General features: G+C 47.4%; 1 protein-coding gene and 1 long non-coding RNA gene across 3 annotated transcripts; both read right to left on the bottom strand.

Annotated features, from left to right (window-relative positions):
* Positions 1 to 3,516: 3,516 nt before the first annotated feature.
* LOC113594377 (uncharacterized) lies at positions 3,517 to 15,340 on the bottom strand. Its single transcript, XR_008297550.1, has 4 exons — positions 14,161 to 15,340; positions 9,912 to 10,269; positions 7,302 to 7,355; positions 3,517 to 6,891 (listed from the first exon to the last, which is right to left on the bottom strand). It is a non-coding gene; the product is annotated as an uncharacterized LOC113594377 (long non-coding RNA).
* A 14,906-nt stretch (positions 15,341 to 30,246) lies between these two features.
* Positions 30,247 to 130,747, bottom strand: RCAN1 (regulator of calcineurin 1). Of its 2 annotated transcripts, none has more exons than XM_027041650.2 (4): positions 130,406 to 130,747; positions 38,977 to 39,150; positions 34,828 to 34,987; positions 30,247 to 32,016 (listed from the first exon to the last, which is right to left on the bottom strand). In XM_027041650.2, the coding sequence occupies exons 1-4, from the start codon at positions 130,646 to 130,648 to the stop codon at positions 31,844 to 31,846; spliced, it is 750 nt and encodes a 249-aa protein (XP_026897451.1). In that variant the 5' UTR covers positions 130,649 to 130,747; the 3' UTR covers positions 30,247 to 31,843. The 2 variants fall into 2 exon arrangements, with proteins under 2 accessions (XP_026897451.1, XP_014918040.1); XM_015062554.3 differs by lacking the exon at positions 130,406 to 130,747 and adding an exon at positions 42,266 to 42,493.
* Between the last annotated feature and the right edge of the window lie 13,432 nt (positions 130,748 to 144,179).

The following is a 144,179-nucleotide window of genomic DNA, read 5'->3' as shown; positions in this document are numbered from 1 at the left end:
ACAGGAGCGGGGAGGGGCAGACAGAGAAGGAGACAGAGAATCCCAAACAGCCTCTAAGCGGCCAGTGCAGAGCCTGCCTTGGGGCTCGGACTCACGAATGTGAGATCAAGACCTGAGCTGAAATCAAGAGTCGGATGCTTAACCGACTGAGCCACCCAGGCACCCCTGCAGGCACTGTCTTAAGACGTTGGGAGAGAGGGATCAACAAAGCAGACAAAAATCTCTTTTCTGATGGGGTTTATGTTTAATGTGGTGGGGGGAGGTGTAGACGGAGCAGTGGTCAACAAAATAAATAACATTCATAATATGTTAAAAATGTAGACGTGTTGGGGCACCTGGTGGCTCAGTCAATTAAATATCTTGGTTTCAGCTCAGGTCATGATCTCACATCATGGGATTGAGCCCCACGTTGGGCTCTGCACTGTCAGTGCAGAGCCTTCTTGGGGTTCTCTCTCTCCCTCCCTCTCTCTGCCCCTCCTCTGCTCTCCCTCTCGGTCTCAAAATAAATACATAAACATGAAAGAAAAATGCAGAAGTGCTACGGAAAAAAAAAAAAAAAAAAACAAGCAGAGAAAAGGGATAGGGAGTGTTGGCCAGGAGTTAGGGGAGGTTGTAATTAAAAAAAATTTTTTTAAGGTTCATTTGTTTTTAAAGGAAAGAGAGACAGAGAGTGAGCGGGGAAGGGTCAGAGAGAGGGAGACACAGAATCTGAACCCAGCTCCAGGCTCGGGCTGGAACTCACAAACCTCGGGATCATGACCTGAGCCCAAGTCGGTGGCTTAACCGACTGAGCCCCCCAGGTGACCCATGAGGGAGGTTGTAATTTTCAATAAGAGGGCGGGGGAAATCCTCACGGAAAATGTGCGATTTGAGTAAAGGTCTTAAGGAAGCAAGGAGCAAGTCATGCAGGCACATGGGAGGAGGCAGAGGGAGCAGCCAAAGCCAGGACCCCGGGATGGGACCTCACACTAGAGGAGGAAGAAATTCATCACCGTGGCAGGAGAGAGGGAACAGGAAGTGGAGGGAAGAAAAGGGAAGTCCTCGAGAGGTGGCGGAAAGGCCTTGTAGGTACTTGTAGAAGATGGGAACATTGGATGGTGTTCAACAGGGGAATGATACGCTTTGATATTCAATGTGCTCGCGGTGGTTACCGTGTTGAGAATTGGCTGAAGACACTGAAGAAGGGAGACTAGTCAGGAGGCCAAACAGTGACGGGGGTGGCTCCAACCAAGAGAGTATCACAGGAAACGGTGTAAAGGGGTCAGAGCCTGGATTAAATTCATATGTATCTTTTAGATACACATCAGCATGTTTCCTGACGTGTAATTTACATTCAATAAAATGTATCTCTTTGGGGCGCCTGGGTGGCTCCGTGAGTTAAACGTCTGACTTTGGCTCAGGTCATGATCTCACAGTTGGTGAGTTTGAATCCCGCATCGGCTCCCTGCTGTCAGCACAGAGCCCCCTCTGGATCCTCTGTACCCCCCTCTCTCTGCCTCTCCCCGCCTTGTCCTCTCTCTGTCTCTCTCAAAAATGAATAAGTAGACTTAAAAAAAAAAATGATCTCCTTGAGATATGACATGTGAGGAGTTTTGACAAATGTACAGTCACATGGTCACAATCATAATAAAGGTACGGAGTCTTTCCTTCCCCGCAAAAAATTCCAGTGTGCCCCTCTGTAACTATCTGTTGTCCTAACCCTCGTTCCCAGCAACCCTTGATCTGATTTCTGTCCACAGAGTTTCGCCTGTTCCAGAAGGTCACACAAATGGAATCGTACAGCATGTAGTCTTTGATATTTAACTTCTTTCACTTGGCATAAGGATTTGGAGATTCATGTGTGTTGCTTTGGGTTCCAGCAGTCTGTACCTTATATTGCTGGTCAGTTGTGGATGTGCCACAGTATTTTTCTGTCCTTAGTTCACAGACGCTAACGTTACATTACTTTCAGGGCTACTGCAGGCTTCTTTTCTTCTCCTCCTCCTCCTCCTTTTTCTTCTTCAATTTTTTACTTAAATTCTAGTTAGGGAGCGTAGAGCGTAATATTAGTTTCAGGAGTAGAACTTAGCAATTCCACACCAGGGCTCTTATAAATAAAACTGATAAAACCACCCACTTACAGGTCTCCGTTTTCAGTTTTATCAGGTTAATACTTAAAAAATAGTTGGAGTTGCATGTGTATTTATTTTTTAATGTGTATTTGTTTTTGAGAGAGAGACAGGGGGACAGAGGATCCGAAGCCAGCTCTGTGCCGACCGCAGAGAGCAGAGAGCCCAATGTGGGGCTCAAACTCACGAAGCACGAGATCATGACCTGAGCCAGAGTTGGATGCCCAACCCTGAGCCCCCCAGGCGCCCCAGTATGTTTAAGTTTATAAACATTTTTTCAAACGGATTACACCAAGTGACATTCCTCTTGGCGGCATATGAACGTCTTGGTTGCTCCCTATCCTTGCCAACGTTGGCAGGGGAAGTTTTTGATGTTGTGTATCTTTTCATATGTCGAGTGGCCATCTGTATCTCTGGATGGGAATCTTTATCAGACAGGTATTTTGAAAATACTTTCCCCAGTGTGAGAGGTGCCCCAGCCTCTCGTTTTATTGACAGTGCTTTAAAAAAAAAATTATAGGGGCGCCTGGGTGGCTCAGTCGTTTAAGCGTCCGACTTCGGTTCAGGTCATGATCTCGCGGTCCGTGGGTTCGAGCCCCGCATCGGGCTCTGTGCTGATGGCTCAGAGCCTGGAGCCTGTTTCAGATTCTGTGTCTCCCTCTTTCTCTGACCCTCCCCTGTTCATGCTCTCTCTCTCTCTGTCTCAAAAATAAATAAATGTTAAAAAAAAGATTAAAAAAAAATTATAAGGGGCACCTGGGTGGCTCAGTCCGTTGAGCGTCCCACTTTGGCTCAGGTCATGATCTGGAGGTTCATGGGTTAGAGCCCTGTACTGGGCTCGCTGCTGTCAGCTCAGAGCCCTCTTCAGATCCTCTGAGCACCCCCCCGCCCCTCCCCTGCTTGCACCCTCTCAAAAATAAATACACATTTAAAAAATAATAACAAAATTTTAAAAATTAAAAAATGATGAAATCTAAATTATTAAATTTAATTTTTGATGCTTTTTTTTATCTTAGCTAAGTGTCTAACCCGAGATCGCTATGACTTTGTTCTATGTTTTCTTTTAGAAATTTTTATAGTTTTAGATGTATAGTTGATGATCCGAGTTGAAATTTTTTTTTTTAAATTTTTTTTTAACGTTTATTTATTTTTGAGACAGAGAGAGACAGAGTATGAACGGGGGAGGGTCAGAGACAGGGAGACACAGAATCCGAAACAGGCTCCAGGCTCTGAGCTGTCAGCCCAGAGCCCGACACGGGGCTCGAACTCACGGACTGTGAGATCATGACCTGAGCCGAAGTCGGACGCTCAACCGACTGAGCCACCCAGGTGCCCAGAGTTGAAATTTTTATAAAGGGGAAAGAAGAGGTTGAAGATTCTGCTTTTGCATGGCAATATCCAGTTTTTTCAGTAAGATTTGTTGAAAAGACTGACCTTCCTCCACTGAATTACTTGGGCTTAGAATACTACAACCAGATTAACTACCATTCAGGAATAAAGCAAAATAAACAGATTTTAAGAATTTCAAAGATAAAGAGAATTCACATTTACTAAAAGTGCACGTTAATAATGCACAATTATACATGGTATGTCTTCTGTAACATTAATAGATGTATGTACATGCCTAATATTCATGGGGGAGATCAATAATGCACGATTATACATAGGGTTTGAAAAATACACCTTACTTTTGATTTTAAAAAAGGTATAAATTGCGGCGCCTGGGTGGCTCAGTCGGTTCAGTGTCCGACTTCGGCTCAGGTCATGATCTTGCAGTTTGTGAGTTCAAGCCCTGCATCGGGCTCTGTGCTGATGGCTTGGAGCCTGGAGCCTGCTTCGGATTCTGTGTCTTCCTGTCTCTGCCCCTTCCCCGCTCATGCTCTGTCTCTCTCTGTCTCTCAAAGATGAATAAACGTTTAAAAAAATTTTTCAAAGCTATAAATTAATGATAAATATACAGTCAATGAACATTTATATATCTGGAAACTAAAAATTAATTCATGTTTACTTAACACATTGGTTAAAGCAGAAAACATTGTAAAAATAAAAAGATCTCAAAGGACATAGGAAATATTACATATGAAATCCTCTGGGTTCAAAAGTGGTTCTTAGAGGTAAATTTATAGCATTAAATACATTTTTAAAAAGAAACAATGATAGTAAACAAATTTAACCCAAAAAGCAAAAGAACTGTAAGATAAACTAAAGGAAACAGAATAAATTAAATTTTCAACTAAGAACATAAATTTAAAAAAAAGAAGACAGGAAAATAGAATAGCCAGACCAAATGAAAAGCCCCTCAAGAAATACAATTTGAAGATTTGGATGAAATATACTTTTTTTTTTTTTTTGAGAAAAAACCCCATAAATTTCCAAAGTTAATTCACGAGTAAACAGAAATTCAGAAGAAAGCTAGAGTCTATAAAAAGGATCACATCAGTGGCTGGATTTACTAGCAGATTAGGCACAGCCAAAGAAAAGATTAACGAATTAGAAAAGTCAGTTGAAAACACATAGAGTGACGCACAAGAGGAAAAAATTATGGGAAATACAAAAAACAAGGAGCAAGAAAAAGGATCAACAGAGTGCAGCTGCAGTCCTAGAAATACAGAAGCAAGTGAATGGAGCAGAGGCGATATTCGGAGACACGGGGGATCGAGAAAGTTCCGAAACCGGTTTTTTAAAATCAACACGTGGGTTTCTCAGAATTGGGCTTGGAGTTCATAGATCAGCAAGGGGAGGAAAGCCAGAATTATCCAGGTGGTAATGGATTTGAGTTGGCGATGCCAGTATGAACTCATGGTTAGCTTAATACAGGTAGAGATGGTTACTTATGCGAGTGTTTGTAGGTCAGCACATGTACAGAGCGTAGTCTAAACATGCATACTTTCTGCTCTGTCCTCGGAGGGCTCCACAAGAGAGGACATCCGGGTAACAGTAAGCACACCTCAGCACCCAGACCCTAATATTATTCTCTGGCAAAGGAACAGGGCTCTTTGGAGAAATGGCTGTTTCTAGAACTGGGGCAGGAAATGTATGAGCCGAGCCTGGAGGACCTGGTATTCCCGGAAGGTAAGGAAATGCTCAAAACAGAACATCAAGGGGGGTCAAAAGACCACAGGAGCCAACTGAGAGGGTTCGCGATGGTCAAAGCTGAACTTCTGAGCTGCAAAATCATCAAGTAAATATCCACAAGGCCATACTGATGTAAATAAAGGACTGAATTGATAAATGAGGAAGACACCAATCTCCCACGCAGAAGGATTCCAAAGAATTCATGTAGTTACGGTGCCTCCGAGGAGAGGGAGTCAAACTCCCCATCCTGTGAGTGACTTCCTCCCAAACTGCACAGTATAGAAAGGGAGGGAGAAAAACTAACTTTCCACTGGAGACACATGACAAACGCAGCCTCAGCCGGGTGAACGGGGCCACCAACAGTCGTAAATCATGTTGACCAGGACGTACGCTTGCCACGATGTGGTGAAAATAGCGCTTGACCTCTGTGGTCTTCCTCCCCATCATATCACAAGAGAAACATCAGACAAATCCCAGTAGTGGGTGGGTGGGCACCCCACAGAGCACCTGACTAGTCCTTCTCAAAACTCTCAGGGGCATCCCAAGAGGGAATGTCTGAGAAGCTCCCACAGCCATGAAGGGCCTAGGGCTTAAAGCCATGTGACAACTAAATGCAATGTGGGACCCGAGAACAAAAAAAAAAAAAAAAAAAGAACATTTGGTGAAGACTAAGAAAATCAAAATAAATTGTGAATTTACGTTAATGGTGTATCAGTATGGGTTCATTAATTGCAGCAAATGCACCAAACAAATACACAAAAACACAAAATACCAACACAAATACAAAGACACAAAATACAAATACACAAAAACAAATGCAAAAGGCTAATAGCAGGGGAAGCTGAATGGGAGGTATATGGGAACTCTGTGTTCTATCTTCTCAATTTTTCTGAAAATCTAAAACTCTCTTCAAAAGTAAAGTCTGTTAAAAAGAAACAAAGTTAAGGGGTGCCTGGGTGGCTCAGTCGGTTAAACGTCCAACTTCGGCTCATGTCATGATCTCGTGGTCTGTGAGTTCGAGCCCCGTGTCAGGCTCCGTGCTGACAGCTCGGAGCCTGGAGCCTGCTTCAGATGCTGTGTTTACCTCTCTCTCTGTTCCTCCCCTGCTCACACTCTGTCTCTCTCTGTCTCTCAAAAATAAAGATTTTTTTTAAATTAAAAAAAAAAAAAAAGAAAAAATGTTTATGGTGGTTCAGTGGGTTGAGCATCCAACTCTTGATTTCATCTCAGATCGCAGGGTTCCTGGGCTGCTTGTATAGCCTGCTTGGGATTCTTTCTCTCCCTCTCTCTCTGTCCTGCCCACCCCCCACCGGCTCAAGTTCACTTGAGCATATGCGCGCTCTCTCTCTCTCTCTCTCTCTCTCAAAATACATGAATAAACATTGAAAAAAATTTAAATGAACAAACTACTAACCCACAAGGAAAGACAGATGAATCTCTCTCACAGGAAGTTGAGCAAAAGAAGCCAGACAAGCCTACAACTTCTAGGATTTCTTGCATATAGGATTCTTAGGCTGGAGACTACGGCATGAGAAGTTAGGAAGTTTTTCTTTGGGAAGTTCGGCAGATGGTGACCAGATGATGTCACGTGAGGGGCTTCGGGAGTGTAATTAACATCTTCTTTCTTGCTCTAGCTGGTGGTTCCACGGATATGTTCACTTTACGAAAATTAATTGAGCTGACGCTCATTACTTGTGTGTTAATAAACCTGAATGGTAGGAAAGAAGGAAGAATGCACAAAGAATGAATCAGAATGTGTATCCACATGGATAAATGTTAAAAAATGTTGAATTTTAAAAAGTAATTTGCCAAATAATACCGAAAAATATCTATTTCTAAATTGATTTTTTTAACGTTTGTTTATTTTTGAGACAGAGAGAGACAGAGCATGAGCGGAGAGCGGAGGAGGGGGCGAGAAAGAGAGAGAGAGAGAGAGAGAGGGAGACACAGAATCCGAGGCAGGCTCCGGGCTCTGAGCCGTCAGCACCGAGCCCGACGCGGGGCTCGAACTCACGTACCGTGAGATCATGACCTGAGCCGAAGTTGGACACTCAACCGACTGAGCCACCCCGGCGCCCCCCTGTTTTTAAAATTTACCATTGGTAAAACAAACTATACTTTTGTTCCATGACAGGGAGGCGTCTGTAAAAAGACCTCGGAAGGCCGGAAGAGCTGTAAGACAAAAGAAAAAGGCCAACGAGTGGGGCTGGATGAGAAATGGTTTATTCACAGGATTTACAGACAGAGATATGTACTGGATGGCCGCCAGTCAACTAGATCTCCCCAACCCCACCTCGTTTAAGCCCAGCTTTTATAACCCTAGAGGCTGGGAGTATAGCTGAGGGACCACCTAAGAGGAGAATGTCTGAAAATAGATGCGTGTCATTGTCCTATCTCCAGGGCAGATCAAGGACGTTATGCCTTGAGGGTGCACTTAAAGGTGCCCTTAAACAAAAGGAGAGAATGTGGGGGAGGTACTATGCCTAAGACTGTTTCAAAGAATCACAGACCAGGGTCAGCCCAGCAGGTTTGGCCAAGATGACATTAGTCTGGTTCACACCGTCTTGCTTACTGACTTAGAAAATTTAGTCTAAATACCTACAAATGATAGGAGAAGATAGGATTCAGTAGGCAGAGAGGGAAAGATTAGGACCTGAGGTCCCTAGGTGGGGAAAAACACCTATTTTGGAACAATCCTGGGAGTATCTGACCACAGCAAGCCCCCTCCAGAGTAAGGTTCCTCTGAAGAATGGAACAGACCCCCACCGACTCCCCTCGGATTTTCCTCAGGAATTTGACTAAAGACCTATGTATGGCTATAGACCACCCCTCATGCAATGGAAACGAGCCAATCAGGAATGGACACCCCAGAACCTAGAGCTACAAGCCAATAAGGGTAGAACCTGAGAAGGAACAAGGGGGAAGGGGAGGAAGAGGGCTGACCAGAACCTTCTAAAACAAGGACCCTTGCCTATAGTCCTCGGGCATCCGCTTTCCGATGTCCTGTCTCTGTAAAGAGAGTTTTCCTACTATGCTTCCTTTCTGATCTTATACTCTAACAGACTTTTGCCTGCTGCTCATTTTGTGTCCGCCTCTTTATTCTTCTAAGCGTTGAGACCATGAATCCCAAGAATTGTGGTAAAAAAAAAAAAAAAAAACAACCCTGCAACAGAAACACACATGAGATTATAAATACCAAGTTCCTAATTGTAGTAACCTCTGCAGAGGGAGGAAGGGAAATCGAATCTAGGAAGGGGCGATAAAGGGTCTCATTTCTACCGATCATATTTTAAATTTATTTATTTATTTATTTTGAGAGAGGGAGAGAGAGAGTGGGGGGGAGGGGCAGAGAGAGTGAGAGAGAGAATCCCAAGCAGGCTCCACACTGAGCATAGAGCCCGATATGGGGCTCTGTCTCACAAACCCGAGATCGCTACATGAGCTGAAATCAAGAGTTGGATGCTTAAGTGACTGAGCCACTCAGGTGCCCTTGTACTATTTTATATATATATATATATATATATATATATATATATATAAAATCTGAAGCACAAATTGCAAAATATTAAGTTATAATACAGTTGGGTTCAGCTACATGGGTAATAATGATATTATTCTCTATTATTTTTCTAGTTTTGAAATATGTACAGATTTGTGTATGTATATATCTCAATAACATGTAACAGCCTAGGAGAATTAAGAAGCATTTTATGATCAACACTTGGCCTCCATGTTGCTGAGGATGAATGGATCCATAGATCCTTTGCAATACAGAAGCCGTTAGCCTCTTTTTTTTTTTTTTTTAATCAGGAGGATTTGCAACTCGAAGACTAATGACCTCTGCATTTCAACAGCCCCTTGTTAACATCATAACTTTCATGAAATGTAATTTCAAAGTTTCCTGGAAGATAAATTTCATCTGCTGATAAGGCTTTTTAGAACCACTGGGAACAGGCAGATATTAGAGGTCAATGAGAAACGAACCCCGTTGCTCATTCATTCTCTCCAGAGCATGAACTGAGCACCCATACGGTCTATGTGAGATATTATGGGGCTTGAACGATGCTGGTTTCAGAGGAGAGACAGAAGTAAACAGCTCTGAGAAACATTTCGGGGCAGAGCTGTTAGAAGTCCCTGAATGGCTCTGAATAATGTGGTTGAGCCCAAGAGGTTGGGAGAGCCATCAAGGACAGCAAGAGTTGACTTGAGTGAGCATGTGGAGGCTGGCGCCATTAACTGCGGTGGGGAAGTTGGGGGGAAATTTTAAGAAGTGTGTCTTTTGAACACGCGAGGTTTGGGATGCCCTCCAAAGTCCACCTCTAGATGTGGGCAGTTGTAGGTTGAATATGAAGCTCAGAGGGGAGTCGGGCTAGGGACACACACGTGGGTGTCGTGATGGTCCTCGATGCCAAGGGACTTACTGAGACCCCCCCTTGGAGAAGAGAGGTCTGAGGATCCAGTCCTGGCCAGTGGTCCAACAGCAAAGCAGCCAGCCAGTGGGGAAAGGAGGGCCATTCCCCTGGACCACACGGGCTCTTCGAGCAGGGATCTGGGACTACCGCCCCAGGCAGCATAAGGGAAACACAGGTCAAAAGAAAGAGGATTTTCCCTGAGCCCAAAGGGAAAGAAAACTCCCTCCCTCCCTTTTCTTAGGGTGTTTTCTTTAGAATCTTTGCTGTCTCTTTGAGATGCATGAAAGTCTCTCAAAAAATGAAGTAAGCCCCTTACCAGTTTTGCTTCTCAGGAATGTCTCTCTTGGGGGCCTTGGAGCCACCTCTTTGAAACACGAACACTGAGGTGGCCGGTGGCCAGTGTGCCGGTTTCTCTGGGAGCTTAGCCCAGGTGCCCGGCTTCAAGTCGTAACTTCCTACTTATCCAAAAGGTAGGTTAACATTAGTGTTCCCTAAAATTAGCTGCTTTGGGGCACCTGGGTGGCTCAGTCGTTTAAGCAGGTGACTCTTGATTTCAGCTCAGGTCATGATCTCACCGTTGTGATGACGGGGTAGGAGCATAAGGCAGGTTGACGGGTCATGACACCCTTCCACCCCGAGGTGGGATCTGTGTAACATTCCTCAGGCACTCTTGGCTGCCCAAGAACAAAGGAAAGGACAGAAAACAAATGGTTAAACTGATAGAGTCTCCGTCAATTTACAAACATCTTGGTAAATTACAAGAAAAAGGCAAACTCATCAATAGCTTCATCTCCAGGAACTCCCTGCTGTCTCAATGTTAATGCTTTGCTAGAGGGAAAAATAGCCTTAGTTTGACAATAGCTAGGCCTCCAGTCATCTGTGAGCCTCCTTGGTATATGGAGATCCCTTTAAGAAACTTCCTCTTGACTGTGTCTCCCCCAGCTCCATGGTATATAACCAGTCACGCTTCATAACCCCAGTGTAGCTCTTTCTGCCCACGGGTCCTGTCCCCGTGCTCTAAAAAAAAATCACCTTTCCTGTACCAAAGACGTCTCAAAAATACTTTCTTGGCCATTGGCTCCGGATTCCCATGACTCCAAAACCTCATCAGTGAGATTGAGCTCCACGTTGGGCTCAGCACTGGGCTCTGAGCTGGGGGCGCAGCCTGCTTAAGATTCTCTCTCTCTCTCAAAAAGAGAGAGAGAATACTAGGTGCTTCAACAGCCTGCCAACTTCTGCTCTGGGGTGGGTGAGGGAGGTGAGCCTTTGGGGGACATCCCTCCAGAGTCAGCCACCCTGGACCCAAAGCCGCAGGACCTGTTCTGGCCCATCACTGCTGTCCCCAGCTTCAGCAAAGGGGGGGGGGGGGGTCCAGCACGTGTAAACGCCAGGTAAGGAGCTGCACTGCTGTGGAAGTTGGGCGGTCCAAGAAACACAAAGGAGCTGATCGGAGGAAGGCCGTCCCCAGTCTCACGGAAGGGGAATTACGCACGAGTCACAGCAGAGAGTAGGATGGGGCAAGTCACGGCTATCCGTGTGATAAGTTACTGCTCAGAGAGAAAATGGAAAAAGGGCTCCCACATTCTTCAACTCAGAAGCAGTCTGCTCCAGGCAGAGGATGACAACGGTTCTCCAGGTAGAACTTGTACTTGAAGTAGACATTCAATGGTCTGAGAAGGCAAATGAGATCATCTTACTGGTTTCGGGGCCTAGGAATAGCATCTCAGGCCCCTGAGGGCAGGATGGGGCGGGTGACCTCTGGGTCCAACAGGCATGGTTGGTAAGCTAATGGGAATGTTACAGAAGCGTGGGGGTGTGTAAGGCTTGGTAAAAGCTTTAAGTAGTCAGGCCAGTGCCAGTGTCCCAGGGACAAACCCAGACATGAGAACCCGCCGTGAACTATGATCTCATCCTTGGCAGGTCCCCACTCTGCAGCTCGAGTGTCCAGAGCTTCTGCAGACGAAAGGCAGCCTCTGTTAACCTTTAGTCAAGAGGTTAACACACGTCTGCTACATTCGGGGCTCCAGAAACAATGGGCTCCATACCAACCCCACACTTCTGTAAGCCCTGGAGGATCACTAGATCTCAAGGTGGGCTTTGAACTTGGTGTCATCACCAACCATGGGTGTGGGCCTGGAAGTCTCAAGCCTCAAGAGTCGGAATGCTGATGCCTGGGAACTGGGGGCATAGGAGACAAACACTCTACTTCTACGTGTATTTACCGTTTGGGCCAACCATCTCAGGTGCCTTTCCTTTTTTGATCTTTGTGCCAGAGTCCTTCTCATGAGAATCAACATTAGCATCGCCTTAGCCGAAGGAGCCTCTCTTGGGTCGAAAGGCCAAACCCTTCCCCTCGCAGTCAATCCTGGCTGGATTGTAAGGACTTTTGCCTTATCTCCCTCTCTCCAGCGTTTAGCCCTGCTTTGGGCACCTAGTTGGTACCCAATAACTGTTCAGAGGTGAGTGAATGAATTCAGCAGGTGAAGAAGACGCTGGCCTAAGGGTGGTTTGCTTATTTGAGAAAGTCACTGAGCTTGTTAGTTTCTCATCTCTTTCCACCAACCAGGAATAGAGACCAAAACCCAGATTAGTCTTTTCATGCCAGGACGTGTCCTGTCCTTTATGTGGTGCGCTCTTAACCTTGGAGTCCTTGCTTTTAGTCACTCCTAATACCCTAATACTCTGGTGCTTACCTGGATGGAGCTCACCTTGTGCTCTGACCGGGGAAGCCCACCCTCACCCAACCCCAACCTTCCACACTCCCTCACCTGACTCCGCCTGACAACTCGGCCCACTGGCCCCTCCATCCGTTGGCAAGAGGGCACTGTTGACTGCTCTCTACTGACACGTAAGTGCAAACTGGTGCTCAGGACACCGCCTAAGACTGGAATTCAACCCAGGCTGCTAATGGCACACGACCAGAGATCATGATAGTCCTTATTAAGCCACAGCAGTTTCCCCTCTTCTAGAATTTCCGAGCTCCCATACGAAGCTCATCATGGCTTACCACCAGGTGTGGGTGAATTTCTCATCTTCCTGAGCCTCCCCCTTCCTTCGAAAACCATCTGTTTTTACCTTAAGGGAAATAAATCTTTAGGAAACGTGGGCTGTTTGGGGGTCCGGAATTTCAACATATGGCACCAAACCCTTTCCTTCCCGCTGAATTTTTGGAGGAGCTCCTCACCTTGTGAATTTGTAGCACTCCAAAGCAGTGAACCCATATAAACACCTGTAAATGCAAAGGGCCATCCACTAGTAGGCCCCTGCTGTATACCAGTTACGCAGAGGGAAGAAGGTAGAGAACTCTTCATCCAAGCAGCTGCTGTGAGAAGACTTGGCTTTGTCAGGCAAGCCCACTGTGGCAGACCCTGAGCCGTGCTGACTGGCACTGGGCCTTCGGGGGGTGGGGGGGAGTGAAAAGTCTGGATCTGAGTGGGTGTTTGGGTTGGGTGGGATTCAGGAGGGCAGAAGAGGAGGCGGCAGGGGGAGGGAGAATGGGATGGTGGAATGTTCTGCAAGATGAAACCCCGCCTCTCGAGCCAAAATGGGTGGCCCCTCTTGCACAGGAAAGGATGCTTCACATCACTTGCCCCAGGGAAAAGGAAACGCACACCACAGTGAGATGTCACTTCATACCCACTGGGTGACCAGACTGAAAAAGTCAGGTCACACTAAGTATCGGTGAGGAGGTGGAGAAAATCCAAGCCCTCATACACTCCTGGTGGGCGTGCAAAATGGTTCAGCTGCTTTGGGAGACACTCAGGCCAGTCCTCAAATGATTAAACATAGAGTTACCATATGACCCAGCAATTCTGCTCCTATGCATAGACCCAAGAGTAACAAAAGTGTGTCCACACACTTTTATGCAAGTATTCATAGCAGCATGATTCATAATAGCCGAAAAGTGGCAACAGCCAAATGCCCCTCAACTAATTAATGGGTAAACAAAATGTGCCAAAGCATACAACAGAGTATTATTCCATCGTACAAAGGAACGAAGTGCTGATACGTGATACAACGTGGATGAACCACGTAACTGTTCATGATGCGTGACAGGAACCAGTCCCGAAAAGATCACATGTTCTAGGATTCCATTCGCACGAAAGCCCAGGACGGGGAAATCTACAGGAACAGGAAGTAGATTCATGGTTGCTTACGACTAGGTTGGGGGTGGGGTTTGGGGCGGGGGGTTGGAGGAAGGTTGGGGGATAATAGCTAAAGGGTTCGGAGGTTTTTTTGAGGTGACAAAAATCCTCCAAAACAGACGGTGGTGTGCTGGTTGCACACGTGCGTGAATACACCCAACGCCCTGAACTGTACACGTTAAACGGGTGAATCGTGTGCAATTACGTGTCAACAAAACCATTTACGAAGAAACAAAGCGAAATGAAGCCAAAAGTCTTCTTCCCGTCTTGTGGACTTCTTGTGGAAATTAACGAGGGAGGCACACTTTGCCACCGGGGAGGTGTGGCAGAAAGGGAGGCAGAGGCTGGTGGGAAGAGTGCAAACAGGTGCCACGCGAGGCCTTGGGCCCCCCCAAGCTGGCGAGTGCGCCTTGCTGTTACTCTGGCAGGATGCTTTGACATCGGGGTCGCACACAGACGTTCTCCAAGCGACACCACAATCCTCCGGAGCGTTGTGCAGTGTCTTCCTGTTCGTGCTCTGACCGTGCGTCCTGAAGGTCGCGGAGCATCATCGTGCAGACTTCTCCATCCCTCACTTCGCCTGAAAAGGGTGCAATCAAGTGGGTGCCAAAAGTCTCACTGGCTAATCCATCTCGGGAGGGCTCGGACAAGATCCCCAAGAAGGACCCGGCTTGGGGTGTCTGCTCCAGTCACTGCCACCTGTCAGGACGTGCAATTCCCACTTCCAAGTTGCTGGAAATTCCCAAGTATATGGAGTTGCTTCGTGAGACAGGACAGAGGAGTCTGGGGACGGGGGCGGGGCGGGGAGGGGAGTTCGTTAGAGTATTTAAAAAAAAAAAAGAAAAAGATGTCGCTAGGATGCCTGGGTGGCTCAGTCGGTGGAGCATCTGACTCTTGATTTTGGCTCAGATCATGATCCCAGGGCCGCGGGATCAAGTCCCAAATCAGGTGCTGTGCCACACAACATGCTTGGGATTCTCTCTCTGCCCCTCTCCCCTGCTTGTGCGCTCGCTCTAAGAAAAAAAAAAAAAAGACATTGCTTGGCAATGATTTCAACATACAATCTTTGTCAGTTGCGTTGTGTAAGCACTTGGATGTCAAATGGCTTACATCGGGGGATTATTTGGTTCTCAGTCCCTATAGGAAAGTGCTCAGGAATGAACTGTTAATTGTGCATTCAGAAGCAAGAGGCTGCAGCTGTTGCATATTGCAGGTCAAGGTCAGTAGCTCAGCAACGTCCCCTCTGTGCCAGCTCTTTTAAGCTGGGCCCTGCAGATCCCACCGGGACTTTTCAGACACCTGCAGGGTGCCTCGACTAATCATGTCTTTGAAATGTTTTCTCATCACTCAGTGATGTCCTACTTCAGCTCAAGCCCACTGGCCAGATAGACGGGGCAGATACGGACACAATACGGGCACAGCCAGAGGCTGTGGAGATGAGAACCAGCGCCCCCCGCCCCCGGAGCACCTGTGGAAAACCAGGCTGGAGTTTCCGTGTTGGATGCATGGTCTCCGTTAAGAAAACACCTCCTGTAAGATATTTTTGTCATCTGCTTTGCCTGAGGTCCCACCAGCCACACGGACACAGCCCGCTCAATAGTGTAGTTGAGCGCGACTTGAGGACATCAGACAAGTGTCCCCAAAGGAAAAGATGCTTGAGAAGGGTCCTGGAGAATGACTAGAAGCTGGAAAATCAGAGAAACCATTGCAGGTGAAGACACAGAGGGAGGGGAGGCAGGACCAGAGCAGTACGGGTGCCCCATGGTGCCTGCTGGTGAGAAAGAATTCCCAGGGTAGAGGAAGGTGTGTCGGGAGATTGGGTTTGGCCTGGGCATGAAGGTGAAGGGGAGTATGAAGATCACACATACGTGTTAGAAAGCTCACTCTGGGGGCGCCTGGGTGGCTCAGCCGGTTGAGCGTCCGGCTTTGGCTCAGGTCACGATCTCACAGTTCGTGAGTTCAAGCCCCGCCTCGGGCTCTGCGCTGACAGCTCAGAGCCTGGAGCCTGCTTCGGACCCTGTGTCTCCCTCCCTCTCTGCTCCTCCCCCGCTCATGCTCTGTCTCTTTCTCTCCTTCAAAAATAAATAAAAACATTAAAAAAAATTAAAAACAAAAAAGAAAAGAAAGCTCACGCTGGCAGGAATGTGAGAGTGGATGGGGGAGGCTTTGCTGAAAACGAAGTGAGAACTGAGGGGGCCCTGAATGAATGAAGCGGGGACAAGGAGCCAGGACACCTCCCAGCGCCCTGCCTTGAGTCACTAGGGGCAGGGGTTCCCATCAGAGATGTGGAAACATGGAGAATATCCAATTGTGGGGTCCCTGGGAGAGGGCTGGGGGCAGTGTCGTGGAGAACAAGGGGCTGGGCCCCCCGGGCACGTGAAGACTTCCCTCCGATGTCAGAGAAGCTCATCTCTAATGGTGACAGAAACAAACACACATCTGCGTGTCAGCCTTGAATATCTTTCTTAAATGAGGGCCTAGGGGTGGAGTATCCCAGGACTTCCCTTGCCCCCAAGAAGATCTAAGCCAGGATGGTGAGGAAGCTCTGAGCAGGTCATAATTGGTTTAGTGCAACGCCTTGCTTCAAACTCCACTGCATCAGTGACAAACCAGATAAAGGGCTACTATCCAAAATCTGTGAAGAACTTATCAAACTCAACACCCCAAAACCAAATAATCCAGTGAAGAAACGGGCAAAAGACGTGAATAGACACTTTTCCAAAGCAGACATCCCGATGGCCGGCAGGCACATGAAAAGATGCTCAACATCACTCATCATCAGGGAAAGACAAACCAGAATCACAAAGAGATAGCCCCTCACACTGGTCAGAATAAATGCCGAAAACTAACAGCTCAGGAAACGACAGATGTTGGCAAGGATGAGGCGAGAGGGGAGCCCTTTTGCTCTGTTGGTAGGAATGCAAGCTGGTGCAGCCTGTCTGGGAAACAGTATGGAGGCTCCTCAACAAATTAAAAATAGAACTCTCCTACGACCCAGCAATTGCACCACTAGGTATTTATCCAGAGGATAAAAAGTGCTCATTCGAAGGGGCGTATGCTCCCCGATGTTTATAGCAGCACTATCGACAATGGCCAAAGTATGGAAGAGCCTAAATGTCCATCGATGGATGAATGGACAAAGAAGATGTGGTGTATAGGTCCAATGGAATATTACTTGGCAACGAAAAAGAACGAAATCTTGCCATTTGCAACAATGTGGATGGAACTAGAGTGTATTATGCTAAGCAAAATAAGTCAGAGAAAGACAGATACCATATATGACTTCGCTCGTATGTAGAATTTAAGAAACAAAACAGATGAACATAGGGGAAGAGAAGGAAAAAATGAGAAAAACAGAGAGGGAGGCAAACCATAAGAGACTCTTAAATACAGAGAATAAATTGAGGGCTGCTGGAGGGGAGGTAGGTGGGGGGATGGGCTAACTGGGTGATGAGTAGTAAGAGAGGCACTTGTTGGGGATGAGCACTGGGTGTTCTATGTACGAGACAAATCGCCGAAGTTCTGCTCCTGAAACCGATAGTACACTGTGTGTTAACTAACTTTTAGTAACTAACTTTTAGTTACTAGTGATTAGTTAACTAACTAATAGTACACTGTGTGTTAACTAACTTTTTATTTTATTTTAAAAAATAAACTGGGGCTCTGGGGTGACTCAGTCGGCTAAGCATCCGACCCTTGATCTAGGCTCAGGTCATGATCTCACGGTTCGTGGTTTCGAGCCTGAAGTCGGACTTTGCAGAGCCTGCTTGGGATTCTGTCTCTTCCTCTCCCTGCCCCTCCCCTGCTCGTGCTCTCTCTGCCTCTCTCAAAATAAATAAACTACCTTAAAAAAAGCAATTAATTAAAACAAAGCAAAACGAAACCTCCATTGCATCATGAACCAGAAAGGAGGCGGGAGGGCTTACCGGTGACTTAGCAGTCTTGGCATGCGTCTGAAAAAATTTAAAGACACCCACTCTGACTCTTAGATATCGTTACAAACAGGGACTATGCATGATGACACCACTACCTGGAGTTGTACGTCACCTTTCTTTGGAGTCTAAGACAGTACCTCAGGTCTAAGTCAGCTAATCTGTCCCACTCACGCTTTTGGCGTTTCTGGAAGAACATCTATGAAGGAAGTCTCTCGGAAGCTTTTAGAGTGACCAAGCTGACATTTTGACAGAATATGTTTTTTAAAGCATGGACGAGGCGAAGAGTGAGGGAGCAGCCAATAGACAGCTTCATAAAAAAAAAAAAAAAAAAAAAAACAACACCAAAAATCCATGGACGTGAATATACGTGGTAAGAAATGCAATACAACGAGAGATCTTTCTTCCCGTTTTGTGAATCTGTTAAGCATACTCACCCTAGTGTTCCCACACACAGAGAGACTGGGGTCATTTTCTTCACCACAGCACTTGTTTGAAGTGTTGACGCTTTGCTAATGGAGCGGATTTAGGTAAGATTTAAACCAGGGGGTTAATTATCTGTTGGAGTAACAAATCACCCCAAAAGTGGCTTCGACAACCACGACCGTATTCTCTCACACTACCCCCCCTTGCGCTGTGGACTGACTAGCTTGAGCTGCCATTTTCTCCACCTCGCGAGGTGGGCTGGGGCTACAGCTTCTGGGAGCTCTATTTTGCCAGAACACTCCATGGTGGCTTCTTCGCTTGCATGGCCGAGAACTCGGTGGTCCTTCCTGTGGCCTTTCCTGTGGCCTTTCCCCCCCGAAGGAGGGGTCTCATGCCCCAGGGCCTCTCTGTGTGGACTCGCTCCACAGGAAGTAGTTGGACTCTCCACAGCAGCTCGCTGCCAAGGCGACACGAGGGGAAGCTGCCGGGCCCTCTTAGGCCCCTTCGGAACGAGGGTGGTGTCCCTGTCACCACGTTCTCTTGGTGCAACTGAGGCTTAGGGCCAACTCAGACTCAGTGTGGGAGCGCAGGTCGCCAGAACAAGTGAGCTGGCAGATGTGAGTCCTTGGCGGCCATCTTTGCACACAGGCCGCCACAACCCCCAGTGCTGGAGAGGCTGTGTGGCCTGGTGGTTAGAGCATCAGCTCTGGAGTCAAACAAGGGATGAAATTGTGCTTCATCCACGTCCTGCCCATAGTAGGAAATATGACAGTGCTGTGTAAGACATAAAAAAAAAGAATCAGTATCCTGTGCTGCCCTGACCCCGGGTGCCGTGGGAGGCTGTGAGTGGTCTCCTCGCAGGTTCCTCTCCCCCCTCGGCTCCTGTGGAGAAGGTCCCCCGGCCAAACACCCCTCCTCGTCACACAGAAGCTCGGGGCCTGCTGACCCCTGAGCGCGGGGTTCCGGTTCCCGCCCGGCTCGTGGAATTCTCCAGACAAGCCCGTCACACCCTCCCGTGGGACCCGGGCCACCTCACCCTCTTGCTGCTCTAGAGCCCGCCTCTCACAGCCCGGTTTGTTCACTCTGGTCCTGAGTGTGACCCTCGTGGGGCCCCTGCGTGGCCTGCAGCGTCCCCCTCCCTCTGACTGCGAGTGAATGAGGCGGAGAGCCTGCTTGTTGGTCTCGCCTGTCCAGTGTCGTCCTCCCCCGCCATCCCTGGGGCAGGAACCCCTCCCTCACCACTGGGGTGGGGACGGCAAGGTGATTAAAACAGATGACCCAAGCCAGGGTAGGGATGCTTCTGGAAAGGGGCCCGGAGCTAAGGAATGCCCCCAGTCCGGGGAAGCAGAAAAAGGGAAGGAAACAGATTCTCCCAGAGCCTCCGGAAGGAACACCGACACCTTGATTTTAGACTTCTGACTTCCAGGACTGTAAGACCATAAATCTGCCTTGTCCCAGGGCACAAAGCGTGTGATAATTTGTTACCAGCTGCAACATAAAATGCTGTTTACCTTTTCCACAGCATTGCTCGCCTGAGATTATTTGTTTAGATCTTACCGTCCAGTTCCTCTGGCCAAGCTCTGTGAGACTGGGCACCATGTCCGTCCTTCTTATCCCTTCTTCTCCAGCTCCTCCAACAGTGCCTGGCACATGTGGATGCTCAATAAATACCTTCCGAAGGAGCATTAAATGCCAAATTGCACCACTGCAATGGTCTGAGTCCCGTATTCTCCGTGCTCCTATTCTCCCAGTAGCTCAGACAATCACGGGAAGCCCGAGTTTGAAAATCACCGCAACTTTATTTTGCACATTTCACAAAAATGCTTTATACTCAGAGTACTGAACCCTTTATTTAAAAAAATTTTTTTTAACGTTTATTTATTTTTGAGACAGAGAGAGACAGAGCATGAACAGGGGAGGGGCAGAAAGAGAGGGAGGCACAGAACCTGAAACAGGCTCCAGGCTCCGAGCTGTCAGCACAGAGCCCGACGCGGGGCTCGAACTCACAGACCGCGAGATCGTGACCTGAGCCGAAGTCGGACGCTTAACCGACTGAGCCACCCAGGCGCCCCGGTACTGAACCCTTTAAACCAAAAACTAAAATGAAGGGCACTCGAGTGGCTCAGTTGGTTAAAGCCTCCGACTCCTGGCTTTAGCTCAGGTCACAATCTCACGGTTCGCGAGTTCAAGCCTCGCGTCGGCCTCTGTGCTGATGGTGTGGACCCTGCTTGGGATTTTTCTGTCTCTGTCTCTCTCTGCTCCTCCATGGCTTGCTCTCCCTCAAAAAATAAAAAAATAAACAAAACCAGAAATGAAACCTACCACGCATGCATAGCTGTATCTTCGCAGAACTGCTTAGGAAAGAGCTTACTAAAATATTTTTGTAAACGTATTCGTTACAAAAGAGGCCAGAGAAGCACGCGTTTGGCTCAGTCAGTTGAGCATCCAACTCTCGATTTTTGGCTCAGGTCACGATCCCAGGGTCATGGGATCAAGCCCTACACCGGGCTCCATGCTGAGCATGGAACCCGCTTGAAATTCTGTCTCCCTCCCTCTGTCCCTCTCCTTCACGCTCTCTCCCTTCCTCCCCCCCCCCCCCCAAAAAAAAGAGAGAGGCAAGAAATCAATGTTTAAATAGTCATGGCCTGGGGCATCTGGGTGGCTCAGTGAAGTGTCCAACTTCAGCTCAGGTTATGATCTCACGGTTCATGAGTTCGAGCCCCACCTCGGCCTCTGCACTGACAGCTCAGAGTCTGGAGCCCGCTTTGGATTCTATGTCTCTCTCTGTCTGCCCCTCCTCCGTGCACTCTCTCTCTCCCTCTTTCTCAAAAATAAATAAATGTTTAAAAAAAAGTTAAATTGTGGCATGCAGTACAGGGATAGTTTGAGGACGGCTCAGGTCTGTTTGGGGTTGATGGCTCCCAAGAGCCCAATGGCCTCCCAAGAGGGGTGCTGGCCTTCTGGCCACGTGAGCCTGGCCTCAATGAAGAGGTCACACGCCCCCTCTGAGGTGACACCTTACACCCTACTGCTGCACAACTAATTACGAACAACACAGAAGTCTAAAAAAGACACATTGATCACCTCCCAGTTTCTGTGGGTTGGGTGTCCCGGTGTGGGTTGGCTGGGTCCTCTGCTTAGGGTCTCTCCCTAGGTGAGACCACCATGAAATCAAGGTGCTAAGCAGAGCCAGGGTCTTACCTGTGCTCAGGGCCCTTTTCCACACTCATGCAGTTGTTAGCAGAATTCATTTCCTTGCAGTTTTAGGACCAAGGTCTTCTTTTTCTTACTGGCTGCTGGCCAGGGACAGCTCCCAGCTTCTAGAAGCTGCCCTGTGAGGGTCCTTGTCACCTGGTCCTCCTCTCACAACCGGGCAGCTCACCTCTTCCTGCTAGCAGAAGCGCCTTGCTGCGGCTTCTTTTCAACTTTAAGGGCTCCCCTGATTAGGCCAGGCCCACCCAGGACAATTTTCCTTTTGATTAACCCAGTCAGTGAGTAGGGCACTGAGTTCTATATGCAAAATCCCTTTTGCCGCATAAAGTAATATAATCATGGGGGGTGATATCCCCTCAGGTCCTGTTCACCGGGAGCAGGGTTGGGAATCTTGGGGGCCATTTTGACCATGCTGCCCTAACCACACCCCCTCGACCCCCACACAGCTTTACTGTCCAACCCTGGGACACACGCCTCAGCCCAGTTAAGCCCAGGGAACTCTCTGGTGGCTGGGGATAAAGGGACTAGCTCTTCAGACCAGGGACACCCCGTTGTGGACCTCTCTTACCTCCCCCCACGACTGGCCCATGTCCCTCCCTCTGCCTCCCCTTCCGGAGCCCCCCTGAGAACTTCCGGTTCCTCTTCCTGCTCTCTGAATGTGTGCGGCTCAGTTCGGGCAGCAGGGGGCGCTGCTGGTTTGGCCGGCGGGCAGGCACCGGAGGCTGCAGCTCAGGGGCGTCCCCCAGGCCCAGGCTCAGCTTCCTAGATCCTCAGCCTTCTCCCAGTCATCTGTCCTCCATCATCGGGACCCTGGCACTGGGAGGGGGCAGGCAGCGTGTATGCCTGAGGCCTCCTCTCTCCCAGCCCGTGTCTCTGCCAGGGATCTGTCCGTGTGGCCTTGTAGAGCTCCCCACCCAACCCACCCAGACCCTTGCTTCAAGTGACTTGGGTTCTCTGCTGCAAGCACCCAAGACTGAGCATTAGGAGTGGGAATGTCCCCCAAACTTGAGCCCTTAGGGCCATCTGTCGGTCACTTGCTTCTGCCTCACTGAAAACCGCTATCCTCGTTCGGAGCATCCCAGGCGTGACTCCCAGGCAAGATTCAAATGACCTGCTCCCTGGGGAGCAAACTGTATTTCCAGAAAGCACTCTGAGTTTTTTTGGTGATTCAGGATTTCCAAAGCTGGCTCGGTGGTCCACCTGCTGCCTCGCCCACCTGGCATCACCAGGCTGGGGCAATAGGGGTCATCTCACGCCCTGGGGGTCTGACACCCTCCGTCCGTGGGGAACTTTCCTCCCCCGGAAGAAACTCAGTATTTCTAGTATTCGGGGCCCACGGTGAAGGCCTGAAATTTGCCATCCATGCCTCTGTCAGCATTTTTGCTGGGAACTGCACGGAAGCATTATCTTTGGCAAACTTGAACACGAGGGAGTGTTCGGATGTTGGTGTAGCTGGACGGGGTCGCGCCAGGGAGAGAGAGTACGTGAGGAGGTCTCAGAGCCAGGTAAGGATTTTAAATTGCATTATACATATATATGTACGTATGTATGTATGTATTTTTGAAGTTTATTTATTTACTTTAAGAGAGAGAGAGTGCGAGGCAGGGGAGGGGCAGAGAGAAAGGGAGAGAGAATCCCAAGCGGGCCCCATTCTGTCAGTTCAGAGCCCGATGCGGGGCTTGAACTCACGCACCACGAGATGATGACCTGAGTGGAAGAGTCAGGTGCTTAACTGACTGAGCCACGCAGGCGCCCCTAAATTGCATTCTAAGTCAGAGGGGGTATTAGCTTCCTACTGTTGCTGTAGCAGATTACCACACACCTGATGGCTTAATCCACATTCATTCTCTTTCGGTTCTTTCTGGAGGCCAGAGAGCAAAATGAGTTTCACAGGGCGGAAGTCAAGGTGTTGGCAAAGCTGACCTCCCTCTGGATGTTCGAAGGGAGACTCCTTTTCCTTGCCTGTTCCAGCTTCGGGGGTCGTGTTCCTTACATCCCTGGGCTCAGGGTCCCTCCATCCTCAAAGCCATCTCAGTCTTTTCTGTAGTCAACTCTCTTTGCTTCCTTCTTATAAGGACCCTCGTGGTTGCATTTAGGCCCTACCCTGTTAATCCAGGATAATCTCATCGCAAGGTGGGGAGCGCAAAGGAGGACAGTCAGAGTGACCCCAGGATTTCCAGGCTGAGCTGGGTGAAGGGTATCACCAGTCCCGGGGACAAGGAACAGTGGAGGAGGGACAGGCCTAATGGTCCTACGTAGAAATAAAGACATTAAAAGAAAAAAAAAAGGGTTTGGATCTGGGCACATTTTGCCTGAATGAATGAAAAAAAAAAAACCAACCAAACCAATAAGCCCAAGATGAAATGAAGTCTGGGTCAGGAACTCACCTGAGATTGGCAGGCAGCTCAGTCCACCTGTTTACTTTCTCTTTCCATGTGATCTCCTATTTTCCCAAAGGTAAACGGTGCCTTGAGCTTCCTAGGTACTCGGCTTCCGTAGTGCCCAGTATCAGCAAAGGAGCTGGTGGCAAACCCAGACTGGGGGGTGTTGGGGGTGAAGGCGGTGAATTCATTTGCCCTCATCACATTTGTTTCCTCGATAGCATTCCCCGTGATTGTGTTTGTCGGGTGTAATGCGTTCATAGGAACGAGCTATATTGTGTCATCTGCAATTTAATCTATGTGATGTTCTCCATTCTTGGTTATTCAACATGAGTGTAGTTTTTTTTTTTTTTTAATTTTTGAATGTTTATTTATTTTTGAGAGAGAGACTGGGCGCAAGCGGGGAAGGGGCAGAGAGAGAGGGAGACACAGAATCCAAAGGCAGGTTCCAGGCTCCGTGCTGTCAGCACACAGCCCGATGCGGGGCTCGAACTCACGAACCGTGAGATCATGACCTGAGCCAAAGTCGGACGCCTAACCGACTGAGCCACCCAGGCGCCCCTCAATATAAGTGTATTTTAACAAAATTCTCCATACTCACTTGCTAGTACCTCTGCAAACAGTTGCTTTTTCACAAAACACTTGCTATAAAGACCAGCTGGAACTATGTACTGTGTAAAAATTGTGAATTTAACTCAATTAAAAGAGGATATTTGGCAACTGAGCCCATAATAAAACCACATGAAGAATGTGCCAGAATTTGTAAAGCATAAACATGCGTGTGTGGTGCAAGCCATTATTTGTAATGGTTATGGGTGATCCTATGTAGCTTTAAAAAGTTATTTCTCCATCATTTGTGGTGCTTAAACATTTTTTTTTATCTCTGTAAGCAAAAGATTGATGATGTACATTTTGTGTAATTTGCAAGAAAAATGTTTTGGAAGCTTCAAAAATAAAACTGACCTAGCAGAAAAGTGGGGGTTTTGTTTGTGTCTTTTTCCAGCGGTTTATTTCCAATGGTTCATCACTGCAAATGTATTTCCTGGTCCCATATGTCACTGTGGCCCGAGGTCTCATGAGAGTCTGGGTTGGCATTAAAGACACTCTATAAAGTCCATTTCATTTACCACTGATTATATGTATGTAATTATTGAATTAGCAATGTGTTCGTTCGGAACATGTAAAAAGAATTAGTCCTGTACATTAAACTTTAAGAAAATAAATATGACTTAAAAATCAACTTGGACATACCAAGTTCTTCTAGAAAAGCTCATTCGAATGTTTATACTCTAATTTGGGATGCTGCTTTGCTTTGCTGTATAATATTGTTTAAAAATATTAAAGCATTTTAGGGGTGCCTGGGTGGCTCAGTCAGGTTGGGCATCTGGCCTTTGACTTTGGCTTGGGTCATGATCTCACAGTTCGTGGGATTGAGTCCCACATCAGGCTCTTCACTGACTGTGCAGAGCCTGCTTGGGATTCTCTCTCTCTTTCTCTCTGCCCCTCCCCCCTCAAAATAACTAAACAAACATTAAAAAAAGCACTATACACTTGGGAAATATTTCTACTAGGATGTGGAGAACGAAGACTTTCCCTCAATTGTTGTCCATGGAACAGGTTTTGGAATTTTTTCCCCCTTTATCCTGATTTTTAAAATTCAAGTCAACTTTATTGAGGTGTACTTTATATATAATAAAATGCACCCAGTGTAAGTATGCAGTTTGGTGAGTTTTGGGCAAATGCACACTTGTTGCTGCTTTTATTCCACGTGTTGCTCAGTCAAGGCACGGAGCATTTCCATCCTCTGGCACGTTCTTTCCTGCCCTTCTCAGTCACTCACACTTTAGCTAACCACTCTGAGAAGAAAAATTTAAAACAAAGCTTTTCTTTTCTCATCTATTGCCCTATCCCAACCCAATTATGTCTCTTTTTCTCCCTCTTTCATTCTTGTTTTTCTAGCAGCCTGGCAATTTGTATTAAAACACCGAGCTGCTTAATGCTCTATTGACTAGGGAGAGGAAAACATGCCCCATTATTTTCCTATTCTTTCTCAATGACCTCTTACTCCTCTGCATCTGAAATCCCCATCCATCCATCCATCCATCCATCCATCCATCCATCCACTCATCCATTCACTCATCTATCCATGCATCCATCCTTCCATCTATCTATCCATCCATCAATCCTTCTGTCCATCCGTCCATCAATCCATCTATCCTTCCATCCATCCACCCATCTCTCCATCCCTCCATCCTTCCATCCATCCGTCTGTCCATCCACTCATCCATTCACTCATCTATCCATGCATCCATCAATCCATGCATCCATCCATCCTTCCGTCCGTCCATCCATCCATCCTTCCATCCACCCATCCATCCACTCACCCATTCACTCATCTATTCATGCATCCATCTATCCATGCTTCCATCCATCCATCCGTCTCTCCATCCTTCTGTCCATCCACTCATCCATTCACTCATCTATCCATGCATCCATCCATCCATCCATCCACTCATCCATTCACTCATCTATCCATGCATCCATCAATCCATGCATCCATCTGTCCATCCATCCTTCCTTCCATCCGTCCATCCATCCTTCCATCCACCCATCCATCCACTCACCCATTCACTCATCTATCCATGCATCCATCTATCCATGCATCCATCCATCCATGCATCCATCCATCCTTCCATCCATCCATCCATCTCTCCATCCTTCTGTCCATCCATCTGTCCATCCACTCATCCATTCACTCATCTATCCATGCATCCATCAATCCATGCATGCATGCATGCATCCATCCATCCATCCTTCCACCCATCCATCCTTCCATCCATGCATCCATGCATCCGTGCATCCATCCATCCATCCATCCATCCATCTCTCCATCCTTCTGTCCATCCACTCATCCATTCACTCATCTATCCATGCATCCATGCATGCATGCACGCATGCATGCATCCATCCATCTATCCATCCATGCATCCATCCATCCATGCATGCATGCACGCATCCATCCATCTATCCATCCATGCATCCATCCATCCACGCATGCATGCACGCATCCATCCATCCATGCATGCATGCACGCATCCATCCATCTATCCATCCGTGCATCCATGCATGCATGCTTGCATGCATGCATCCATCCATCTATCCATCCGTGCATCCATGCATGCATGCATCCATCCATCTATCCATCCATGCATCCATCCATCCTTCCATCCATCCGTGCATCCATCCATCCAACTTGTGTTGAATGTCTATTCTGAGGCACAGACTACCAGAAATCCTGCCTCCACTTGACTTAGGTTCTAACAAGGAAGACAATTTAATTCTTATGCTAAGAAGTCAATACATATTACAAAGGGGAAGTATGGCACATAATGGGACACTCAGCAGTAGCAGCTGGAAATGATTCTCAGGGGGAAGGAGACATCAGTGATGCCACTGTAGGACAACTATCAGTGAGTCAGTTAATCATTTCAGCAATGTTTATTGGTCGCCACTGGCCAGGCACAGTGGTAGCTGCTAGTGATTCAGAGAGAGGTGACTAGGACAGACATGGGCCTGCTCTCGTGGGGGTCACACCATTACGGAGTTAGCCTGGGCTGGGCTGGGGCAATGGGATAATGGTCTAGGCACAGGGAACGTGGGGGATGGTGCATAGGAAAGAGATAATATGGTGAGTTAGACACACTGAAAATTCCATGTGACCAGAGCTTAAATGTCAGCCAGGAGGGGGTTCCTGATGACACCGAAGGACAGAACGGTGAGCAGCGGCTACGGCAGCCGGTCAGCTCTCATTCGCTGTGTCAAACGGTCATTGTATCCCTAACCAGAATCTGGAAAAAGAAATGTTGAATGTAGACACCACATCTCAGTCACTTTCACATAATTTCTTTCTGCCGTTCATAAACACAGCCACGATTAAAATGACCTTTCACGCACAGCAGAGAGGCGGCACTGAAGAAAATGAGGTATGTGAGAATAAAATCCATCTACCTGATTGCCATGTAGCTTTGGTGAGTCACAAGAGTGAGAATTTCAGATGTGAATTAGAGATTGCCAAGAGGGGTGGCATTACTTGAAAAGAAAAAAACATCCCCTACATGTCTTTAAGGAATCAGAAGACGAGAGAGTTAGGGGAGAAAGAATGTATTTCTTACATATATTCTGACTTCTTCCCAAATAATTTTCAGGTTATTTATAGTCTCCCTCTGAATTGACCTTTCGATGACTGTTACTTGATAGGCACTTAATATATTGAGGCAAATATTCCACAGAGTTCTGCAAACCTATGAGCACGACATGCCCCAGCTGCTGATTCATTTTTTGGCCATAACATGTCCATATACTGTAGTTAATCCTTTGCAATTTAATATTTGATAAGATCTATTTCCTTTGTAGTGAATTCTGTACATGTCACTGAAAATTAAAGTTCTCCGAAAACCCCCATCACCTGTGGGCACTGATTTCACACTCCATTCTGGAAATATAAAATCTTAAACGCTTGCTGACTGCAAATCAATGTTCATAATCCAAATATTAATAGCCGCATGAAATGTTAATACTTCTCCATCGATTACCACCCTTCACTTGGATTTAGCATATATTTCACGGAGGCTGGGTTTCTTTTCTTGGATGACCCTAGGCTGGTTACTGCCAGATCAGAAATATATCCTATCGGGGCACCTGGGGGGCTCTCAGTCAGTTGAGTGACCGACTCTTGATTTCTGCTCAGGTCATGGTCTCACGCGGTTCATGGGTTGGAGCCCCGTGTCAGGCTCTGTGCTGGCGGAGCAGAGCCTGCTTGGGATTCTCTCTCTCTCTCCCTCTTTCTCTCTGCCCCTTCCCTGCTTGCTCTCTCTCTCTTTCAAAATAAATAAAAATAAACTTTTTTTTTTTAATGTTGCCTTATTGAGAGACAGACAGAGCACGAGCGGGGGAGGGGCAGACAGGGAGGAAGGCACAGAATCCAAAGCAGGCTCCATCCAGGCTCTGAGCTGTCAGCACAGAGCCCGAGGCAGGGCTTGAACCCACGAACTGTGAGATCATGACCTGAGCCAAAGCCGGCCGCTCAGCCGACTGGGCCAACCAGGTGCCCTATGAAAATAAACTTAAAAAAAAAAAAAAAAGGAAATATGTTCCATCGAAATCTATCTAAGGAACACCGTCAATCAGTGGCAAAGGGCGTGTTCTGCACGGTTCTGCCTGTTTTGTGTCCGTTGCTTTGCATTTCACGGAGCCCTCTGAGGAGCAGGGCCAAAGAGATGTCTGAGTCTTGAGCACGCTTGTGACCGGGGGCCCTTCGTGGCCATCAGCCTGGTAACCAGCAATCGCATGCACTGTGGGTTTCAGAAGCTCAGCTGAGGCTGCCACAGAACTGCTCACCTGACATCACCGTCCTGAGTGAAGATGTTCTCTGACTTGTGATTTCTACTCTAGGCTTTGTCGGCTCTGTGGGCAGCGGGACCGTCTGCTTACATCTTCCCAGGTGGGCAAAGGGGACCGACCGGAAATCTGAGTTTACTGACTAATGTGAACACTTCTCCATCCATCACGACCCGTCCCTTGGATTTAGCATACCTTTCGTGGGGGGCCGGGTTTCTTTCCTCGGATGACCCTTAAGCCGGTTAACCCCAGATCAGAAATACGTCCTATCAAAATCTAGTTAAGGGACACATTCAATCAGTGGCGAAGGGTGACAACTGACAACACGATTTGATTTTATTCCAGGGTCATTTATGAAATAGGATCCTGGGCTGGCACACTGGGCTTACTGGGCTCCCAGCTACTCAACAGGACGATGAATGGCAGCCCCCTCCCTCACGCGGCGGTCACTTAGTGAATCTGCTCGATAATCAGATTTGGCCACCCGACTGAAAAATGGATTTTCCAACATGTTTAAACGTCAAACATCGACGGGTTGAAAATATGTAAATTCTCCTGGACACGACCGGAGGAGCTATTCTTAGAGAAAAAAAAACACAAGAGCATGTGAGCGTTCATGGAAAAGTGCCCAATGTTAACCTTGATCAAGATTAATGTCGTCTGCTAGAGTTCAGCCAATAAACCCTGGATTGTCTGGGCCTCTGTGGGCATGCACAGAAAGCACGCCGCCACGTGTCCTAAGGGCTCCGGGGGGGAAAGGCTGCTTGGGATTCAGACGGAAGGCTCAGAGACAGACTTCCGGAACATTAACTGGCCTTTGTCATTCAGTGTCTTGCCTGGGCTTCTAGCAGGAAAGACAGCTCCTCCTATGAACGATCAGAAAGGTTGTTGCTTATTGGAGCTGGTGGTTTTGCTGGGGAACAGGGTTTTCCTCGTCTCCCTCCACAAAGCAAATACCCAGACTCCCGATTTCAGTTTTCTCCATTTTCCGCTTTACTAGGTGATATACAGTTAGTGTGGTTAACCCTCCATGAACCACAGGAAAGAATCACAAGTTTCTCAATGGCAGCTGACGAAGGAAGGAGCCCTTTGGAGACTGCAAGGTTCACAGGGTTCACAGACCGATCATCAGAAATAAAAGGGCACAGAGATCAAGCTTTCCGTAAAGAGGATATTGTGTTGATTTATTATAGACTGCAGTTAAAAAAAATATTTTGAGGTTAGCCTCTCCAGTTTAAAAGCACTTAGCCAGGAACACTTGAACAGCTAGGCAATGGTCTCTCCCTCACGGCCCCCCAACACCTCACCAAGTACTGTAAACAGGGTTTTGAGAACATCCCGTCAATTTCTTGATACGGACAACCTAATGCATTTGCTTCTTAAAGAAAACCACCTTCCAAATTTCCAAAACATGCACTGTTACTGGGCGTTAGGGATTTCAAAAGGACAAATTTCGTTATGGTGTTGTAAGGCCAAAATAGAATACCTATTTACCAGACACACACATTACGACCAGAAAAAAATTACAGACGTTAACCTAGTGTAACAATTCCATCAGGAATCAATGGGGAAAAAGGCACTGCGTCCCTAGCATTCCACCACATATCTACTATCCACTTGACATGCTTTGAATTCAAGTCCTGTCCGACATTTAACAGCGTTTTCTACAACATACAAGTCACAGGTAGGGTAATATTCTGACACTACGATTCCACTGCCTTATTTTTCACCCGAGTGTACAAATGGGAATGAAAATATGCTATCGGCTTTATTTACAGGTTTATCTCGATGTTTTAGTGGGGTTAAAAAAACAAAAATCAACTATCTCCACCAACGGTTCCCCAGAAAGGTATTTTGGCTACGATTCACGTGTACAAACCACCACGGAAAAGAAATAAATGGAACCGATGTCTGACCCCAAACACCTAACCTAAAATTTCTCACCCACTAAATGCTGGCAGTGAAACTGCTGTTCTCTGCACTTTACGAAGTGAAACTCTACGTGGGAATTTCAGATTGACTTCTTTTGCCAAAGCACAAGGGCTATGTTGCAATGGACAGGATGCTGAATGAACGTATTCCAGGTGCATTCCACGTGTGAGTGCTGTCGCAGAGAATCATGAATCTGGAAAGGTGATCGGTTGTTCAAGCTTTCCCATCTTCCCAAAAGATGTAACACAACAATGGCATAACTATACACAAACAGAGGTTAGTTCTGAAAATCCGTAATATACATGCACAAACATTAGAACGTAATGGGGAGAAAAATGAAACACTACAATTCCCACACTGCATTGTTGTTTCCACAGCCTTTCTGCACCGGACGCTTTGTGGCTTCGCGGTGCCTTTTCCTACCAGTAGAGAGAGTCTGCCCCGTGGGCTGGTTGGAAACAGAGGGTTCTCCCCACACCCAGGGATCAAGCCGCCCTTGACAAAAGACAGAACCTACCAGAAAAGAACAAGTACAAAACACGATCAGTTATCGGTTTTCTCGAGACGTGCCCAAATGTCCTCGTGCGATCACCTTAAACTTCAGTGATTGGCCCAGGACATTCCCGGAAGCCATGAACATTGACGGATGCCCAGCATTAGAACCAGAGGACAAAGCCTTGATTCTCTTCTGAGCAACGCGAACTGGAATTTCTGCCGCAGCGATCACGGCTGCCACCTCCCCAGTTGTGAGCGGCCACTTGCACAGAAAAAGATTCCTCTCCATGAGTGTGATTCGGAATACTTCTTCCTCCGGGCGCCAGTTCAGCTTAAGTGGAGAGGCGTATACTCTGGCCTTCTGGTCTGGATAATTTTTGGTTTGGGTCTCTTCATTCTTTCCGTCTCCTCCTCCTCCTCGTTCTCCTGATCGCTCTCACAGACGTGGACCACCACGCTGGGGGTGGTGTCGGTCGCTGCGTGCAATTCATACTTTTCCCCTGGGGAAAGACGAGAAATGCAGGGTAACTCGGGCAAGGACCGGAGAGCCCAGAAACAAAAGCAAACGGAAGAGCATGTATGGGTCTGCTCGGCCTGGCTTCTGCGGACGTTCCATGGGGACCGAGGGACACAGCCAGATATGCTCTGGGTTGGTATTTCTTTGGTGGCTCTAGCGGGGAAAAAAAAAAAATCACACACACACACACACACACACACACACAGAGTCACCGTTATATATTATTCTGCTTTCAGTCAAACACTGAATCCAGGCATATGAAAGCAACGGAAGGAGTATATTTTTTAATGACACTTAACGTGTCCACCAGGCCTCCTAAAATACCCAGATGGCTTCCCCACTGTGGTGCGATGTGTTCGGGGAGACAGTGCACGAATAAAACGCGTTAGGAAAGGACATCGAGAGCTTCCGTCTTTTTTAAGTTTATTTATTTATTTTGAGACAGAGAGAGGGAGAGACAGAACTCATGAACTGAGAGATCATAACCCAAGCAGAAATCAAGAGTCCGGGGGCACCTGGGTGGCACAGGGGGTTGAGCGTCCGACTTCGGCTCAGGTCATGATCTCACGATCCGTGAGTTCGAGCCCCGCGTCGGGCTCTGTGCTGACAGCTCGGAGCCTGGAGCCTGCTTCAGATTGTGTCTCCCTCTCTCCCTGCCCCTCCCCTGCTTGCACTCTGTCTCTCCCTCCCTCTCAAAAATAGGTAAACATTACGAAAAAAAAAAAAAGAAAAGAAATCAAGAGTTGGATGGTTAACCAACTGAGCCACCCAGGCACCCCATGAGCCTCCCTCTTGAGGCTCCCACCGAGGCGGTTCGCACTGGAGACAGGCCACAAGGGGGGCCCACATGTGGCCTCTGATTCCCTCCACTCAGGACCTGGAGCCCGTGCGAAGGCACGTTCCCTCGCATTCCTGTGACCCTCCACGGCCTCCTCCGAGAAATGGGATAATTATGGCACTGACCTCACAGAGCTGCTCATAAGTACAAGCTAAGTGCTTGGGACATGCTGCACGGTCCACAGGCCCATTAACTGTCACCTGGTTTTACTAATGTTGACAAACAGGGCGCGGATCCTGACTGGTGGGAAGCGGGGAGTAGTAGAAATGCTATGATTTAAGCAGGTTGGGGGGGGTTGCTTCGGCTGGCTCCACTCCCTCAGGGTGCAGAGGTGGGTTTTCCTTCAAGTTCTGTGTGCTCTTCCCCAGCCCGATTCCAGACCTTCCCGCCTCCCGCTGCTTTGGGGACGCCTCTGAACACGGAAGGCACTTTTCCTCATAAGAAAGGAAATTGCCGGTTCTCTATCTGGAACGTTCATGGCAATTGCATCTGAAAAGGCGAGCGAGCCTCAGCTCTGTCAGGGAGGGAATTGAGGTGGAGGATCACAAGATCACGGCCGTGGGGTCAGGGTCCTTATCTACCTGCCCATCAGCCAGGGTCCAGAAGGCCTCAGTGTAGGGCCACATTTGCAAACTCTTTGCAATCTTGCTGGCGGCAAAGCACGGCCCAGTTTGAGATCTCGTTCCAGCTCACTGTCACGTAAACTAAGGGCGAATGGATTGGATTCCGTCTTTTCTGAAAGGGCTTCTCAAATCAGAAGGGAGGGGTAGGTTCTGGAGTGGGAAGGACTGCCTTCAGCAGCACTCCTTGCCCTTGGAGGAGTCTGTCCCCTCCCCCAGCTGGAGGACCCGTTTCTTCTCTTGTCTAGCATCCCGGCAGACTCCAGCCCTCAGCTCGGCTAAGGCACCTCAGCCAGGAGCTCACGCTTCCTCGGACTGGCCAGGTCCACGGTGACCTTGACACCACCATCGGCAGTGAGTAATGGGATTCTAGCTTTCTCCCACGGAGGCGATTTCCGCTGGGGGCAGTGTGTTCAGAAATGTAATCTTTGCGACACGAAACTGCTGATGGTCCGTGAAATAAAACCCTCAGTCCAAAGGAGTATCATCAGGTTTCTGGTCCAGAAGAAATGGTCTCAGTATTTGTTTGCTCTGTGGATAGGGCAGGAGCTCAAACTGCTTCACCCCAAGACGTCCTCACGAACCTGCCCGCTCACCCCAAACCCAGCAGGTAGGACAGGAACCACCAACATCGGATTGTTTCCAAAAATCATGTGTTGGGCGCAGCCTACGGGCCAGGCACGTTTTGAAGTGCTTTCTACACAACGGTCTCACCTACGGCTCACAGCTCCGCTGGGTAAGACCCACTGTATGGAGAAGACTGAGGCCAGAGCACCTGTTATCTCCCCGGACACTCACACGTTCGTCCCATCGGAGGACTGAAGACTCTTCTTTCTCAGCTGGGGAGCACCCCAATGGGGCCAAGAGGGGGCGTGCATGACTGGGGCCCTTTCTTCACTACGCCCTACGGTTCCCTTGAACATTCAAAGGAGCAGGTGAGAATCAGACCAACCACCTTGACTAAAGATGAAATTTCCAGCGTGTAGGGTGGGTTGTTTTCCCTTTCCAAGTCTAATTGCTCATCCTGGAGTGACAGGGCCTGGGGCTGGTGCTCAGCGGGTGACAGGAAGGATTCCCGTGATGCTGGCAACCAGGGGTCACGGTGCTTGGTGCCCATGACCCGCTAAGGAATGAGGCCAGAGGCAGGCAGCTGTGCGTGTCCCCAGCAACTTGAGTTACAGTCGCAGATGAAAGCGACTAGAAACCATTCACAAAACACGCGGGGGGCCACAGTGGGGGGAGGCGCTCCCTGAGGCAGGTGAGCATCTCCATCTGGGCCCGTGAACGCCATCTCTGCCCATCTGTCTCCCTGCTCCCACCCAAGAGCACAGCCTACCTGGCCCTAGCTTGGAGATAGCGTACAACAGATCATAATTTATGACAGGAGTAGCGTCTTCCACTTGTTTCCAACCAACGGGCGGCGAGGCGGGAGGAGAGATCAGAAACTGTTTGTCCGGATTCGGGGGGGCCAGGTGGGAACTTCCTATGTGTAACGTCTGCGGAGAGAAAGAAATACAGGCGCGTGGTTTCTGGAGGAAAGAACCCACGCGAGGCGACAGCGCTCAGTGACAGCTTGTGGAGGACAGGCGCAAAAGGACAAGCCTACATCTGGGCGGCAGAACACATGCGGTTCCGGAGGGGGCTCGTGACCCAGTCCGTATGGAGAAGGCAAAGGGGTGACGGCACAAACATGGTTAGAGCGCCCTCCCGGGACTGGGACCCACAGGCACAGGGATTGCCAGGAATCACCACGGACCGAGACTGGTGGAAAAGCGGTAGCGTCGTAGCAGAAATGGACAAAATAAAGCACGGTTGCTGACGTCACAGGGATCTCAGCCATTTCTTCTAGCTCCTCAGGTCACAAAGGCAGAACAGAGGCTCCAAGAGGCTAAGCGACAGCTCTCAGATGATACAGCCTCTGGGAGGGCAAAGTGGGGCTGGGGTCCCAGGGCCCCCGCCCACCCGGTGGTGCCCCACAATCCCCTTCCTCTGCGGTTCCAAATCAGATGCCAAAAGCAAAGAAGGAAAAAAAGACCCACCTTCCAGGAGATTAAAAAAAAAAAAAAAATACTATCTTGAGAATGTGAACTGGTGCAGCCCCTCTGGAAAATAGCATGGAGGTTCCTCAAAAAATTCAAAATAGAACTACCCTACGACCCAGCAATTGCACTACGAGGCATTTATCCAAGGGATATCGGTGTGCTGTTTCGAAGGGACACATGCACCCCCATGTTTATAGCAGCACTATCGACAATAGCCAAAGTATGGAGAGAGCCCAAATGTCATTCATCAACTGATGAATGGATGAAGAAGATGTGGTATGTATGCATATATGTATCGGCAATCAAAAAGAATGAAATCTTGCCATGTGCAACAACGTGGATGGAACTAGAGGGCATTATGCTGAGTGAAATTAAAGACAGACGAGTATCATAAGACTTCATATGTGGAATTTAAGATACAAAAGAGATGAACATAGGGGAGGGGAAGCAAAAATAATACAAAAATAGGGAGGGGGACAAAACTTATATAAGAGACTCCAACTGAGGGTTGCTGGAGGGGTTGTGGCTGGGGGGATGGGCTAAATGGACAGGGGGCATCGAGGAGGACACTTGTTGGGATGAGCACTGGGTGTTGTGCGTAGGGGATGAAACACTGGATTCTACTCCTGAAATCATTATTGCACTATATGCTGATGAACTGGGATGTAAACCTAAAAAAGTTAAATTAAATTTAAAAAAAACTAAAAAATAGCACGAAACGATAACCCATGGTTCTAGTCTGGGCTTAGAAGTCCTCTCCGTGCAGTTAGAGGGCTGCCCAGAAAGATGTTGTATCAAAATCTTACCAGTTTGGGTTTTATTTGTATTTTAATCTCCCACTCCCCCCGCCCCCCGCCAAATTTTCACACTGAGCGTGCACTTACTTTAATAATCAGAAAAAGTGGAAGGACAAAGTCATTCTAAAAAGCCAAGGTCAAAAACCCGTGCTTTGCTCCGCCACCAGGGGGCAGCGCATCCTAGCTCTAAATTATACTCGAAGGGCCTGCAAGGTGGCCCCCTCCCAGGGTCAGGAAGTGTCTCCACAGGTTCCGCTCCTCTACTGGCCTGGGGAGCTCAGAGCCCCCGTGGGGACGAGCCGTAACCAGAAAGCTGCACCTGAGAAGCTCCTTCCCCTTCCACGGCCAACCTGTTGGACCCCAGATGCAACAGCATATAGAACTTTGTGAGCTGCCTTGAAAATGGGTCACCTTATCATTGAAGGTCTGGGGGGTGGGGGAGAACCAGAAGGGTGGTGAGCAAGAGAAACAGCAAACCCATTCACAGCCCTTCGAGCGCCACCCGGGGCTGGGACTCCTGACACCAGGAGGCTTTCTTAGCGTTTGCTACCTGTCTGGTTAACTCTTTTTTTTTTTTTTTTTTTTCCTTTCCAGGCAGGCCTGGCAGCCTTGTGCCGACGGGGCTGCCCGCACTTGGCAGACGGCTGGTTCTCCACCGAGGGAGGCTCGCTGCTGCCGAGAACCTGCACAGAGTGAGGCCCCGCTCAGGTCTGCTCTTGGTCTGAAACAAGTCAGTAGCCCTAACCCTTGAGCCAGTTCCTGGAAACATGCTGCACAAATCTTAGAGTGTTAGACTAGCCACGCCCACAGCCTTGTACTCTTAACTACCACCCTCCTGAATGAGCAGGAAAGGTTCTCCCAGCGCTACTCATCCCAAGGTCAAGGGCCATTTTGGAGATCGCTTGCTTTTAAACACATGCTGATGTTTGATTTCTTTTCTTTTCTTTTCTTTCTTTCTTTCTTTCTTTCTTTCTTTCTTTCTTTCTTTCTCTTCTTTCTTTCTTTTCTTTCTCTCTCTCCCTCTTTTTCTTTTTCTCTTTCTTTCTTTCTTTCTCTCTCTCTTTTCTTTCTTTCTTTTCTTTCTCTTTCTCCCTCTTTTTCTTTTTCTCTTTCTTTTCTTTTTCTTTCTTTCTTTCTTTCTCTCTCTCTTTCTCTCTTTTCCTTCCTTCCTTCCTTCCTTCCTTCCTTCCTTCCTTCCTTCCTCTCTCTTTCTCTCCCTCCCTCCCTTTCTTTTTTATTTTGAGAGAGCGAGAGAGAGAGAGAGAGACAGCGCGTGCAAGCGGGAAAGGAACAGAGAGAGAGAGAATCCCAAGCAGGCTCCACGTTCAGTGCAGAATCCAACACGGGGCTCGACCTCAAAACTGTGAGATCATGACCTGAGCTGAAATCAAGAGTCTGGCACTCAACCGACTAAGCCACCCAGGCACCCCATGTTGATGTTTTCTTAAATAGGCGGGACATTCAAAATTTAGAGTATGAATTTTGCCTTCCTCAAAATGAATTCTTAAGAGTTTTAAATCAACCCAGCCGGGTATGTTGACCAGAAAGGCTGTCCACGATACACTGCTAAGTAAAAACGAAGGCTGTAGTAATTCAATTTTTTTTGTGTGTGCAAGCAAATTAACTCATACTCATGCACTTGTATGTTTGTATATGTGAAGGGGAAAGTGTGTGAGGATTCACACTAGATTTTCAAAGGTGGTTATGTTAGGCGATGGCTTTGAAGGGGGAGTGGAGAAATGTATCTACCTATTTACTTTAGGGACTTTTGTACTGTACTTGGATTGTTTCAGTTAATCTGTGTTGCTTTTGTCATTTAAATGACAAAATAAACATGCTTAAAAAAAGGGTGGAGAGGGGCGCCTGGGTGGCTCCCGACTTGGGCTCAGGTCAAGATCTCAGGGTCAGTGAGTTCAAGCCCCGCGTCGCGTCGGGCTCTGTGCTGACAGCTCGGAGCCTGGAGCCTGTTTCAGATTCTGTGTCTCCCTCTCGCTGACCCTCCCCTGTTCATGCTCTGTCTCTCTCTGTCTCAAAAATAAATAAAACGTTAAAAAATTTAAAAAAAAAAAAAAGGGTGGAGATGTAACAATGTTCCCTGCAGGGTTATCTGTGATAGTGAAACACTGGAAAACAAGATAAATGTCTGAGAGTAAAGACTGCTTAAATATGTCTGAAGTATCTATATGGTAGAATATTACGTACCTGGAAATGATCTTACTAAACACATTTTAATGTTGTGGTAGAATGATCACGAATGATACACGGTAAAAAAGGAAGGGTACAGAATAGGATCTACTTAAAAAAAAAATTTTTTTTTATGTTTATTTTCGAGGAGAGAGAGTGTGAGCAGAGGAGGGGCAGAGAGAGGAAGACAGGGAATCTGAAGCAGGTTCCAGGCTCTGAGCTGTCAGCACAGAGCCGGACGCGGGGCCCAAACCCACGAACTGTGAGATCATGACCTGAGTTGAAGTCGGACGCTTAACTGTCTGAGCCCCCCAGGCGCCCCCAGGATATACTTTTAATTCCAACATTGCAATTGAAATGCGTATGCATAAAAAAAAAATCAGTGTATAACATAATCAATGTCTGAGCTACTTTTAAAAAGGGTGAGAGGGAGAAGCAGGTGTATCACTGCATTCAACTCACCTGGGCAAAATATAATTTCATTTCCTTTCCAAGAAATTCAGTCTTATGCAGCTGGAGTCTGGCGTCCGCCGCAGATAAGGGGTTGCTGAAGTTTATTCTGACCCGTTTGAAGCTCTTAAAATACTGAAAGGTGATATCCTTGTCGTATGTCCTAAAGAGGGATTCAAATTTGGCCTGAAAAGTAATAACAAAAATAAAAGGAGTTAAAATATACCCGCATAGGAGTCCTGACGACTACATCGCATTTCCACTTGAGGAAGGGAATTAGTGTCATTTCGAGAACACCCAACTTCTTTCTTAGACAAGAAAAGCCAGCCTTACCCCTTCAAGGAAGATTTGCTTTTGGCCCCTTTAAATTCTAATACAGGTGATTTTCTCAGAAAGTTAGAATGTAGGCTTTCTTAAATTCATTCAATCAGCAAAACAATTACCAGTCGCAGAAACATTCTTTTGAAAGTAGGAAAGGAGGACATTCCAAGGATGTCCAGCTTGGTAATTTGTCACCCCCCCCCCCAACAATTCCTTATGTCCAACAACCTTCCCAGGCCTAGTGAACTCCCACCCCCACTGCTCAACACAGGGAGTGGCTGTGTATATCAGATGTTTCTTTAGGGCTTAAAAACACTGGAACGCCTTTGAAAAAAAAAAAAACACACACACACTGGCAGGGGGGGGGGCACCTGGGTGGCTCAGTCGGTTAAGCAGCCGACTTCAGCTCAGGTCATGATCTTGTGGTCTGTGGGTTTGAGCCCCGAGTCAGGCTCTGTGCTGGCACCTCAGAGTCTGGAGCCTGCTTCTGATTCTGTGTCTCCCTCTCTCTCTGCTCCTCCCCTGCTTGCTCTCTGTCTCTCTCGGTCTCTGTCTCTCTCAAATAATAAACATTAAAAAAATTTTTCTTTTTAATTTTATTGCATTGGGAAACAATGAAGTTAATAAGAAACTCTGCATTTCTCAGTGTAAAGGAAGAGGTTTAAAAAGAAATCTCCCTATTATTTTCCCACTGAGTCTGTTACTTTTTAACTCTCTAAAATAATACTGGTTTAAAAATTAATGTACTGCCAAAGGACCCATTTCTTTCTTTCCTTTCAGAAAAAATTTTTACTTATTTAAATTCAAGCTAGTTAACATACAGCGTAGTATTGGTTTCAGGAGTAGAACCCCCAGCCAGTGCTCCTCCCAACAAGTGACCTCCTTTATGCCCAGCACCCATTTGGCCCATCCCCCGCCCTGCTCCCCTCCAGCAAACCCTCAGTTTGTTCTCTGTAGTTAAGAGTCTCTTACGGTTTGCCTCCCACAAATGGATCCATTTCTGCATGCGGGCTACAATGTATGTATATTTCTAGCTCTAGTGTTACAACGCCTAGTGAAAATTACAAAACAGCATGAGTTCTTAGGATGGAAATGCCCAAGTCCAAGGGTGTTAGGCTTAGATTCAGGAAGGAGCTCACCAGCTTTCTGGGAGAAGCTGTGTGGAGAGGCCCCTGCTGGGCTGGGTCCTGCGGTGGTGGCTTTTGCGGGAGGGTGTGGGGCGAGATGGGAGACCACAGCGAGGTCTCAAGGCTCCAACCAGAGACGGAGTTGATAGTCAAAACTTCCAGAAAGAGGTGGTGGGAAGTCTGCGCAAGGCAGAAAGGGCCGGCTGAGGGTCCCATTGGGGAAGGGGCGCGCCTTCTACAAAGGGGACCGAGGTCGAGGAGGAGGCGGGCGGGGCGCACCGAGTACCTTGGAAACCTGCGGAAAGCAGTTTCTGCAGAGGGGACGCCTTACAAGAGAACATTTTCAAGAATATTCAGTGCTAGAGAGAGGCAAGGGCATGGCACTTCCAGGCGCAAGAGGCTTCACGGGCAGGACAGGACTTGTGTTCCAGCGTGGGGGCGGGGGCGGTCAGCCCGTCTGCACCAGGCAGGTTGTTCCAAGGGTGGGGGTGGTAACAACTCACCAACTTTCTCTCTCTGAATCCCGTGGCTTTGCTTTCGTTTATGAAAACCTCTGAGGGGTTTTGCAGAGGCAAAGAATGAGAAAAATGTTACACAGCAGATGCTTCCCAGAGGATTTCATCTGGCTGCTGGCGGACTTTTTCCCCACCTCTCTCCAGCGGGAGCTCAGGCAAGTTTCTGGCGCACGGTCTGTGCATATATATTTGGAATTTTGCATGACCTCATCAATAGGCATTGTGACCCACTGTTTAGTTTTGGAGTTATGATTCAGAATTTAGGGGAGATGACTTTGAGGAATATTTTTAGAATACAAGTCAGGGCTCAGGACCAGACCACAAGAGAAGGCACACAGCGTCTGTTAAAGCCACATCACTATGACGCCATTCTCCTAAAAAATAATCTTATTTGTTCTGACAGCTGGGATCAGCTCTTATAGTTGCTGGACGCTGTCCCTCTTTGATTGAATAAAGAATGATTTTACTCACATAAGGCTAATATGAAATACGTAGCTTTTGTGGGATTTTCACACATAGAATGTGCTGCTATCTCGTTCAGAAACCACAGTCCTAGCTGTCAAGCATCATACACACTCGTGCAGTTCAATTTGATTAAAGAAAAAAAAAAAATCCTTCACATGTCCCAATATGGCATGGGCTCTAAAGCCTATAGCACGAACACCATTCCCCAAACACAAGACACAGAACTCACTCATATACAATATTGTTAAAGATCAATTGACAACTGATGGAAATCTTACATCTTAATCGAATGAAGAAGAAAAGCACGGTGACTACAATGACTAATTCTACTAATTACCACCAATGAGAGCTGCTTCCCCACACTTAAACTTAAGATATTTATCCAGTTTTATTGTTTGCTATGGCTGCATTTTCCCTAGCTAAAGGAAGCTGAAAACTTGAGGACAGGCCCTTGTAATTACCACAGACATACAAATATCTTTGCGATATTTATTTCCCAAGATAAAATTACACTGTTCTGATCTCTAGATGTCAAAGTGAAACGCTCTGTTCACGGCCAGAAAAAGCTTCCCTCTAGAAGGTTGCTTACAACCTACACAGAATGAAAAATACAAACCATGTTAAAACTTTGCATTACTGATTGGTCAAGGGACCTGGATGTTTTCAAATACTGAGAGTTTTAAACATTCCTTCACAGTTAATCCCTCGGGTAACAGCTCTGTTTGATAAAGCACCAAATATTTTGGACTTATTTCAAAACCCCCAAACCCGCAAGACAGCCACGTCGCACCCCCGCAAATATTTCAGCTGCTATTTCCAATTAATACAGTGCTTTGAAACCTCTCAAAAATCACATTATATTAGAAGCCTTACCCTGGTTTCACTTTCGCTGAAGATATCACTGTTTGCCACACAGGCAATCAGGGAGCTAAAGCTGTAGTTGAAGTTTCTAAAGTGCATCTTGCTTTCTTAGAGCAAAAGCACTAGCGACTCAGGCAGTCAAGCCCCAAGTGACGGTCCCTTGCAAGAGGCTGGAGGTTGTCGCTCCAGCAGGCCCTTATAAAGCACCGAAGTCCAGCCCCCTGGGAAAAAAAAAGCACAGCTTCTAGAGCATCCTGTTTGGACAGCAAATTCCTGAGTCAAGTCCTGCATGCTTTTAGGCAGACAGAGACAGAGTGTAAGTTTCTACTGGAAAGAGGTGACGTCAACACCTTAGTCATTTTCCCTATGCTAATTAACTTTGCTTGGGGAGGATGGAAAAAACAGCCAAGGTTTGCCTTGCAGCTGCTTTATCAACTCCTCTTGCAACATAGTTTCCACTGGTAGTAATTCCATTCAGCCACTCAGACACCATGCTCCTCAGCTGAATGGGACCACCCTTCTTAAGATGGAAAATGTTACAGAAGAAAAATGAGGAAGGTCTCAGCAGTAAACAGTAATTAGCCTCTGGGGGAGTTTTGAGCCTTTGGGAAACCTGGAAACTCAAGCCTTGGCTAGTTGTTTGATCCCTGTAATTCCCTGAAAACCTCAATCCAAGTTTCATGTTGGGGTATTAGAGAAAACGTTTTGAAATCTTTCTTGGTCAATGAACTCTGTTTTTAAAGAAAAAAAAAAGTGGAATTCATTTTGAAATATGGCGCTTTTTTTCCACCCTAATTGAACTTTACTGGATGAATGTCCCCATTCTCACTTGTATTCCACAGTGGGAATGTGAGAAGAGCTCCTCAAGCAATCCTGGGATTCTTCACTGGAAAATTTTACTATTGTAATCTGGAAACTAGGAAGATGCAACACTTTGATCATTTTCTGGGAGCTACTGGATTCAGAAAAAGATACAAACACATTTTAGAGAATCTAGCTTCTGGAGTTGAGAAAGAAAACACTGAGATCAGCTGTCCTGTTTTGAGACACACAGACTAAAAGTTGCGTTTTTCTTCTCATAGAAAAGGAAGAAGAAATGAAAGGAATGCATGCCAGGGTTGGAGAGCGTACCTGAAAACGGGCCCCTTTTCAGGTGAAATATCTGCCCCTTCTTTCCAAAGGCTGCAACTCTGAGGTGCTAAGCACGTTTCCAGTTTCGATCCCTGTGGGCAGCCTGGGTCCTCGGTCCTTCCCAATCTCCCCAGTTGCATTATCACCTAAAAGCACTCAAGTTACTTCTAAAAGCATTGTCTAGTCTAGCGGCACACAGAGACACCTCCTAAGCTTCCAGAAGTTAACTAGAACTCTGCCATTCACATGTAAGAATTACCTTCAGAGAACCATTAAAGTTAGCCAATAATATTACAGTCTCCAATAATGGAGCAAAACGAAACCGGAGCATTTATCCCTCCAAAGGAGGAAAAGTCAAGTCTTGGATGAATGAGCATTGCTTAATTTCAATGCGCACTGCCTTACTGCCAACTGTAGAGTTATGTAAGAAACCAGTTATGGTGTTCGCTTTGCCAAATTACCCATAACTCCCAACCCGAAAAGATCTAAATGCATATATTCTAAAACAGTTTGGAACACTGTGAATAGTACGGGTCTGCCTCAAACCGCACGGGGATACGGTCGCATGAGATGGTGCTTGGCGATGGGTAGCGTGTGTTTGGGCGTGCCGTATTTTCAGTGCTGTCGGCAGCCTGTCCCTGACACACGCACGTTGTGGCGGTGGTGGTAGTGTGGGTATGGAAGGCGTTGGTGGGGGGGGGGGGGAGGCGCTAAGGGGAAAGAAAGGGAGGGGGAGGTAGGACACAGGAGCCTCCTCCAGAGAGGCTGGGGAGGGCTCTGAGGTGCACCGCCCCTCCCCTCTGCCCCACCACGTCCACGTCCACCCCATGGTCCCCCTCCACACCCCCCCCCACGCTTTTTCTCTTTCTCCTGGAGTCCACCTTAGCAAATAGAGTTAAACGGGGGTCAGAGGAGAAAGAAGAGGAAAATTTCTGCTCTGAGAAATAAATGATAAATGATCGCTCTTTCACTAGGCTGCCCCAAAAGCCTAGTGTGTGATTCTGTACCTGCCTTTGACTTGATTTTAAGGTCCATTTGAATCAAATTGTGATCCTGAGTGCTCCCATTTTTACACCCAGAAGAGGAGCTCAAAACAGTAACCAACTGTAGGGGGGCTGAAAAGAATGCGTTTTGGCAAAACTCCTTGGGTCACAAAGTGACCAGGGCCTTGGACCAGAGAGGGGCACCTACGGTCCCCCAGCACCGGCTTCCTCAGCTACTGCGTGAGAGGCATGGAGCAGATACGGGTTTTCGAAGTACGTCACTGAGTGGCAAGGCTCCTTCATGGCGCTCCAGCCCTGGCTGCAGGGACGTTATAAAGGAATAGGACACCTGTCTCGTCCTTGTACCCAGAGGTAACACTGCTTTAAACGCATCTCAGTTTCCCTTCATGTGCTAATCTGACAGTTCTCATCAGGAATGCCCACTCTTCAGGGCAACTGGGTGGCTCAGTCGATTAAGCGTCCAACTTCGGCTCAGGTCATGATCTTACGGTTCGTGAGTTCGAGCCCTGCGTCCGGCTCTGTGCTGACAGCTCAGAGCCGGATCCTAGTTCAGATTCTGTTTTTCCCTCTCTCTCTGCCCCTCCCCATGCTCTCTCTCTCTCTCTCAAGAAAAAACATTAAAAAAAATTTTTTTTTAGGAATGTCCGCTCTTCAGCTGCGTGTCTATTATACGGGAACTTGGATTTCTAAATGTCCTATGCAAAAGCATTACATTGTAAACAGTGCCTGTCCTCATGGAAGATAAAAATTGTTCCAAAACAAGGATTAAAAAAAAGTAGACGTTCCTACATGTGTATCCCTTGTCATTTGGGAGACAAGTGCATTCCTGATTCTTGTTTGCTAGTCGGATAGAAGTGATTTGAAGACAGCGGTGCCTAATGTCTCATTAGAGCTCTTGAGAAGCATACCAAAAATTGCACTTAAATTAGTAAAACTGACACCAGAAGTTGAAGAAGAAATGAAATGCTTTAGTCAACTGAAAGCTTTAGATGTTTTGCATTTCTTCCATTCGTGCCATAAAAATCCTAAATTCATCTAACTTGCAGTAAGAGCATATTTTCACTAAGAAGTTTTCTATTTTCAGGGAGGAAAAACTGAGGTTTAGGGTGAATTCCACCATTTCCATTACAGCATTCCCGGAGCAGAGTTAGGATGACCTCAGCGCGTCCTTATAAACCCCAAGGAGTTTGCACCTCTGCCAAGAATGTGCCACCACCAGGGAAACGGTTCTACAAAACGACCAGAAAGGGAAACTGAGTGTGGACCTTGATGTGCAAACCGAAGCAGAGCAAAGAACGGGGCAATTCACAAAAGATGGGGGGGGGGGGGGGCCCGGAGGGCGGGGCGGGGGAGGACATACCTGACTGAGATAAAAGGTACCCGTTTAAAGAGTCTTCATCTTGAACGCTAATGAAACTCAGGGCTTAGGTGAGTTTTTAGCTTCTGAGATAATGGAATTGTTTTATTGTTGCTTCGTATTTGGAGCCCTTGCTGCCTCTGATGTGGAGCTTTGTTCCTCCAACCTCGGTTACTGTACAGTGGAGAGACCTAGGACCTCACGCTTACTCATCTTTACCGTTTTCCCAGTCTGATCGATGGTATTAACCGAGGGGAGTGTTCCTGTCCTCAGCTTGTAACCCTGGTTAATATCCAATTCAGCGGTGGAGCGGGATCCAACAATGTGATGCTGGCAGAGCGCTGAGCAGGGCGCCTGAAACACTACCGGGGGTGGTTGTGTGTGAGCCGGGTCTCTGTTTCCTACTTCACCTGTCGTGATACTGAGGTTGAGAAGGGCACAGTTTATTTAGGGGAGCCAGGACTCACCCTGGTCTATCAACGGCAGATTCCAGGCTGGTTCCAGGGAACCACAGCGCCGTGCTCCCCCGGCAGCTGCACCTTCTGGTGTCGGAGCTCATTTCCCCACCTCCGTTCTCTCAGTTGCTCTGGCTGGACTGTCTAGGGCATCTTGGATGTCTTCCTCTTCTAGGTGCCCTGCCCGCAGGTCCGGGGAGAGGTCTGTGGATTCTCTGTACCACCCTCCGCTTTGCACTCCCCGCACAGCACTTCAGGCGGCTTCTGCGACTGCAATACCTTTCTAACAGGCCTCACGGTGGCCAATTTCTTATGGCTCCAGGATAGTACATAATTCCCACAACAGGTAACTTCTCGAAGCCGAGCTTGATCATGTTTCTCTCCCATGGGAAAAACTTCAGCGACTTCCCATTGTTCCTTAGGTTGAAGATGACGACTTTTACTAAGTATTCATGTATGCATCCATCCATCCAACTATCCATCCATCTGTCCATCCATCCATCCATCCACCCATCAACTCACCCATCCCATCCATCCACCCATCCATTCTTTCACCCAAGCAGTTTTTTAGGTTTTGGGGATTCAAGGGTGAACAAAAACAGACAAAACCCTCTGCTTTCACGGAGCTGATAATCTAAATGGGAAGAGAAGAAAAAGAAAAGAAACAAGATAACTGGGTAAAGTGTGTTTAGACAGTGGTAAGTGCTGAGGGAAAGGCACAGAGAGGGGACAGGAAGAGCTGGGGAAAGATGTTGAAAGAGAGACTGGTCAGAGAAGGCATCCCTGAGAAGGTGACATGTCGATGCATCAGATCTGAAGGAAGTGGGAGACTGAACTGTGGGATGCTGGGGAACAGCATTCTGGGCCTGGGAACAGAATACACCAAGGCGCCCAGCCAAGAGAATCTTGGCACATTCAAGGCCCTGCAGGGGAGAAGTGTGGAGAAAGTGGTTGGGAACAAGGCCATGGGAGCCTTTGAGCCCTGAGAGAACTCTGGCTTAAATTCTGATTGAGGTGGCAGCCATCAGGGGGTTTTGAGCAGGACTTGACTTCCATACAACAGAACCACTCCAGTATCTTAGTTCAGAATAGAGCAAACGGCAGGGTGGAAGCAAGATGCCCAGTGAGGCTTGAGGCCTTTCCCGGCCATGGAGCCCTCAGCTGTGCCTGTTTTCCTCACTGCCCTCAGCCAGCTACTCTCTTGTCTCTCTCCTCTGCCCATCAGACCCCTATATATCCTTTAAAGCCCATCACAAACACTGCTTCTCTGGGAGACGCCCTTCCGTTAACCCAGTGACCCTGTGGGCTCTCCTCCTGTTACATTCTTATCTGGCAAATCTCCCTGACTGCAGTGAAAGCCACATGGGGGCAACAGCACTCATTCTGTGCTTCCTGGAGATGCTGGTAAATGTTTGCGACATTCAGAGACTGCCCCAGGGAGGGCCCATCTGAGTCCCACAAAGAGCCAGAATTCACCAGGCATCAAAGGGCCATGGCCCTTGGTGTTCCTGACTGAAGGGTGTCCCTGTGTCTTTGGTTTAAGCAAAGGCCATGCCACTCCTTTTTGTCACAGGACGTGGTGTAGCATCGGTAAAGGCACATGTGTGCTCAGAGGGTGCCAGTCCCATTCCGGGACATACGTTCTCCGTCCCTGCTGTGTGGGAGCCCGCAGGTCACCCAGGCGGGGGTGGCGGGGGGGGGCACTGAGCCATCAAGTCCAGACTTGGCGGCCCCACCCCTGGGACGCTCCTGGAGGCCTAGGATTCTTCGGGGTCTATGGCAGCCGTCTTGAAAATCTTCTGCATGTGGGAAGAACATATTCAGCTTACTATATTTTCACTTCTTTTAATGCCACTGATGTCTTTTTAAAATGCCTATTTTTAGGGTATGTTTTATAAGGTGCCCAGTGTAGAGTTGAAATCGTGTAGAATTTATGAACAAAAATGCTTTCACTGGCAGATGTACTAAAAACTCTTTTACCAATGAGATTCATGATCAAAACCCACGGAGACCATTTGTCTATGCGGCAGTGTGATTAAATCCCCATTTTTCTTTGAGCTTCGCCCTAACGATCCAGGAGAAGAAAGAGAGCAGGAAAAATATTCTTCTTCTTGATCTCGGAAGGAATCTCCATTCTCGTTCTCTGTCAGGAGGAATCAGGGAATGAGCTCGGGGAGGAGGCCAGATTTGGGCTCAGGAATTTATTGCTTTTAGCACTACTTTATTACTGGTAAGATCGGCTGTGTCACAGGGAGGGGCCTCCATTTCAAAGCAAACGTAAAACAAAGCAGGTGACCTTTCTGCTGATGGGCTCCAAGGTTCTAACCAGAACCCCCTAAAAAAAACAGGCAGGTTGGGGTTCTTCCACGACAGAGGGTGACGCCTGCCGTAAGAATTCCAAATCTACAATAAGAAAACCGTCTTAAGTGAAGATCACTTCTATGTTTAATAAGCACTAATCCTCTGGATCTGCAGGGTAACGCAGAAGAAATGATACTAATACTAAGCTTCAGCCTGGCACATTTCTGATAATTTGGAAAACAGAAGAGTCTGACGGATCTGCTACTTTGCACGGATTAGTACAAGAGAGTATACACATAATTAGTATTTCTGGGAGAACACAGAACTTTCAAGGACTTAAATATATAATATGGGTGGCGTATTGAAGCCAGTGTCAAAAAGGATCGATGTTTTTTTTTTTTTTTAATGTTTATTTATTTTTGAGACAGAGAGAGACAGAGCATGAATGGGGGAGGGTCAGAGAGAGAGGGAGACACAGAATCTGAAGCAGGCTTCAGGCTCCGAGCTGTCAGCACAGAGCCTGATGCGGGGCTCGAACTCACGGACCGTGAGATCATGACCTGAGCCAAAGTCGGATGCTTAACCGACTGAGCCACCCAGGCGCCCCAGGATCGATGTATTTTAGCAGAAGGGCAGGCATACTCTGTTAAAGGTTATGGTAGAGTGTTAAAAAAAAAAAAAATGCAATCATCAAAAAAAAAAAAAAAGAAGAAATAAAATGAAATAATCAGTTGATTAGGAAAAACTAGGGATGAGAAGCATGTTCGAATTTATACCTTAAAAAGGAGGTCAGGGCTCAGGCAAGATTTCATCTCAGTTGTTAAACTCCACGTGAGCTCAAAATCCCATTAACTTTTGTTTCCTTATTACCTCAATCTTTCCTTAGTACAGAAAGGTTAAACAACCCTCTGTGACTTTTTGGAAACGCACGGCTTAGGAGGCCGAAGACGGAGAAAACAGCCATAGGCAAATCGGAACTATGCTTAATGAGCGGCCTGGAGACCAGCGGACGTGGATTAAGGGAGGTAACGTTTATTCAGAGGTGACTGTGGCCAAAGCCACCCTATTTAATCATCCCTTATTTGCTCTCTTTTGTCGAGTCCTTTCCCGACCCACCTCGCTTTAATTACTGATTTTAATTTCTGCCTTGATGCCTTCCTCAGCTGGGGCACAATTTTGTGGCAGCAAAAACGCCTGGGCAGGAAGTGTATGGGAGCAGGCTAGCGACAATCTGCCCCTGTGCTTACCACTCATGGGGCTGGTTAGCTCTCATTCCAGCCCTGCATTGATTCATTCCCATCAACTAAACCAACCCCCCTTTTAAGTTTATTTATTTATTTATTTATTTATTTATTTATTTATTTATTTAGAGAGCAGGGGAGGAGCAGAGACAGACAGAGAGAGAGAGAGAGAGAGAGAGAATCCCAAGCACGCTCCACGCTGTCAGCTCAGAGCCCAACTCGGGGCTCAAACTCACAAACCGTGAGATCACGACCTGAGCCGACATCAAGAGTTGGACACTCAACTGACTGAGCCACCCAGGCGCCCCATAAACCCCCTTTCCATTCAAAATATGAGCTCTACTTTTTAGTGTGAACGCTGACGGAAGAACCCGGATCCTTTCGTTGCATATTCCATGCTCATCCGGAAGAACTGACCGAACCAGATGTGGGCAGGACGTGGGCCGCCGGGAGGCAGAAGCCATGTGTCATTCTAGTAGGTTCTCCCGAGGAACCTGGCACAGTGCTGGGGTCACACGACAGCCTATCGATACCCGGTGAATGTCTGGTTAAACAAGCAGAAGATGAAAAAGTGAGAAGGTTGTGCAAGAGAGAGGAAAGAGGGGAGCAAAATCAAAATCCGTAAAACCAGATAGAAAACACAGTTTTCAAAACCTTTGCTCTGCAGAGTTTGTATCCACACCCAATTTAAAAACTCAGGAGTCAGCTCAGAAATTGTTCCTTGCCAAATGCGGGAGAAGAGAAAACTGTGTCATGAGTGCTTTCCTACTATTTCCATTACCGCCCCCAGGCCCTGTTTTCCTGTCTGTAGCTGAGAAGTTTCTAACAAGGCCACAGCTTAGGTTGCCTTTGTATACTTTTGTTGCCTTCTTCCCTGATTATTTAAAGTCTGAAAATAAGTTGCATGAGGAAGTATATCCTGTCTTCGTAAGAATGGCACAATGATTTAAAATATGCTAACATATATTTAAAAAGAAATATACCGGGGCTCCTGGGGGGCTCAGTCAGTTAAGCGTCTGACTTCGGCTCAGGTTATGATCTCACAGTCCGTGAGTTCGAGCCCCGTGTCGGGCTCTGTGCTGACAGCTCGGAGCCTGCAGCCTGCTTCGGATTCTGTGTCTCCCTCTCTCTGTTCCTCCCTCACTCTCTCTCTCTCAAAAATAAAGATTAAAAAAATTAAAAAAAAAAAAAAAAGAAATATACTAAAGTATATTTAAAAAGAAAAAGATAAATTATCAACACAGAACAAAGGAGACTCCACCGCAACTTGGATATTAACACGCACCATCAAAAAAGAGAATGGTTGCACCAGGTCTGTTGTTAAGGAAATTTGGGCATTCCTGTCAAGTGACTAGAACTTGGGCACACATCTTTACTCCGTAGCATCTGGGATGGAAGAGCTGTCCCCTTAGGTCTAGAATTGCCAGCTCCCCAACACTTAAAAAAGTTAGTTGTCAATATTGAAAAACTGGGAAGTTTCACATAGAAAGAGAATTTAAAAAATTTTTTTAATGTTTTTTTTTGGGGGGGGGGGGAGGAGGGGAGGGGCAGAGAAAGGGAGACACAGAATCCGAAGCAGGCTCCAGGCTCTGAGCTATCAGCACAGAGCCTGACGTGGGGCTCAAACTCATGAATCACGAGATCACGACCTGAGCCGAAGTCGGACCCTGAACCGACTGAGACACCTAGGTGGCCCTAGAAATAGAATTTCTGGCTTCTTTGCTGGGGGGGGGGGGAAGGGAAGATGTGTCAACTCAGGGCCCAGAGACCCATATGGTGATGGCTGAACTGGTGGCTAAACCCTGTGCTCTCCAGATATCATTGTCCCCATCACTCCAGACCCCAAAGGCATTTGAGCTTTTGGCCTCTGGCTTAATTTAGGAAGTCATCAAAAATAGCTTAGTCCCTTGCTGTGAGCCAGACACTGAGAGATAGGGATACACACGAAGGCGCTCACCCATCCACCCCCCTGGCTCAAAGTGTTTTATGTCACATAATCTACTTCAAATAATGCATTTATTTGTTAAGAAAATGTTTTAAATATTTATTTTTGAGAGAGAGAGAGAGAGAGCAAGCTCCAGCGGGGAAGGGGCAGAGAGAGAGGGAGACACAGAATCTGAAGCAGGTTCCGGGCTCCGAGCTGTCAGCACAGAGCCCGACGTGGGGCTAGAACCCACGAATCGTGAGATCATGACCTGAGCCGAAGTTGGACGCTTAACCAACTGAGCCACCCAGGGGCCCCTCAAATAATACATTTAGAGAGCATGTCCATTACGCCTCACAAGGCAATTCTTCATCTTTTTCCTTCTGGCCCATTCACTGGCACAACACATTTTCATAAGTGACTTCCTGGGCATTTGCTGAACGTTCTCTCCCGCCTCTGAAATTATACAGTAATGTAAGCGACTGGTGGAGACATTATTATAGGGATTACGTAGATTCTCCTCAAACAACTACAAACCACAGTTAGTTTCTTTAGAAATTGTTAGGAAGACGTTGGGTCATACCAGAGACGCAGCCAGCATGGCTAAGGATCAGAACCTTAACCCACTTACAGATTTCTGCAGAACTCGTTTGTGATTGATGGAGGTAGAAAGGTTCTGTCATGAATGGCCTTAGAAGACAGGGTTAGAGATGATCCGAAAGTAGACAGAGTTCCAGGTATTTTCAGAGTGAGGCTTTTAAGACAGTTCTTTAACAGACCATTTAAACTGCCTTTGTAAAAATCTAGGATCCAGCTTAATCGAACTTCTTATGTTGAAATAAGTCTTAGGAAGATGGTGCCTGACTTCATCCTTTATGTTATTTTATTTTTAATGTTTATTTGTTTATTTTGAGAGAGGGAGAGGAAGCATGAGCCGGGGAGGGGCAGAGAGAGAGGGAGAAAGAGAATCCTAACCAGGCTCCACGCTGTCAGCACGGAGCCCAACGGGGCGGGGGGGGGGGGGGGGGGGGCGGCAATCTCACAAACTGTGAGATCACGACCTGAGCTGAGGTCGGGAGTTGGACGCTCAACGTGCTGAACCATCCAGGTGCCCCCTGACTTCATCCTTTAAAGAAACCTCCCCCAAGAGTCTGAAGATGGAATACAGGGTCATCAACCGCTGGGGGGTGGGGTGGGGGTGCGGGTGGGGGTGGGGTGGGGGTTCTGGGGACGACGCGACCCTCACTGGAGCAGAAGAAGGGCTTGTGCTGATGCCCCCACATTGGTCAGCTCCGGGATGGCAGCGACCTTGAGAAGGGGTGGGGAACTTAGAGAGATGGGTGGCTCTGCTCAGCTGATATAATCCCCCAAAGGGACAACTGCCAAGGGCAGCTGGGTGGCAAATCCTCTATTCCTGAAGGGTCCTGGAGCGTGTCACTGTGTTCGCCAACCAACCAACCGAAGAGGGAAACAAAGGCAAGAAAAACATAGTTTAAGTTAAATGTCCTTACAGCTTGCAGCCCGCTGGTAGACCTCTGAAACATGGAAAGCGTGACCTTCCTCAAGGACCTCATGGCTGCCTTAGTGCCTTAACGTGTGTGTTTTATTAAAGACTAAAAGTAACCTTATCTTAACAGCGCCAGCCCCTCAAGGTCCTGAAAAGCCTTGCTTCCAAATTCCCTAGAAACTTACTGTCTCTCTATCCCTTCTCCCTCCGCAAACTCGAAAGTATTTAATCAGTCCCTCCTCACAATCCTGGCACAGCTCTTTCTGCCCGGGGTCCTGTCCCCATGCTGTAATGAAATCGCCTTTTTGCACCAAAAACGTCTCAAGAATTCTTCTCTTCTTCCTCCTCCTTCTCCTCCTCCCCTTCTTCTCCTTCTTTTTGAACTTTATTCATTTTGAGAGAGAGAGAGAATGAGAGAGAGAACAAGGGAGGGGCAAAGAGAGAGGAAGAGAGGGAGAATCCCAAGCAGGTTCCACGCTGCCAGCACGGGGCTCAAACTCACAAACCATGAGATCATGACCTGAGCCAAAATCGAGAGTCAGACGCTTGACCGACTGAGCCACCCAGACGCCTCTTGAGAATTCTTTCTTAGCCATTCGCTCACGAACCCCATTTTATAATTTCATCACAACCAACCACCAATCGTTCCCAAGATCAAGGAACCAACAAGTTCCAAGGTCAAAGATTTGTACACTAAGTTAATCATCTGAACTATCCCGCAAGTAGGACAGACTTTAAACTGGACTCCATGAAAATACTACTGATTTTACTCCAGATCATTAGGTCATTGATCCATGTTAAGGAACTTGAAAAAAATACAGTTAAAAAAAAAAAGGTAGTAAACTCAACAGTTTCAGAATCTCAGTATTTACCATGTCAGTTGAAGCCCCGACAATTTTACTCCTACGAGTTTATTCTACAGAAAGTACAGAGCTGTGGGCAAAGGTTTAGATACAAACATATACCCTGCAATCCTGCTTGTGCAAATAACATACCAAAACCAACCAGTGACCGGCTAATATGCTGAATGCATTCCACAGGCTACAGAGCCCTTCACACTAAGGAGGTGAAAACTAACGACATAAAAAAAAGATGTTCACAACTTACTGTTAAGAGAAAAGAAAAGCAGGTTACAAAGCGACGTTTATTGCTGTGATCCATTGTGGCGAAAAGAAAAAATGTGCATGTTAGTTACGATTGCAGGGTTTTCCTTTTGCACCTATTTGGACTAATTAGTATTACTGTTTGGACTTACAGTGAACATTTATTACTTTTGTAATAACACGAAGGCTTCTCTGTCTGCCCTCCCTTCACTTTCTCTTATGTATCAATGGTCACAGAAACCGTGGTTAACAGATAACACTCTTGCAAAGTTAGACGGTTAGGGGGAGAGGAAATTTACCCCCTATTTCTTGCACAGCGGTGTGTGGCTTGTGGCTTTCATTTCTTTGCCCTGTGAATGTTTGTTACCCACAATTTCCAAACCTGGTGTTCTTAACTCGTTAATACTTTGGGGGTGCCAACTGTTGAGAGAATCCCCTTTCTTACTTACCTAAATACTTTTCAAAAACAGGGATTTCACCAGAAAATACTGCTTTTGTGTTTTCTTCGATAATCTCCTTGGCCAGCCATTTTTATCCAGTGAAGTGACCAACCACTTAGTTGTGTTGACTGGGACATTCTCACCGGAGTCCGGGCCACCGCGTGCCAGGAGACGGTCACGTGACTGTCCTGCTCCCTGGTGTTGAGCTGCGCATTAGCATGACCAGATCTTAAGCAGCACACTCAACTCAGCAGGCTCTAGGGGGTGGCTGGCAGAGAGTTATCTGCTGGGTTTTGGAAAATCTCTTATCCGGGCTTTGCAAATGACCTCCAGCATGATGCCTTCTCCGAGCAGAGCCGTCAGATTCTTTCTTGTCACTCCCGTGTCCCCACATCTACCCCTTCCTCATCTGTGTTTTCTCCACTCTTCTTGCTGACCCAGAATCACATTCGGAGCTCTTTCTTTCTCCTTGGGACGGCCCTGCCCTCTGCGTCTCCCTTCTAACGAGACTGGAATGTTACCTAATGAGCTTCCCCCCCCCCCCCCCCATTACAGTGTTAATGATGACAGCTGTTCAAGTATAAGAGCTCTCAGAGAATTTGTATTTAATCAGCATATTATGGAGATCAAAGTCTCGTCCCCAAAGGAATGACTGCATTGCTAAGAGGAAAATTCCAGACAGCAAATCGGTTACAGGGGGGAAAGTCCCCTAGACAGGTGAGCTTTTCTGAGGCAGGGTTCTACCTACGTGGAGATGTTTTGAGCACCTATATTGAGTAGGTTCTTATGTGAGCTGTTTGGGATATAGAGCAGACGTTCGAGCATCAAGAAAAATGATTCATTCGTGTATTCATTCAACTATCATTTGTTAATCTCCAGCCTTGTATGACCTTGAGCAGAGAACCCAGGTGCCCACGTTTGGACTTCTGACTACAGACCTGTCAGCTAATAGATGCGTGTTGCGTTAAGCCACTGAATCTGCGGTAACTGATTATGCAGTTACAGAACATATTTAATGAATCAGGATCTGGGTTTTTATAAGTCCTCTAAGTGATAGGCTACACACTCAAGTTGGAACACCTCTGGTGTACATAAAGGGCCCACACAGCAGAGCTCGGCAGGCAGCTCCGAAAAAGTTTTTAAGAGTACAAAAGAGGGGCGCCTGGGTGGCTCAGGCGGTTAAGCATCTGACTTCAGCTCAGGTCATGATCTCGAGGTTCGTGAGGTCCAGTCCTGTGTTCAGCTCCGTGCTGACAGCTCAGAGCCTGGAGCCCGCTTCAGATTGTGTGTCTCCCTTTCTCTCTTCCTCTCCCCTGCTCACGCTCTCTCGCGCTCAAAAATAAATACACATTTAAAAAAAATTTTTTAAAAAGAGCACAAAAGAAAAAAAAATCTCTCGACTTGCCCTTCAGGTGTAAGATCAGACTGACTGCTGGACGTTCTGTAAATGCCAGACAAGGGGGCCATGCAAAATTCCCTTTCCCCCCATTCAACCTAAGGGTCACGGGCAGCTAGAGCTAACACTGATAAAGTAGCTGCAGAAGAAAAGTTCTAACGGAAGCGGACCAGGAAGGTGGACCGTGTTCCATATTCTGAGAGGCTAAGAGGGAGGTTGACCTGAGTCTCTGAAACTATGAAGGTAGGACCTACTTCACAGGGTGGTTGTGGGGCCCTAAGAGGACCCCACCCGGGGTCAGCACAGGGCCTGGCTCGTGGTGGCTTTGCAGTCGGGGGGGGACTGTGAGCACACTCCCCTTTCTCCCTTCCTCCGGTCCATCCTTCTGCACACCACTCATTTCTTCCAGTTTTTTCTGACTCTTTTCCGATTAGTGTTACCACGGTTTCTCTTTCTCCACCCGTTTATTTTTAATCTCCATGTGTCTTCACATCTAAAGTGTGTTTCTTATTGACAGCATCTGGTGAGGTCTTGTTTTTTCATCCCCTCCGACAATCCCTGTCATTAAGACCCCTGGTGTTCAAAGCGATTGCTCATTTAGTTGGATTCATAGCTACCATTTTGGTTACAATTTCTGGCTCTTTCTAAAATCCCTGCCTGTTTCTTTTCCCCATCCTTCTTTCCATCTCTCTAGTTTGTTCTTCCACCCCCCTTTCACTGCCAGGAGGGCGCCTTCACCTGGGGCTGCCTCGGGAGTGACATGGAGGATACCATCTTGTGGGCACCATCTTGTGGATGGCCACGGGTGCCTTTACGTAAGCTTAGGGCAGCTCTGTTTATAGGAGTGGATGTCTGGAAATCCTCGCCCAGTTCTCTGCATGCTACTGGACAGCAGTAGAGCAATAGGACCTGGCATACAAGGAGGAAGACGTGCCTTGGGAACATTCTAGAAGGTGAGTCTTGGAAAATGCACCACCACAGCCTCTTTGAGACATTCCTAACTTGGATATTACAAAACAGCCTGTCTCTCTCTTCCTGCCAGCACTGCTTGGGCCTCCGTTCACTCTCAGGAGAAAATCCATCATCCAGACCATGAGTGGCTCCTGGGACCTTTCGGCACAGGTCCTGCCTTGCCCTTGCCACAGCCCAGGTCCAGCCACACGGACCTGGTTCATCACTGCTCCCCAGGCTTCTAAGGCTCAGGGCTTTCATCCAAGCTTCTTCCTCTGCCTGGATCACCTCCTGCATCTCCTCCTAGCCAAGTCCCACTTGAATAATAATTTAAATGTCATCTCTGGGGGCACAAAAGTTGCCCCTGGGCCCCCAGATGTGGCAAACTCTTCTGTTAAGCATTCCTATTCTTTCCTGGCACCTATGATGACTACAATTGGTTGTGGGTTTATCTTTTCAACATCTGTCTTCCCTGCTGTGCACTCCCCAAGAGTTGGAAAATGACCGTCCAACCATGTTTTCAATGACTTGAAAACGTGACATAGAGCACAGAGTTAGCAATTTACACATGCCGTTGGGGGTACAGGACTCCAGCACACTGTGCTGAATTCTGCAGTAGATTTATGCTGGTGATCTGCACCACGGTTGTTCCTTTTGCCATAACAACTTATACGGAGGGTGGGATCTAAGTACAGTGTGTCAAAGTCAAGGGTTAGAATTTGCTACAGGAATAGAATACCTATTGAACTCTCTGTTTAAATTACATAGCTAGGCTATCTTGCCACATTGAAAATAAATTCAGAAGAGGTCCTAAAAAATTAAAACTAGGAATATGTGTGGATATATGTTTAATTTTTTTAAATTTTTATTTATTTTTGAGAGAGAGAGAGAGAGAGAGAGAGAGAAAGAGAGAGAGAGCACAAGCAGGGGAGGAGCAGAGAGAGAGGGAGACACAGGATCCAAAGCAGGCTCCAGGCTCTGAGCTGTCAGCACAGAGCCCGATGTGGGGCTCAAACCCACGAACCGTGGGATCATGACCTGAGCCGAAGTTGGACGTCCAATTGACTGAGCCACCCAGGTGCTCCAATGTGCGTATATATGTTTAGATGTTTAATGTACATTTGCATAGCATGATGGGAATATAAGTGAAAGGCAGAATGGTTGCTAAAGAGTTAAAACACAGGGCTGACCCTGAAGAGTCAAAGCAACGTTGAGAAAGAAGAACAAAGCTGGAGGCACCATGTTTTCTAATTTCAAACTACACTACAAAACAGTGGTAATCAAAACAGTATGGTACTGGCACCCAAACAGGTGCATAGCTCACTGGAACAGAATGGAGGAGCTCAGAGGTAAACCCATGGCATATGGTCAATTAATGGATGAAAGAGGAGGCCAGAATATATAATGGGGAAAAGACAGTCTCTTCAATAAATGGTGCTGGGAAAACTGGAGAGCTACATGCAAAAGAATGAAACTGGACCGCTTTCTTATATACAAAAATAATTCAAAATGGATTAAGGACTTCCATGTAAGACCTGAAACCATAGAACTCCTAGAAGGAAACACAGGCAGTAAGCTCTTGGACATCAACCTTAGTAATATATATTTTTAAATGTATTTTCTTTTTTAAACATTTATTTATGTACGTATGTATTTTAAGTAGGCTTCATGTCTAGTGAGGAGCCCAACGCAGGGCTTTGGGCCACGCTCACAACCCTGAGATCCAGACCTGAGGTCAAGAGCTGGACACTCAACCTACTGAACCACCCAGGCGCCCTGATGGAGGCATTTATATGTGACTTTATTGACGAAGCTGAATAGAATTCTCCAGCCCGCTGTCACTGGTGTCACAGCCGCTGGGACCTCCTCTCCTGAACCTTGTGCCTGAAGTCAGGGACAGGCTGGACTGGCCTTGGTTCAGCAGCCCCATATACTTCTCAGTGGGATGTGATCCCTCAGAGAAACGAGATCAGAAAGCAAAAGCACAGCAAAGTTACAAAAGCAGCACCCCCACCCCCACCCCAGCCTTGTTTCAAGGTCATCTCAAGCTTGCCTCTTGCTCATGTGGGAGATAACAGCATTGCACCAGCCAGTCAGCGTGTGTTCCCCACGCTTCCAGAACCAGCAAGAGGACGGTCTGACACTGCCTGGCATTTGCTAACAAAAGCTTGTACTGGTGGAGTACTTGCGTGTTGGTCCCCCACAGAAAAATGACGTGAGCCATAACCAAGAAAGTCGTTCTAGAAATGAGGAAGTAGATCTCAGGCTCCTTGTGGTTTCTCGTGAAAACTGCAGCAATGTGGGGCAGGGGTAAAAGGAAACCCTGATGGCACAAAAACAGACACTCAGATCAGTGGAACAGAACAGAAAACGGACCCACAAACATAAGGCCAACTAATCTTTGACAAAGCAGGAAAGAATATCCAATGGAATAAAGACAGTCTCTTCAGCAGGTGGTGCTGGGAAAACTGGACAGCGACAGGCAGAAAAATGAACCTGGACCACTTTCTTACACCAGACACAAAAATAAACTCAAAATGGATGAAAGACCTCAATGTAAGACAGGAAGCCATCAAAATCCTCAAGGAGAAAGCAGGCAAAAAACCTCTTTGATCTTGGCTGCAGCAATTTCTTACTCAACACGTCTCCAGAGGTAAGGGAAACAAAAGCAAAAATGAACTACTGGGACCTCATCAAAATAAAAAGCTTCTGCACAGCGAAGGAAACAATCAGCAAAACTAAAAGGCAACCGACAGAATGGGAGAAGATATTTGCAAGTGACATAGCAGATAAAGGGTTAGTATCCAAAATCTATAAAGAACTTATCAAACTCAACACCCAAAAGAACAAATAATCCAGTGAAGAAATGGGCGAAATACGTGAATAGACACTTCTCCAAGGAAGGCATCCAGATGGCCAACCGACACATGAAAAAATGTTCAACATCACTCATCATCAGGGAAAGACAAATCAAAACCACAAGGAGATACCACCTGACACCTGTCAGAATGGTTAACATGAACAACTCGGGCAACAACAGATGTTGGCAAGGGATGCGGAGAAAGAGGATCTCTTTTGCACTTCTGATGGGAATACAAGTTGGTGCAGCCACCTTAGAAGGAGGTTCCTCAAAAAATTAAAAATAGAACTACCCTACTACGACCCAGCAATTGCTCTATGAGGTATTTATCCAAGGGGTATGGGTGTGCTGTTTCAAAGGGGCACATGCACCCCCATGTTTATAGCAGCACTGTCAACAGTAGCCAAAGTATGGAAAGAGCCCAAATATCCATCGATGGATGAATGGATAAAGAAGATGTGGTATATATATACAATGGAGTATTACTCGGCAATCAAAAAGAATGAAATCTTGCCATTTGCAACTACATGGATAGAACTGGAGGGTATTATGCTAAGCGAAACTAGTCAGTCAGAGAAAGGCAAATATCATACGACTTCACTCATATGAGGACTTCAAGAGACAAAACAGATGAACATAAGTGAAGGGAAGCAAAAACAATATAAAAACAGGGAGGGGGACAAAACAGAAGAGGCTCTTAAATATGGGGAACAGAGGGTTGCTGGAGGGGTTGTGGGAGGGGGGATGGGCTAAATGGGGAAGGGGCATTAAGGAATCTACTCCTGAAATCATTGTTGCACTAGATGCTAACTTATTGGATGTAAATTAAAAAAATAAAATGAAAAAAATAGTAATAAAAAAAGGGAAACCTTGAAAAACAACGACAACAACAACAACAACAACAACAACAACAACAACCAGATGTGTGTGCTCAGTTCGCTCTTGTGTAGAAGAGGGAGATGAGCCTGATGGGGAAGATGCTTTATATCCCAATTTTTCTGAGCCTAGGATTTCTCCCAATGCTTCCCAGTACTTACACTAACCATGTTTGGGATGACATCATGTTTCCTTGCGTGGCCCTGTGCTTTGCATTCTAGAATGTTTATCACTATGAGGGGCCCCACCCCCCACCCCCGCCAAGTACCAGCAGCTCACCCGCCATTGCTGCGATCCCAATGGATGTCTCCCATGGCTTTTCAAGTGCCCCTAGGAAGACAACTCTGGGATCCAAGATGAAGCTGGTTTGTTCTAACACGCTAAGAATAGCCCCAGCATGCCAACGCATTCCTACGTTCTGTTAATTTCTTTTCAAAAGGCAAGGGTGGCCTCTCTTCATACAGGGCTCCTTTAAAACATGTCATTTCAAATGGGTCCAAAGAAGATATCATCTGCATTGAGCAACACAGGCAGAAATGTTGAAAAGATTTCAGTCGACCCCGAATAAAATGAAATCCTTCGGAGATATAACATGCTCTTTGATATCTGAAGGATGGCAAAACAAAGAGATTTACAGAAATAAAATGGCTAACAGCAAAGGGTCTCTGTGACTCAGAAAATGGTTAGCAGTCACATGAGGCAAAAGTTCATTTTTTTCTATAAACCCCCCCCCCGACCCAAAATTCCACCTAATAGCAATCTCTGCATCCAAACATTTACCCGCACAGTCACTAACCTTTGGCCCTAAGAACTTTCCGGATTTATTAGATGTTGGCTTTAAGAAGAAATGACCTAAAAATACTGAGTCTATGTACTTGCTCGTGGTTTCTTCTTTATCATTAATTTTTTTCCCTTTTTTTTTTTTTAAATGTGGACATTAAAACACTTTCTTTGTTTCAAACTAAATAGCTTTTAACTTAAAGTCACTAGCCGGTATAAGGGAGCATTGAGTTACTCGAAAAATCCCAGTATGGTCAGCAAGGCATGTAACTACCACATTCTTATTTCAGAAGCTGATGTGAAAAACGTACCATCAATGTTCACAGGAAAGAACAGTCACCGTAGCTTCAAAGCCAAGCCGTCTTCTGGTTTGCAAATAAACACAGCATTCTCAAATACCAATAGGCAAATAAATTATGACAGCTCTCAGAGCAGAAAATAGAAGTCAGGGCGCATGGCGACTTCCACTGTGCCAGGAACCAAAGAATAGGAGGAAGTAGCTAAGAACAGCAGCGGGGTTTTCCCTGACATGTAGACTTTACAAGAAGGGTTCAATTCCATTTGAGATATGGAAAGACAGAGTGGTTTCTTTCCCATGAAAAGGGGAAACAGGAAAAGGTAGAAGTTGCTTGACCCGTTACTATGTCGTGTCTGGAAAATGAAAACGACGGGGAAAATGATTAGTCGTGAGTGCGTGACTTATTGAAAGGGACCTGTGTGAACACTTCCCAGAAGCTCTGTTTTGGGGTCCACGCTCTTGAAGGCTCTACGTGGTCAACACACATAGTGGGTTCCCGGGGTGGTGTTTTCTTTGAACCCAAAGGGTCACAGAAAGATTCCCACCAGGCCGCAGCCACGCGGCCTCCAGAATCAAGGGGGCGGTGGAGTCCCCAAGGGCCCAGGGGTGTCAGGAGCTTGAACCCAGGCGAGGGGGAGCCCCCAGCACACCCAAGAGAAAGGGGCATTTCCGGTGGAGCCAAGAGGAGAGCTTTCAGGGGCAACCAGGCGGGCACTCAGGCCTACTGCTCTGTGCACACCACACATCCCCCTCTCTGCTCACCCTTTACCCACTCCTGCCACGCGGGCAAAGAGCCCCTAGGAGACAGAGAATCTGGAAAAAGAAGTCCCGACAGGAAAAGCAAAAAGGCCAAGAAAATGAGATAAATTAAGTGCCTTGCCCAATGCAATGGATTGAACTGTGTCCTCCCCAAATTCATATGTTGAAGCTCAAACTCCCGTTGTGGTGGTCTTAGGAGGTGGGGCCTTTGGGACCTAATCAGACGTCTAGACGAGGTCATGAGGATGGGGCCCCCAAGATGGGACTGGTGTCCTCACAAGGAGAGAAAGGGAGGCCAGGCCTCACTCTCTCTGCCACGTGAGGACACAGCAAGAAGGCAATCATCTTCGGGATGCCTGGGTGGCTCAGTCGGTTGAGCACTGAACTTCAGCTCAGGTCACAATCTCGCGGTCCGTGGGTTCAAGCCCCGCGTCGGGCTCTGCGCTGACAGCTCAGAGCCTGGAGCCCACTTCGGATTCTGTGTCTCCCTCTCTCTCTGCCCTCCCTCGTTCACGCTCTGTCTCTCTGTCTCTCTCAAAAATAAATAAAGCTTAAAAAAATTTAAATTGGGAAGGTAGAGTTTTCAAAAGGGTACACACGATTAAAAAAATGTCAAGTCAGTTCATGCTCGGGATTTTAAATTCTCTGCAATATCGAAATTTTCCAAATATGAGTATGCTACTTTTAAAAACAGCCTTGGGGCGCCTGGGTGGCGCAGTCGGTTAAGCGTCCGACTTCAGCCAGGTCACGATCTCGCGGTCCGTGAGTTCAAGCCCCGCGTCAGGCTCTGGGCTGATGGCTCAGAGCCTGGAGCCTGTTTCCGATTCTGTGTCTCCCTCTCTCTCTGCCCCTCCCCCATTCATGCTCTGTCTCTCTCTGTCCCAAAAATAAATAAAAACGTTAAAAAAAAATTAAAAAAAAAAACAGCCTTATTTGAGATGTAATTTAAAAATCATTATACTACCTTGAAAATCTCTGCCTTTAACTATATCGTTATAAACTGGTATTTTGCTTAACATTGTAAGAAATACTGTATAACTGAAAAATACTGTTCACGATAATTTCAAAAGCGATTTTTTTTTTACAGTCTATTTTATTTATTTTGAGAGAGACAGAGACAGTGCGAGTGGGGGAGGGGCAGGGAGAGAGGGAGAGACAGAGAATCCCCAGCAGCCTCTGCACTGGCAGCACAGAGTCCCCTGCGGGGCTCAAACCCACGTGACCGTGAGATCATGACCTGAGCCGAAACCAAGAGCTGGACCCTTAACCGAATGAGCCACCCAGGCACCCCTCCCTCAAAAGTGATTATTAACCTCTGTATCTATCCATGAATCTGGTCTGTCTGGTTCAAAATGTGCCGGCCAGAAGAACGTTGAATTCTGTTCGAATGCCGCCTACATAACACGTTATTTCTCCTAAGTTACATTGCAAATCCAAGTAACAGGGTATTAAGCAATTACAGAGAAATGCACGCTTTTCCCGTCTGCACTTATTTTGTGTGTTTCTTTCTTATTTTGTGTAGTTTGGATGATTTTGCTAAATTGCACTGCCAGCTGGCTTGTTGCTGTCCATCACCCAGAAGGAGTTGGGAGATTTCGTTTGCTGCATGCTGAGATGTGACCAAGCAGTCATGTCTGAAGTTCTCTTTCGTCTGCCTTCTGTTCCTCCTGCTCTCTGCGGTCTCCATCCTCCGTGAAGAGAGGAGGCTGCCTGTCCCTGGCCAGTGACTGAGGTGCTCTGCTGGGCACGCTGTGGGGGGCTCAGGGCACTCTGACCCATGCTGGCAGTGACCCTGGAAGGCACTGGGCAGAAGAAGACAGCCAGCCAGGGGCCGTGGTTGTGGCAGCCTGCATGCAAGAAGATGAAATCTGCCACGAAGGCACTTTCTAGGAGAGCCTGTGACTTTCTGGAATGTTGTTGTTAGTTCTTTCGAGCGGTGTTCACTTGCTAGCCCGGTGGCGGTTCAGGTGATATTCTAATTTGCTTTCGAGTTGAGAAATGGGTCTGCTAGATGATTCGCCGTGGTTGTTCAAAATCGGCATTAGTGGGGCGCCTGGGTGGCACAGTCGGTTAAGCGTCCGACCTCAGCCAGGTCACGATCTCGCGGTCCGGGAGTTCGAGCCCCGCGTCCGGCTCTGGGCTGATGGCTCGGAGCCTGGAGCCTGTTTCCGATTCTGTGTCTCCCTCTCTCTCTGCCCCTCCCCCGTTCATGCTCTGTCTCTCTCTGTCCCAAAAATAAATAAAAACGTGGAAAAAAAATTTTTTTTAAAACAAAATCGGCATTAGTGGTGGCTGCCTAACCAAAAGACACCAAAGTGACAATTTATGGAGGTAAGTTTGGAAGGTTAATACTCACAGCCAGGGTGGTGCCGGCACCCCTCGAGTCCAGATTAACACGGGGCTGCACGATACCTGCCTTGTTTCCACCATCCACAAAGCAAAGAGGGTTTAACTCCACTGGTGGCATCTACCCCAGCAGAGCCTCCCTAAAGGACTGCACTGGGAGCCCAAGGGAGGGGGACTGGCAGGAGGGCCACAGCCTCCGTGGCTGACCTTCTGAAATGCTGCCACGTGCGGGTTGCCGTTGTCATTCATTCGTTCATCCGCTCATTCATCCGCTCATTGACCATCTACTACAGGCCCGGCATGGGCTATGCCAGGTGCTGGGGCCCAGAACAGACTCCACCAGGGTTCCTTGAGGTGCCGATCGGCCCGCAGACTGAGCCCAGGAGCTACTGAGCGCTGAATCCGTGTGTGATCCTGATGCCCCTCCCCCAGGTGCTCCTGCCGGTGGTGGGCAGCGTGGGGAGGAGCAAGTCAGAACAGAGGAAGCACAACCAAGACTCCTCCTAAGTGGCCAAGGTCCACCCTGTTCTCCGCAAAACACCTTATTTCTACAGAAATCTTCTCATCTCCAGTGGGCTACACTATCGCTTCGAGAATTATGTTGCTGTCATTGCAGTTCTTTTTAAGAAAAAAATTTTTTTAACGTTTATTTATTTTTGAGACAGAGAGAGACAGAGCATGCACGGGGGAGGGGCAGAGAGAGAGGGAGACACAGAATCGGAAGCAGGCTCCAGGCTCCGAGCCATCAGCCCAGAGCCGGACGCGGGGCTCGAACTCATGGACCGTGAGATCGTGACCTGAGCCGAGGTCGGACGCTTAACCGACTGAGCCACCCAGGCGCCCCTGTTGTTGCGATTCTTAACTTCTGTGCTAGGATTCCAGACCTGCACCCACAGTGGAAAGACCGCTGGGGGAAAGCCGCCTTCTCCAAGCCAGGGAGAGAGAGGCCTCAGAAAAAAACCCATCCCTGCTGACACCTTGAACTTGGACTGCCAGCCTCCCGAACCGTGAGAGCATAAATGTCTGCTGTTTAAGTCCCCCTCCCCACCCCACAGGAGCCTATGGTTTGTCTTAACATCTTCAGGGAGAACTTTCTGGAAGAAAATGATCAGCTAGGAATGTAACGACAGCCCCAGTCCACCACTGGAATGCACACCCAGCTGTCTCTGGAGAAGTTTGGTGGTGTGGGCAGAGCTTTATGGTGCATCTGATGGGATTTGCCTCCTGCCATCATCCAGCACCACGCTGTCAGTCTGTCCTTCATGGATGCAAAACCACACAACTCTGATGTTGATAAAGTAAGACCAGCAATTCTGATAGTGATTAAACTCACCTTTTCAAATGCCACATTCTTGGCAACCATTTGGAGTGGGGACTTTGTTTTTTCCCCCTAAACAAAGACCCAAAGAAAACAGTGGAAAGGCTTTCAGAGGCACCCATTACACTCAGGGAAACCATCAAGGATATACACATGCCAGTGGTGACTATTTTTACTCTTCCATTCTGAACACTTTTCAAACAGAGTTTATGAAAGGTCAGCCCGGCTGCCTTCTAACCGGAAAAGTCACAGAAATGTACCCGTCCAGAAAATATCTATACCAGTTTCTTCCTTGGAAAAAATAATGACAAATCCTGAATCATATTTCCTAGGATCTTAAAATAATGATGTCGATTTGCCGGTTTATTTGCAAATTCCATGGTACTAAAATAACCAGTTAAAGATTTAACCTACTTCCACTGGGGCAATTAGGGGGAAAAGGCAGCGGAAATCAGCCCTGTCACTTTGGCTTAAGGATTCTTCAGGCTGGTCCAAACGCATATTCTGATGATGGGTGGTTCTTAAGCACAGCAACAGCTCAAATTTCTGGGCTGGGATACTCCCCTTGTGAATATTCTTTCTTGATTCTTTCTTTAAATCAGCCTTAAGGAATTCATAAATCTCTTAGACCTTCCTTCCCAGAACATCTAGCATCGCCCCCTTGGTCCGTGAAGTTGAAGTCCCCTACTGTCTTTCTGAACTTTGTGAGCCCTTTCCCTGCATGTCAGAGGATAAAGACGAGGGGTACGTAACACATTTTTAGAATGGAGGCTGAAGTGTAGGTCCTGTGGGTCCCATGAGGAGACCTGGATGACCAATAGTTGTAGAAATCGTCCTCATACTAAGGAAGTGTTTAGTCAGTGGAGAAAGGGAGGGAATTGCCAGAACCCTCCAAGGCCTTGGCAGAATTTGGGGCACACAGTCACGTACTCAGAGGATGAAATGGAGTTTGAGATGCTAGGTGGGAAGGTCAGCAGGGGACTCATGCCATGGGCCTCTGAGGGCTCCTCCGTCCCGGGGTGTTTCCTGGTCCTGCCGGGGGTAGTGTTATTGGGACGTAAAGAGACGTGAGGTCACAGACACACAAGGGTTCTGCACACACTGGCACAGGGTAGCAAGGTTTGGCTCCCTGCTAACTTTGCAGACACAGCTCATTTATACAGCAAGTGGCCAGGATGGCCTGGATTCTCACAGGGTGGCCCTGAGCCAGCAGCACTGGCATCACCTGTGAGCTTGTGAGAAAGGCAGAACGGCTGGGCCCCGCCTGAGATCTACCGAAGCACAGTCTGCATTTTAACAAGACGCTCAGGTCACCTATGCACCCTGTGTGGCAGCTTATAAACAAGAGATGTCGAGTTTGCACGGTTCTGGAGGTTGGAAAGCCCAAGGTCAAGACACTAGCTGATCTGGTGTCTGGTGGGGTGCCCTTCCTGGTTTGCAGAAGGCTATCTCCTTGCTGTGTCATCACACGGTAGAAGGGGAGAGGGAGTTCTCTGGCGTCTCTCTGGTAAGGGCACTAATTTCATCCGTGGGGGCTCTGCCCTCATAACTTAATCACCCCCAAAGGCCCTGCCTCCGGTACCATCACCTTGGGAGGCTAGGATTTCAACACTTGAGTTTCCAGTGTGGGGGGACCCAAACATTCCATCCATGGCACACAGTAAGGTGTGAGAGGCACTGGTCCAGGGTTGGGGGTTGGGGAGGAAGATTTGCCAATTATCATCTGATCGCTAAGTGCTACCATGTGACAAGCACATTCAACTGTCCTCGGATAACTTGTGGACCAATAATTCTCCAGGGGAATCTTGCCAGATTGCCACAAATGGCAAACAAGGCAAACCTGGTTTACAGGATTCTTCCAGAGAAATGTTTACTGGGTTGCCAAGGACATCAGAGTCAACTAGAAGTTCGTCGATGTTGAATGGGGAGTGTGAATGCTCACAGATAGGTTCCACTCTTATTGAATTCTCCCATTAGATACACTGGTTAATAAATAAATAAATAAATAAATAAATAAATAAATAAATAAAATATATATATATATATTTATAGGCGTCTGGGTGGCTCAGTCAGTACAGCGTCCGACTCTTGATTTCGGCTCAGGTCGTGATCCCAGGGTCCAGGATCGAGTCCTGCACTGGGCTCCATGCTGAGCGTGAAGGCTGCTTAAGATTCTCTCTCTCTCCCTCTGCCCCTCTCCCTGCCTTGCACTCTCTCTCTACATATATATATATATATATATATATATATATATATATATATATAATTATCTATCTACATATATATATCTATATACATATCTATCTACATATATATATAATATATATGTAGATAGATAGATAATAATTATCTATTATATATAATAGATATTATATATATAATCTATTATATATAATAGATTATAATATATATGTAGATAGATAGATAATATATATATTAGATAGATATATTAGATATATAATATATATTATATATATCTTAGATAAGATATATGAGATATATATCTAATATATATAAGATATATATTATATATATAAAAAATATATATAATATATATAAGATATATATATAATATATATATTTCCCAAGCTATAATGATTGAATGCCATGTGTACTTATCAAGCAGTCAAGCATAGGAGGCAGGAAAGAGGTGATGTGATTACGTGACTCGTATTCCAGAAAAAACAACAACCTTATTTCCCTCCCCATACAGTTTTAATAGGTGACTATATATGTTCAGCATTTTCCTCTAGTGATATAGTTTTCCAGACCTTACATGACTCAAACTTTCAATCCACTGCATTTCCATAAGTTTTTCTCTCCTTAACAGGACGACAGGAGACTGGAACACGCTGCCTTATTCTGAATTTCCGAGTGCCTTTCTACACACACACAACGCAGGGAGGAGGACCTCTGCTGTAGACCACAAAGGGCATGGTTGTGTAAGCCTGCAAGACCTGAGGTTCCAGAGAAAGTATTAGAAAATGAAAGAAAGAGACGGATTCCTCCCTTTGTAATGTGACTCTGTCAAGGCCAACTGCTTTCTCAACTTGACAGGGCTGTGGGGGTGAATGTCCTTGTCTTCACTGGAGTGGGGATGGGTGGAAATCCATTCAAGCTGACTGTAGGGACAGCCAACTACTGGGAGGAATATAGCACTTTCCAGTTTTATCTCAAAAAATATGATTAAAAAAAAAAAAAGACTCCAGGTGCCTTGGAGCCTTATGCCACATGATTTACAGCACATAAAATCATGGAAAGTCGCACCACTTCCTGATAGCACACGGCTCATGCTGGCCACTGAAGCCCTTCTTCTGACTAATTCATTCCATGCTGTAGTTTTCCATGTCTGACTCATAACCATATCCTACTTTTCTCATTTCCTGAAGTGATTCGGATGAAGGTTATTCCACATAAAAAGTGGAATGATCTATAAAACCCAGAAACCTATGCAGAATTTTGAAGTCTTGACTGTAGGTCCTGAATAAGCTTTTGGCCATAAATTCATAAGATGGGCCCATGTTTCTGGGTTCTAAAGGGCATCATATACTCCAGTAGATGAGCCTGGAGCACGATGCTGGGCTCATGAGCAAAACTCACTGAATTCCGCTCCAGAATCAGATCTACTTGTAACGGAACAAAGAAGCTATAAAGCAAAAATCTTTTCAGAACCAAAGGGAGGTCTGCATTTAGGAAGGATGATTAGGATACAAAGAGGAGTAAAAGCAGTAGAGATGCACCTCTCTAAGAGAAGGTGCACCATTAGGCTTTACTTAAAGGGGTATTTCAATATTTAACCACCGACTTTTTTTTTTTTTTACAATATTACCAAAAGGAATATGGAGTATTTTAAATTGCCTTGACTTGCTTGTGCTTTAAGGGGGATAAATGACTTAAAATCACTGTGTTCTCTTAAAAAAAATTCTCGGGGGGGGGGGGCCTGGGTGGCTCAGTTGGTTAAATGTCTGACTCTTGATTTTGGCTCAGGTGATGATCTCACTCACGGTTTGTGAGATGGAGCCCTGAGTCAGGCTCTGTGCTGACAGTGTGGAGTCTGCTTGAGATTTTCTCTTTTCCTCTCTCTCTCTCTCTCTCTCTCTCTGCCCTCCTCCCCCACTCATGCTCTCTCTCTCTCTCTCCAACAAATAAACATTAAAAAAAAAATCTTGGGGACGCCCGGATGGCTCAGTTGGTGGAGAGTCCTACTTTGGCTCAGGTCATGATCTCACAGTCTGTGAGTTCAAGCCCCGCGTTGGGCTCTGTGCCGACAGCTCAGAGCCCGGAGCCTGCTTCAGATTCTGTGTCTCCCTCTCTCTCTGCCCCTCCCCTGCTCACTCTCTGTCTCTCACTCTCTCTCTCAATAATAAATAAACACTGAAACAAACAAAAAGAAAGCACTTTAGTCTTTTTTTTTTTTTTTTTTAAAGAAAAGAGTCCTTATCTCTTTGAGATGCATCCAGTTGAAGTGATACGATACCTGGAAGCGTGTTTAAAATTACCCCATGGAGGGGCGCCTGGGTGGCGCAGTCGGTTAAGCGTCCGACTTCAGCTCAGGTCACGATCTCACGGTCCGTGGGTTCGAGCCCCGCGTCGGGCTCTGGGCTGATGGCTCAGAGCCTGGAGCCTGCTTCCGATTCTGTGTCTCCCTCTCTCTCTGCCCCTCCCCCATTCATGCTCTGTCTCTCTCTGTCTCAAAAATAAATAAAAACGTTAAAAAAAAAAATTACCCCATGGAGTGAGGATGGGAAGGGGGGGGTTCCATGTGTTGACGATTGTTGAAACTGGGTGATGAGTTGAGCGCATGGGATACATTGGCTCACCTTCTCTACTTTCGCACACATTTGAAAAACTACATAGACGAAAAATTCTTTTTAAAGAGTTCGAAGGCAAATAAAAAAAAAAGGTAAAGAGCTGGTGACTTAAAACAAAGTCAGCACTCCGTACAAAGTCTACACAGACGTGCGTAAGATGGTTTTCGTAATAAAATGTGTAAATTCACACGAGGTGAAAATACGTAATTTAATTTTTAACAGTTTTTCAAGAGAGTGAGGTCTCTGATGAAAAATTTCATCCTTTGACGCTAAAAGTACACAACAGAATTCTCTTGGATTTGGTTTCCTTTTGCAATTACTGGCGATACAGTCAGCAGGGAAAATATTGAGAACACGTTTCCAAATGCTGGAAAACAGGAGCAGAGAAACACCTCAGCTCACCTTTTGGAGGAGGACCAAGTAATATGGACCTTTTTGTTGCCTGCTGTGTAACAGACCTGTGTCGGGTCAGTCACGTGACCTGAGTGGTCTCAGGGCCACGTTCAGAAGGATGCTTTTACTGCACCGCTGATGAGACATTTGGATACTTTGTGAGTGTTTCCTTTTTAAAAACGTTTATTTATTTATTTTGAGAGAGAGGGAGAGAAGGAGAGAGAGAGAGAGAATTCCAAGTAAGTTCTGCACTCTTTGTGAAGAGCCTGATGCTGGGCTTGATTTCACCAACCGTGAGACCGTGATCTGAGCCGAAATCAAGAGTCAGACGCTTTTCCAACTGAGCCCCCCAGGCGCCCCCACTTTATGGTACTCTAATTTGAAGCTGTGAAGCCCACACCAGAGTCATCGAAAGGCAATGCCCATTCGCCCAGACCCCTGGTGCGCACACGGCTCGTTCCTGGCGCCCGTTTGGGATGCAGCAGCCCCTGACTCGTGCAACAATCCGACCAGGTGTGGCTTATTTCACCCATGGATGTCTTTTTTTCACCCATGGAAAGGCTGATGCAGATCATGTGAAGGTTCAAGTCAAGGGAGTGACTCAAGAGGAAGGCCAGAAATAAAACCCAACCCAAACACCGCGAAATCCCGGCGTCCCACTTCAACCATCACAACGCACTCTTCCCAGGCCAGGGGGTGCAGGGGGAAGCCGTGAGGCTTAAGGACGTATTAACATGCATGTTAGCCAGTACAGGTGGTGGGTCTTCAAATTTCCAGATAATTCTAAAAAATAACGAACACTAACTCAACGTTAGCATTTAACAGTACCTAAAAGATGAGGAAGGTGGTGTCCATTTTTCACCGGCAGTGACGTTGAAAGACTTAGCAAATAATGACGGTGACAATGGCGAAGGCGATGGCAACAGTAGCCATCGTGAACTTGACAGCTCCCTGTCTCCCGGGTTCCAAGGCAGGTACTCTGCAGACACCGACCCACTCGGTGAGAGAGGCACCGTTCCTCTCTCATGGATGAGGAACTAAGGCTGCGCCTCGTGCTGAATTCTCTCGGATGTTTGACTCAGAATCAGAATCTGAAGAAAGGCGACAATGAAATTGTACCCAGGCTAACACAAATTCTTAAAATAGTGAAGAACGATCTATCATAGCCAGTGGAAAACCATGTTGACAGTTCAAGCTGTCAAGGAGGTGCCTGTGGTCTCATGTACTACTGGTGGAAAAGAAGCACAGTTCTTTTCTTTTCTTTTTTTATTTTTAGAGAGAGAAAGAATCTGAAGCAGGCTCCGTGCTCAGCACGGAGCTGGATGTGGGGCTCGATCCCACAACCCTAAGACCATGACCTGAGCTGAAATCGAGAGTCGGATGCTTAACTGACTGAGCCACCCAGGCGCCCCCACACTGTCCATTTTACACACTGATCTCAAAACGATTAAATATTAGGCTTTCAACAATTGTTATATATTCCCTTCTCTACAGAAAACTTGGCTGTCTAAAGATTTTTGAATAGCAGAGGTTTTACTCTGGCTTTCCAAAGAGGCATGGCATCTTAGAAGGGATGCTGGTCCAGGAGGTGGGTTTGGTTTCTAGCCCCAGCTTTGGCAAAAACAAGCTGAGCTGCACTGGGCAGAACATTCCATCTCCCCGGATCACGGTCTCATGTGTTGCAAAGTCAATGAATGGTAAAGGATCCTTCGGCCCCAGCGCTCTGAATCCAGAGCAGCTAAAAGGACAATGGCAGAGATGGCAAAGGTCACAATCCTGAATAATATGATTCAGCTTATATAATGGAACCAAGTGCAGGAAAGCAGGCAGAGATAGTAACACTCAAGTGTATTAAAATCTATGCTAATGGAGCGCTATAAAAACATTTTACCTGGACACTAAAAACAGACTTCCAAGTAATCATAATAATAAAAAAAACCCATAAGTTGCTGTCAACCCAGCTGCATGAAACTCCCATCAGAGTCACTGGAAATTGTGAGAAGGCATAGATGAACAAATGTAGCCTACTTATTCCAGGAATCGTTGGAAAATTCAGAACGAGGCCAGGATTGGGAAAAAAATAAAAGAAACTTGTCTGACAAATTAAGTAGCGTCAGGAAGTTTCATACAGGCTGTTTGATTCACGCAGCACAGGATTCTTTCTGTACGAACTTTCATTAAAGCCTGTTTGTTCTGGATAAAGACCGATACGCTCACAAATGAGTTCAGACAAGCACAAGCTCCGTGAGGAATCCTATTATGTAGGTGTTTCTGTAAATTTCACAGGCAAAGCAAGAAGATAAAGGGCTTGTTTGTGAGGTGCACAAATGTCCTGCTGGTAATGGTCTAATCAGCCTAATGCTTTAAATGCCACGCTCTCAAACGTCCCCTTGTTCCAGCGGATTAAGTCCTTCCAAATACACGGAACTGGGTCCCACAGAAGGTCCTGATGTTCCTCTGGGAACGTGGCTCAGGTATTTCCAGTTTATTACGCCGGCTCTGACATAATGATTCTAAGTGACACTCAAACTATGCTTTGCAGTCTACAGGGTCTTTTCAAACGCATGAACTCATCTGAGTTTCCCGAAACCCGTGGAGAGGACGAAGGGAAGGCATTCTTATCTTTACCTTCGCAGAAATGAGAGGCTCAGGGAGCTCAGATTACTTGCCCAAGGTCGTGCAGCTCACAACTGGCGGAGTCTACATGCACTTGCGTGCCCTCTCACTGTGACCCAAGACGGCTGTACCCAAATACGCCTTCCTGTAAATCCCCGAGATAGTACTGAAAAAGGGACGACGGTTTGGGTACGTGGACCCGCCCTCAGATTACAGTGGTGAGTCAGCAAACACTACTTAACAGGAACTTTGGTGAGCTCATTTAGGTCTCGGGCTCTGACCCGACATAGGGATAGGATCGCTAAAAAAAAATTCCCCCCGAATGTATCTTTTAATGCAAGAAGTCAGATGCTAGGTATTTTTGAGCACTCTGATACAAACCTAGAATCTGCTTAAGTGAGGAATAGAGGTTGCACGATTTATGACTAACAAGCAAGCATAAGGCTTTAGTCTGAGCGTGTGGCTGACCAAAGGCATATATTGGCACAGACACAGGCCTCCACGAAGGTGCTAGTGAGGAAGAACACACATAGGAAAGGATGCAAGTACCTGTGAGACGGCGAATTTTATTTTATTTTTTAAAGTTGATTTATTTATTTTGAGAGAGAGCACACAGGAGGGGCAGAAAGAGAGGGAGAGAGGCTGAATCCCAAGCAGGCTCCACGCTGTCAGTGCAGAGCCCTATGTGGGGCTCGAACTCAGAAACTGGGAGATCGTGGCCTGAGCGGAAATCAAGAGTCGGGCCGCCTAACGGACTGAGCCACCCAGGTGCCCTGAAGGCAAATGTTAAAACTCCTTCTGTGAACTGTTCCACATAAAGATACCAACCTCGACATCCGTAAGAATTTAAAAGCAGGATCTTCCTTTATCATTTCCCCATATTCTACACTTAGAACAAACAGGGAATAGAGAATATGAGGGAAAAATGAGGAAGAAGAACAGAAGCGAACGATGAATATCCAGACTGATCTTCAGCTCAAGGTTGTTGATTTTTGTGGGACCTCCATTTACTGGAAAACCTCGTTATAAGAGGATTGCTGTAAAGTTGTAAATGATGAAAGCAGGGTTTTATAATGGAAACTATTTTGCAATTCTCTAATAATTTTAATACTTAATATAATAGCTTAAGATGTACCAGAAGAACATTTGGTTGAAGTGGCAACAACAACAAAAAAATAGTGTGTTAAAAATCGGAACTATTGACACGATTTCACAAAGACATCAGAAGAACGGTACGTCTGTTGGGGAAACGCTGTGAGTGCCTGGGGGGGACGTCAATGGAGAATTAGTGGCGAAACAAAAGAATAAATAGGAGTAATGTCCGGCAAAGCGGTATATACCCCACTTTTCGAAAGTTCGCGTTCTGGCCCTCTGCTTTTACCAAAGACCTATGTAGTACCTGCTTTCTCTTAACCACAAGAAATTGAACAGGACTTTCACTTCTATGAAAGAAGGCAAAAAGCTACGAGAGCGTTCAGCGTTGGTTTTGCAGCAAGTAACATAGAGGCGGCGCGCGCCCTGAGCGACCAGAGTGACGCCCCCAAGGGCCTTCCCCAGGAACTACACCCAGCATCTTCGCGATTAGTCCCTGGAGCACTGAACTTGCGTCTCGGAGCACCTGTGCTCTATCTTGATTGCTATTGCACATCCTTTATTTAGCAAGATACATCCTAAGAAAAGAAAGTCCAAAGACAGTGGAGTTTTGGGGGTGTCTGGAAACGCTCGAAACTTTTCCATACAAATGCTAATTGCTTCTTTGCTTTACGCCACTTCAGCTTACGAAAGTTTTCACAGGGACACGCCACGTTCAGAGAGTGGGGGAACCTGTCCTTAGAAACTAATGCTGTGTTGAGATCGCCATCAGTGTAAATACAGGATAAAAGTTCCCAATCTCTGCCCTTTTCTCCAGCACCAAGAAACTCTTCTTGACACGTGGGTTATTTTAAAACTTTTATTTTTAGTACAAAGAAAAATAATCCCCCAAGTATATCTGTAAGCCTGGTTGGACTGTTTGCAATGTCAGAAATAGTGATCTGCCCTCATACCCTGTTTATTTTAAATAGCGTTCGAATGCTCTGTAGGTGAACAAAAATACATTTGAATAGTTTTATCTTCCCCCAAGAGTGAAAAAATATTGTCGTTGGTTTCACTTGGCTGGTTGACCGCTTGAAAGCACAATGGCAAAGGGCAAGCACTTTCTGGAGAATGGTTACCTCTTTCTGGATTATTTCACATGGAAATTAGTTACCTGAGTAATCTGTTTACAAAAGGAAGAGAAGCTAATACACAGTGTCAAATGCCAAGAAAATCTGAATTCTAATGCCAAAATATCGTCAATAATGGCCCCGTGGGGGGGGGGGGCACAATAGTCCTACTGTTCTGAAGAGTTGACCCATTTTCCACAGGCATTGAGGATTCGGGTTCTGGGCTCCTGAAAAGGCCCAAGATGCTATCTTTTCCAGTTCAGGAATCTGCCCAGAAAATTCCAGGCTGCGCTGCACTCAAGTACATCTTCTCTAGCGTGAGCGCGTTAGCTGAAGTGGAGCACTCCCAGATCAGCCGTATATTTTCTGGGAGGTCACGCAGAAGAAGCACTTCAAGGAAATCTGACGGAACGCTCGGTGAATTCCATAATGAAAGCACATAAAAACAATCATCTTCCCCCAGTGTCCCTCAGGGGTAATTTCTTAAGGTTCCATTTTGGCTAAGAATCAATCAAGGCTTCATGGAGCACTGATGTACTCGGCAGTGACATCAGTTTGGGTACCTTCTTATGCTCCTGGAAAATCAAATTACTTTCTATTTTATAATTTCCCCCAAGGGTTTGCTTTATTATGTCATCACTGATTGCATACCTACTACGTGCCAGGCATTCCTAAGAAAGTGTCTTTCTCGCGGGGGGCAGACCCACAGTGGCGGAGTCACGGGACAAATGCCCTGGGGAGGCACCTGCAAAGGGCCACAGGACCATACAGGGGGAAGACTGGGGGAGGGAGGGCTGGTCTCGCCTACCTGAAACGTCTAGCACGCTCACAAAAGCACGCTTTTACACAACAACTTAACACAACCGGATTGTCCATTAAAAAACATGTTTTTTTAATGTTTGTTTATTTTTGAGAGAGACAGCGCAAGTGGGGGATGGGGAGAGAGAGGAGGCACAGAATCTGAAGCAGGCTCCAGGCTCTGGGCTGTCAGCACAGAGCCCGATGTGGGGCTCGAACTCACAAACCTTGAGATCATGACCTGAGCTGAAGTCAGAGGCTTAACCGACTGAGCCACCACGCGCCCCCTGGACTGTCCACTTGAAAATGGTTGGGGCGCCTGGGTGGCTCAGTCGGTTAAGCCCCTGACTCTTGATCTCGGCTCAGGTCATGATCTCACAGTTCGTGAGACGGAGAGGGGGCTCTGTGCTGATGGCTCGGAGCCCGCTTGGGATTCTCTACCTCTCCCCCTCCCTCTGCCCCTCCACTGCTCGCTCTCTCTCTTTCTCAAAACTAAATAACTAAACCTTAAAATAAAAATTAAAAAAAAAACCAAAAATGGTTAAGAACGGTAAATTTTGTCATATGTATTGTCGCAATTAAAAAAAAAAAAAAAAAGGACACACAGTCTCCGTCTAGTCCCGGGGAAACATCAGACAGATCCAGGCTGAAGGACGTTCTACAAAATGATGGGCTGCAGCTTTCAAAAGTGTCTACGTCATGAGAATGCACGAGAAAGACTGGGGCACGGCTCTGGGCTGAAGGAGACTCGAGACAAGATGCCCACTGCAATGTTCAAGCCTCAGCTGGATCCTTTCATTACAGCGGACATCCCTGAGACAAATGGGGCGCTGTCAGGGGAATCTCACGGTGGCATGGCAGTGACACATCAGCCCTAACGTCCTGATCCTGAGAGTTTCATTGTGATTATGTAGAAGCACAGCCGGGTCGTGAGGAGATATCCCACGGTATTCAGGCACCAGGTGGGTAACCACTTTTCGGCAGCTCAGAAAAAAAAAGTTATCTGTGTTGAACTTGTAACTTTTCTAGAGGGGCTCTGGGGTGGCTCAGTCGGTTGAGTGTACGACTTCAGCTCAGGTCATGATCTCACGGTCCAGGAGTTCAAGCCCCGCATCGGGGCTCTGTGCTGGCAGCTCGGAGCCTGGAGCCTGTTTGGGATTCTGTGTCTCGCTCTTTCTCTGACCCTCCCCCGTTCATGCTCTGTCTCAAAAATAAACGTTAAAAAAAAAAAGTTAAAAAAAACTTTTCTAGAGTAATAACAACCCTCACAATGGTAAGTGCCCAAAAAAAAAGCCCCACAGAAGAACTATGCCATCAAGCTGGGCAGAGGCTAAACCCAGCATTGTCTCAGGGTGGTGGGGGGCTCTGGGCTGCCCAGGGTCGCATCCCAGCCTCACTGTGTGCGCTACGAACTCACCACCTTGGGCAAGGTATGGAAGCTCTATGCGCTCTAGTTTTCTCATCTGTAAATATGACACATAATCAAAGACCCTGGTGATGGCGTATCCAGGCCAACCCTGCCAGCAGCGCGCCGAGGCGTATCTTACGCGGTGAACTGGCTATGTGTTATCACTCCTCTCTCCCCTTTGCCGGACACACCAACGAGGGACATCTTCCGAAAACAAAGCTTTTATCTTCATTTCTGCTCACCTCACTTGGCGTCATCATCATCACCATGTATTGATTACGTGTCCGTTGTTTTCAGGGCAAAGGAATGTTGGGAGACACACCCTGACCTTTGTAGAACGAGCATCTAAAGTGGAAAGCCAATCCGTTTGACATTAGCTATTACAAACCTAAGAACCCACCATACACTGTAGCTTAAAACTTATTTTGAGGACGATGGTGGCACAATATTTCTGAGTTAAAATTCAGGATTTACTGATGTTGACACTGAAAAGTGGTTCAACCTTTCTGGAAGACAAGTCTGCAATATGCAACAACGTTTATAAAGGGTCCATAAGCTGGGGCTCTCTAATTCCATTTGGGGGAATTAATTCCTATGTTTAAAAAAAAAAAAAAAGAGGTTGTAGAAAAGTGTTTTAATTCAGTGCTGTTTGTGATAGAAAAATATCTGGGGGGAAATGGAACAAAATGCAGAGTTCTCCATAAGAGCAAACAGCTACTGTTTGCCGAGGGCCAGTGCAGAGGCTGGTTTACGGGGAGCCCCAGGCAGAGAGGCATGGAAAAGCAGGAACCTTCCAGAACTGCATAGGGCTCAGCAGCTGAAGCACATGGGGTGGGAGCGGTCACAGCGGAGGAAATAAATAAGAAATGAAGCCGGAGAGGCAAGAGGGGGCCAGAGGCGAAGGAAGGAGACCAATTTGCGACTCGAGCAGACACTCAGGCACCTCAGAGAGCTTGAACGGGGAACAGAGGGGAGAGGGGAGAACAGTGCGCAAGCTGGGACAGCCACCAGGTGACTGGGTGGCCGGTGAGAAGGCTCAGACCCAGGAAGGGGTTCTGGGGTGTACATGTGAGAAAAGGGCCAGTGAGTAAAAGCAGAATATAAACACAGTTGAGGGCTATAACGCCGTAAAATGTGTGCTTGCTAACCAGAAAAGATTTGAAAGCAGATTAAAAATAAAGCAAATTGAATATGATGTGCATTGATTTTTTTTCCTGAAAATTTAATGAAAACCTCATAATCATAAATGTACGTATTTTAAATCCCGGCTTTTGACCTCTACTTGTCATTCAGCATAAGGCTGCCCAAGTGCGTCTGTGACGGGGGCCGGTCTGCAATGAGGTCAGAAGAGAACCAAGGGAAGGCGTTTAGAAACCTTTAAAAGCAATTTATCAGGAAAATTGTATGTCTGTTGCATCTAAGAATAAGACATTGAGGCTTGTGTATTGGAGGTCTTTCTGTTCCATGCCATTCTTCTAGCAATGTATTTTTATCATGTTGTGTTTAGTTGGCAAGGGGTTGAAAACTGCAACAAATCTGGTGAAAGTCACAGGCAGTTTGGGAAGTGCCGCCTGCCATCCTGGCGGAGCGGGTTGCACAGAGCCACCTGCTCCGGGAGGCTTCGCAGCCCCGCCTCCCAGCCCATCCCCGGGCGCCCCCAAACCCGGGTGCTGCTCCATTGCTGGGGTGGATACTTGTGTTCCCAGCACCCGGCCAGGGACACAGAGCGAGGGCTACCCCCTCACGTTTCAATGGCACGTCACTGTTTAAGGCCATTTCCTGCGTATCGTCTCAGGGACCTGCACCCCGTCTCTTGCACCCAAGGCTGGCTGCTACCCTCTCTCGGGAACACCTTCGACTCCCTGCCTGAACTGCTGCCTTTCTGGATCATACTAGACAGTGCCATGGTGGAAACGGGGATGCCTTGAGCCGAAGAGAAGAGGGAAGTATCTCAGAGCCATGTAAGGATGCAGCGGGCTGCCGGCGAACACAGGAAGCTGCCCTCGCCCCAGCAGAGGCCCGGCGACCGTGAACATGGACGGGCACGGGCCTGGCCACGCAGACCCACACACGTGGCTTCGGGACCCGGAAAGCCTCTTCCCCACCCCGGGTCTCCCAATCCTGCACGGAGAACCCCACACCTGCTCCATATCACAGCACTTGGGTTGAGGGCGAGCTGCCTTTCTTGAACAAACGGAGGCCCGCATACCAGGCACCTAAATGGTTAAAAGCCTTCATCAGTCAAAAGTTTTAAATAAAATATGTTCTGTCTTCCTAACTTGAAAAAAAAAGTTACTGCAGTGTATTGAACGTGCCCCCTTCTGCCATCTGTTGAAGCACTAACGTCAATGTGATGGTATCTGGGCGAGGGGCCTTTGGGAGGTACCTAGAGGACCGTGGTGGGGCCGTCATGAATGGGTTGGTGTTTTTACCAGAGGTCCTAGAGCTCGCTCACTCTTTCTGCCACGTGAGGATACAAGGAGAGGTTGGCCCTCTGCCAGCCAGAGGAGGGCTCTCTCTAAACCCCAACCACGCTCGCACCCCGATCTCCGACTTCCAGCTTCCAGGGCTGTGAGAAATAGGTTTCTGTGATTTAGAAGCCACCCGGTCTGTGGGACTTTGTTAAAGCAGCTCCAGCTGACGGTCATAGTGACCTGCGAGGCCAGGCACCAATTTCGGATTCTCAGACTCCCTGGGGTCCCTAACTGGGATGTGCCAAGAAGAGAGAACTAACCCCTTCTTTTCCTAACACCGCCTGCACCCCATACCCTGGGGTCATACTCCATGGGGCCCTGCTCACTCCAGAGCGGCACCCAAGTTGACACGTTGAAGCTATGCCCACAACCCCAAGACGATTGTTGCTCAGCCATCCTGTGGCCTAGAGGGGCTCCGTCCACGGACCTGGGTAGGAGACCCACAGAGACCTTGGCAGTGGATCTGGGTCATCTAAGCGAGGGAGGTACGGGGTCCTGGGTATCCACAGTGTGGCGGAAATGGAGAGGTATAGGGCCTGGATGGTGTGCCCCTTTGGGAACTGGGGATGTGGCCAGAGGAGGGCTCCACTGGGGAAGCCCACTGCTGGGGTCCACCATGGGAGGCTGACTACAAGCCACACGCCCCCACGTTCCCCGCCCCAAACCCCCAAAACATGGCTCCTCTGTCCTCCAGCTTCTCCGAGGCACAACTAAACTGTCCTTGCTTTTTCTTCCCCACCCCTTTTTCCTTCTCCCTTCTCAGCGTGCGCACACACACGGGCCGACTTCTGCACACGCGCACAGCCAGGGCGCCCATGCACATAAGCGCACGCCGGTAGGTAGGTACGAAACGTAGGTGGCAAACCAATCACTTGCTCCCCCGGTCGGAGGGAGCACGGCACACTCCCAAGACACACAGGCCCTCACCTGGAGGGGGGGCCAGGATCGTGGTTAGCGCCCTCACTTCAGAGTTGTTTGACCGGACGGCTTTAAACTAAAAATCTGACCCACGGTGTTGCTTTGACTTCCACCCACCCCCAAGCCCCCAAACGCCATGATGATTCCGAGTGTTTCTGCATTTGAGGCTCCGTGTGGGCGCAACCCACATGCTTTCGAGCAAGAGAGGCAGAGATCGTTTCCACTAAAAAGAAACTTGGAATACTTAAAAGATTGGGAATACAAGCTCTAAGAGGCATCACTCTGTTACAAAAAGGTAACCCAAGTACTCAGAATAACCTCAAATCAACGTTGAAACAAAACTTCAAGGGCACCTGGGTGGCTCAGTCAGTTCAGCGTCTGACTCTTGGTTTCCACTCAGGTCATGACCTCACCATTCCTGAGATCAAGCCCAGAGTCCCAGCATGGGGCTCTACAATGACAGCGTGGAGTCTGGTTGGGATTCTCTCTCTCTCCCGCTCTCTGCCCCTCCTGCTCTCTCCCTCTCTCAAATAAATTAACTTAAAAAAAAAAAATTAAAATTTCAGCCTAGTTACTGGCAGGAAAAAATGCTTGGGAAAATCTTTGTAAGGTTTAACCTACAACCAACTGAAGAAGTCTCTAGCAAGTCTGGGCTTCATTAGAATTTCCTACTTGTTGCTGCTGCTGTAATGAAATAGTAACCTAAGAAGAAACGTGGGGAGGAATCATGTGCTTCTCTTTTTCCATTTCTATTCCAGAGTTCTGTCTGCTACGTGGACAGCAGATAATCAGAGTGAAAGAGATATTGTTGTCCTGTGTCTCATGCATTTGGTCGGTTCTCACAGTCAGGACCAAATTCCACCCGACGGATGACTGCATAGGAGGGCTAAGCTCTGAGAGCAGGGGAGGTGTTGGCGGACCCGTGTGGCACTGCACTTAACGCAGCTTCCAGGGGGACGTGAGCCTTCCACTCAAGACCTGGGCTCCGGCTTTGAAAGCCCACCACAGTCCCATCAAGAGGCAGTTCAACACGCACGCTGAAAGCTGACTTCCGGCTTCAGCACTCCAGCTGGCTACTCGTGCTTTGGCCAACGCTTCCTGGGCCCCTTCAAGTCAGGATCCCATCTGGAAGTCCGCACACACTTTTTTTCTGCACTCGCTTTAGGCAGCAGAAAGGGCAAACCGAAGACACTCTTTATTGGATGCAGCTCTTCCTCCCCCCCCACCAAAGCCATCAACAGACCTTGCTAATTGAATTAGATTGGCTGTTAAGAGCTTGACCTCGAACGTGTTTTAACCTTTCGGTTAACTGTGAGAATTCAGTGTTCCAAGTTCGCAATGACAACGAGGCCGTAATTGAGTCTAAAAAGTGTGTCTGCTGGTGAGAGATGGCAGGGTGCCAGGGAGCAGAAGAGCGTTGGGGCCACCTTAGTTCCCTGACATTTCCAGTAGACGGGCTCCTCAGAAGGGTCTCCTGATACCAACGTGGGAATCCCAAGTGGATCGTATATTAAGGGTGAGGGGCTGTCAGTGGAAGGGAGCTTTGTTGCTCTAAGCTTCTGTGCTCAGGGACAAGTGGGGCAGAACCAGCTGAACGGGACGCATTTGGACCTGCCTTTTCACGGGCAGGTGGCCAAGTGCCTTTCAAGGACTAAATGGTAGGCTCACAGGGAGAGTCTTTGGAATAAAACTTAGTTTTGAAGTTGGAGAAACTGCTGTGTAGGAATCACCATAAATCCTGAAAGACTGATCCTCAAATAAGAGTCCGTTTCCTTCCAGGAATTTAAAATAATTTAATCCGAACACTAACTAACGGATGCTGCCTTTAGTCTGTGTGATTCTTTACAAGTTAGCCTATCTTAGATTAGAGGCCATTTTTAAAAAAAGTTTATTTAATGTGTGTGTGTGTAAAAGAGAGAGAGAGAGAGAGAGAGAGAGAGAACCAGTGGGGGAGGGGCAGAGAGACAGGAGGACAGAGGATCTGAAGCAGGCTCTGAGATGTCAGCACAGAGCCTGATGTGGGGTTCGAACTCACAGTGAGGATGGGGCTTGTGAGGGGTGGGGATGATTGGATAAAAGGGAAGGGAGGGGGAGGAGGGGGGAGGGAAAGGAAAGCAATGAACAATGTAAGCATGTCCTGTGTGCCAGCAACTGTGTGTAGGTGTTCATGTGTATTATCCTTTTAAATTTCTCCTCTTCGGGAAATGTATAAAATTGTTGAATTATTGGGGCACCTGGGTGGCTCAGTCGGTTAAGCGTCTGACTTTGGCTCAGGTCATGATTTCATGGTCTGTGGGTTCGAGCCCCATGTCGGGCTCTGTGCTGACAGCTCAGAGCCTGGAGCCTGCTTCAGATTCTGTGTCTCCCTCTCTCTCTGACCCTCCCCTGCTCACGCTCTGTCTCTCTCTGTCTCCTAAAAAATAAAACGTTAAACAAAATTAAAGAAAAAAACAACAAAAAACCTGATTAAGTGTATTCTATAGAACTTAAACTTACATTTACCCCTCAAAAAGAGGTATTGGGTCAAAACGTGAAGGTACTTTTAATTAATGAAACTAAATCTACCTAATAATGTCAATCAATTCATTTAAAATTAAGACAATACAGCTAATACAGATAAAAAATGTAAATGACTTCACAATTAGTCACTAAGACTAATTTGGTAAATTACAACAAACTGATTTTACTTGCTTGCCAATCAAAGACCTAATTTAATTATCAGTAACATAATAGGTGACCAAGAAAGGGCAGAGAATGGTCATCCCAGTGCCAGAAGAGGCCGTTTATGAAGCTAGGGAAACACAGTGCCCAGTGGTTCCCAGGATGTAGGCTGGGAAATCTGCAGAATTCACCTGAATTCACCTGCACTGTCTGAAGGGCTCACATGTGTCTGTGGGACTAGAACACAAGCAGTTAAGTCCCTTATGAGATCCTGGGAGATTTGGTAAGAGCCGAAGGCAAAAAAAAAAAAAAAAGCCTTGGATTAAAACTCTCCCGAGACAGCTCCTTTCATTCCCGTGAGGAGCTAGAATGTCAAAATCTGGATTCATCCACAGCTCTTTTCTGTCCGGGGTTTGCTGTCTCTTGCTGGCGGGAGAACACAGAGAAGAGAAAGCAGGAAGTGCAGTTCTGACCCCACCTGCCCTCGTCTGGATTCCGCGTCCTCGATTATAAAATAAGGGGAACTTGGGGCGCCTGGGTGGCTCAGTCGGTTGAGCTTCTGACTTCGGCTCAGGGCATGATCTCGCGGTTTGTGAGTTCGAGCCCCGTGTCGGGCTCTGTGCTGACAGCTCGGAGCCTGAAACCTGCTTCAGATTCGGTGTCTCCCTCTCTCTCTCCGCCTCTCCCCTGCTCATGCTCATGCTCTGTCTCTCAATAATAAATAAATGTTAAAAAAAATTTTTTTTTAATAAAATAAAATAAGGGGAACTCCTAGGAGTCTGTGGATGTGATGGGGAACTCCATGGGGGGGGGGGGGTTCCAAGGCAGACCACTACTGCACAACGGGGCAACTCCTCTTTGCTCTGCTTACGTGTTGGGTTCAGTGAGAGAGTTCGTTTGAAAAACGAATCTTGATTTCATTAAAAACAACAACAAACCCAAAAATGAGACCATTTCAAAACCACTTGGCTGGATCTCTAAGGTTTCTTCCAGCTTCAACAATTCTGAAGTCAATGAAAGTGAGTGAATTTGACTTATCTGGTCTCCGTTCTTAGATCCAAGCCAACGTCACCTAGAATTTATGGTACAAGATGAAATTACTTTGGATTTACGATGCTGATCCAAGGATAATGTCTGAAAACAGACTTGAGGTATATGGAAAGATTTTAGCAGACTGCCTCGAATTTGGGGGACCAAAAGCTTCCAACTTCTTCCTTTTTGCCTCCTTTTTGCTTCTGGGACAAAGGTTGGCATTGTGATGGTGACTGAGGGAGCAGGGAAGGACACAGAGAGAACACTGAATCACGGACTTGGATAAAGTCAAGATTAGGTAGCTAATCTCTCATATTCACATCGCTGATGACAATATTTTGCCTTGGTTGAGTTCCCTCATCAATGTCCGGTCACATGCTGGCCTTGCTCAATTTCCAACTCACTCCTGCTCACAGGTTCTGATTATTGGACATAAAACCAGGCCAACCAATCCCACTACAAAGACATCCTATATAACTTCAGGTGCATCTTCAAGGCTTCCGGGGCAAACTTCCATTCACCACTGTTGCCTCAGCAGGTGTTTCGTACCTTTTTCTACCCCTGAGACTTTAGCCCCCGTCAATGACCTGAACCTCCACTTTTTAAGACTATCAAAGCTGAGAAACTTGAATTAACTTCTCCCGTTGTACAACACCATTTTTCTGTATTCTCACTCATTCTTGGCTCCTTCTCTATCTTGCCAATAAGAACCATCGCTCCTGCCTCCTGTGAGGCCTTACTGTATCCCATAATAACTTCTACTGGTAATTTTCATTATTGCTGTTAACAACATACGTTGCCTCCCTAGTTGGTAGAACACTGTCAAAATTATCTGTGTCACAAAAACACATACAGATAGAAAATATAAGAGATAGAGAGTACCAATTTAGGAGGCCTGACATGCAATTGCCGGGGTTCCAGAAAGAGGAGAAATAAATGAAGGGGAAGAGATTAAGAATGCTTAAAAAAAAAAAAAAAAATCCTCGGGCCTAAAGGAAATGATTGTTGAGATGGAAATAAATTGGCAAATGAAGACCACCGTGAACAAAGATTCACATGTAAACCTATCTGCAAAGCATTTCAGAACATAAATGATGAAGAAAAATGCTTTAAGAGAAAAACAAATAAGTTCCCTACAAAGGTGTGTGAGTTAGACTGACCTCAGCCTTTACATCAGCCAAACCCGTCCCTAGAGGACAATGAGCTTCCCGAAAAGTTCTGGGAGAGAACAGTATTCATTAGACAATTCTACATGCAGAGAAAAACTAGCAATCAAGTGGGAAGGTGCCTAACTATTTTTTTTGAGATATTTCAAGAAGTCACATCATTTACTTTTCATTCTCTCTTGGGTGTTGGGGAGAGTTAAGGTGAATGTAGTCCGGCCAGATGAAGGCATGAACCACAGAAGACAACGACAGGGGATCTCGGGAACGCTCAGGGAGGAGTGAAGAAAAGTGCCCAGGTGGCAGGAAAGCCTCAGATCTTGAGAAGAGCCAGGCCAGAATGCAAAAATGTGAATAATAGAAAGTTTCCCATAATTGAGAAGGCACAAAGACTTCAGACTATGATAAAGCCTCTCTCTCTCTCTCTCTCTGTCTCTCTCTCTCTCTGTCTCTCTTTCTCTGTCTCTCTCTCTGTCTCTCTCTCTCTCTCTCTCTCACACACACACACACACACACACACACACACACACACACACACAGAAATTAAGAAAAATAAAAATACTACCCAAGTTAAGTCAGGTCCAAGAATCACAGGATTTTAAACTGGCAGATTTTTGAGTTTTATAAAAAGAGAGTCCATTTCCCTTTGATGTTAGATACTTTCTCTTCCAGTGCCTCGTGGGTCATGAACTTGGACTTAGAGGGAAATGAATCCGAACCAACTGGTTGGCCCAGTGCTGAAGAACATTTTCATAGTTATAATAGCATAAACCCTGCTTACTGATGTTCCGGTTTTAGAATCAACTTATGAACAAAACATGGACAACGGTCACAGGCACAGAATGTAAACATTAATCACCTGAATATAAAAGCAGGGCCCCTAGAAGGTGGAACTGGACAGATGGGAGGAAATCGCGAAGAGATGAGAGGGAAAGAGAAGTGGACACTGTCAGCTGTAAAATTTGAGGGTCTCTCCTAAAACTAGTCGGCTTCCATCAGGTGAGTTTTTAAGCAACATCATGGGTCACTTTTTACCCAAACTGGTCCTGGGGCTTTGCGGAGAGGTGGCCAGAAGGCGCCTCTCCCTGCAGCAGCTACCTGGCCCCTCCCCCACAACTATGGCCCACCCTCAGCAGGGGCGCGGTACTCCTCAAGAAAACACCAGCTCTCCACCTCGTCCCTGCCCTGCCGGGAGCTACTACACTCAACTTGCTAAGGACAGCATTTCCTTCTTCCCTCCTCCTCTTCCTAACCCCTCTCTCTCTCCCTCTCCTGATCATGCAGCTTCTTGTAGACGCCCGATGTCATGGCGGAGGTGCTCTTGCTCCTGAGGGGAGCCCATTTTAAGGACGTCCAGACAGAGCCTGAGAAATCTCTGCCTGGAGGGTGACAAAGCGGAAGGTGTGAAGTAAAAGTGTTTTGTAAAAGGCAGAGCGGGGCGCCTGGGTGGCTCAGTCGGTTAAGCGTCCGACTTCGGCTCAGGTCACGATCTCGTGGTCCGTGGGTTCGAGCCCCGCGTCAGGCTCTGGGCTGATGGCTCAGAGCCTGGAGCCTGGATTCTGTGTCTCCCTCTCTCTCTGCCCCTCCCCCGTTCATGCTCTGTCTCTCTCTGTCTCAAAAATAAATAAAATGGTAAAAAAAAAAATTAGAAAATAAAAAAATAAAGCCACCTACGAATGCCTCCTGTCCCTCTCCGCTCGGCCTTTCTTTTTAAGGAAGGATGTTGAATTTTATTACAAATAAAACCCAAACCAGTCAGGAACTAGAGTCTTCAGAAGAAAGAAATTGTAGTAGGTTGAAAGAGTGAGCCACTGGCACCGGAGAAGTCTGCACATTTGGGTGAACACATAACGATGTCTTAAAGTATAAACTGGGCAGATTTCCAGGGGGTCTAATGGCTTGCTTGGCAGGGAATCTATTGCAGTCGAATGAATATTATAACACAAAGGCATGGGTGGGAGAAGACGCAAAGACACCCAGCGACTTATGCTATCCCCTTGGGCTCAATCATGACTTGGCTTTTAAGCGTATGGCCAACTCATGCATGCATGCGTTCATGCGTTCATTCATGAAACACTTACTAACAACACATCACAAGGTGAGCAGAGAACGTGTGTTAGGAACGAGCAGGGCAGTACCAAGACAGGCTTTTCACTGGAGAACATCAGAGGTTAGCTGGGAAGAGTCCGCCTCTCTGTCTTACAATCAACAGGCCGCACAAAGAGGATTTGGAGGGCAGCAAAAATACTCTGTGTGTGTGACGCTGTAACGGTGGATGCATATCGTCGTACATTTGTCCAGACCCCCAGAACGTACAACACGACACCAAGAGGGAGCCCTACCGTAAACTGTGGACTCTGGGTGATGACGATGTGTCCGTGCAGGGCCATCAACCGTAGCAAAGGCACCCTCTGGTACAGGCTGTGGATAATGGGGAGGTTGTGGATAATGGGGAGGTTGTGCATGGCGGGGGCGGGAGGGGGGAGTGGAGCAGGGCCATATGGAAAATCTGCATCGTCCGTACAATTTTGCTGTGAACATAAAACTAGTCTAAAACATGAAGTCTCTTGATTTTTATTCTATTATTACTTTTTAAAGTTTATTTCTTTGAGAGAGACAGAGACAGCACGAATGGGAGAGGGGCAGAGAGAGAGGGAGAGAGAGAGAATCCCAAGCAGGCTCCGCGCTGCCAGCACAGAACCCTATGCAGGGCTGGAACTCACGAAACCGCGAGACGGTGACCTGAGCCGAAACCAAGAGTCGGACGCTTAACCGAATGAGCCACCTGGGTGCCCCTGTTTTATTTTACTTTAAAGTTTATTTTGAGAAAGAGAGTGAACATGTGTAAAAGCAGGTGGGTGCAGAGAGAGATTCCCAAGCAGGCTCCACACTCACCACAGAACCCAACACAGAGCTCAATCTCACAATCCACGAGATCATGGCCCCCGCGCTGAAATCAGGAGTCGAACACTGAACCGACTGAGCCACCCAGGTGCCCCTCTAAAACATGAAGTCCCTTTAAAAAAAAAAAAAAAAAAAACAATCTTAAGAGGCTACCAGAAGGACCGAAGGGGGCCAACTGGATGCAGAAGCAGGGAGAGGCATCCCAGGCAGACCCACCACCAGCTTCATCATACAGCTGTCTGCATCCTGGGGACCCCACTGGGTCCACACCCCTGCATTAAACGAGCCATGCTAGGGAAAGGCAGGGGAGGAACAGAGACGTAAGCAGGAGCCAAACAAAAGGCCCGTTTGCCAAGTAAGGATCTTGAACTTCAACTTCTAGACTGTGGATAAGTGTAAAGGAGTTCTTCATAGCAGGACAGTGAGATGCTTAAACAGATCTTCAGAAAGATCTCTCAGGGAGCAGGCTAGATAGAGGTAGATCGGGGGTCACAGGAGCAGACGGCAAAGTCAGGTATGAGGCTGTTGCAGTCACCTAGGCAAGGGACGGTCTCAGAGACCGAACTGAGGCAGTTCTAGTGAGGACAGGGAAGTGGAAACGGGAGGGACGCATGGTTAGATGTGAAATCTACAGAACTTTTGGCTGAATCAGTGATGGTGAGAGAGAAGGTATCAACAATGCTCTCCCTTGTTTCTGACCCGAACAGCTCAGTGGTTGGGAGAAAACAAAGGAGAGGTGGACAAGTTTAGGAGCAGAGCCAGCGGCCCAGGTTTGGACACACACAGCTTTGCGAGGTTTGTCCAAACGGAAGTCCCGCTGGGACTGCGGCTCACCATGTCGGGAGTCCATAGAGAGGTCTGGATGTCAGTCTGTAGACTACTGATAGGGGCTGAAGAGGAGGAAGAGGCCAAGCCAGCTAAGGTCAGAGTCCAGGGGCCCACCAGCCGACATGTGATAATTCAAAAATGGGAAAGGGCAAGATGTCTGCTGTGGAAAACATAAGATCTTTGTATTGTCCTTGACCCTTATATTTCTCTACTTACCTCCGGATTTTTACCCCCAGAATATATAATTTGGGTAAGCGACTGAGGACATCAGGCTGGACCTCCATGTTAAATGCATACCAACGATGGACCCAATCTGGAAAGAAGAATATTGCACTGAAAAACTCCAGGAAGGGGTGGTGTGGAGGAAAGACATCCGAATTACCTTGCAGGAGGAAATTTAGAAATGTATTTTATCAAAGATCAGGAGGTCTCCTGCTGTGAGTAGCAATCAGCCAGACCCCCTAGAAATCTGCGACAGGCCACACTACCTATTCTTTTTTTTTTTAACGTTTATTCATTTTTTGATAGAGACCCAGCATGAGCGGGGGAGGGGCAGAGAGAGAGGGAGACACAGAATCCCAAGCAGGCTCCAGGCTCTGAGCTGGGTCAGCACAGAGCCTGACGCGGGGCTCGAACCCACGGGCCGTGAGATCATGACCTGAGCCAAAGTCGGACGCTCAACTGACTGAGCCCCAACCATACTACATATTCTTATCATCTCTCCACTGAGCCAAGAAAGTAAGAAGATAACCAGTGTGCATCCAAAGCCTACTGGACCATCATTTTTATAAATGGGCCATTTGGCTGAAGCCACTGACAGTGGAAATGCTTTGTCACAGACAACTGAACTGGTTGTCTAAGGCTCGATTCCCATGCAGCTTGCCGTCACGAGGCAGCAGGTGGATTGGACAGACCAGCTCTATTCTGGGGCCAACCCTGACATCTGCTCCTGTCCTGGCGGCCCCTCTCTGGGCCCTGGGGCGATGGGTCCGCCCAGAGAGGGAGAGGACACTTTGTAGACAGTCTTCCCTACAAGTAACCCTTCCTAAGGGTTAGAGAAGAATCTCTGGAACTTAGTGGGTCCTCTGGGAGGTCCATCTTGGCCGGAGCGACACTGCAGGGGCATCAGTCACACTACAGAATGTTCCAGGTGGTCTGTGTGGCTGTGCACACAGCGTCTCGGCCACCAGCCTCTCCTGGCCTGGGAAGAGCAGAGCTGGGTTACCAGTCCCAACTCAACACTTGTGAGTCCCTGTGACCCCTGGGGCAAGGTCACCCAGCACTTAGGCGCCTCACGTGAGGGACAACAAAACCAAGCAGACAAAAAAAAAAAAAAAAAAAAAAAAAAACCCAGGAAATGAAAAAAGGATCTGTATTTAGCGATTCTGGAAGGTGGGTCCCTGAGAGATGTTTAGGCTGGCTGTTTAGGAATTGCTTGGGAAGGTGATTCAACTTGCAGTGCTGAAGGCCAAGTCTAGATCACTGGCCCTGAGCCTGGAGCAAGGATGGGGGCCTCTGAATTTCTCATGAGCTCAGGACCCATTCAATAATCATGACCCCAAACCTAACACAGTATAGCTGCATTCCTCAGACGTTACTTACACTTGCTGATGGATAACACTCTTTGCTTTACAGAAAACAGAATAAAATGAATTAGTCAAGGGTCCTAAAATAGACCCATCTCTCAGTTCCCCGGAATGAATTCTCTAAAACGGAAACAGAGTGTCAGCTACGTCCCTGGGCTCAGGGGAGGGCGGTGGTGGGTTGGCCAGGTTCAGGGCCACGAGCTCCGACTCCATCGGGGCCGCTGTTTTCAGTAATGACCGTGAGCTGAAGGATTTTTGTTTCGCTTGGTTGTTTTTTTTTTTTTTCTTTGAAATTGCCTGTCCGTTCTATCAAACAGAAATGACCACCACCGATCTTTCCCCCCGTGGAAGAATTCATATGGGATTTGCTACCAGTCTGACTCTTTTCAAGTGACAGCAGGCGTCAGGGAACAGAGAGGAGAAGGTCACATTGCATTCCTTTCAGACCCAAAGTGTCACACTGCCCTCACTTCAACGGCTCAAAATAAAAAGCGAACTTGGCCACAGGTTCCCAAGGAGAGGGGAGGAGGCCCCGTTCATCTTGCTTTTGCAGCTAAGGTGAGTCCGGCTTTAGAACACGAAGAGCCGCCTTATCTCCCCTCAAGCGTGCTGGAAACGGAAGCCGGTCTGCCCAGCCCGGTCGGCACTTGCAGCTTCCTTGAGCTGAACGTGCTGGCGCTCAGGCCTGATAGCGAGTGGGGTCAGCACGAATGGAAAGAATGACAGTGTGTCCCTCCATCTTCCTGAGACTCCGGCTGATATGGAAACCGGCTGGCGCAGGCAGCAGTGGAAAGTATGAATCCGTTCTTGCCGGGGGTTGAATGACTGAAGAATAATCAGATCGGGGCTCATGTTCAAATATCACCGTGGCTCACTTGACAGGCTATTATCCAGTCACGTCCTCTGGGCTGCAGGGATTGTATGCTGTAACCCGACGCAGCTGAAAGGCAGCGCTTGCAAAAACAGGCGCGGGACACTGGACAGACTCCCGGGAACCAGCGTGGGGAAGGGACATGGGTGTGGGGATTGCCCTGGGGACTCTGGATGCTTTTCTTCGGCCCCTCACCTCTGACCCTGGGGTCCGAAGAGGCATGCAGTATTCACCCCACTTTATGGATGAGGGAATCCAACCCCAGAGAGGTTAACCAACTTGCCCGAGGTTGCACACAGCAGGGATCCAAAGCCCAGGCGCTGTGAGCCTGAGACCCCCAAGACCTTAGAGGCTTCCTCCTTCCTTGGCTCCCATCCATTGATGACATATGTATAAAAGCTGGCTGGTTGCAAGTCAAGAAAAAGCACAGAAAGTCACCCCAGGGGATGTTTGTAAACAAGACGGGCGAGGAGGAGGGAGAGGAAGGAGACTTATAGGCCAAAAGACTTCAAAAATGTCTTTTGACAAGCACTAGAAAAACCCTGAAAACTGAAAACACTGAGCAGTGAGTCGGAGTTCTAGGCCCTTCTAGGGATGGGCCCAGGGGCCTCAAGGGAGTCTTAGGCTCTGTGGGAAAGATTAATATTGGAAATCACTTCAAGCTGGAGAGTTTAAATAGCCAACGGCCTTCCCTGTGATTTTGTTTTCAAAGACTCCCTCACAGTTCAAAGATACCAGTTCTAACGTCTCAACAGCCAAATGAAGATGCTGTTTCTAGGATCTTGACTGCCCTGCTCAGGAAGCTCCAGGACTGGGCACAGGAAGGAAGGCTAGAAGGAGAGTCTTGTTAAAAAACAGAACAAGGGTGCCCGAGTTGCCCAGTCGGTTAAGCGTCCCACTCTTGGTTTCGCTCAGGTCATGATCTTTCGGTCTGTGGGTTCCAGCACTGCGTCAGGCTCTGTGCTGACAGTGGGAGCCTGCCTGGGATTCTCTCTCTCTCTCTCTCTCTCTCTCTGCCCCTTATTGCCTGTCTCTCTCTGTCTCTCTCTCAAAATAAATAAATAAACTTAAAAAAAAAATTTGAAAAAACTGAACAGAACAGGGGTGCCCGACTGGCTCAGCCGGAAGAACATGCAGCTCTTGATCTCAGGGTTGTGAGTTTGAGCCCCATGTTGGGTGTAGACATAAACAAATTAAAAAAAAAATGTTTTTTAAGTTTATTTATTTATTTTTGAGAGAGAGAGAGAGAGAGAGAAGGAAGGAGGGAAGGAAGGAGAGAGAAAGAGAGAGACAGAATGCCGGGAAGGGGCGGAGAGAAAGTAAGAGAAAGAATTCTAAGCAGACTCCATGCTGCCAGCGCAGAGCTTGATGCAGGGCTCGAACTCACAGAACCCGGAGATCATGACCTGAGCCGAAGCTGGATGCTTAACCGGCTGAGCCACCCAGCACCCCACAAACAAACAAACTTAAAACAAACAAACAGAACGAAGATGAACATCTCCGAGAGTCAAAAAATGAGTTGATGGTGCCCCTTAATGATCTTTCGAATCTGAGAAAGTATTACTCACACCCTCTCTTTCTTCTTATTTGAAAAGTTTCCTCAAACGGGAGAAGAGGAGGAAGAGGAAGGGGAAGTTCCCACTCTTGGCTCTCCGTGTACTAAATTCTGACCTTGGAGATGAAGAAGCCCAAAGAAAAACAAGCAGTCATCCCCAGCCGTCAGTGCCATTACTAAGGACAAAGAAATCACTAAGAATGAAAAGCCTCCATTGTTTGCAGCCCTAAAAAGTATGAAACACAATCAGGATACCCAGCGTGACAGTTTCAGTGGTGGAGTATTCATGGGAAAAAAAAAAAATCTAAAAATAAAAAGTCGGGAAGATGGGCAAGTGGCCTGGTGCCCACCGAGAGTGCACCCAGCAAGGGCGCCTCCCAGGGGACCTGCCACATTCTTGCAAAGCAGGTGGCTTCCTATTTAGGTCACAGAATCAGGGAGTGACCTGGGGGCTCTGATTCTGTTATCAAAAGGCCAACAGGGCTGCTCTCTTCCAAGCCAGATGAGGCATTTACTCTAGCACCTGGGCTGGATGGAGTTTGGTGCCATTTTAAAGAATGCCTGGGAGACTGTGATTTATAAGAAATAGATATTTCGTCTTCATCTCAGTGTCCGTGTGGGTCAGGGAACTCCTAAAACCCTTGCAATTTGCTAAGCATTGGAGGGCAGAAAGGTGTCTTTGTTATGTTAATGAGGTGAGTTTTAGACCACTTCTCAGAATGGGGGGGGGGGGGGGGAGGCAGGACTGGTTGAAGTCGCTGGGTGAGCCCACTGGGTGATTGGAGGGCTGGAAGTTTCAGTCCCACCCCTTGACCTAGGGAGGGCAGGGGGTCTGGAGGCCAAGGATTTCATCCATCATGCTCCTGTAATGAAGCCTCCGTAAGAACCCCAAAGGACCGTGTTCAGATAGCTTCTCGGTTGGGGGACACATAGAGATTAACAAAAGGGCGTGCCTAGAGATACGGAAGCTCCGTGCCCTTTCCCCACACCTTGTCCTGGGCCTCCCTTCCGTCTGGCCGCTCCTGACTTATAGCCTCTAATAATACACCAGTAGTCTAGTACGTCAAATGCTCCCCTGAGTTCTGTGAGCCGCTCTAGTGAATGAATCAGACCCAAGGCGAGGGCCGCGGGAGCCTCCGATTTATAGCTGGGTGGTCGGGAACACAGGTGGCAGCCTGGACTTGGGGCTGGCACCTGAAGTGTACGGGTGTGGGGCTGGGGGGCAGTCTGGTAGGGCTGAGCCCTGAACCTGTGAGATCGACGCCACCTCCAAGTAGATGGTGTCGGAATGGAGTTGGATCGTTGGACACCCAGCTGGTGTCTGAGAACTGGTGTGGTGGGGAAATTCCTCCCCACCCAGACACGTTGGAATTGGGTCCAGGGTCACTAGTTTCAGAGAACAGCCTGATACTTGTTCTAGAACAATAGTGCTAAGAAATTCCTACAGATAGTCTCCCCCCCCCAGGTTTATTGGTTGACTGATAAAAACATACTGATTAATAAAAATCTTATATATTTAAGATGAATAAATCTATCTATCTATCTATCTATCTATCTATCTATCTATCTATCTATATTGTCAAAGGAGTCCTACAATCAAGCTTATTTACGTAACAATGGTTAACCTCTGGGGCACTTAAGTGGTTCAGTTGGTCAAGGGACTCTTGATTTCCACTCAGGTCAGTTCCCAGGACCCTGAGATAGAGCCCTGCATGGGATTCTGTGCTAAGTGTGGAGCTGGCTTGGGATTCTCTCTTTCTCCCTCTGCCCCCTCCCCTTCTGGCTTTCTCTCTCTCTGAAAAAAACAAAAAAACATTACTTACCCCCTTTTGTGTGTGTGTGTGGTGAGAACACTTAAGATCTACTCTCTTAGCAAATTTCAAGTATACAATACAGTGTTATTAACTATAGTCACCATGCTGTATGTTAGATCCCTAGACCTTATTCCTCTTATAACCAAAAACGTACCCTTGACCAACATGTCCCCATTTTGCCCACACCCCCTAGCCCCTGATAACCAATAGATTACTCTAGTAGTGTTATAGGTTAAATTGCACCTGCCTCCCTAAATTCACATGTTGAGGTTCTAACCCTCAGGACCTCCGAATGTGACTCTATTTGGCGAGAGGGCCTTTAAAAGGTAATTAAGTTAAAATGAGGCTCTTAGAGTGAGTCCGAATCCAGTCTGACTGGTGTCCTCTTATGAAGAGATTAGAAAGGGTGCATGGCTGGATCAGTTTGTAGAGCATGTGACTTTTGATGTGAGGTCATAAGTTCAGGCCCCATGTTGGGCAGAAAGCTTCTTTAACAAAAAATGGGGACGCCTTGGTGGGTCCGTTGGTTAAGGGTCCGACTCTTGATCTCTGCTCAGGTCTTGACTTCAGGGTCTTGAGTTCAAGCCCCGCAATGGGCTCCACACTGGGTGTGAAGCCTACTTAGAAAAAAAGTGGGGGGTGGCGCCTGGGTGGCTCAGTAGGTTGAGTGTCTGACTTCAGCTCAGGTCATGATCTCACGGTTCACGAGTTCGAGCCCTGCGTTGGGCTCTGTACTGACAGCTCAGATCCTGGAACCTGCTTCGGGTTCTGTGTCTCCCTCTCTCTCTCTGCCCCTCCCCCGCTCGTGCTTTGTCTCTCTCTCTCTCTCTCAAAAAATAAACGTTAAGAAAAATAAAAAAAAAAGATTAGGATTCATAAAGGGACATCAGACATATGCATACAGGGGAAAGACTACACCCGGACACACAAGAAGGTGGCCATCTGCAAGCCAGTGAGAAGGAAAGAACTCAGGAGAAACCAAACCTGCCACCATCTTGACCTTAGACTTCAACCTCCAAAACTGCTGGAAAATAAATGTATTTTGTTGTTAAGGACACCCAGTCTGTGGCACTTTGATACGGCAGCTCTCGTAAACTAACAAACACAAAGAGCCTCTATTTTGCTTTGCATCTCAACAGGTTGATAAACATAACCCTGATTTACAGAGATCCCATGACCAGACCAGGTAACAGAGACCTGAAGGCTGACTATTAAATTAAGAAAACAAACTACACGCACACACACACAAGCAAAGTACATACGGATTATGAAGTCTAACGAGGAGCTACCAGTTTACTCCCAAATACCTTAGGATGACTTTTCTTTGAACCTTCTGCTGAAGAGCATGCCTCCTCCTTCCCCCCTCCTGCCCACCCAACCACCCACCTGAGGACAGGGCTGGCCAAAGGCACCTTGCTAGAACCATGTGGAGTGCCCCAGCCTGCTGGCTGACATCATGCGACAATTTGTTGACTTCACCTTTTGCCCGTATTCTAGAGGCAGAAAAATCTCACACCTTATTTCAAGTAATCTCTGTTAATATCCTTCCCTAGCCTTCAGAAGGTATTAAGAATCCAAAGGGAGGGCACTTGGGGCACTCAGTCATTAAGCATCTGACTTTGGCTCAGGTCATGATCTCAGGGTTCGTGAGTTCAAGCCCCAAGTCAGGTGAGCTTGAGCCCTGCTTCGGGTGAGCCCAGCTTCTCTCTTCCTCTCTCTCCCTCTCTCTCTCTCTGTCTCTCTCTCTCTGCCCCTCCGGCGAGTCTCTCTCTCTGCCCCTCGCTCACTTGTGCCCTCTCTCTCTCTCAAAAAAAAAAAAAAAAAAAAAAGAACCTGAAGGGAAATCAGAAATTCAGTTAGCTAGAAATAACCAAAATGTCTCATTCAGAGTGAATTCACCAAACAACTTCAAAGCAAAATAATAATGAAAAACGACTTCCAACACCAAAGTATCTCTTTCCAAATGCTGCCACCAAATCTAACAAAACAGACATCACCAAGGTTAAAAAAATTGTTCCTTTGTAAAAATAAAGCTTCGTAATTATAGTTCGTTCTTGTGAATGACTCCTCAAATACAACCTTCTTGCAAAAGGGTTTCTTTTACCAGCCTACTCGTCTTCCATTGCTGACGGCAGTGGAAAATTACATTCCCCTATGAAACATAACCTTGTTGATATTAACACCTACTGAGGTTTGCATCAAATTGCTAGGTGAGATGGTATAGTTAGGAACAGGTCGGGGGAAAATTACAAAGGATGCAGAGGACATCAGTCCTCTTTATGAAAAGATCATAAGTTGCTTTTAACTTTGGGTCAGGTGCTTACAAATTAGAAGGAGTTCACAGGCTAGGCTTCTTCAAACTCTGCAGAAGCATGCGCCTGCTTGCCTGGTTGCCAGGGTCTTGTTGAAAATAAACCTGTATGTTTTCCATGTCTGACTTTTCACCAGAGGATTCATGAGAGCATCATGAATCCAAAGGACAAAATCAAATGCACACTGACCACTAGTCCCCACAGCTGCATGTAAATGTGTGGCATTAGGAACTAAAAACGAGAATTTTATGTTATCAGAGGGTCATGCTTTGATACGCATTTAACAGATACTAATTCTGTATGCTGAAAGGGCAAAGCTCCAAGATTTTACCTCAACTGTGTACTTGGATTATTATAAAAATAATTTATAAATCATTCTTGTTTAAGATGAATTTTATCTTTTTCTAGAAAAATTAATAGCAGAATTTCAAAAGAGTTGAATGATTTCTAAAGATTATATAAGATTTCAACTTTACTCTTAATTCATTCTGGTGATTATTAAAACATTAACAGTTGCAAGAGGTCTTTTAAGAACCATACTGACACACATACGCTAAAAGCAAATTTACACGTTATTTCCAGAATAATACATTAGCTACAGAAGCAGCACATGCTAAGATAGTATTTCTACTCTCTAATTCATATCAGACCTTAATAAGTCAAGGATGCATGTTGTAATCTCTACAACAACCACTATGAGAACACTAAAAGAATAGTAAAGGAAGAATGCATAATGGACAAATTAGGGGAGGAATGAAATAATGAAACAAAATAATTTTAAAAATGATGTCTTCTTTTGCGTCATTTTTTAAGGTTATTTTATTGTTATATATACGGGGGGAGGGGGGGTGGGAAGGAAAGAGTGAACATGTAAAAGTGGAGAGAAAGGAGAAAAACATCCCAATCACAGTTTTATTTTAACTGTGTTTCAATTTTAACACACTTCTCTTGGCATCATGAATACAAACTCAGTAAGGCAACAGATGATATGAACAACACAAATGACAAATTTAACCCAACTGACTATAAGTTGTTGTTCAGTGCATCCGACAAGCTACAAAATACACATTCTTTTCAGGGTGCCTGGCTGGCTCAGTCGGAAGAGCACGTGACTCTTGATCTTGGGGTTGTGAGTTCCAGCCCCACACTGGGTGTAGAGGTTACTTAAAAACAAAATCATTAAAAAATATATATATATACATGCTTTTCAAGTATACATGAAACTGGCCCTTAGTGGAGTTATGAAGCAAATCTGAAAAAATGTCAAGGGACTGAGACAGAGTGTTCTCTGATCACATAGAATTATGCTGGGAATCAATGACATAAAAGATAAGTAGAATATTCCCAAATATCTGTAAATGAAGCAATGCACTTATAAAGAATCCATGGGTCAAAGAAGAAACTACAATGGACATGATAATATATCTTCAAGTGAAAGGTAAAAGATATGACACACCAAAACTTGGAAGATGCAACAGAAGTAACATCGTAGAGGGAAACTTACAGCCTTATATGCACATATTGAAAAAGAAGAAAGACTAAAAATCAATGATTTACTTATTAATCTCAAAAATCAAGAAAACAGAACACAAATATAACCCAAAGAAAAGAAGGGAGAGGGGAAGAGTGAAAAAAAAATTGAAATAGGAAATTAATATACAATAGAAAAAAAAAGAACAGTCAAGGGTTGGCTCTTTGAAAACATTAATAAATTCAATAAACCTTTGACAGGACACATGAAGCATAAGTTGTCACTGTCAGAGTTGAAAACAGGAGACATCACTATAGGTCCTACAGATACTTAAAAGCCTATAAAAATGCAATAAAATTTTTATGAAAATATATTTGAGATTTCAAATAAAATGGAAAAATTCCAAGAAAATTGCAACTTAACAAAACAGACAAGAGAAAATCAATTAGTTTTATCTCTGTTAAAGAAGCTGAATCTTTAATTTTAAAACCTTCTCAGAATAAGACTCCAGGCCCTCACAGAAGATCCATGAAGTCTTCCAACCATTTAAGTAAGAAATAACATCAATTTTACATAAAATCTTCAATAGACACAAAAAGGGGAACTCTTCTCACCTGTTTTATGATTTTAGCAGAACTTTGATCCTAAAACCTGACAAGGATATCATAAGAAAAAAATTACTGACCCATGTCTTTCAGGAACCTAGACATAAAATTCCAAAACAAAAGAGTAATAAAGCAAAGCTGGACTTGTAAAAAAGGAACACTGTACCACAATCAAGGAAATATGAAGGTATGTATGTCAAAAGACATGTAGGAGAATGTTATAGAGGGATTATTATGATACCCCAACTGGAAAACATCCAAATGGCATCAATAACGGAATAATAAATAAATAAATTGTGATATATTCATAGATAGAAACAACAATGAAAATGAACTATTACTACAGGTGTGATGGTTAATTTTATGTGTCAACTGGGTCATGGTGTCCATATATGTGGTCAAACGTTATTCTGAAAGCTTCTGCAAGTGTGTTTTTGGAAGAGATGAATATTTAAATTGGTGAACTTTGAGTAAGCAGATTGCTCTCCCTAATGTGGTGGGCCTCATCCAATTAGCTGGAGGCCTGAGTAGAAAAAAAAAGACTGACCTCCTCCAAGCCAGAGTAAGTTCTGCAACAGAAGGCTTTCAGACTTGAGCTGCAACACCGGGTCTCTCTCTAGTCTCCAGCCAGACTTTCTTTGGACTCGAATTGCAACATCACCTCACCCTTGGGTCCGCAGCCTGCTGGCCCACCCTGCAGATTTTGGGCTTGCCAGCCTCCACAATCATGTGAGCCAATTCCTTAATGTAAATCTCTCTATATAAATATACACATCCTATTGGTTCTGTTTCTCTGGAGCACTCTAATACCACATGCAACAGAATGCTGAACCAAAAAACCGAGATACAAATAATTAAAAACATGTTTCCATTTAAGTTAAAAACAAACAAAATTAATCTAAGATAGTCTATATATGCATATTATTAATATACATTATATAGTTATACATTCATACTTAATATACATTATATAATATATAGGAAATATATATAATGTATAATATATTATACATTATATAATATATAGTTTTGTACCTCTGTGTATCTCTATCTCTCTGTATATGTCTCTCTCTCTGACTTAGTTCTGTTTCTTTGCAGAACCCCAACTAATATAGAAGTCCAGCAAACACTTTTCAATACTTACCCATTTCCCCTTTCCTCCCTATTTTCTGCTCACACTGGTTTCCTGTGTGAATACTCTTTCTGCCAGAGGCCTCTGCGCAATACCCCACCTCTTCCTGGACTTTAACTGGCTCTTTGCAGCCCTGAGACCCCAGTTTAAATGTCATCTCCTCAAAAAGATCTTCAGGGGGCCCCACTAGGTGCCTCCCATTATTGCTTATCAGGCCCTCATTTGGTTTACTCATGGCAGTAATCCCAATCTATCACCAATATACTTAAAAAAAAAACAAAACAACAAAACCTGTCTCTCCCATGAAAAATGCACATTCCAGGAGGGCAAAGACATTGCTATGCTTTCTCCCGGGTCTACGGACATTGCCAGGAGCGTTCAATAAATATTTGTTGGATAAGCAAGTGAATGAATAAAGGAATGTCTAATGAGCACACCTCTCAGAGTATTAACTTCAGCATTCTGATCTGGAAGGGAATAAGAACTAGAAACCTCAGAAAAAATGTTCTGAATCCCCTTTCTAAATTGGATCTCTTCAACGTTATCCTGAAACATCTCCCCACATTGACAAAGCCCCTCCATCCCAGCCATGGCCAGCATCTGGTAGCCTACAGGGCTCCACCATTCCAGGACCCTGTATTTCAGCCCATATCCCCTCTTAACACAGAGCCAGGACTAAGGGCTGATCCATCACAAGCGTGACGGTCCCTGTGTGCAAGGCCACAAAAGGAAATTTACAAAAAGATGATAAGACATGCTTCCTCTACTTGAGAAGCCAGGAGCCTCAAGGATAAGTAAATCTATGCCCCTATTGTAAGATAAAGTGTATCTAGCCAATCAAAGCATCAGGATGACCGGATCTGGATGGCCTAGAAAATTCTGGGCACAATAATATTCTCTGTCTTGACCTGAGGGGCAATGATGAAGATTCTTTCTTTAGTAAAAACCCATCCAGCTGTACCTTTATAATCTGTGTACAGGTGATGCCTGTACAGCGTTCAGAGAAAAAACCCGCCAGGACCCACATAAGGGACTTCCTTACAAAGAGCGTGGACTCAAGTGGGAACTCGGGTCCAGTCCTCGCTTCCAGAATGCTACCCAGCCGACGCCAGTATAAATCTTTGTCAGGAAGGATTCATCCCTTCATTCGATAAATATTTGTTTGGGCACGTCCTGTGTGCCAGGGAGAGCTCTGGAACTGGAGATACACAACAGTGAACACAAATACCGCCCCCCCCCCCGCCCCCGTATGCGGTTCACAGTCTGGAAAGCAGAGTTGGACAATAAATAATAAATAAAACACACGGTGTGTCACATGGGGGAGAAGCGGCCTGGAGGATGACCGAGTAGCACGTGGGACCGAGAGTGCAGGGGAGGGGGTACACCTGAAATAAGATGGCCAGGGACCGTCTCCCTGGGAAGGTGACATCTGAGCCAGGACCCAAAGGAGGTGAGGAAGCCAGCGATGGCCTTCTGGGCACCAACTGTTCCAGGAGGAGGGAAGAGCAAGCAGAGAGGCCTGGGGTGGGACCTCGGAGAGCGAGGTGTTCACTGAACACGTGCGGGGGGACGCGGGCACAGGGGCTGGCCAGCTACCGTAGGGACGCCCCGAAGTCCAGGGGCCCTTGGATGGCGTACGTAAAGGGGACAGAAATGAAAGGTAAGCTTCAAATACAGCTAGTTCAAGACTAAACGGCGCTTAAGTCTTTCAAGCTACCACTGAATTCCAGTTTGATCAACTGATCTATTTAAAGGATTCAAGGTTCCCACAAGCGGGATCCTATGACCGTCAGGCTGATACCAGAATGGCCATCATTTTACACGTGTGTGCAGAACGGGCCATCATGGGGGTGCCCGACTGGCTCAGTTGGTTGAGCCCACGACTCCTGATTTCGGCTAAGGTCATAATCTCATGGTTGGTGAGATCAAACCCCGCATTGGGCTCTGAGCTCATAGCACAGTCTGCTTGGAATTCTTTCTCTCTCTCTCTCTCTCTCTCTCAAAATAAATAAATACATACATACATACATAAATACATAAACAAAGAAACAAACAAACTTAAAAAAAAAAGAATAAGCCATCATGGAATTCTACCCATGCCCCCAATACCACCCCCCCTTACAATAAACGTGGTCACGTACCGAACTAGAGAAGCATCTGGATTCCAGCTGTGAGGTGTCATCACAGGTAATGCATAAGTGCTCCCACCCCCTTACACCCTGTCAGACCCCACTGTCTTTTTAAAAATTTTTATGTAAGACAAAAGTTTTTAATGTTTATTTTTGAGAGACAGACAGAGCGTGAGTGGGGGAAGGGCAGAGAGAGAGGGAGACACAAAATCTGAAGCAGCTCCAGGCTCTAAGCTGTCAGAGCCCGATGTGGGGCTCGAACTCACAAACCACGAGATCATGACCTGAGCTGGTCAGACGCTCGACTGACTGAGCCACCCAGGTGCCCCCCAGATCCCCCTGTCTTTAGAGTCTTCCTCCGTTTGGGTTTACGGAGATGAGAGAAAAATGATGGGGAACCAGAAAACCTGAGAAACTGCCCCAATTCACCCACACGTCTGAACTTGCATTCTGGAGGGATGTTCTGCTTACAGGGTTGGGGGTGGGGGGGCTCCTAGCCTCGCAAGTGCTCCTGGGTGTCAGGACCCCCTCTAGCAGTCAGCCCTGCTTCATTATTTCAGGATGGTAGTGCCCGAACCCATGCCCAAACCCTGTTAAAACTGTCCTCTGATTGGCTAAGAAAAGATGTGATAAAGCCCAAGGATCAGCATTTAGGCTGCTGTTTTTCGGAATAAAATGCCGCTGGGAGGTGATTACGTTCAAGCAGAGGGGGGATGTCCCGCCTTCCCAGCACTAGGGGCAGTCTGTTCCCTCACACACCCACACAAACCCCTGACCTGACCTCCTTTTCCACCCAAGCCACCTTTCTGGGGCCATCCAGGTGCCTGTCATTGTTCTACACCGAGGCCTCAAAGTCTGTTAAGAATAGAACCATTTATCAAGGGCCCACGTTGATTTATGAAGCCTTGAAAAGCGAACAGAAACCAATCATCTGTTCCTTGTGTTTTCTGATTCCGTGGGAAAATAAAACAAACAAAAAAACAACCACACATTTCTTGGCTGGGGCCATCTGTCCCCGACCAGATTTTCCTATGTAACTTCTACGTACTCTAGTGATTAATACAGAGATGCCAATCTCCAATAAGAGGAAAGCCTCAATGGCTGGACTTAAGTGGAGCTCCAGGAGGACATGGGAATGGACTGTAACGCTGTTTCTCCTAAGTGTGTGGGGACATAAAGACCCGGAGGATGGGCGCTGGGCCTTGAGCAGTCACGAGGGCTTCAATACACAGAAGACCCGTGCCCATGGGCTCTGCACCAACACTGAGCGGAATCACGAATAAACCTCGGTGGCCTTCGTTCTAAAATGAGATCGACCTTCCCTCACCTAGATTACACCAGGACTTGACCCAGTCTGCACACGGTAGGACTTCGTATGATGCTTTCAGTCTTGCTCAGTTATGGAGATGGTCTCCAATGACAGCCTGGTCATGGACAGGGGCAGAATAGTGAAGCGCCAACGTCTTTGGGTGAAAAATGCTCAGACACTGGCAATGCCACGTGTTTCGACCTGATACTAATAATTAGCTCTCGGCCCGCCGGCCACAAGCCTGCAGAGCACCTACGACCGACTGCCAAACAAGGCACAGCGTACTTTCACCATATGCCAGCTCACCCTCCCTCGGCCGATCCTCTAAGTGCGTCGTCACAGATTATAAAATAAATCAAACGGTTAGGAATAAGATTTGGTTTATGACATGGGTGAGCAGTCACCCCGAATCACGAGTTTCCCTTAGAGCTGTGTCAAAGGGATCCTAACCGAGCGAGCGTGTCTGCTCTGTTTTGCGCATACTAAGCATGGGAAGTGCTCCTGGATGATGAGCCTGCTCGGCCTCTCTCTTAGGCGAGGGAGGGGGCTTGAGGCAGCTCGAATAGAAACAGCCGTGCCAGCTTTATAGGTGAAGACATCGAGTCCCCAAGAGATGGAAGCATGGAGTCCCAATGGGCCACAGGGTCGGGGTGAGGAGCCCCCTGGCTGCTGAGCCAAGCGCAGAGGAAGGACACGCACAGCTTCCGGAACAGCAGGTAGGTTTAGTAAAATGTCTAGAAGACAGAAGAAAATTGTTGTGGGCATTCTCTTTGTGAAAGTTCTGGGCTAGTTCCTGGCTTCCTGGGTCCCCCTTCCCACCAAATATGTGTGAGCTGCCTGCTGTCATTCCCTGGACAGACACTGATGGAGTCCTCCTGCACACCAGGTCTTAGGTCGGGGTACAGGGCGACCACCAGGGAGAGTCCTGCCCTCAAGCAGCAGGTGTACAGACTACAGGAGGGGCTCGTGCTCTGGGCAACCACGGCCCCAGGCATGCTTTTAATTCTGTCGCCCGTGTAGGAAAAAACTGCTCGCTGACACTTATTTTTTGTTCTGAGGCTGGAGGGCTGGGCGACGGGTGACATCTGCATTCTTAGGCTCTTATTTAGCACCACAGGCAAGTGATTATTTTCAGAATCGTGGCAAAACAGGAAAGGTACTGAAATGTTACGTATCCAGTGATGAGACTGGAGGACCCTGACCCTTGAGTCGGAAACTAGATCTACCTAAACTCGACAGTCCGATCACTGAATCAGGCAAAGGATACAAACTGTCCAGAGGAAACAGAACCAGTAAACAAGCACGTGGGGAGACAGAACGATTTTGCAGTCAGAGACGCAGCTGGAAAAGAAGAGACTGTTTCATGAAGATGAGCAGAGAGGTACCCTTGAAGGGGAGCCTTGAGCCCCTGAGAGTCTGTCAGGTGCATTTGACCTGATGGGTGTAACGTGAGGGCAGGGGCTGAGACAAAGTCCAGCGGCTCAGATGGCAATGATGGTTGGGCAGCCGGGTGCCCGGGGAGCAGCAGTGTTCGGATCTGGGCCCACGGGCATCGCTTCTGAATCCCAGGCCGGCTACCAGCCTTCACAGGAACTTTCCAGGCCACACGTAACGACAGTGTGTACGTCACAGGGATGCTGGAATCAAACTAAACGGGGGGCCAGAATGAAGAGGCAGCAGGGGGCAGTGGTCAAGGACTCTGGGCTCTGGGATAGAACAGCCTGGGCTCAAATCCTGCCCCGCCCCCAACTTAGCTGTGCAACACGGAGCCGGCGACCTCACCTCTGGGGGCCTCGGTTAGTCCATCCATAAAATGGAGACGAGAACAGCTTTTCTGTGTGTGTGTGTCAGGATGTGTCCATATTTCGAAGCACGTTCAATAGTGCCTGGCACAGAACAAAGGCTCTAGAAGCATTTACTTGGCCACAACACACAGAGGAGCCAGCTGCTGTGTGGACTGGCACATAGTAGGTGCTGAGCGGGTGGCTGGGGAAAAGTCACCACAGCCCTTCTCTGGATGTGCTGGTGGCGGGGGCGGGGACAGGAAAAGAGAGTCACCAGAGCTGGAGGACAATGACTTAGTTTTTAAACTCTAAGGAAGTACACCAAGACCTTTCAAGGTCTTGCCTGACCATGGGGGGAAAAAAAAAAAAAAAGAGCACCTGGGGCAAAAGACTAGAATCCTAGTGATTTTGTGTTCTGCTCAAGCCGAGTTTGACCTTTTCTCAAATTACTGACTCGGCCCGGAGTGAACACAAGCCGTCTATTCGCCACAAGTTCCAGCGTCTGGGAACCGTCCGAAGGCCAGGCTCTGCAGGTAGGCCCTGCCATCTCAGCCACTGTGGAAACTGGGAAAAACAGAACCCCTGGGCTTTGCTTGCTCTCGGGAGGCGGGTCCTTTTCCTACCTGGGAGCTGACTTCCCAGCTGGCAAACAGGTTCAGACATGCAAACTCCTTCACCCGCCCCTGGGATAGCATCACTCCCCAGACCAACGCGCCGCCCGGACGGGCCCGTGAGCCAGCGTCCTGACAGCTCCAGTGGGGTCGCTGGTGCTGGACAAGCCGCCCCAAGGGCCCTGGGACCCTGCTGTCAGAAAGCAGCTGTCCCTCTGCCCCACTGAGACATGCATGTGACCGGGCCAGGAAAGGGGACTCCCTGGGGGCCACTGGTGCAGCCATCTGCACATACCCGGGCAGTGCTCTCAATACGCCTGCACGGAGGACTCTCACCGAGGGGCAGAGGCGGATGGAGCCTAGAGGTCACCTGCCCTCGGGGCAGGGAGAGTGTCCCCTGTGTGGAGAGCTAACATCTGTGGAGGACATACTGGGGAGCCGGGCCCTCTGAGCACCTTCCAGCTACGGACTCGTGGAATGTTCATGGCGGCCCTACCCACGAGGTGGCCATCACCATCTTCCAGGCCAGTGAGCCAAGGCACAGAGAGGGTGAGCAAGTTGCCCAGAGTCACACGATGAGGGAGTGGCAGGGCAAGCACTTGGCACCGTCACCACTAAGCTCCGACCAACGACCTCCGGGTGTGAGCGCCGGGTCTTCCTCTCGACCGGAAAGAGTGAGGAGTCCCTCGTGGGGTAAGGTCACTCCTGCTTCATGTGAATGAGTGGCTGGCAGGAAGGGAAAGTCCAGGAGAATGCCAGCTGTGGCCCAAAGTGACCGCCTAGGAAATCTCCACGGGGAGAGGCGGAGGGTCGGCTCAAGTAGGAAAATTCCAAGTGACTTGTGAGCACCACTATGGTTTCTCTGTCACCGGGAGACCCACCCTGGGCTGGAGCCCTGGCCCGAGGGCCTTCCTTTTTTTTTTTTTTTTAATTTTTTTTTTTTAATGTTTATTTATTTTTGAGACAGAAGGAGAGACAGAGCATGAACGGGGGAGGAGCAGAGAGAGACGGAGACACAGAATCGGAAGCAGGCTCCAAGCGCTGAGCCCAGAGCCCGACGCGGGGCTCGAACTCACGGACCGAGAGATCGCGAGATCGTGACCTGAGCTGAAGTCAGACGCTTAACCGACTGAGCCACCCAGGCGCCCCCCGCCCCCGCCCCGAGGGCCTTCCTAAACGCTCTCCTTTCTTTATTCTCTCCCCCCACACCCCAACTCAGCAGACGCGAATTGCTCTTCTGGTTTGGATCAGTCACAGGGGTAGGAGCCACACGCTGCTGTGTTGCTGGAAGTGCGCATGTTCACAGTCTTGAAGGAAGAAGACTAGAAAATACATGTGGACCCAGAGGGCACGGTTACTAGCATCTCCTGAGGATGCTAGAACACAGTGCCAAGGGCTGCCTTCAACCCCACCTGCCGAGAGGCCAGGCGCAGGACCCGGATGGGCTCTTGGATGGGCTCCAGCACCGCACCACCCGAACCCCAAGGGAACCGTGCAGAGCAGAGCAGGGAAACTCAGCTGAAACTCACCAACGGCGCAAGCCTCAGGGTCAACCCACCCGGTGAAGAAGTCAGCGGGGTCTGGCACGTTCACCGACCGCTTGTTGGTCTGCACACCCCACGACGTGGTTGTCACTTCAAGAAGGGAAACAGGAAGTGAGGAGGAAGGTGGGGGTCAGGCCTAGTGGGAAAAGCTTGAGAGGAGAACGAGGCGCCTGCCTGGGCGTCTCTTTGCCGTTAGCCATGAACTTGCCGCGCGAGACTGCTTGCAATCTCAACCTCTCTGAGCGCACCGAGGGGCCACCAGGTGGTTTCCAGAGCTCACATCCTATCCTCTCACGATACGAAAGCGGAATCGTGCTGCCCGGTTCTGTGGCCACAAGCCGTGTGTGGCTATTTCAGTTAAAGTTACTTACACTGAAAATAAGAAATTCCGTTTCTCAGCAGCACCAGCCACATTTTGAGCGCTCAATAGCATGTGACAATTTAAAGTAATCTAAGTGAAATAAAATAAAAAATTCAGCTCCTCAATCGTATCCACCACATTTCTTAGGCTCAGTGGCTCTTGCCCTGGGCAGCACAGATAAAGAACCTTTCCATCAACACAGAGTTGGTGGGTTGGTCAGTGTCGAGACTGGGCAGAGACATATGGTTCATACAACATCCTTCCAGTCACTTCTTTATTTTTTTATTTATTTATTTTTTCAATGTTTATTTATTTTTGGGACAGAGAGAGACCGAGCATGAATGGGGGAGGGGCAGAGAGAGAGGGAGACACAGAATCGGAAACAGGCTCCAGGCTCTGAGCCATCAGCCCAGAGCCCGACGCGGGGCTCGAACTCACGGACGGCGAGATCGTGACCTGAGCTGAAGTCGGACGCTTAACCGACTGCGCCACCCAGGCGCCCCATCCAGTCACTTCTTTAAAGGAGGATCAAGTCTACTTAAAAGCAACAAGAGAACTTGGGGCACCTGGATGGCTCAGTCACTTAAGCATCCAACTCTTGATTTCGGCTCAGGTTATGATCTCATGGTTTGTGGGTGCAAGCCCCGCGTCAGGCTCTGGGCCAACAGTGCAGAGCCTGCTTGGGATTCTCTCTCTCTGCCTCTCCTCTGCTCTCTCTCTCTCTCAAAAACGAAAAAATAAACATTGAAACAAACAAACAAAAAAAGCAAGAAGAGAGCTGGATGTGTCTGTTGTGCACAAGCAGGTTTAGACCAGGAAAGGACCGTATTCATCAAAGTTACTTGCAGGTGAGTTGAACTACCATACCGCCATCCCAAGGTTATGGTCAATGGTAAGATACGAGCACACGCCCCTTAAAAGTTCGGTACAAGATAAAGATGCCATCTGACACCACTATAATCATTGTTAGAGTGCCATGTGGCTAAGAAATTAAGCCACAAGTTTGTAAAGCACGTGTCAAATTATCACTAGTTTCAGAGGATATGACTTTACAGCTGGGAAATACAAAAGAATCAACTGAACCGGTTAGAAACAGTAAGAGGCTTAGTGTGGTGGTTAGTTACAAAGTTAATCCATAGAAACAACACTTTTCTTCACATGACAATAGAAGTCAGTATAATAGTAAAAGAGAGCTCGCATTTTAATACATTTCCTACATTTGCATAAAAAATATTTACACCCAAGAATCTGAAACATGAATACAAACTACAAACAACAGACAGGATCTACATGAAGAAAATGTCAAATCTCTATTGGTGGCAAAAAGGTGGCCCAAATAGGTAGAACATTATAGAAATGTAACATTCCGGATGCGAATATTCACTTAAATAACTGTAAGCCCAAAGCAATCTCACTCCAAATCCTAACAGGCTTGCTTGTTGCACTTCTTATCCATTCTTTGTAGGGGGTGGAGGAGAGTTTGAACGTGACAGAATGAATGATTCTGAAGTTTACGAAGAATAAGCAAGTGAGGGGCACCTGGGTGGCTCAGCTGGTTGAGCAAAATGGCAAGTTTTGACGGAGCTACGTAAATCAAGTGAGATGCTGTCATTTAAAAGGTGCTGAGGGGCGCCTGGGTGGCTCAGTCAGTTAAGTGTCAGACTTTGGCTCAGGTCAGGATCTCGCCATTCCTGACTTCGAGCCCCGCACTGGGCTCTCTGCTGTCAGCACAGAACCTGCTTGGGATCCTCTGTGGCCCCCCCCCCCCCCCCCCCCGCTTCTCACCCACTTGTGTGCGCACGTTCTCTCTCTCTCTCTCAAAAATAATAAACATTTAAAAACCAAAACAAAATAAAATAATAAGAGTCCATTGTTTTATAAAAAATGCTGAGTTTGAGGAGTCTGGGTGGCTCAGTCAACTGAGCATTGGAGTCTTTTTTTTTTTTATGCTTATTTATTTTTGAGAGAGAAAGAGAGAGAGACAGAGCATGAGCAGGGGAGGGGCACAGAGAGGGAGACCCAGAATCCGAGGCATTCAGTACTGGGCTCTCAGCACCGAACCCGACGTGGGACTTGAATTCACAAACCGTGAGATCATGACCTGAGCCGGAGTCGGACATTTAACAGACTGAGCCACCCAGGTGCCCCTTGAGCACTGGACTCTTGATTTCGGCTCAGGTCACGATCCCAGGGTCGTGGGATCGAGCCCCACGTCAGGTTCCACGCTGAGCATGGAGCCCCCTTGGGAGTCTCTCTCCCCTCTCTCCTGCTTGCACACACACACTTTCTCAAAAATAAAAATTAAGAAAAAAAAAGAAATGAAACTGGCTAGAAAATGAAATGCTGAGAGAGAAGAATGGGGGAGAATTAGACCCAATAACTGTTAAAGAAGGCCAACGTGTTAGGCCACGCCACTAAAATAGCATGAAATAGGTTCAGAAATGGGAAAAAAGATTAACACCCTGATTAATACCGACATGTATTTCAAATCTGTGGGATCTGGAATGCACAGGTAACATGCAAAAAGAAAACCAGAAATCTGCCTTACTCCTTATACCAAAATACCCAATGAATTAATGGCAAACATCAGAATATATATATATATATATGTATAAGTGTATATATAAATGTATATATACATATATGTATATATATGTAAATGTAATAGAAAAACATACTCCTATACATCTTGGCCCAGGAAAGGACTTTGTAGGTATGAGACAAACCCAGAAGACTGGAAGGCAAAAAATAGTTCCACATCTGAACTACAAATAAAAAGAGTAACCATTTATTTCTGTGGGATAAAAACCACATACATTCAAATGGCAAACTGGGGGAAATGTCTGCAATATACGGGATAAAATACCAATTTCTTTAATATACAGGAAATTCTTACAAATTCTTACGTCCACAAACTTACCAGAAAAGTAGCAAAAAGATATGAACAATCAACTCACAGGAACAACAACAACAACAACAACAACCCAACAAGAGTTCGAGAAGCATAAAAGATGATCAACCCTGTTCCTACTTTAGGAAAAACGGGTTCAAACAAAGAGATACTATTTTTCACCTCTGAACGACGATCTTGGCAGTGATCTAAAATGCTTTAGAATCCCTTTTGTTGGCAAGAATGTGGGGAAAGAGGAAGTTTGATCCAGTGTAGGGGTTAATATACAGGAGTGTAAACATTTTCGAGAGCAAGCTGGCAGCATCTATTGATACGCAAAATCACTAAAACTAAACCCTCTGACTCAGAAATTCCACTTCTAGAAATGTAATACACACATTTGCACAAGTAAACAAAGATATATGTATAAGGAGCTGCTTGCAAGAATGTTTCTATAGGGGGAAAACCCCACGAACAACCTAAATGTCTATCAGTAGGAATTGTGGTTAAATGTTATATTCTTTTTTTTTTTAACGTTATATTCTTATATTGAAATGCCAGGGAGCCATCAAAAGAAATGCAGTCTGTTGGAAAGATAGCCACAGTATTTTAAAAAGGCAAGTAGCAAAAGAACGTATAGTATGACATTGCATGAATATACATACATGGTATATATCTAAGTGCATTTATCTCTTTATCTACACCACATACACATTGATGCATGCATAGAACATGCATGAAACAGTATACATAAAACTTAACAGAGGCTAGCTTTAAGAAACAGGTTGCGAGAAGAGGATGGGGAATTTTCAGCAAGTGCTTTTATTTATTTTTATGGCCAAGTATTACTTCTATAATGAATTATTCTTCAGACCAAACAGCAATCTAGACGAATGAAAAAACCCATGGTTGGTACTCAGAAATGTGTTATGAGCTGTGCTCTTCAGAAAGTTCTCCCTAATGCCATTAGATACTGTTACACCAGCACGCTGTGGACCTAGCGCGATGGTGCGTAAACTCTTTGCTAAAGCCAGCTTAGAATGGCAGTGCTCTCTGGCAAGAAGGTTAAGGGGTGAGTTATCCTGGGCCCAAAGCACAGAGAACTGGCTCTAAGAAGTATGAGCCCAGATCATACAGTGCTAAAGTCCAACCTTCAGTCCCTACTGGTGCCACCCTCTGATGTAATCATCTGGAATTACTGTAACCGGGGACAGACTGCGGGGTGACAGGCTGCTGTGGGGCTAACCATAAAGCTTTTAAAGATTGGTTCATTTAATTAAAAGCACAGCAGGCCGCTGAGTACTAAGCAGACAGCATGCATCTCATTAAGGAAGGTCATCTTTCCTGGCACGAAGTAATGGAAACCAGGGCAGCATTCAGAGATAAGATCACAAGTTGATTTTGCCCTCTTAGGGACAAGATTTGGCAGAGAATGACCAGCCACATTCTATCAAGGGTGCTAGAGTCTGGCTGGTGCAGTAAGTGGAGATTTAGCAGATGACAGTGAATTTCTGGAAAGATGTGTCTCCTAAAAGGCATTCTCTGAACAGTGAAAGAGAAAAGAGGGGGAGAAAACGAAAGTATATAAGGAAAGAAGAGAGGGAGGGCAAGAGAGAGTGAAAGACTCCCTAGCAAACATGGTATTTACTTTTCAATTACAGAATTTTTTTTTAAAAATTGTGCTGGAAAGGGGCGTCTGGGTGGCTTAGTCGATTAAGCATCCAACTTCGGCTTAGTCACGATCTCAACGGTTCGTGAGCTCGAGCCCCTTGTTGGGCTCTGTACTGACAGCTCAGAGCCTGGAGCCTGCTTTGGAATCTGTCACTCCGAATCCGAACATTTATTAATAAATGTCTAAAAATAATTTTTTTAAATAATAAAAATAAGAATAAAAATTGTGCTGGGAAGTCTAGGATTTTTTTTTAATGTGTATTAAGTTTTAAGAGCAGAGAGAGACAGAGAGTGAGCAGGGGAGGGGCAGAGAGAGAGGGAGACACAGAATCCCAAGCAGGCTCCAGGCTCTGAGCTGTCAGCACAGAGCCCGACGCGGGGTTCGAACCCACAAACCGCGAGATCATGACCTGGGCCGAAGTCAGACACTTAACTGACTGAACTCCCCAGACGCCCCTAGGATTTCTCATCATCAGCATTAATGATTTTATGCTTTAGGGCTCATGGATTTTTACATCCATTGTCTTGAGATTTGTTTTTACAGTGTTTCGGGGTTTTTTTGTTGCTGTTGTTTATTTATTTATTTTGAGAGAGAGAGAAGGGGAGAGGGAGAGAGAGAGGGAGACTGAGAATCCCAAGCAGGCTCCACACTGTCAGCACAGAGCCGCACATGGGGCTCGATCCCACAAACGGTGAGATCATGACCTGAGCCGAGATCAAGAGTCAGAGGCTTCATCGACTGAGCCACCCAGGCGCCCCACAGCCTTTTGTTTCTTAAGTTGTTTTCAACTTTGTAGCAGAGTTCATTTCATGTTAAAGCATACTTGATCTAAGCTTTTACAAGTGATGACAGGCCATGCTAGCCTCCTGGTGTGACACATCCTGCTACAGTGTTCCTAATGTTGAGCAGCACCTCAGCCAGTTAATCTCATACACATGCTCCCATGTGCGGGAACCTCCTGGGAAAATAAGGCTTAGTATTTAATGGACTTAAAAGAGCAATACTTTCATTTTTATGTTAGTGTTTTATTTCTACCGCCGTACTTAATATTTATTAAGTGCCTACTGTGTGGCAGGCACTGTCCTAGGCACAGGATAAATAGTAGTGAGTGACTCAGACACTGTAGTATTTAAATTTTAAGACTAGTTTTAATAAAATTGCTAGCATGTACTAAACACTTACTTTGAGCCTGGTGTTATTCTTAGCTCTTTATTTTGTGAAAATTAATCAAGGGAAACCTCGCCAAAATGGGAGGCCAGAAGGGGGAGTGCTAACACCTTACCTCCCATCAAATGGGAGGGAGGGAGGATCCTTGCACAAGGATACTACTTGATCACAGCCAATAGGAGGAAGAAAGGGTTTCTCCTGCCCCAGCAACAGCTCAGCCAATGAGAAGCCACAATACTTGAATTCCCTGTTTAGGCCAATGGCTTTTTCGTTTACACAGCCCTCCCAACCTCCCCTTTCTTTATGAAAGAACATTCTTCTCCTTTGTTCTCCAGGCTTGGCTGTGGTTTAGCCTTAGTTTGCTTCTCTGGAATTGCAATTCTGTTATTCCTGAATTAACGCATTTTTGTTGGTAAAATAACTAACAGCATTATTTAATTTATTTCATTTACATTATTTTATTTTTAATTTTATTATTTTTAGTTACCTGGACACCACTGTTTATTTTTTTTTAATTGAGGTACGCTTGACATATAATATGGAGTTTTATTTTTAATGTTAACAATTTATATTTATCCTTATTTAGGGAAGGAAGAATTCTTCCTCTACCCTTTAAAGTCTTCCAGCCGGATCAAAAATTACTTTGACCTGAGACAGATTAACAGGAGAAGTTTTATTATGGGTGCATGGAGACCCAATAGTGAAATTGAGACCCAGAGAAATGACCAAGGCATATAGTTTTCATACTTTTTAGACAAAGAAACAATACATCTGTAAGGAATTGACAGGACAAAGAAAAACTTAACTTTTGGGAGCTTCAATTAGTAAGGAATTCTTTTTTTTTTTTTTTTTTTTTGAGAGAGAAAGGGAGAGAGTGCGAGCAGGGGAGGGGCAGAGAGAGAGGGAGACAGAATCGGAAGCAGGCTCCAGGCCCTGAGCTGTCAGCACAGAGCCCAACATGGGGCTCAAACCCACAAACCCATGAGATCACGACCTGAGCTGAAGTCGGATGCTCAACCGACTGAGCCACCCAGTCACCTCTAATTAGTAAGGAATTCTAATCAGCATTTGGACTAGGGTCATAAGTTAGTAAAAAGTAACAGGGTTATTTGTACAGCTTTCTCAGCCCCGAATTTCTCTCTGATGATAAGGATGTCTCTTCTCTTTACCTCCTAGTACAGGGAGGGTACCTTCTGCATGGGAGGATTATATCTTGCCTTCACAGGGGCAGAGGGCGGTCTGAGTGTCTTCTTGCACAGGCCGTCTCTTAAGTAACCTTTTTTAAAAATAGTCAGTATGCCAAAGTGGCACATTTTGGGGTGACCTGCCCTTATTCCCTATATTCACAACCCCGGGAGGTAGGTACTTTGATTACCCATTTTAAAAACAAAGAGACCAGGGATGCCTGGGTGGCTCAGTTGGTTAAGCGTTCTTCAACTCTTGATCTCAGCTCAGGTCTTGATCTCAGGGTCATGAGTTCAAGGCCCGCACCGGGCTCTGGGCTGGGAGTGAGGCCTACTTAAAGACACCAAAGCACAAAAAAGTCACTCGCCCAAGGTCGGTCACACAGCCAGTTGCTGGCAGAGCTGGGATTTGAACTCAGGCTGACTTGGCTTTGGGACCCACCCTCCTATTCCCAACATCATAACACGTTTAAGCATTCAGGACTCTAAAGCAAGGTAGGCATGTGCCCGTGACAAATGGCACTTAAGGATCTTCCAGGCGCACACGCCTGCACCTTTCCCCTTTCAGCGGAGCCATAAGAGTTAAGATTAATACCAAGCAGCAAAGGAACCTGCCACCAGGTGATCCTGCCAGTGTGGCCCCTGTGCTATCTAGTAGAGAAAATGAAGGAGGAAAAGGAAATAAATGAAAAGGGAATGAGTTAACAAACAAATTAAATGGCAACCCAACACGAATCATCATCCAGTAATATAATCATGGCCGTTAAAGTGGGGTCGTTGATAAAGACAAAACAAATACTTTTGGAGTATCTCGTGCCTTCAGATACTAGCACAGACACTGCTGTGCTGTATTTAACGCCTCACCGCATCCAGGAAAGGTGATCGCACCCCCTCGCCCTCCTTTTACAGACTGAAGATGAAGCTTGGAATCTCGGCCACAGCCCTCGAGGTGACTAAGCCTCTACTGAGGCATGTACCGCCCCGTTCTGTCCTCTGCACAATGCACCCCCCCACCCCCAGCAAATGCGGGGAGTCATCCTCCCCATACAATGTCTCTCCCTCCCACCCACCTCACTCACGCCACCGTCTCAGGCAGGCTCACCACGTGGAGGACCAGGTCATTTTCCCCAACTTGCTCTACAGAACTGAAATGCTCCAAACGGGGAGGCTACAAAGTATTCTGCCGACGAGCAGTTATTTCCCAGTACGTGTCAAGAATAAATATTTGACAAAACAGAGCAAATTAGGGTCAAAGTGTTAGTCCCCTGCAAATTTATTGACCATTTCAAAGAAATACACCACTTCAGGATTGATTTTAAAAATAAAAACAGTCTGGAAATCCTGTGTCGGGATCAACAGGGGGCTGAGTTTGAAGGCTACGTTCACCCCAGGACAGGGGCTCCCATGTGAGAGAACACTTCCTGCCGCTGCACAGGTCTGGAGACCGATCTGCCAGCACAAGCTTTACTTTTGTAAGTAGTCTATGTGGTAACCTAAAATCGGAAGCCAGCTCAGACAATTCCCATTATCTCTGAAATGGGGTCTGATTCATCTGAATGAGTTCCCTTTGTATTTCTTTATGCTGATAACTCGAATGTTTATTTTGAGACAGAGAGAGAGAGAGCACGTGTGCAAGAACGTGCATGTGGGGGAGGTCCAGAGAGAGAGGGAGAGAGAGAATCCCAAGCAGGCTCTACACTGTCAGCAAGGAGCCTGATGTGGGCCTCGATCCCACAAACCTTGAGATCGTGACCTGAGCTGAAATCAAGAGTCAGATGCTCAACCGACTGAGCCACCTGGGTGCCCCTTTGTTGATGATTGTTTTAACTATTATTTTTTTATTTTTTTAAGTTTATTTATTTATTTATTTTGAGAGAGACAGAGAGTGCAGGAGGGGTAGAGAGAGTGAGGGAGAGAGAGCATCCCAAGCAGGCTCCACACTGTCAGCACAGAGCCCGATGCAGGGCTCGATCCCACAAACCGTGAGATCATGAACTGAGCTGAGACCAAGAGTCCGACACTTAACCGACTGAGCCACCCAGGTGCCCCTCTGCTGATAATTGGAGTCATAGTCCCGACAAACCTCAAACCGGAGCCTGAGGCAGAGGAAGTGCCACACTCGAACCAGGCATGGCTGGAGTAGGAGGACCACATGCCCCCGTGCTTCCTGTTCCCACCGAAGGCCCGGCATGGCCCAGCGGCAGGGAAGGGGCCACTCGGGAGGTGGCTCTCACTCCCTTGGTCTTCTGTGGGCAGGGGAGGCGGTCCCCCCGCATGAAAGTTTCAACTACACACTAATCTTTAAATAGCTTCTTTTGCGGTACAGGCGTGACTTCTTCCTGCTGAAAATGGACTTTCTGTCCTGATGCCTGAATTAAAGTCTAAGTCAACAGACAGGCTCCATCGCAGAACATACGCGAAGTTACTTCCCCCTGGTGGCCAGTGCCGGTGTTTTGAACAGCATGGGACTGGCTCAGGGGCAAAGCTCTCTGCCTCTCGGGCCAGGAGGGGCCCCGGATACCCTGCTCTGTGGCAGCCCCCTAACAGTGGCACTGGGATAGTTTTGCCTGTCCTGGCTCACTTGTCTCTAGCTGTCCTCATCATTCATGCGCTCTGGGTTCTTTGGGTGGAGCGGGGGTGGGAGAGGGGAGGACGTTATTTCCGGGGAATTACACGGGCAGTACAAAAGGCGGCGGGTAGGGGCCAGGAGACCTGTTCTAGTTCCAGCCAATGTCCCGGGAGCACCCCTGAGGAGACATCATCCCCTCTCTGAGCCTTGATTCCTCCTCAGAGAAAAGCAGGGTGTGGGCTGAGGGGCCCTTCCTGCCCTGGTTCTGCGAGAGTGCCCACGGTCAGAGGCCCAATTGCCGCAGGATTCTATGTGCTGAGTAGTTTTGCAAAGGGGGAAGAAGCCTTCTTCCACAAAAGAGGCAAAGATAGTATTTTTCTTAGAAGGTTGTAAGAAGGATTAAATGATGTGCTGGGTACCCCTGGGGGGGCTCAGTCGGTTAAGCGCCTCACCTGGGCTCAGGACATGATCTCATGGTTTGTGAGCTCAAGCCCCGCGTCGGGCTCTGCACTGACAGTGTGGAGCCTTCTTGGGATCCATTCTCTCTCTCTCTCAAAATAAATAAACTTAAAAAAAAAATAAATGATGTGCATAAAATATTTGGAACAAATGGTGCTTCATAGACAGGGTGCTTGCTTATCATTAATTGTACAACTACTAAGTTTGTACTTTATCATCCAAACTTAAGAGTCAAAGGGGTACGACTGATAACTTTCCCGGGACGACGGGCATAAATCAGACGTGCAAATGGGACATACTGTCACCTGTCAATAAGTAATAGCCATCAGGAGATTTGGAAAAGTCCCAAGTAAGCAAGAGACTGTAAGAACAAACATTTCACATAAGTGGCCCGGCCCTGTGAGGCTCTCTTTGGCAGACCCTCCAATGCTGAATGGACAGAATCAGTGCTGCGGTCAGTTAAACGCTCTCTGACACAGGTTTCTTTCACATAGCCCCATGTAAATTTCTAAGTGACTGAAATTCACGTCCTCTGCAGCTACAAACCCGCAGACAGGCCTCTCACTGACCAGTGTAGGACTCGGGTATGGGTGTGAAGGAAGCAGAATATGTCACCCCCCCCCCCCAAGTATCCCTCTTTGACATGAAAGTTATTTTGAGCTGAAGGCAATAAAGTTCTATCTCCTCCCTCTTTTTCCGCCTAAAGGCAGCATGTAAAGTCTCCTTTTACTGGAGACAACTCCAGACTCTTTATCAGCCCAGAGAAGACACCAGAGGAACCTTACTCCTCCCACATCTTTACCTTTCCACAGTCGGCTGCCCCTGGAAACCTGAAATGGCTTTTCTCCGCCCTGTCGTTCCTCTGCAAGTATGTCGTTCTTTGTTCAAGAGGATTGATAAGCCGAGTTCCATTTCGTTGAGGCTTCTCCCTTGTGACATGCACGGCACCCAGTAATAACGGTCTGTTTTTTCTCTTACTAATCTGTCTTTTTGTTAAAGAGCCACAGCCGAAAACCCAGGATGAGTAGAGGTCAGGTTCTGCCTCCCCTACAGGTGGGAGAGCCGGATGGAAGAGAACTACATTCACACTAGAGAAATTCCCTTCTTGAGCAACTTCCTGCTTGGAAAAGTCTGATTTTAACATGTGGGTGTGCTGGGGAGCAAAGGGCAAATGGGCCCTGTTCTAACCATGTGCCACTGATGTAAGAGTGTAAAGCCACCCATATCGTTTCGAGAGCCAGAAATGGCCTCACAGACATTATCCAATTCAACCTGCTCACTTTATAGAGGAAGCGACTGAGGTTTGGTTAAATAACTTGCCCAACGACATGTGGTTTTTTATGGATCTACTAAGTGCTTTGGTTACGTTGACCAACTGACCATAACACACAGGAATCAAAAGTTAATTCTGCGTCTTTGCTGCTAACTTGTGAGCCCCATGAAGGTGGGGATGGTTGGTGTCTGTCACTCACCAAAGGCTGTCTAGGGCTGCGCCCCCTCATGCTGATGTCACCATGACCGTGGGGTGGGGATGACTGTCTTCATTCTGCAACCAAGGAGGCGGGGTCTTGGTGCGGGTGGGAGACTCACCTGGGGTCCCAGGACTGGTCCTAAAACCAGCACAGGGCTCAGAATAGGCATCCAGTAAACGTTTGTTGAATGAATGGATGAACGAATGAATGAACGAACAGACGAACGAATGAATGAATGAATGAAGTGATGGAGCCAAGGTTCAAATCCAGGTCTTTCTGGCTCCAGCGCCCAGGCCCTGCCTTCTGCTTGAACACAAGAACATCACTATGGCTGTCACTGATATACCAAGAGAACTCGGATACACCGTTAAGTATAAATAAATGGCTGAAGGAGTAACAGAGCTGTAACTCATCTGAACCTCCGTTTCCTGTGGATAAAAATACTTTCTTCACCGAGCAGCCCTGGGGTTTCAATAAGATGTGAAAGACATGAAAAATTCATGTGCAGAGCTGTACTCTGTAAGATGACGAGGGCCCAAGCTCTAGAGGTTGCCAAAACGAGGCTTGAATCAGAGGACCAGCACTTCCTGGCTATGCGACCTAGGACAGGCTACTTGGCCTCTGCTGGCCTCAGTCTCCACATCTGTGCAACGGGGATGTTATTGTACCTACTGCGCAGAGTTCTTATAAGAAGATGAAAAGAAATATATTACACATAAAAAACTTCACCGTAATGAATGGGAACTACTTTATCATCTTTAAAATAAAGCAGAGAGGCGCCTGGGTGGCTCAGTTAAGCATCTGACTCCTGATCAGTTAAGCCCCCTGCCCCTTGCATGTGATTTCGGCTCAGGTCATGATCTTATAGTTCCTGAGTTTGAGCCCTGTGTTGGGTTCTGCACTGACCACGTGGAGCCTGCATGGGATGGGATTCTCTCTCTCCCCCTGGCCCTCCTCGCTCTCACACACACGCACACACACACATACACACACACACACACACACACACACACACTCTCTCTCTCTCTCTCTCAGAAATAAACTTAGTAAATAAATAAAATAAAGCAGGAAGTTTAACAAAAAAATATAAAGGGGGGAAGGAAAACACGCTACTGTTACGTTGAGTGAAAACAAATCCAAACTCGGCTATCTGAACTAACCGACACTTTCATTTTTTAAATCTGAATTCAGGCCAGCCTCAAATACTTGTTCCTATGGCGTTGGTTAGGACTAACACAGGAGTTTCACCCCACACCTGCTGAAATTAGCACCGAAAGGAAACATACTGTCCTGACCCTTCCCAACGTCAATGGGTCCAGTTTCCCGAGCTCTCCTTTCAGAAACGGAGTGGCTAACAGCTTTTGATGCTGTAGAAACCTAATAACCTAGCTATAATCCTATCAATGGGGTATTTTATGTTCAGTGGTGCCACCTAAAACTGTGGAGAAAAGAACTTTTATAGGGTTGAAGCTTAAAAAAAAAAAAAAAACCAGATTAGAAAAAAACCTTCATAAGCACTTGAGGGTTAGCTGCTCCAAGCAGTCAGAAGAGTTTACAAAGAAAACAGTGTCTTAACAGATGAGCTCCCTCGGCAGGCAGCCTGAGATGGCCCAGGGACCTCCACCTCCCGGGAGTCCCGCCCTGGTGGGCGCCCCCTGCCCCTGGCACGGCCTCACTTCTCACCCACAGAGCAAGGCAAAAGTGGTGGGGTTCCTTCCGCTCTGAGGTTAGGACTGCGGATCCCCCGCCTGTCACGTGCCCTTCCTCGCTCGCTGGAGGGAAGCCAGCTGCCAGGCCGGGAGGTGCCCTGCGGAGACGCCCACATGGCAAGGAGACCGGGGAGGCCTCTGGCCAACAGCCACCAAGGAGGTGAGGCCCTCAGCCCAGGAGCCCCCCAGAAAGGCAATCCTGCGGCCAACCACGTGAGGGAGGCTGGAAGCAGACACTCCTTCTGCGTGGCCTTCGGAGGAGGCCGACCTGGAGGGAGAGGCGCCAAGCAAAGCCGTCCCTGGAATCCTGACCCTCAGAAACCGTGGGATAATGAAATGTATTGTTTTCAAGCGCTATGTCTTGGGGCGCCTGGGCGGCTCGGTGGGTGAAGCATCGGACTCTTGCTTTCGGCTCAGGTCAAGATCACGGTTCGTGGGTTCGAGCCTCACGTCGGGCTCAGTGCTGACACCGAGGAGCCTGCTTGGGATTCTCTCTCTCTCCCTCTCTCGGCCCCTCCCCAACTCTCTCTAAAGAAACGACCATGTTTTGAGTTGGTTTGTCGCACAGCTGTAGATAACTGATACACCAACGCAGGTGGTTATGTTTACTCCGTCCTAGTCAGTGATAAGCATTTTATGTATATCGTAACACGTACTGTCACCACCCCCACTTTACAGGTGGGGAAACTAAGGCACGGTGGGAGAAATAGCATCCTCAGACTCCCACTGTGGACCCGCGTGGTGAAGGTTTGCTTCAGACCCATGCCCTCTGCTAGCAGGCGGCACTGTCTCTTCTCGCGCGCACTTCAGTGGGGAGGGGAGCATATTAAACCCCATCAAATCTTTTGACATTAAAAAAACATAAGTAGGGGCGCCTGGGTGGCTCATTCGGTTGAGTGTCCGACTTCGGCTCAGGTCATGATCTCGCGGTTCGTGGGTTCGAGCCCCGTGTCGGGCTCTGTGCTGACGGCTCGGAGCCTGGAGCCCGCTTTGGATTCTGCGTCTCCCTCTCTCTCTGCCCCTCCCCCGCTCACGCCCTCTCTCAAAAATAAACATTAAAAAGAAAAGAGAAAAGAAAAGAAAAGAAAAGAAAAGAAAAGAAAAGAAAAGAAAAAAGTTCGCTGTCACAACCGAATTGTATTTCAAATGACTGGCACTCGCCCCCCCCCCAGTCCTTGAAAGGGGTCCTGACGATCGGCACCGAAAATGCGGGCCGCGGGGGCCTATCTCCGCTGCCACCCTCAATGCGCACACTGATGTGCGACACTGCTGTGTGTGCACAGCTGGCTGCTGCCCCCCAGGAGTGATGCAGTCACGCAGCCCGGCAAACGGGTCCCCTTAGGCGGCAGGGATGACAAGCGTGGACTGGACTGTCTGAGGACCTTTTTCAAAAGTCAAGAGGCGACGAACACAACCTGAAATGTGGACACAGGAATCAGACTCCAGCAGCTTCTGCTTTAGCTACTCTGTTCTCTCACGAGGCCGGTTTGTGTTTTGTTCCCTTTTGGGACTGTCTTGGGGCCCAGAAAGTCCCGGCTGCAGGGCAGTGACAGCGGATGCTGCTGCTGCTGAGTGCCCGGTGGTAGGGGACAGAGCTGAAAGCGACCCACACGCTTGCTCCCACGACGAGTGACGGGGAGGGACCCAAGGAACCTCACGGATATAAAAAATCATTTGATTTATGTAAGAGTCAGAAATTCTAAAATTAGGGATATAGTGAATAAATTCTAAAATAAACTTTGCACGGATGAAACACACGGTTGGGGTTTTTGTGGGCTTTTTTGTTTTTTGTTTTTTTTTTTAACATAGAACATGCTGAACATTTCCAAAGAAATTAAACCATACCATATTGGTTTACCATCTCTCTACTCTTTGGGGGTGGGTGTCGGGGCTGTTTTACACATGGTTCAAGTTTGAGAAACCACATGCCTATGACACTCGGGTGAGGCTAAAAATGGCCTGAGAATGCCTGGATTTGACACTGCAGAGGAAGCCGACTGCCACTGTCCAGCTGGAATGTCACATCTCACGACACGCTGCCACAGACTGACTTGTAACAGGAAGAGGCAGAAACACGGCCAAGTGCCCACAGTCTTGGGAGCAGAAGTCAGCCCCCAAGTAGCATCAGCCATGCTACCCCAGACACGGACACTAAAACCATCTCCATCATCCAATTCCTATTGAATGGTATCCTGTCTACAAAAATCGGTTCTGGGAAGACAAGTCCAGCATGTGACATCTGGAGACTGAGCAGCCGCGGAAAGGGAGGCGCACGGAGGCGAAGGGAGGCAACCCCAGGTTAAAGCACACGCCCCGATCCCGCGTGTCACCTCCCAAAGGCTAGGGCTCTAGGGCAGACAGCCAATCACCCTGCTTTCCAGCTACGAGGTCAAACACCACTCAGAGAAGGGAGGCGTCAGATCACGGGCCTGACTTCTACTTTAGCCATGAGCCAATCGAGGCACAGATCTGGCTCAAAATGGAACCCAGCGGCCAATTACTCAAGGATCTTTGCATGGCCCAACAACGCCTCCGGTCAGGCAAAACCCCTTCCAGGTAGGACAACGGTCCCCAACCTGGACTCCCCATTAGAATCACCTGGGGGAGCTTCCCGGGCAATTCTTTCCAGGCGGTTCCCAGTCCCTGAGACTGCAGCTGGTCAGGGCAGCCTGGGTCTGGACGATTTTAGAGCTCCCCAGGGACTCTCGTGTATGTAGCTAAGGTGCGATCAGTCGTCACTGATAGAGAGAAATCAAAGCCACCACTCAAACTCCTTTTAGGGCTCTCGGAATATTTCCTGTTATTAAAAGAAAGTCATGTCTGTGTCACAAATCTTAAGTGGGCATCTGTTTTAAGGAAGGTGAGTTTATTCACTAGAGAAGAGTCATTTTTTTGATGATTAATATGTTCTGACTTAGCCTTTGGGCAAAGCGCTAGCAACCTAATACACAGGGGTGCCTGGGTGGCTCAGGTGGTCGGGCATCCGACTTTGGCTCAGGTCAGGATCTCCTGATTCACGAGTACAAGCCTCGCTTCGGGCTGTATGCTGCTGTCAGCACAGAGCCCGCTTCGGATCCTCTGTTTCCCCACACCCCCTCCTCGGCCCCTCCCCCCCCCAAAATCAATAAACATTAAAAAGAATCAAGTATGCATTCATCTTTCAGACAACAGATAAAGCGGTATTCTTTCCTATTACCGTATGGAACTATATTTGCTGCTGGGAAACTCACAGAGCATTTTTTGAGAACTCCTCTAAGTTTCTAGTTAGCTTTTATTCTAGGGAACCAGTGGACTACTGCCGACAAGCCAAAGCACCTGTAATTCCTGGTTCAAAGTGCTGCTTTGCTTTTTCAGTAAAGCAAAAACAGTCTTGCAAAAAGAGGACGGTAATGGGATATGCTACATTAATATCTGTACAACAGGAACTAATTTTATTTTAATAAAAGTCTTCATTCATTTGTAATGGTGCAAATCTCTAGTAATATTACTTGAAATTAATGACCATACAGCTTCAGTTAGGTGTTAGATAAGCATTTAATGAACACGTTCATTGTAAATTATTTACAGCATCGATGATGACCCAGCTAATAGAAACAAATTTCGCCTATCAGACCTAACTGTTAGGGCTAGAAAATGACCTCTGATATACATTCCCAAATGAATTGGTGCCTCAGGTCGATTTCTTTCTTTCGGGACTGAGAGAATAATACGAGCCTGGGTGAACAGTCTGGCACAGCCCTTTTCCTTCCCACCATCCACCATGGTCTGGGTGTTTGTGGTCCCCCCAATTTTGCATGCCGACATCTTAACCCCTGAAGGTGATGGTATTAGCAGATGAGGACTTTAGAGGGTATTTAGGTCAAGGATGGAGCCCTCTGGCTGGGACCAGTGCCCTTATGAAAGAGCCCCCCGCCCCAGCTCCCCATCCCTGCCATGGCTTCAGGACACAGCGAGAAGTCTGCATTCCAGAAGAGGGCTGCCACCCGTGCTGGCCTCTGGAATGGTGAGGAATAAATGTCTGTTGTTTATTTATTTTATTTAATTTTTTATGTTTATTTTATTTTTGGGAGAGAGAGAGAGAGAGAGAGAGAGAGAGAGAGAGAGAGACAGGCTGCGAACGGGGGAGGGGCAGAGAAAAAAGGAGACACAGAATCTGAAGAGGCTCCAGGCTGAGTTGTCAGCACAGAGGTCGACGCGGGGCTCGAACTCCTGAACTGCGAGATTGTGACCTGAGCTGAAGTCGGACGCTTAACTGACTGAGCCACCCGGGGCCCCCATGTCTGTTACTTATAAGCCACTCAGTCTGTGGCATTTTGTTCTAGCATCCCCTAACAAGCTAAGCCACCATCACTCATCCAGGTGGCCTTCTAAGAGGCTGTTGAATGAGAGGGGACCACCAGACACCCTACCCCCTGCTGGCCCTGCAACTTCTGTCAGCAATGCAGCTAGCGGCATGCCCACTAGGGGTCAGACCACACTGACCTGATGGAGAAGGACATTTTCATTACACCACCTTTGGGTGATCTGGCCCGACGGGAGAGAGAAAAGCCTTTAAACTAATAAGGCTGTCAGAAGCCACACCTTCCCACCTAGAGGGATGGTTTTAGCTAAAGGAGAAATCTCTTTTTACTGGAAGGCTCACCAAAGGCCACACGGGGATTTCTGCTCTCACCGCCTCGGTTGGCAGAACTATTTGCCCTCCGAGCCTCTGACTAGCCCAGTGAATTTTGTGTCTTCGCCAATTGTGTGACATCTTACAGGACCCTATGGATGCACAACCAAAGCTCATAAAGCTCCCCCACCTCCATTCTGACAGACTCAAATAGAGTCTCTGTCCTTTGGTCCATCTCCAACACCCCATCAGAGTCCAAACACTTCCAAAGCTCCTTGGGACAAGGAAAGGCAAGAGCCGCCAAGGGGGTCTCCTTGCTTCCTCTCTTGACCCCCCACTCCCCTTGTCCAAGAGACCTTCTCCACTCAGCTTGGCTGTTAGAATAACATCCGAATCCCTCCCATGGCCACCAAGGCCCCTCATGGAACCATTCCCCCCGCTGTGTCGAACCTCAGTCTCCCCCTACCATCTCTCACTCGGCCACCAGGGCCCCTTTGCGCCTTCTGAATTCAGTCAGTTCACCACTGCCTTGGAACTTCTGTATCGGCTCTTCCCTCTGCCTGGAGGCCAGCCACGCGAAATCTGCACCGGGAGCTTCCTCCTGCCAGCCCAATCCGAGCTGTGCAGAGACACCTTCCAGGGCCACTCCATCTAAGGTGGCCCCATGCTGACTCCTCTCTGCACGTCCTCTTTGCCTGCATCGTCCCCAGGGCCCTTCTCTGCCCTCTCTCCCCTTCTCCGAGCTCTGGAAGGCTGAGCCCACCTATGGGACTGTATTGTTCGGGGCCCCCCTGCCTCCTGGCTGCCAGCTGGCTTCAGCCAAGGAGATCAGAAAGCCAGGGCAAGCGGGGGTATTTCCTCCCTGCCAGTCCCTGCCACAGCATCTCAATTGCATCCCTTCACATCTGCCTCTCCTGCCGGGCCGCTGCTCTCCCCAGGTGCCAGCAGCAATGCCACTTCCTCCCCTCAATACCACCCCCCGCCCCCCCCCCCCCCCCCCCCCGCCCAGTGGACTCTCTTAGTCCTGCTGCGATTAATCAGTTCTTCACTAAAACCCCTTCAACCACCACAGTGTTCCCGTGAAGACTGGTTCTGACTCAGCCCCCATCCTCCCCTGGGTGGCTCTCTAGCCTATAATCCTGTTACTTTCTCCATTGCACTTCATACTATCTGAAATGACCCTGTTCCCTTATATTCCTCTGTTACCTAACCCCTCCCCTTCAACCACTAGAACATCAGCAGGAAGCTCACTGTGTTCGCCCCTCTACTCACTGGGCCCCAAACAGTGCCTGGAACGTAGTAAGCATTCGATAAACCGCAAAAGAATAAATGAAGGAGTGAATGGTAGCCCAGTGCCTGTTCAAAATATCCCCTCCTTAGTAAGCCCTTCCCCGATCATCATTACTAAAACATCAATCTCCCTCCCCTCCCAGACCTCCACTCCTTCCTCCCCTATCTCCTCCTTCCTACTTTTTCCTATAGCACTGTCACCTCGTGACATATTTAATATTTGTTCACTGTCTGTTGCCGCCCACAAAAAGGTCAGCCCCGAAAGGCAGACTTGCTGTTCCATTCACTGCTGTGCCCTCAGAGCCCAGAATAGCGCCTGGCCCAAGCAGAGTTGCCAACATTTGTTATAAACGAATAGCTAGCAAAGTGGACCAAATTTCATACAAAGCAATCTCAGGAATGCCCCCCACACTTACTGGGAAAACTGGAAAACAACGAATTGCTAGACACCCAAGCAAATAAACGCAGTCTTACATGACCTGACCTGGCTCCATCAGAAGGACAGCCTCGGACCCCCGGGAAAGAGACCTGAAATGCTAGTTAGACCTTGGCCGCGGGAAGAGAAAAGGTTTTAGAGTAAGACGAGCGGGACCCCGCACTTACGACAACTGTTGCTTTAGAAAGCATGCACAGGAAGTTGCCTAAGCACACGGCCCTTGTAAATCCTTTCTGAAAGTGGATGGGCACATAAATTACAAATAAATGGGACTCCAGCACACCATTCTCGGTTCCACAGTGGCGCACCTCTTGGCAACAGCCTCCTACTACAAGTTCATAGACAGTATACGCAGACCCAGAGCCAAGCATGGAAAGCATCGCTTTTTTTGACAGCTGCTCTCCTCCTGAGGCATATCTCTTAAAGACAGGCTTTATTCTGCAACACCTGCGTTGTCCAAATCCTATTCTGCACACTAACTGTAGATTGGAAATAAATTCCTCCTCCCTGCCACCACCATTGATTACTCATACCTGCCCCCTCACCCTCCTAAATTTCTAAACTGGGTGGATTAAAAAAAAAATCAACTCCCCATGTATAGCGTGTCCCAATGGTGGCAAGTCACCCCTTCAGAGAGCAAGATTCCCGACTGTTCTAAAGGCCTAGAGAATGGGTCCCTTCCCCTCAACACCCTTCGACCGAAACTGGCCAGCCACAGGATAATGAGCAACCACAGATCCTCACCCAAACATTGGTTTTTCTTCCAAGAGTGCAGATTGAGAATGCAGAGACGCTGTCCTATTTATGAACAGTGAGTCACGTCGCCTCTCCACGTCTGTTTCCTCCTCCCGATGAATGAGGGGAGCCCCTTCCCCAAAGGAGTAAGTGCCGCGCTACCTTACATGCCCCAGGGGTGGCCCTGCGAGCTCCCGGACACGCCGGGTGCTAATTCATCCCGAGACTGTCTCTTACTTCACTCCCCCCAACCCCTACTCTCCCCACCCGAGTGGACACCCGGGGGCAGGAGCTTGTCTGCGAGGTGGTGACCCGCCACCATCAAAGGCGAGGCGCTGAAAGCCCCCCTGCGGGTTGCGCGCGCGGCCCGGCAGGTGCTCAGGGACCCGGGACCCTCCGGGAGCGCGCCCCCGCCCCACCGGGCCGTGAGTGGACCGCGGCAGGGCGGCCGGGGGCATCGCCACGTCCCCGAGGGTCGCCTCCCGGCCCCGCCGGTGGCCCGGGCTGGAGAGGCTGCCCCTGGCCGGCCGGGACCTGGGCGCCGCGACCCGCGCCGCCTCCTCTGGGCAACAAGTGTCCGCCCTCCACCCGACGGCCCGCCCGGCCCGGCCCTCACCCGGCACAGGCCGTCCACGAACACGCGCGGGTCCAGGTGGCAGGCGATGGTGGCGCTGGGCAGGTCCTGCAGGTCCACCTCTTCCATCTCGCAGTCGATGAAGCTCCAGTCGCCGCCGCCCTCGTCGGCCTCGGCAGCCCCCGAGAACTGCGCGAAGGGCCGCAGCGTCACCCCCGGCTGCGCTCGCGCCTCGGCCGCCTCGGCCGCCGCCCGGAGCCGGGGCCCGGCCACGGCGTCCTCCATCCCCGCGCCTGAGCCCGCGCGCTCCCGTCGGCTGAGCCGGGCTCGTGCGCGCGCCCCTCGCGCTCTCCCGCGCGCCGACTCGGCGGTTAACCCCCTCGGGCTCTCGTCTCAGCCGGCGGCGGTCACCACGGCTCCCCCGGACGCGGCCTCCGCGCGCCGGCCCCGCCCAGCCCCGGGGGCGGAGCTCGGGAAGGACACAGCCGCGGGGCCCTTTAAGGCCGGCCCCCCGCTGGGTGATTGTATCCCGCCCGCCCAGGAGAGAAAGCCAATAAAGGAACGGGATTCTCCTCACGTGATCCTCATTCGGCCGCCCTCACCCCGAAGCCTTACGGTGGCCATGCTGGTTAGGGGCACGGGCCTCGTCAACCAGTGCCGCTTTGCAGCCAGCTGGTGTCACCTGAAAGGCGCAAGGCTGCGTCTTGGGCGCCGGGATGGTAGCTGGAGAGGCAGCGCTTCTCTGATTCCCAGGCGGTGACGCTTTGAGGCACAAAGGCCAACTTTGGGGGATTTAAGCGAGATTCAGTGGTGGCTGTGGCTCCGAGGGCATTGGCAAGTGGTTAGATGCTTACCGTATATTATCACATATAGTCGCAGTAAGGATTGGACTAGACCATGACGACAATACCTTACTGTTATATTTCAGCTTATTAGTCATAATATCATTGTTCAAAGTTTATGTAATCAGAAGTAAATTTTTGAGTTACCCCTTTGTGCTACGCACAAGAGGAGATAATGAAAGAAGCAAAACATTGCGCCCTACCTTTGGCGAGTTTATAGTGGGAAAGCACGAATTCTCAAATAAGACTCTCTTTTTCCCCCTGCAAAATAGGTAGATTTTTTTTCACCGTGAAAGACCACGTGGTACAGTCAAAACTTGGGTCTGAATATCAGCTTTGCTGTTAATTACTTGGACGAGTAACCTGAATTCTAGTTTCCTCATATATGGTAAGAATCCAGTAAGGGCCCAATACTTGGTAACTCTGTTCAAGTGTAGAGTTCTTTGGAAGGTGTGAAATTAGACCGGGTTGCCATTGTGACAATCTTACGGACGTTTTGTGGTGAGGAGGAGCTTAAATCCAAGTGGAGTAAGTAATAGGCATGCAGAGATAATTCATAAAATACAATGTGATACGGGATTCGAGAAATCTAGGAACCATCCTATACTGCTGGTGGGAATGTAAAATGGTGCAGCCACTTTGGAAAGACAGCTTGAAATTTCCTCAGAAAGTTCAACACAGTTACTGCAGGACTCAGCAATTCCTTTCCTAGGTATAAACCCAACAGAAATGAAAACATGTCCACACAAAACCAATATCCAAAGGTTCGTAGCATCATTATTAAAAATAGCCCCAAAGTGGAAATAACCCCAAATATTCATTCATCAACAGATGAATGGGTAAGGGAGACGGATAGCCATGTAATGGAATATTATTTAACCACAAAAAAGGATGAAGTTCTGATACATACTACAACATGATGAACCTTGAAAACATTATGCTAAGTGAAAGAAGCCAGTCGCAAAAAGCTGCATGCTGTATGATTCCGTTTATATGAAATGTGCAAGAGAGGCAAATCCATAGAGACTGAAAGGAAATGAGCGGTGGTCAGGGGCTGGGGGAGGAGAGAAGACACAGCAAGTGCTACAGGGTATTTTTTGCGGGGGGATGCGTGAAGAAAACTGGAATGTGGTGGTGTTTGCACAGCTCCGTGAATATACTAAAAGCCAGTGAATTGTATTTTCAAGAGTGGATTTTATGGTATGTGAATTATATCTCCATAAAGCTAAAATTTACAGAAAAGAGAATGTGATAAAGGCCACAAGGGGTTAGATGGATCGTGGCAGAGTGGGTGACACTGCAGAGTCGAAAACTGTGTAAACTTGGCCAGACATTCTGAAAAGGATGACAAAGGGGATGAGGCACCAGTTTTGGAAAAACAACACCCAGCCAAACGGTTGCTGGGTGGGTCCAAGTTGTCATCACCCTTAGGACAGGATGCTCTTTGAATCCTGGCTTAACCCTAAGCCACTTAGAGCAGGCAGAGGGGGCCTGCGGACAATGCAATGCGTAGGAAGGGAAAGCACGCTAAGAAAAAGAAACCTGAAATGTACCCAGAGCGGGCCAGGTGCTGAGCTAAGAGAGAAAAGCAGGAGTTCAACCTCACGCAAGTGAGAAAGACAAAGTTACCTGTAATTGACTTTGGAAAGGAGTCAGTCATTTCTAAGACTCAACAGACAAAGTCACATATTCCTTCAGTGACTTTGGATTCCCACCACCGTATCTCCCTCTCCACGCAGCAAAGTAAAGGTGGCGACATTTTCTCCTGGTTGTCTATGCGATTCCAATAATAATACCGATTTCATTTAGGCAGCTTTTAATTAATGGGTGTACCCATAAACCAGCTGACATAATCCCCACAAACGGGTATTATTACTTCCGATTCTTAGAACTGAGGCTCGGAGAGATTGAATGACCTTCCCAGGAGCAAACAGGCAGCAAATGGCAAAGCAGAACAGAGGCCCGGCTCTCATCCTGCGCCGCCTCCGCCCCTTGGGACTCTAGGACACAGAAAAAGGGGAAGGAACCAAAGAAAAACAGTGGGGAGAAGGAGAGGAGAGGGAAAAGAGAGCAGAGGAAACGGAGAGGAGAAGAAATGAAGCCATGGGAGAGGTAGGAATTTGAGAGCAAAGGTAGAAGGTGCTTGTGATTCAAATTGGGAGGCAGGGTGACAATGTCAGATTCTTTCTTCCACTTAGAAAATAAGCTTTTAGGGGCGCCTGGGTGGCTCAGTGGGTTAAGCGTCGGACTTCAGCTCAGGTCATGATATCGCAGTTCATGAGTTTGAGCCCCGCATCCGGCTCTGTGCCGACAGCTCGAAGCCTGGAGCCTGCTTCGGATTCTGTGTCTCCCTCTCCCTCTGCCCCTCCCCTGCTCATGCTCTGTCTCTGTCTCTGTCTCTCTGTCAAAAATAAACATAAAAAATAATTAAATAAAAAAAGAAAATAAACTTTGACAGTAACTGCCATCTTGGTCATGCCTTATAAATTTCAAAAAGCCAGGCTCCTGTGTCTTCTGCTTTCGCTGACACCAACGCTAATGATCAGTGGCCTCTCCCAAGGAGGCAAAAAACAGGGAAGGTGTGCTGTCCACAGCACAGGTGGAAACTAAGCAAAACACACTGCTTAAGTCTGCAGACATTTTTAGGGGTGAAGTCAATCAAACTCGGGGGCAATCTCTTAAGCGCTGGCCTACCATCCCACATGTACAAAATTCCAAAAGTGTGCCTGGGAACTCTTACCTGTCCCTCTTTTTCTAACTGTGGCAACGGAATCGAACACCTATCCCTGCTCCCTGGTGGGGCATCTGATAGAGAGCCTTCCCTTCTCCCTGGCTCCCGGGAGCAGATTTGATCCAGATCCTCGGATACCCCGAAGGGAAAGGAAGCAACGAGCGTGAAGAGCTGCTCTCGGAGATTCTTTTTTCAAATGGGGGAGGGGACAAAAATTCTCATTAATACATCCTACCGTTTCCTGTTCGTTCTCGTCCCCTAACCCTTCCTTCGTGTCAGCCATTGTCATCACCGGCTATAAAGAAGAGGCACTAAGAAAGCCATGTTTGGTTATTTTTGTTTTTAGCATCTGTCTCTTACAGTTAATGCAGCCCAGTTCTGCAAACATCCCTGTGCGCGGAGATGACAGCCTATTCTTTGCCAGGTGGGAAAATTTCACTGTGTGACACTTTTGATTGCTTTCTATTCTGTTCTGGAAATGAGAGGGGGCTGTGTGCAGTAGGCTCCCGCTGAATGCCTCTTAAATGAACCAGTGGCATTTCTGCACACTCTTGAGACAGTACGGACATTTAAACATTTTATTTAAGAGAGAAGGCAAATAGCTGACTTTCTGAGTGTTTGCTGTCACAAAGAATGAACTCTTCCAAAGAGTGCTCAGAGGAGTAAATCCCTTAAATAACTCATTCGAAAATTTCTGTTTTGTTACCCCCCCCCCCAAAACAAATAAAAATATATGCTGCTTTGTTGTTGTTTTGTTTTGTTTTTTGGGGAAAGGAACGTTTTGCCCTGATCAAGCCTAATCAAGTTTCATTCTAAAATCCACCCCTTTTTTTTGTTTATGCTTATTTATTTTTGAAAGAGAGCCAGATAGATTGCGAGCAGGGGAGAGGCAGAGAGAGAGGGAGACACAGAATCTGAAGCAGGCTCCAGGCTGTGAGCTGTCAGCACAGAGATTGACATGAGGCTTGAACCCACGAACTGTGAGGTCTTGACCTGAACCCAAGTCGGATGCTTAATGGACTGAGCCACCCAGGCGCCCCTTAAAATCTACTCTTAAAATCCCTATTGTCTTTAAAAAAAAAATCCCTATCGTTTTTTATGATCTTCTGATGCTTCTTAAACCAGAAAGCTAGAGTTATAAACTAGGTTTTAAGAGAGATATTGGAATTTGGTTCCTTTGCCTTTCCAGGTTTAGAAAATTCCCTGGTTTCCACATCATTCTAACCTCTCTTTTCAGGGTAGCTGACACCTGTGTGTGTGTGTGTGTGTGTGTGTGTTTTTAAAATTTTTTATGTTTTATTTATTTTTGAGAGAGAGACAGAGCACACGTGGTGGGGGGGGGGGGGGGGGAGAGAAGGAGATGGAGAATCCGAAGCAGGCTCCAGGCTCTGAGCTGTCAGCACAGAGCCCGACGCGAGGCTCGAACTCATAAACCATGAGATCATCATCTGAGCCAAAGTCAGATGCTTAACCGACTGAACCACCCAGGCGCCCCTCCCTTGTGTGGTTTTACTTGAGTCGGGATTCTTCTGGTTGCAAGTAACTGAGACAACCGGGGCCAGTTTAAACAGGAGAGAATTTGAACTAAGGATATAGGTGCCTTGTGGTAGCTAAGGGCAGCCATGCAGGCAAGCTTCAGGAAGGTCCTAGAAACCGGACTTCAATGGCTATCCAGAAGCCAGACTGTCACTTTGGGCCATCTTGAGGCCATCAGGGATAGAGGATGGGTGCAGAGGAAGAGGAGTATCCACTTCTGGAACTGGCAGCCACGTATTTGCAGTGTGCACTCATTTTTCAAAATGTCTTCCTTTGCATTGAGCTCAAATCACGAGTCCTGTCATAGTATCACACAATCTCCTGCGTGGCTTCACAAGCTAGGGACGTGTGGTCTATGTTTCATTTCTGTCCCTTCTATCACTGTGGCCTTGGGGGAATCACTCGCCCTCTCCCACTCTCCAAATCCTCCTGTGTAGAAAGGTGATGTAAACAGCTTCCTGACAGAAGTCTTGGGGAGCTAGTCTTGGGAAACTATTCAACAGGCTATGGCAGCTGCTGCCTCAGGACCATTGCACTTGCTCCTCTGCCTGGAATGCTCTCTCCTAGAAGTGAGCATGGCACGCTCTCCCTTCCTCAGGTTTTTACTCATGGTCTTTCCTGGCTGACCTAGCTGAAATCCTTCCCCCCCCCCCCCCCCACACATCCAATCCCTCTTCCCTGCTTTATTTTTTGCTCCTTAGTATTTATCATCACACATCTACGTTTTATATTTATTCATGACCCACATGTAAATGTTGCATAAGCACTAAGCTATTATTTAATACACCAGGCACTGCTGGGGTATCAGAGGCAAATAAGGCTCCTATGCTATAGGGTAAAATCAAAGAAGGAACCCATCACCACGGTTAAAAAACCATCTGCCCGGCACAGAGGAGAGGCTCAGAATGGACGATTATAATTACACTCCTGGTCTTGGGTCTCCCACTTGAAGACCCCCTTCTCTCTTCTGTGTTAAAGTCTTTTAACAGTAGCATGACAGGATGATCCCCTCTGGCGAGCTTCTAGGGAATGAACACGGGTGGGGGGGGAGTGGCGTGCTACACCAGTTAGGGAAGGTCACTGAAAAGATATAATTGCCCACTGACTTGTGAGCTGGCCCCAGGCACTCAGAGGTTCCTCATTTCCTCCCCTCTCCTTGGAATGTGGGTTCCCCTTGCCTTTCGTGCTCTCAGAGACTGCTCCAAGGACACGACCTTGAGATGGTGATGCGGTGTTGAGGACACCTATGCAGTACACATGACTGAAGCTGGTTAGGGCCTCTTTATCGGCTTCCAAGATTTGGTGGGCAGGTGCGGGGATCCATTTTTCTTGCTGCCACCCAAGACAAGCCTTGTGTCTAAATTCCGTTGCCTATTAAACCTGCCACCTACCAGCCTGGAGTGGCCTGCGTCTTTCTTTGGTCTCTCCCCTCCCTCTGCATATGGGGGTGGGTTTCAGATCACGCCTGGGAAGCTCCCAAGAAGATTGCCAACCAACAGGGTCTAGAGACCAGTGAACGCTTCTCTTCAGATTGCAGGATGGATGAGACATTAATGACTAGTCGCCCCTCACCCTTCGGTCTACCAACAGCCTGTCCTTGGAAGGCGCCTGCGTGCATTCCGCTAGCCTGTTCTGAGATCTAGCTGAAGTCACTGTCATCATTCCAACAGGAGAGATTTCCTTTTAGGGAGTGAGGTAGGACATCACTGGTACCTCTCCCAGGGCCTTTCCTCAGGGGTGGTTTTTTTTTTTAATGTTTTTTTTTAAATAATATCTAATATGTACTAAATGTAATATGGTAGGTGAATACATGTTCATCATCTATGAATATAGAAATATATGCAGTTATGTACGTAATAACATTAATAAACTATGCTATATACAATGAAAAAACATTTATTTGTAAATTATCTCCCTCACTCTATTCATAATATATGTGATGCTTATTATAAAGCATACATAGAAATAGAAATACTAAAAGTGTAAGAAAAGAGAAATAAATACAAATTTTTAAATGTTTCTTAAAAAAAGTTTTTTTCCATGTTTGTTTATTTTTGAGACAGAGAGAGACAGAGCATGAATGGGGGAGGGTCAGAGAGAGAGGGAGACACAGAATCTGAAACAGGCTCCAGGCTCTGAGCTGTCAGCACAGAGCCCGACACGGGGCTCAAACTCGCAGAGTGTGAGATCATGACCTGAGCCGAAGTCGGATGCTTAACCGACTGAGCCACCCAGGCGCCCCTAAATGTTTATTTTTTTTAAGTAAGCTCTACACCCAGGCGCCCCTAAATGTTTATTTTTTTTTAAGTAAGCTCTACACCCAGCATGGGGCTTGAACTCCTGACCCTGGAATCAACAGTCTCACCCTCCACCAGCCGACGCAGCCAGGAGCCTCATGTTGATTATGTATTTACCCTCATCTTTTCCAGCTTGGAAGATCCAAAAGTCAAAGTCTTTATCAACCATCAAAAATCTTTTGTTTTCTCAAAATTCTTCTGTAACTCTCGATTACTTATTAACCATGTCTTACTGTGAGTGATGTGATTACCCAGGCTTCATCCTTTCGGGAAATCCTGATGGGCCACTTGGTGGGTGTTATGTACTCACTCTGCTTTAAATCAGGATATTCATTTCCCAATCCCAAACATGCGAACATGCGAGCGTTTGTTACTATTTATTATTGTGATGCAGTTAGTAAATTTCCATGCTCCTTGGTGTCCGTGTGTTGTTCTTGCAAATTAGTTGGAAGTTACTCATTTTTATATGTTTCACAAATGGGTTTTTAAATGCACAGAATCCCTTGGAAGCTTTTTAACAGGGTGGGAAATGGAGTTTCCAAGTCTTAAAGTGTGAGCTAGGAGAGGTTTGATAGATGTCGCTGTTTGTTGGCAATAAAATCACTAATGATAGGAAGTTTTCTTTCAAAGTGTTTTCAAAGTGTTCTCCCCGTAGTACATGTTTCTGGCAGAAAGTGGTTACTTTCTCATTCACTGGTAAATGTTGTCTTGACCCTGAAGGGCCAGGTTAAGTCAATCTATTGGAACTACTGACAAAGCGCAAATTTCACAAGTTGGCTGGCAGTTGGTCACACCCGGAGTGAAGTGACAGCTCCATCCCTTTCTCTCTGTCCACCTCTGCTCGCTTCCTTAGAAATAGCTTCATACTGCTGTTTATCAGGCATCTTTGCAAGGCACTTGTCCGTTTTCATGAGGATTAGTTTGGTTAAAAGCTAGGTAACATAATCTGCAAATTCTCTAATGGGAAATTTGGGATCTACAGTAACGGCCAGGTTCTGAAAGCAAAGAAGGTGTGTGGGGCTGTGTCACCCCCCATGTCACCTGGAGCTCCCGCTGTCCCTTCAGGGTGCCTTGAGCATCCTTGTGACACCTGCCAGTCTGGCTCTTGTAGCAAGAGTGGACACCAGGATAAACCCACATGGCAAAGCAGCAGGGCATAATGTCTTCCTTCTTTCCTTCCTTCCTTCCTTCCTCCCTCCCTCCCTCCCCTCCCTCCCTCCTTTCTTCCTCCCTTTTTCTTTTCTTTTAAAGATAGAAACCAATATAAATAAGAGTCCCCGTGTTTTTTTACTTATCCATTGAGTGACCTTGACCTAGTAGGGCAAATACACAGAATGGATAAAACTCTATCAGGGACAGCTCCTTCCACCTGAACTGTCTCACTCTGACCTGGGACTGATTTCTGGCTGTGGGGCGCACCGGGCTTTACTGAGCTCTGTCCCTTCCATCCTCCCAGCCCATTACTGGGGTCCAAAACACAGGCTAATTTTCAAAGACCACTTCAGATCAAAAGGCCAAAATGAAAGTCATCATCTTTCCCATCAAAGCTCACTCACTCTGTTCTGTTTCAATTTGCACTCTGCAATCTGCCTGCCACGAGGAAAGCGGGAGTTCTGTAAACTGCTCTCTCTCACTTACATTCCCGTCCCCCCCCCCCCCCCATTTGCCACTCCGGACGGCTAGTCACCACATCCTGTCCAGGCCACCGCTTCCTGCGGAATCACACTGGCTCAGTTTACCCCATTGTCTTTATCCCTACCTCCAGTCTCTTAGTTCAGGACCACAGCATTTCTTATGTGGATCGCCTAAGCTGGGTAGCTTAGAGCCAAGGACTTGGGAGCCTTCTCTGTTCCTGGATGAGTCAATCACTGGGAACTTCCAAGGATCAGGCATCCAAATAAGGATCATCAAATTCCCTCCCTCTTCTCCCCTGCCTCAGATGAGATCTGGTGTCCCTATGCCATCCCCTATAAGTTACTCTCTTTATCGCCTTTATCAAATACAGTGATTGTACTGCATTACAACACTTCATTGTCTTTCTTCCCCATTGTATTGCGAGCAACAGGAAGAGTGGGGGTTCTCCTTGTATGCTGCGTGATGCCAGGCACACAGGTATTCGATACTCTGTAATTACAGCACCTTCTTTTGAGTATCTGTGAATCCCAACCCTAAGCACTGAGTGACTGCTGTAGGAATGAATGGATGATCGGCAATATCCCTCCACCAAACAGAACAGCACATTTTATCAGACCGCTTCTTAGAGTTTCCATCAATTTGCAAGCTGGGGGACACGAACCAAAGTACACGAAGATGTGTATGCTTCGTGCACTGACGCCGTTCGGTGAGGAAGCAGACACTGTAGCCCTCAGTCTGGCTCAATCCAGGAGCTCATTTTTTTAATGCATCCTATAGAATAAACTATTCCACAGTAACGTCGCAGTGGATGTATTGCAGACAATCTCTTCACCTCTCCTCCCCCGCCCCCCGCCCAGTTTAGGGGGCAGCTAAACACCGTAAAGGGGTCCGTTTCCAATCAGTTTCCTCCAACTTGCTTTCATTTGCCAGTGCTTGCTGGCTTTTTGTGGAACAAGCATTTTTTTTTAATTGAAGGGTAATTAACATACAGGGTTGTATCAGTTTTGGGTATACAATATAACGATTCAACAGTTCTGTACATTACTCTGCTCATTAGGGAGCTTGAGGAAACTCCCTGGTAATCCCCCTTCCCAGGGCACCCCCAGGTGACCCCTGACCTGCCTCCTGCCCCTTAATCTTCAAGGGCTTCCTTGTTCTGTCTTCTCTTTACATACCTTCCCCATTGGTTTTTTTTTGGTTTTTTTTTTTGGTAATTTTTAAAATGTTTATTTATTTATTCTTTTGAGAGAGAGAGAGAGACAGAGCATGAGCAGGGGGGCGGGGGCAGAGAGAGGGAGACACCGAATCCAAAGCAATCTCCAGGCTCTGAGCTGTCAGCACAGAGCCCGAGGCGGGGCTCGAACTCACAGACTGCGAGATCATGACCTGAGCCAAAGTTGGATGCTTAACCAACTGAGCCACCCAGGTGCCCCCATACCTTCCCTGTTCTTAAATTATTGCTTTATTACCTGATATATCTCCAGAGTTTTAATTCAAGTAAAAACGTTTGTTGGAAGAGGGGGCGCCTGGGTGGCTCAGATGGTTAAGTGGCCGACTCTTGATCTCGGCTTAGGTCGTGCTTTCACGGTTCGTGTGTTCAAGCCCTGAGTTCGGCTCTGCACCGACAGGGCAGAGCCTGCTTGGAATTCTCTCTCCCTCTCTCTCTATTCCACTCGTGTTCTCTGTCTCTCTCAAAAAATAAATAAATAAACTTAAGAAAAAGCTCATTGGTCTGCTGGGTGACCTCTGTGGCCTCCCAAACAATTTTACTTTGATGATTTATCATGCTTGCTCTCTGATGTCTAGTGAGACTGACTTCCTTCAGGAAGAAGGATTAGGTGGACAGCATTCATTTTCTTTGCTGTTAAATGACGCATTTTCTGAAGGTCTCTCACCCCGTGGGGATGCTGAGTGGCAGTTCTGTGCGAAGACGGACAGGGGTTCTGGGTGAGGTGACTGTTGGCCTGTGATGTAAGATGGAGGCAGCTATCGGCCCGTGGACCTCCAAACTGCCAGAGGGAGAGGCCTTCACTTGTGATGCCAATACTAACGAGTCAAGATTTTGCTTCCCTTGGAGAGTTTGTTCCATTTACTGGAAGAAGCATCTGGGTTTTTGCTGTATTCTGTTCGCTGCGTGTGCGCGCCTGTGCACGTGTGTGTGTGCAATTGTATGGGTATGTATGTGCATGTACAAGTTTGCATGTGTGTGTGCATATGTATGCATGTGTATTTATGAACACATGTACTTGTGTGTATGGGTGTAACATGCATGTTGTACATGGGTACGTGTCTGTGCGTGCTAGGCATGTGTGTGTTCGTATAGGTTGCGTGTGCATATGCGTGCGTGTATGCATATCTGAGCAGGTGTATCTGCACACGTGCATGAGTGTGTGTCATATGTACGTGTGCGTGTGTGTGCGTGCACGTATGCATGCATACCCATGTGTACATGTGCGTGTGCCCATACGCATGTGTGCATGTGCGTGTGTCCATGCCCATGTGCATTGACTGGGAAGGCTGTTCCCTATACAGAGGCTTCAAGTAATCCCTGCTTCCACCCCAATCCTCTGGGAATCCTGGCCCTGGGGCCTCTCTCCGTTCTCAGGGCTACAAGGCTCCTTAGAGATCCTAAACTCCCTCCAAGGCCACATTTGTTGTTTGGGTTTGTTACTTTTCCTAAACTGGCTGGAGGAGGGGCAGGCTGAGCCCCGGGGTGTGGGCATGCCCAGGAAGTCTCCTGTCTCTCACCCCCAACTACTCTTCAGGGCCCATCGGGGTGTTTCTGGGTCCCCTGTGGGACCAAGGCCCTCTCTCTGAAAACTGGAGGCACCATTGCCATTTTGTTTTATGTAAAAAAGTGTTTTCTTCTATTAAAACCACTTCATCCGAGAGTTTGAATTTAGCTTTAGCCAGGAGAGTCAGAAGCTAATTTTGCTCTGACTGTGGACTCCCACTTAGCATGTATTAGGGAGATCCATTGACTGAGGTCAATAGAAGGCAGACTGAGTGGGGGGGGGGGGTTGTGTGTGTGTGTGTGTGTGTGTGTTGGGGGTTTGCTTTTACACGGTGGAAGCTCCCTTTCTTAGACTTCCTGGGACACTTCTTTCCTGTTTCAGGAAGAATCAAGAGTTATGCTAGAAAACAGCAAGGGCCCCAATGTCATAGATGTGTTGAAATGAAGATGTTCCAACCAGCCCTTTCCACCAGCCAAACTTCTTGATAAAAATCACCTAATAACACGCAGTCTCACTGTACAATCCTCCAATTGTGCCCCTTAATATTTACATGAGTTGAAAACTTATGTCCACACACAAACCTGCACAGGAGTGTTTATAGCAGTTTTACTCATAATTACCCCCAAATTGGAAGCCAATAAGATGTCCCGGAGCAGGTGAATGGCTTAACAAACTTGGGACATGCAGATAATGGAATATTACTCAGGGCTAAGAAGAAACGAGCTTTCCAGCCACAAAAGATGGGGAGGGATCTTAAAAGCGTATTGCTAAGGGAAAGAAGCCACTCTGAAAAGCCTACACGCTGTGTAATTCCAAAGACGTGACATTCTGCAAAAGGCAAAACCAGGGAGACATGAAAAGACCAGTGGTTGCCAGGGTCTGGGTGGGAATGTTGGGGAAGGATGAACAGGGGTCACACAGGGGATGTTTTGGGCCATGAAAACACTGTCTGACATTATTATTAAAAAAAATTTTTTTGATGTGTATTTATTTTTGAGAGAGACAGAGACAGAGCATGAGTGGGGGAGGGGAAGAGATACAGGGAGACACAGAATCTGAAGCAGGCTCCAGGCCCTGAGCTGTCAGCACAGAGCCAGATGAGGGGCTCGAACTCATGAGCTGTGAGATCATGACTTGAGCCGCAGTCGGATGCTCAGCCGACTGAGCACCCAGGCGCCCCCTGTCTGACATTATAATGAGGGGTATGTGCCATTATCCATTTGTCCAAACCCATAGAATATACAACACCAAGAATGAAGCCTAATGGGAGCTACAGACTTTAGTTTACGACAGGATGGTAACAGAGATGTGCCTCACTAGGGCAAGATGTTACCAATAGGGGAAGCTGCGTCTGGAGACGGGAAAGATGAGAACTCCCCGTACTTCGCGCTCAATTTTTCCTGTAATCTTAAAACTTTGTTTTTTATTTTACTCTTTACTTATTTTTATAATTCTTATTTTTTAAGAAGCGTCTAATAAGATGGCCACGGAACACCTGATGGAAACCAAAGAAAGTCAGGGAAACTTCCCGGAACAAACTAGTTGCAAATGGTACCTCTCCAGGGCAGCATTGGTGAAAACGGGTCAAAATTATGATTCGGTTTTAGAGTGGCTCATTGTAAAGGGGTGCCCCCCTCCTCTCCCCCCAGCTACTTAAATATGGAGAGAGGGAAGCGCTCCCTCTGCTGAAGCCTTTCTTAGCAGGTGCAGGGGAAGGGCGAGCAAGCCGTGGAAACACTACCCCCTAGTGGTGGAAGGCAGACTTTCAAAAGCGCGGCTTTGCACAGTTCATTTTCTGTGATATTATCCCTGTGCCCACATTTCTTTACAAAAGCCGGGGGAAAGAAGGTTTGGGGAAGGAGGGAGGTCAGTGGGAGGGATAAGGAGGGCCTGGCTGTCCACGTGGCCACGTACCTAACATTGTCCATCTGATAGACCCACCAAGGCAGAAGGGGTGAGACGAGGGGAGCCCAGAAGGCCGCTCAACAGGTGGAAGAGGGATTCAAAAGGCACTGAAGGCTCTGTTTGCTTAAAAGCATC

The sequence above is a fragment of the Acinonyx jubatus genome, chromosome C2 (genome assembly GCF_027475565.1).
Source record: "Acinonyx jubatus isolate Ajub_Pintada_27869175 chromosome C2, VMU_Ajub_asm_v1.0, whole genome shotgun sequence".
Classification (NCBI taxonomy): Eukaryota; Metazoa; Chordata; class Mammalia; order Carnivora; family Felidae; genus Acinonyx; species Acinonyx jubatus.
Note: the sequence above shows the minus strand (reverse complement) of the source record. Positions and strands in the feature narration are given on the sequence as shown.

Coding starts and splice junctions, on each gene's coding strand:
- RCAN1 (XM_027041650.2), bottom strand. CDS start 130,648: ATGGAGGACGCCGTGGCCGGGCCCCGGCTCCGGGCGGCGGCCGAGGCG. Junction 34,988..38,976: donor TGAAATTATATTTTGCCCAG/GTGAGTTGAATG, acceptor TTCTCTCCGCAG/ACGTTACACATAGGAAGTTC. Junction 32,017..34,827: donor TATCTCCAAGCTAGGGCCAG/GTAGGCTGTGCT, acceptor GTCTTTCCCCAG/GGGAAAAGTATGAATTGCAC.